The sequence below is a fragment of the Haemaphysalis longicornis genome, unplaced genomic scaffold, assembly GCF_048455015.1.
Source record: "Haemaphysalis longicornis isolate Haplotype H1 unplaced genomic scaffold, Haemaphysalis longicornis Haplotype H1 scaffold_9, whole genome shotgun sequence".
NCBI classification, from domain to species: domain Eukaryota; kingdom Metazoa; phylum Arthropoda; class Arachnida; order Ixodida; family Ixodidae; genus Haemaphysalis; species Haemaphysalis longicornis.
In genome coordinates this window covers 116,202,144-116,346,322 of record NW_027526460.1, presented here as the reverse complement: position 1 = coordinate 116,346,322, position 144,179 = coordinate 116,202,144, and the positions used below count along the sequence as shown (strand labels likewise).

At 47.7% G+C, this 144,179-nt stretch overlaps 4 protein-coding genes across 5 annotated transcripts in view; 3 read left to right on the top strand and 1 right to left on the bottom strand.

Annotated features, from left to right (window-relative positions):
* Positions 1-25,645: 25,645 nt before the first annotated feature.
* On the top strand, positions 25,646-84,470 carry LOC144153930 (thromboxane-A synthase-like). Of its 2 annotated transcripts, none has more exons than XM_077685703.1 (15): positions 25,646-25,768; positions 53,042-53,121; positions 53,471-53,567; positions 61,057-61,109; positions 61,831-61,927; positions 65,663-65,788; positions 66,786-67,020; positions 69,111-69,250; positions 71,805-71,937; positions 73,022-73,112; positions 74,557-74,665; positions 75,518-75,606; positions 77,931-78,071; positions 81,439-81,604; positions 84,336-84,470. In XM_077685703.1, exons 2-15 carry the CDS (start codon positions 53,069-53,071, stop codon positions 84,411-84,413), a joined length of 1,608 nt encoding a protein of 535 aa, XP_077541829.1. In that variant the 5' UTR covers positions 25,646-25,768; positions 53,042-53,068; the 3' UTR covers positions 84,414-84,470. The 2 variants fall into 2 exon arrangements, with proteins under 2 accessions (XP_077541829.1, XP_077541830.1); XM_077685704.1 differs by lacking the exon at positions 25,646-25,768 and adding an exon at positions 52,743-52,819.
* Positions 84,471-87,480: 3,010 nt separating this feature from the next.
* On the bottom strand, positions 87,481-92,503 carry LOC144153376 (uncharacterized). The gene is made up of 3 exons (XM_077685029.1): positions 92,141-92,503; positions 90,850-91,867; positions 87,481-87,596 (listed from the first exon to the last, which is right to left on the bottom strand). Exons 1-3 carry the CDS (start codon positions 92,501-92,503, stop codon positions 87,481-87,483), a joined length of 1,497 nt encoding a protein of 498 aa, XP_077541155.1.
* Positions 92,504-105,223: 12,720 nt separating this feature from the next.
* Positions 105,224-106,027, top strand: LOC144153375 (arylamine N-acetyltransferase-like). The gene is made up of 2 exons (XM_077685028.1): positions 105,224-105,509; positions 105,558-106,027. Exons 1-2 carry the CDS (start codon positions 105,224-105,226, stop codon positions 106,025-106,027), a joined length of 756 nt encoding a protein of 251 aa, XP_077541154.1.
* An 18,951-nt stretch (positions 106,028-124,978) lies between these two features.
* LOC144153374 (DNA polymerase theta-like) overlaps positions 124,979-144,179 on the top strand; it is a gene marked incomplete at its 3' end in the record, with an annotated part of 93,379 nt that continues 74,178 nt past the window's right edge. The window contains 5 exon segments of the mRNA XM_077685027.1: positions 124,979-125,360; positions 131,883-131,974; positions 133,882-134,082; positions 135,009-135,124; positions 141,333-141,492. Of these exon segments, the coding sequence (XP_077541153.1) occupies positions 125,263-125,360; positions 131,883-131,974; positions 133,882-134,082; positions 135,009-135,124; positions 141,333-141,492 (667 nt within the window).

Sequence of the window (144,179 nt, the reverse complement as noted above, 5' to 3'; positions counted from 1 at the left end):
CAACTGACTATTAATCTAAAAAACCGTTTCAATGACCATAACCCGTAAAAAACATCCACTGAATTTTCGATATCATGTCTTCTTCTTTTGTCTTCTTTCTTTTGTAGACGTAGTGTCCAGTTACAAATATTTAGGTGTTTTTACTTCCGATTTACGGTGGGATGAGCATGCGACGTACATTACAAATAAGGAAATGAAAAAAGCTCGGCTATTTGAGACGAACATTAGGAAATTCAACGAAGGAAGTGAAATCACCAGCCTACAAAACTTACATTAGACCCGTACTAGAATATGCTGCGCCTGTATGGGACTCGTATGCGCAAAAAAACATTGACAAACTAGAAAGAGTGCAGGGAAAAGCCGTTAGATTTACATTTAATTCTTATAGCTGGCGCATATCCCCATCTAGTCTGCTTCAGGCCGCAAACTTACAAAAATTAGAAACGCGACGTCACCGAGACAGGCTAAAGTTATTCTATTGATAATACCATGATAAACTTGGCATAGACAAAGCAAACTACCTCACAATGACCCATCGCCGCCCGACGCTTCTATATCACGCCAAAAAAGTTGCAGATTTTAAAGCAAAGCTTTTTACCTCTACCCCCCAAGGGTTCTTTCGCGACCGTTGGTGTCACCAGAAAACTTCAGCGAACAAATAAAAGAATTTACTGGCGCCGCTGTGAATCGAACCAGGAACTAATGGACTAACAAAGCGAGAGCCCGTTGTCTCACCGATTTAGCTACGAGCCCACACGAAGACTGGGAAGAAATGTGGTGTACTCACCAAGCACATCTACGAGTTTAACCCCTGCGTTCTCGTTGAATGACACGTTAAAGCGTCACGCGACCACTCACGCCCGTCTAGCGGCCCTTTGCGCACTTTGCTCATGTGCTAAGAGTTACAAAAATTAAACGAAGCTCACACCAATGCTTGGCATCTCACTTCTAGTACGCCAATGTGCTAAAGCCTGTGGCCTCCAGTGTTCACGTAAACAATCACAGCTCCTTGTCGTCCGCCATCACGCCAAGCCAAGGAATACATTCAAATACTCCTTGATGGCCAGGCCATCACTCCAAGCCCCAGCATCAAGATCCTGGGCCTACAACTGGAGGCTAACACCAAGAGTGACGTCTCGTTGCAGCGCCTCAAAAACAGCATTAATCAAATCATACACATGATCAGGCGAGTTGCCACCAAGAAGCGAGGCCTAAAGGAATCCGGTACCTTTCGATTAATTGAAGCTTTTGTCCTCTCGAGAGTTACTTACGTCAACGCCCTGTCTTCTCGACAAGGAAGACTTAGAGATGCTTTATATAATGATTAGAAAGGTGGTCGAGCAGGCCATTGGTCTTCTCATTAGTGCGTCCACACAGAGGCTGCTTAGCACGGGGCTCCACAACACGGTGGAAGAGCTGATAGAAGGCCATCTTTCTAACCAGAAGGTCCGACTCAGAACTGTGATGGGTAACCGCATGCTTCACCAGATTGCCTGTGCAGCCCAAAATGTCACTCCGCTTGACATACTCCCAGACACTTGGCGACTAAAACTAAAGATGCTCCCTTTGCTTAGAAATATGAACCCCTCACATGACGAGGGTCACCGAAAAGCAAGGGCTCAAGCGCTAAACACCACCCTCGGTGGGGATCATGCAGTTATCTACACAGACGCCTCCAAACATCGAGGGCAGCAATACGCCATCATCGTGGCTACCTCCAGAACCAACCTCATTGCGTGTACCTCGGTTAGGACACAAGAAATGACGGCAGCAGAAGACGCAGCCATCACCTTGGCTCTCACTCAACCAGGGTTTCGTAGGGTAGTCATCGATTCCCAGCAAGCCTACTGGAATTACCAGTAGGGTTGGGTGTCCTGACCTGCACTGCGCGTGCTAAAAAAACATTCCCCAAATGGTTCCATTCAGTTCATCTGGACACCCCCTCACGTTTCAATGGAGGGCAACAAATACGCCCCCCAACAAGCCTGCGCTTTTACCTCCGGTGCATGGAGCTGCACGAACACAGTCACCTGCTTGTCACGTTCAGGGAGATAACCCAGCATTATCACCTTCTGAGAGAGACCGTACCTTCGCCTTGCCCTAACCTTTCCAGAGAAGAACAAACTACCCTACGGCTCATACAATCCGGGTTTCTTCCTACAGCCTACGCGTCTTCACTTAATGTATCCGAATCGCTACGACGCTGAATGTAAATTTTGCTGAGAAGTAGGAACACTCCGCCCCGTAATCGGGTTGTGCGACTTTAGCCCTGAGCACCCTCCTCTCTTTCCGTCAACTACCCAAGAAGACCAATGGACGATGCTACTGTCCAGGCCCGCTCTACTTACCCAGCTTCAGCGGGTGGACAGAACACAGGCCGCGCGGACTGCATATGGGCCCCACAGAAGAAGGAATCACTCCCCTGGGTTGCACTATGGGCCGCTCAGAAATATAAACAGAATTATTTCTTCCTCCTGCTCCTTCTCTGGCGCATATCTCGTTGCCTCCGTCCTTGGCGCAGAGACGGAGAAGACAGATCGTCTAACACTGGGTTGGAGCTTACTTTAATTTCATAAAAAAAGTTTCCACTCTTGTGCTACACCAATACAACTCAACCAAACACCGTTCATGCTTCATGCAATGATTTAACCTTAACAGGAATATCTCTTCGATGTAATAAATGGTGTGGTTAAGTGCATTTCACTTCTCTCTGGTTTTGCTATTTGTAGAGCGATGTGAGTGAATTTAAGTGATGTCCCATGGGTAATCGTTATGGGTGCCGTTTATTGCTTTGCTTTCCAACCAAATTCACGGGGTGGATTGGCGCGATTTTTTGCTTGTAGCACAAACCTATTTAAATATTCTTTCTTTCCTCGAACAGTCACTAGTTGGAATTCCCTACCTCAGAGTACGGTCCAATGCCCTACTGTGGAAATGTTCATGAAAAACTTCTCAATTTAAGTTGCCATCTCATTGTTCTCGTTTAAGCTCTTCCCCTTAAGGGTATATTTAATGCTGCCGAGTGTAATCGCTGCATCTGACTTTCATGTTCTCTGTGCCGTAGTAATCGCTTATCTGTAGACGGTGCCTTTCAAAACAGTTGTGCGCGTATCGTGTTCTCTTTTATGTGAACGTTGTTGCCGTTTTTATGTCTTTTCTTCACCAATGTGTAAACGTTTGTCTCCGAGTGCTTCTTTTTACTTTATTCTTTGTGTGGCAATTTTGTCATCGTGCCGTGGTTTTCTAATTGCAAATAGTTGTTATCGCACAATTTTCTGATGGGCGTAAAATTTTGGGCAGGTATGCGCTTTCTCTGTTGTGTTTTTTATTGTCTTCTTTTTTTTCTTTGACAAATATTGTCAAGGTGTTTCGTGTTATTATTTTTTTTCTGTCTTGTAATAATATGTATCCAGTCAACTATTGCGTCCTTGTGGGTGTAAACTTGTATTCCCACTCCTGCCTGAGGCCTGGCACTCAGACTGGCAGTATTCGATAAAAAAAATAAAATAATAACTAAACCCCGCCTCGCGTAGGGAGTATATGTTACTTATCATAAAACTGTGACCGATGAGCATCGTTCACACCTGCTGAGATAGCACTTCCAATGGGTAAAAAGACTTCTCCTCACCCAGTCGGCCTCCGTCGTATGTTCCCACCGCAATTGCCTTCCAAATGCAAGTTCTATTTACAACCTGGCACTCTTCCTAATATCATATTAGAGTGCAAGCAAAACACCAGTCACCCCCCCCTCTTCTATCCACCCTTCCCACCCATCAGCTGTGGGAGAACCTTGTAGCTAACAGTGATCTGGATGTCTACACAATTCTTCCTCCAGAGCGAAGGCTGCCAGCTCATCACATGGCTTTCTCGAATTGGAAACCACTCCCACTTCACCGCCTCAATAAAACTTTTTCACTCCCTCACTCACTCACTAGCTTGAGCGCACCATCTTGGTGCAATTTCTTTAGACAGAGTCGGAGTAAAACACGAGTTCCAGACGTTTCGCATTACCACGACGCGCCTGCGGTTGCAGTCCATGTACTGACAGCAGGCAGGAGTTCCTGAGTGTGTACCACTTCACGATGAACTAGCCAAATATGACGACTAACAAATAAATGAACACGTATTATACCCAATAGTGTCATCAATATAATGGCCCACCCGGTCATCGCCGCGTACTACCAGTAGTTTTTAATAAAGGAACACTGCAATATCGCTCATGTATTGATTTTCTGCCTTATTTTTGCGTGATGTCTTGTTCTTGTCAAACAATGTTGGCAAGTATGAACATTTCCACCGGACTTAGGCGATTAGATTTGGCTGTGTGTATATAAACCTATTGCGCAGCTTCTGTTTCACTTTGGCCGGGTGGCTGAATCGAGTCACAGACAGACAGAAAGAGAGACAGACCAAAATTTTGGGTTTAAGTATCCCGAGAAAGCCTATTGTCTTTAGAATCAGTGTAGCAAATATTACTGTAGCACAAAGTAGCACAATTCACTGACAAGCAAGCACTATGCTCCCATAGAGGAGGTAATCAGAAGGAAAGATGTCACTGGGTGAAGATATTTGTGAAAGAAATCACGCACCACACGAAGGCACTCAGCCTCTCCGATCACATTCTAGCGGTCGAACCATACCTCTTTCACTTGTGCGAGAGTAGGTGCAGCCGGCCTTCATCGCACATGGAAGGTTCAAAGGCTCAAGAAGAGGCTCCGAACCCGAATTGCCTTACTCAACGAAGAGGCGGCTGAGCACGCGGTCGAGCTCTGCAGGCAAAACTGGCTTCATATGTTTGATGCTCTACAAGGAATACTAAGTACGTTCAAGACGTGGAACACCCTCCGCTACCTAATCTACCCTACTAAAAGTCGGAGTGAAACAAGTAAGCCGATGCAAGCCATCATCCACCAATTCCCTGACACGCAAGAAGACCTCATATGGGAGCTACAGGCAAGATATTTTCCGCCTGCACCCAGGAGGAGTATGGGGGATGTCTCAATGCAGATCCCGATAGCCCAATAACATCCGCCGAAGTGCGGGCGGCTTTGCTTAACATCCGCCGGGACACGTCCCCTAACATGAATCGCGTGTCGAACAAGGCCCTAACAAACCTGGACGACGGCTCCGTGGTGGCCTTGACCACCTATATAAACGAGTGTTTTGAGAAGGGAGCGGTGCCATCGGCCTGGCATGAAGCAGAGATTCGTCTCCTTGCAAAACCAGGCAAAACACTTTGCACGGATAACCTTCGCCCCTGCTCCCTCACTTCGTGCATCTGAAAGCTTATGGAACACGTCGTCCTTAACCGTCTACAAAGGTTTCTCGAAACGATGCACCAACTGCCTCACTCGATGTTCGGGTTCCGCCCGCACTTCTCAGCTCAGGGCGTACTACTGCAGCTGAAGAGAGACATATTTGAGGCAGCCAGTCGCACCACACCCAGATAGATCCTAAAGGGTGCATTCGATTGAAGACTTGAAGGGTGCATTCGATAATGTAACACACGAAGCAATCCTTAAAAAAATCTTGGCACCATGGGTTGCGGGGAAAGACGTGCTCCCATGTCAAGAAGTTTCTGTCAGCTAGAACTACCATCATTAAAATTGACGAGATCCATCCTTCTCCCATACAATGCGGCAGCCGTGGTACTTCACAAGGGGCAGGGCTATCGGCAACATTAAGCCCGCCCTGTACGCAGATAATATTACGATATGAATTGCCAACGCTTCTCCTGGCGCCATGCAGGACAACCTACAAATGGCAGCGGACGTAGTCCACAGCTCTGCCAGCCGATGTTGTTTAGCTTGTGCCCCGCAAAAGTCAGAACTAATCATACTACAGTAATGCCGCCGGGACACTTCAGATAACATCAAAGTATGGCTTGACGGTATACTCATCAAATCGGCATCCTCAATCAAGATATTAGGAATGACCTACCAGGACAACTGCAAAAACACCCTGCTCCTCAACAGGCTTCAAGAAACCACTGCTCAAATTGTTCGGATGCTGCATAGGATAGCGGACAGGACCATGGACTGAAAGAAAACGACGTGGTTCGTCTTGTGCAGGCCTTTGTCGCATCCCGAAGCGGTTACGTGGCTTCTTATGCGGTTCTTAGGGCATCATAGCGCTAAAGCCTCGACGAACTTCTTAGAAAGGCATACAGACAAGCCCTGGCACTTCCTACGAGCACCTCTTCGATTCGCCTCACGGCTTTGTGACTGCACAACAGCTTCGAAGAACTCATAAAGGCCCCCATAACGGTGCAGAAAGTAAGACTCGGAGCATGCCGAACTGGGATGGAGACGCTTGGTAAGCTTGGGTACAGGGTGGTGTCGAAGGGTACACGGCGATGTCGAATTTACAAACCTGGATAACAACTTATCTGACAGACGCCAGTGCATTCAGCTAAAGGAGAAATGACCACTCTATATAAGCTTTTGTCGGGCGTACCACAAGGTTTCGTTATTGGGCCGCCCTTATTCCTTATTCCCATTGAGTATATTAAAGTAAGTGTACTTTCCGCCTTGTTCGCCGCAACAAACTAGACCTTCCGCCTTGTCCGCCGCAACAAAATTGCACCTCCAGCTGCTGCCGCGAATCGCTTCCAGCCACATCACACTTCCTCCTCGCTACGTAAAAAAGCAACAATAGAAAAGTAAAACTTTTATGCCAGGAAAGTAAGGTGCGTTGCCCACGGGTCTGTTACTATTTATTTGTGTGCCTGTACTGCGTCGGTGCACTTATGTACTTGAGCTGGGAAGAGTTCAACGAAGAACACTTCCTGCACAACCGCTGTTTCCGTTTTCGTGTTTTGGCGCAGCTAATTTTAGCCCCCCGGTAAAAATGGACAGGCAAACCAAAAGTAAAATATAGCACGCGAGCGATGGCCCAACGGGTCAAAACTGCAGGCCAGCGCTATTTGTGAGTAGGCGCGCCACAGCTAACGAGAGTATATGGGCACATCCAGCTGGCTTATCTTGATGTCCTTGCACTCGAGTTGTCACCGGCTCGAACGAAGCAGTGCTGCTGTCTTCCCTGCTCGCCAAAAGTGCCTTCAATGCTCTAGGCAAGCATTTAACTACCTGCCATAAAGGAAACGATAATGAATGGCAGCCTATCACTTTCCCTTAAGAAGAAAGTGTATGACAGCTGCATCTTACCAGTACCCACCTAGGGGCAGAAAATTGGAGGATCACTAAGAGTGTTCAACTTAAATTGAGAACGACTCGGTGAGCAATGGAACGGAAGATTATAGGTGTAACGTTAAGGGACAAGAAGAGAGCGGAGTGGGTCATAGAACAAACGCGTGTTAAGGGCATAATCGTAGAAATTAAGAAGAAATGGACGTGGGCAGGGCATGTAGAGAAGACAAGATAATCGGTGGTCATTAAGAGTAACAGAGTGGATCCCCAGAGAAGGCAAGCATGGCAAGGGGCGGCAGAAAGCTAGATGTGCAGATGAGATCAACAAGTCTGCGGGGATAACTTGGTCGCAGTCAGTACAGGACCGGGATAATAGGATAAGCCTTTGCCCTGCAGTGGGCTTAGGTAGGCTGGTGATGATAAAGAAAACTAGATATTCAGAGGCGTGTGCTTTCCGCTTCGTCAGGAATGCCACCACTTTCCATCTGCGCCGTTAAAGTAACTTATATTTCCTTTCCGTATTGTTGTTATTTCCCTTTATGGACATTACTCAAACGCAGTTACTTTCGCTTCCCTCCGCTGCTTCCAGTAATTGGTGCTTTTAGTGGCTGAGCTGAAGCTGTTTTCGTGCCACGCCTTCAGGCATTCTCCTGGTGCACGGTGCTGCGCAGAGAGCTTTGCTTCTCTGTACACCGCGCTCCGCAAGGCTGCTTGTCCCTTCACAGAAACATCTGTACACATGAACGCCACGAGAAAATTAGCGGACATGCTTAACACTTTCTATGGATGTGAAGACGAAAGCTGAAATGGGACTTCCTGTTGTTTTCCTGTTGAACTCACTCTTGAACTTTTGTGCCGCACTCGTGGGGCCACTGCCGCACCTTCATTCATTGCCGCTTCCTCCCGAGGGTGCTTACAACGACCCACATTTCGAGCTGCTCAGCCTCTTCCGTTACGGCGTGCTTTCTCGGTCTTCCCATCCCGTGACTAGGATCCTGGTACATGGTCACCCATACCGATGTGAAATGACGCGCGCGCGCGCGCGCGCAACTTTCAGCTTGCGCTGTGATGTATACAAGCGGCATCCAGAACTTTCTATAGCCCGCCGCCGTTTCTCAGGACCCTTCTCCGGAGTTGATGTTCCCCGCTTCGGTCCACGCTACGATTTACTCTACCACCCATTTTCTGTACGCTTTTTCACAGCGGAGCTGTTGTTGCTAACCGTAATGTGTGCAGCATCATCATAACATTTCGTGACATAGTTACTCCCACCGTTCACCGCGCGCGTGAGCATGCGTTTTTCGAGGAGCGCCCGGCGTCGTCCAGGCGTGCGCGTGGCGGTCGCAAAAAATTACCAAGAAAACAGTTCACGTGCATCCGCGCCTCGAAGGGAGAGCACAAGACAGCGCGCGCTACAGACGCCCAGTTCGCAAAGCCGGTTGCCGCCGGTTCTGGCGTCTGCCGGCGCGTTCCACTTTGAGATAAATTTGAAAACCTGCGGACAGGGAAGACGACAAAATAGATGGATATGACGATGGCTGCTACTACCATAGTGAAAAGCGGTGACGAAACATGTACACAAACAATTTCAAACCTAATGCAATGCGTGGCGGTGTGTCCTTCAGCGCTTACATAAAAAGAAATCCTCCAGCTTCGCTGTGTTTCAAGCCTTGCGCAACTTAGTGCAAGCTTGGCCATGTTTTTTTTTTTTGTACTTCCCGCCTTCCCTGAAACAGGTATCTCAGGCTTCGGTCTGGACGTGCCGACTGATTAGAGAGCAACTAATGCTCCATAAAAACAGAATAAAGAGCATGTGTAAAAAGGCGTCAGTCAAGCAAGAGCGCCAAGCCATATTTCATGCCGTCCTGAACAGGTCGCTTTGAACGGGCTGTTGTTATAAAGGCTTATGGGTCACCGCCTGAGTAATGTACCTGTTCTGACCCGTTCACCGCACAACCACCTGTTCGTCTGCGCGTGTGCGAGCTGCTCGCCAGTAATTAAGGGCGCTAACTGTACTCCGTCTGAGCGAGATTCAAGAAAAAATGACAAAGCCACACGCCTTGGCATATAACAGCACGCCTCCTAGCATCACGGTGAAAGAACAGTACCACTCGAGGACCGCGGGCACGTCCAAAGATGCAATTACTCACTGTTCTAAAACTACATAAGCGCACAGATGCGTTTAAACAAGCGGTGCTGTTGTACAAGCCGCGAGTTCGCCGTTGCAGGAAAAATATATATAAGAGAACAAAAAACATGGAAGATGGGAGAATACACAAAAAAAGAAAGGCCGTGTCTATAGTGCCGTCTGACGGTTTTATAAGCACTCATCTATATCGACGTCCACCCACGTTTTATGAGAAAATTGCCGCGTCTGGCAGTACATCGCTATAGATAACGTAAAGCTAGGCAACCTAACCTAAACATGTCATAAGCAAACCTAACGCACAGAAAGAAGTAATTTTAAACACCAAAACTAACCTAAGGCACAAAAATTACACTTGAATTAAATAATGAAAAAAAAACCGAGGCAAGAGCTGGTCTCGAACCACTCACAGTGGGATCAATAAGCTAAGACGGATCCCCTACAACACAACGACAGGCTCTTTGGCCGGTGCTAGCCTAGTGTTAAATATTCAATTGTCGTCGGTCCGCACTCTAGCCACCCCTGCAACCATCCGCTAGAGTGCCGTCGGACGGCATTCTAGACACTGCGAAAAAGAAAACATGGAACAAGGTATACCGATCCCGATTGTGCCAACGTTTCAGCAAAGGGACTTGCGTTCGTCAAAATGTCACGGGAAAAATGAAACAGGAGAGTTTAATGGCGTAGAAACACCGGGAGAAAACACACTAGGCCGCGATGCAGTAGCACTGGCAAAACAGGCAGAACGCGTCTTGATCCTCTTCCTCGTCTTCCTTGTAGTTCTTTCATACAGGCGCTACGAGGCGCACCGAGATGGGGGGATTGCACTGCGGCATTTCCCCCTGTGCGGCAGTAAAACTTGGAAGATCGTAGAGAACACAAGAAAAGAAAACTTCGAACAAGGTAGAAACCCCGAGTGTTGCCAACGTTTCAGCAAAGAAACTTGCCTTCGTCAGGGCAATCTCTCGCCTGGCTGGCACGCTTCATATAGGGGTAGGTTTCCAGGTGAGAGGAGAGAAGAAAAGAAGGAAGAGGAATTGAAAAAGCGGATTGGTTTGGGAGTATGTCGGGGGTGATATTCAGGGGGGAAGAAGGTTGTATAGTTTGCTCCGCGAAGTAGGTCAGAGGAAGATCAGCCGGGGGTTGATATTCCGGGAAATTCTTGGGGAGAAAGGATGAGAGGGTGTTTGTTGACCAGCCACGTGGCATACCGAAAGGTTCTCAGAACCGCCGGAAACAGAACAGGCGGTGAGAGGGGTCCTTATCAGAAACTATCTGTAAGCCTCACGTCAAAAGAAAAGCTAGAGAAGGGGAATAACTAGGTCGAGGAAAAAAACAAAGACAAGGAGGGAAACCACACAAACACATACACAAAATAAAAAGCAATAAACCCACAACTGAATGACGGTAGTACCCAGGAAGTTCACTTCTTTCTCAGAATGCTGGCCGTAGAATTTAATAGTCGGATGCGAAGAATCGAGATGAGATGTAAACGTTTCTAGAGTCGCGCGACCGTGTTCCCAAATCATGAAGATGTCGTCTATGTAGCGGAGGTAAAACTGAGGTTTGTGCGGCAAAGAGTTTAGTAGGGTGGCTTCAAGTTGCCCCATGAAAATATTGGCATAGGTTGGCGCGAATGGAGTACCCATACTGGCTCCAAAAACTTGCAAAAAGTAAGCCGAGTCAAATTCAAAATAATAGAGAGTTACAACTAGTTTTAACAAAGTTAAAACTGCGGGTTTTCTGAAAATGCTTTTGAAATAGCTTCGATTCCTTCGACGAAAGTGATGTTTGTATTCAATGCGGCAATCTCAAGAGTAACAAAGATGGTTCCACTGGGTAGGCGCCCACCCTTATTTAAATCTTGTAATATGAGGAGAAAGTCGGGGGGGGGTGTCCTGAAAGAATGAAAGAAGAAGCCACAGAGAAAGAATTTCTTGCCATCGTTTGGGCTCTTACGAAGTTCAGACCTTACCTATATGGACGCCCATTCTACATTGTAACGGATCACCATTTGCTTTGCTCGTTGTCCTCGCTAAAAGATTCAGCAGGTCCTTTAGCGTGGTGGGCTCTTCGTCTGCAGGACTACGATATTCGTGTTGTATATCTGTCCAGTACCACCCCAACATCAGCGTCTCGCGCACTTGGGCGCCCTGCATCTCACTTTGCCATTCATGCCAACGTGTTGCATCGACGCAACTATCACTCGGACGGGCAAAATGGCCTCTCGTCAGCCCCCGCCATATGCGCTCAGAAAGATGTGGTTCTATTCACAGTGAGCCTCATTGCATCCACGCCAGTGTCCTGAAGAGCTACCGACGTCTTCGGCTCTGCTACTAGGGGCGGGGCATGTGCAGCTTTGTGCGCCAGTACGTTCACTCTTGCGCACACTGTCAGCGCCGTAAATCATCGCATCAGCTTTCGTCGAGCCCCATTCCACCATTACCTTGTCCAATGAGTCCATTCGACCGCATCGGAATTGATCTGTATGGGCCTCTCCCTCGCAGCACGGCTGGCAACCACTGGGCCGTCTCTGCGGTTAACCACCTGACCCTGTACGCCGAGACTAATGCGGTACCCGCTGCTACGGCCCGCGCCGTTGCGTACTTCCTTCTTCGCCACTTTATTCTGCGTCATGGAGCACCCCACGAGCTCCTCGGTGACCGGAGTAAGGTTTTTCTATTGGAAGTTATCGAGGCGCTTCTGACAGCATGCCGTACCGTCCACCGTACCACTACGGCCTGCATGCTGTCCTGGAAGGAAATGAAATTGGCCACACTATGGCTCAAGAGCTCTCCATCCGAGCCGGGCCCAGCACCTTCCCCTACCATGGCGCCAGATCCGCTAGAGACTGGATGATCACGTACAACGAAATTACCACCCATTACCGCCTCTCTTGCCGTGTGTAACCCCCGGCACACACACAACTCATCATCCAGCAAGACCACACATGGCGTCTTTTACAGACGAACACATTTCCCAATCCCCGAAAATTACACCTAATTCAGCCAGCCCTATACCTTTTACCTGCCTGTACTGCCTGCCAGTCCCTCGGCACCCTTCAGCACCTTATGTGGGGATTCCCGGGAGATCCATATCCAAAAATAACCACATGTGAGCAGTGGGAGGAGGCGCTCCGCTGCCCAGACCAGGAGGCCCGGGTCACTGGTCGCCCGGGCGGCCGCGGTCGCCGCCAAAATGGCGGCCACCATCGTCAACTAACTCGGCTCCCAAATAAATGTGTTTCTTCTTCTTCTTACCATCCGCAGTGCAACGGCCTAACCGAGTGCTTCAACCGTACACTGGTTGACATGCTGGCTATGTATGTGGCATCAGATCATTCTGACTAGGATGTCCTGCTTCCATTCGTCACATACGCTTGTACTACCGCCCCACCGCCCACAGCCTGCTTTTCTCTCTTTTTCCTTTTGTACGGGCGTGAGCCCTCCTGCCCCATCGACACGATTCTTCCTTACCACGCCGATACTTCCGAAACTAGGCCGATTTCTGACGCTGTCAAAAACGCCGAAGAGTGCCGCCAGCTAGCACGATCCTTCACGACTGAAGAACAAGATCGCCAGAAGACTCGCCATGATGAGTCCACACCTGCCTGCAGCTTTTCGCCCGCCTCTCTCGTTTGGCTGTTGGTCCCGAATAAGTCACCTGGACTATCCACTAAACTACTTTCGAGATACCACGGTCCCTACCGCGTTGTTGACGCACGTCTCCAATAAATTACATTGTCGAGCCGGTCACCCCTTCTGCTGACCAGCGCTGTCGCGGCCTCGTGATATCGTTCGCATTCAGCGCCTCAAAGCTGACGTCGAACCACTCGTTGTATCGTCCCCGTGAGACGCCAGGATGGCTCGTCTTTGACGGGGGGTGATTGTCGCGAAGAGTATGAGCGGACGCCTCAGAGCAAGTAGACAACGCAGCGCTATCTGCCCATGCGGGTATGCGGTGCATCGGTGTAGAAAGAAGAAGCAGAAGAACGCTTGGCGTCTGGACCCGCGGAACCTTTCTCGTGTTTTCTCTCTCTCTCTCTCATTAACCTAGACCAAATTCTTTCTTCTGCTCCATTATTTTGCCTTGATTGATTGTAATGAAAACATAACTCTTCTTGGCCAATCCCCCTAAGTGGGTATGCGCCATTTTTCGGGCCACCACCACCACCACCTTCTCTCGGTCCTTGCGTGTGCACGTCTCGACCGGGAATAAACCTCTCTCTCTAACCGGCTACCCAGGCGTCAACTATCCCCTTCATCATCGTCGTCATTATCATCATCAGCCCGGTTGTGTCCACTGCCGGATGAAAGCCTCTCCGACCACGCCTATCGAGTGCAAGTTGAGTCCATGTTTTCCCCCAAATCGTCGCAAGTCGTCTCGCTATCTTGTCCTCGGCCGACTTCGATTGCGTTTCCGCTTTATTGGGAGCCAATCTCTTAAACGGATGGTGCGCCTATTGTTCGTCATACGCATTATATGACCCACCCAGGCCCATTTCCTTCGTTTAACTTGAACTAGAATGTCCTCCACCCTAGTCTGTTTCCTAATCCACACGGCTGGTTTCTTTTCCCTCAGCGTGACTCCTGGCATTTTCTTTTCCATGGCGAGTTGTGCGGATCTAAGTTTCCTTTCAAGTCGTGTAGTGAGACCAAAAATTTTTGCCCCGTACGTCATTACTGGAAGAACGGACTGATTAAATACCAGCTTTTTGAGGGACAGCGGAAGCTTGCTAGTAAGGATATCTGAATTCTTACCGAAAGCCGCCCGTCCCATGCTAATTCTGCGGATAATTTCAGTTCCATGGTTTGTATCAGCAGATATTATTTGTCCAAGATACGCGTAATGGCGTACTGTTTCCATGACATTGTTACCTACCTTAAAGTCCCGTGGTGTTGTATGCTGATTCAACATTACCTTCGATTTGTTTGTGTGGATTTTTAAGCCTGCTGTCATACCGTAGAAGCACAATTGGCAGAGCATGCACTGCAAATCCGTGCTGCTTTGACTGAACAGAACAATGTCGTCTGCAAACCTTCAATGGCTGAGATATTCCACGCTGAGGTGGAATATCTCAGTTCACAGGGGCAATTAGCTGCGCCAGAACACGAAAATGAAAACAGCGGTTGTGCAGGAAATGTTTTTCGTCGTACTTTTTCCAGCTCATGTACATAACCTTAAATGGCTTTAATATATATATATATATATATATATATATATATATATATATATATATATATATATATATATATATATATATACGTGTGTGTGTGTGTGTGTGCGTGTGTGTGCGTGTGTGTGTGTGTGTGTGTGTGTGTGTGTGTGTGTGTGTGTGTGTGTGTGTGTGTGTGTGTGTGTGTGTGTGTGTGTGTGTGTGTGTGTGTGTGTGTGTGTGTGTGTGTGTGTAGCGAATCAGACTAGAAAATCAGGGGCTGGTTGAAAACAAGGCAGAAATAAGGGTTGGCGTTGGCAGTAAAGAAAACCTCGGAAAGCAAAGCGGACAATGTGGTAGGTCATACAAACGGATGAAGAATTTGGAAAGAAACATAAAGTGATGCAAAATTTCCGCCGGGTGGGATCCGAACCCACGACCTACGGAATACCGGTCTGGTGCGATGACCGGTATTTTGATATATACACAATCCGCAAAAGTGATCCCAAAAAGTGAAGGGGTGCTTAGATTTAAAAAATTCCCCGCATTTCCCCGAGGGGAAGAATGTGAAAGTGCGAATGCACGAGTTGAATTTGCGCGGTTCGGTAATGTTCGCGAAAGAGAGATCACACACACACACAACTGCAAAGAAAGAAAGATGCATTTATTCACAGACACCTATTTGTGTTGTCGTTGTACTTGATTGCTAGAGCGGATCTCAGCTTTGAAATTTCGTGTCAGTACTCCTTTAAGCGGGTGCATTAGCCCTTCTCACGCCCGATTCCTGGCCAATCCCCCACGTGGGTATGTGCCATGTCAGCAGGAACAACAACAAGAATGAGCCATGGGGACGCGGCCAGGCAGCGCGCGCCCATCTCCCCCCGTTGCTAAGGAAGACGAGGAGCGCGCGCACCCGCAGCTGTTGCTATGCGGACTACGGCGACGGACGATTCAGGCTCGCTTAAGAAGTGCATTCGCACTTAAAACACCTTATTACCCCTTCCCCAAGCCACTTTTTTTCGCGACCGTATCTAGACTAGACTGGCGCAGGAAAAAATGTTTTATTCAGCAAGACAGACAGGTACAGTTGAACGTGCCACCGCCTACGTCTGAAACTCAGTCATCCTCACTGCAATTCGTGTCCGTTGTGCCGCTTGGGCCACCGCTCCCAGTATCCCTGGCAGGTCGTCTTCTGTTCCGTTGAAGTGGTTTTTCACTGAGCATTTCATAAATGTCTTTTCCACAGCGTCAACTTGGGCCCGCTTTCACGGTTCTTGAATCCATCTTGTTATGGTTGCGTAAAAAAGAAGGGGATTCGATTCACATGCACACTTTTTGTTTCATTTTCTTCCAAAAATAGGGGAGAGTCTTTAGAATCTCAAAAATACGGTATATATATCTTGTATGCGTATAACTGTTCGCCTCCGCTCATCTGCTCGCGTGTGTGTGCGTGCGTGCATGCATACAAGGTAAAGAGTATGAGCTGATACCAAAGGAGGGAAGAATGTAAAATATCCTCGATGCTTTCTTCTACACTATTATACTTGTAGCTCCTAGCATGTAGCTGGTGCAAGGAATTAACCTATATTATTCAGCTTTATTCTCTTTATACAAAAGAGAACGTTCATACGTTCATCACGGGAATTCAATGAAAGAATAAGAGACAGCCCTGGTATCCTGCAGGCGTAGTTCTTCACCGGGTCCCGATGGAGTAATGTACTCAACCTTATGCCACCTTGGCCCTGGAGCTCGACAAACGCTTCTGGATCTATTAAATCAGACATGGACAGATGGTGCCGTATTCCATAGTAGAAAACAAGCCTCCTAGTTCCATTGCTAAAGCGTGGCAAATCTCCCCTTGACCTGGCGTCGTACCGTCCTATTGCCCTGGCAAGCTACCTTGGTAAGGTCATCGAAAGGATGATCCTGACGCGGCTACAGTGGTACTTGGAATACCACAATGCATATCTGTAGACTATAGCCGGTTTTCGACGATGACGTTCGTCTATTGACTGTGTGGTAGATTTAGTCACGTTTGTACAGCACGAAAAAAGCCGCAAACGCCTCTCAGCAGCCCTCCTTCTTGACACCAAGGGGGCCTATGATGTTTCACGAGGCTGTGCTAGACGCCCTTCACCACTTTGGACTAGGTGGCCGAACTTAGAAATGGATATGCAGCTTCTTGTCTGGAATATCATTTTTGAAATGACAGGACACGGCCCAACAACGCAGCACATCATCCAACGTGGTGTTCCTAGGGGCGGAGTACTAAGCGCAACCCTTTTCAACCTCGCTATAATCGGTCTCGTACACGCTTTACCGAAGACTGTCCGTGTATCCATTTACGCCAATGGCGCCTGTCAGTGGGATTCGGGTGTCAATCGACCTCAGTTGCGAGCAGGGCTTCAAAAAGTGGCCAATGTGACGAGAGAAGTATTCCCAAAGCAAGGACTGAGCATTTATAGTGACAAGTGCGCGGTGGTTGCGTTTACCCGGAAACACGTCCCAATATTCCATCACCATCAATGGAAAGTCGATACCTTACTGTAGAAATCACAGATTCCTTGGCGTGGTCATCGACAGGGACATGTTATGGAGCGCACATGTTTCTTTCTTAAAGAAGAAACTCACTGCCATCGCCCACATTTTCAGATTTCTCGCAGAAAAGACGTAGGGCACTTCGGTCATAGGAATGCTGCAGCCATACCAGGCACGTTTCCTGGGAGTTTTGCGTTACAGCTAGCCAGTAATATCCAGTACATGCTCCACATACCTTCGGGCGATCCGGAGCGTTCAAGCGCCGGCTCTCCGCACATGTCTTGGTTTGCCGCGACGTGCGTCAACAGTCGGAACAATGTACATTGCCCAAGACCATCCTATGAAACTTTTCTGACCACTGAGACGCTACGCGTACACATCAGGCTCCTCACGAGGCTACGATGTCACCAACTTGCGCAGCTTCCTCGAAGGCGCCCACGCTCATCATTTGCAGCCATTGTCGCAGCGCACAGGGCTGAAGTACCGTCGCGTTACACGACTGCGGTCACACCGTTCTCCCCGTTGTGGTGCCTGGCAACCACCGAGATTCGTCTGCATGTTCCTGCCATTGGAAAGAAGGCCGACTTACCACCACTGGCTCTCAGACAGTTATCTATGCAGTTACTGCACGAACAACACAATGACCGAAAGCATATACACACAGATTGTTCAGTAACGTCCTCGAGCTCGGCAGGTGCGGTGGTTATACCATCAGAATAAACCAAAATCCAATTCCGTATCGCCCATGTCACGAGCTTGATGGATACTGAACTTGCAGCCATCCGTGAAGCTCTTCAATACATTATGGAAGCTTCTCCCCAAAAATGGTCTATTTTTACCGACTCCAAAGGCACTCTGCAAAGCTTCCGAGCAGCCGTTCTCTATGGTCTTTTGCACCAACAGGTGGCAGAAATTCGAGAATCATTTCACCAGGCTGTCATAAAGGGCCACAATATTTTGTTTCAGTGGCTGCCAAGTCACTGTGGAAAAACTGGCAATGTTTTGGCTGATGCAGCTGCCCGGAGAGGCCATGACAGTGAAAGGACCATCTTGCTTCCGCTTTCAAGGACTGATGCCGCTAGGCTGCTTCATCACTTCCCGCGCAGGACCTCCATTACTCAATGGAATACACCGGGCTTTGTGCATCCGACCTCCATAACCAGGACCCTCTACTCCAGCGCCGTCTTCCATGTGGGCTGTCTCGATCACAGTCTACTTTACTTTGTAGACTGTGGTTGGGAGTGGCTCTCATAAAAGCCTACTCCTTCATCATCAGGATGGCCAGTAGTACTCACCGCGACGACTGCGAGGTTGAAGAGGCAATCAATCATGTGCTTTGCCGTTGCCCGCAGTATTCATCAAAAAGACGTGTTTTGGCCACCGAGCTCAACCGATTGGACAATCAACCGTTCACAGTAGAGAGACGCGGAGTGGCCAAAGCCGTTTTAAAGAACGGCCTATTCAAATCGTGCCATCACCAATTAGAGGCGATGTTCCTGGACAAGGTTAAGCGCCTACAAACATCAGGATACCCTGAGGACTTTATCCGCTGCCTGTCAAGCAAGTTGCTGACGGAAGAGCGGGTAGGAACACATCCCAAGGCGCGCAAGGAATACAGGACCACGACGGTCATCCCATATGTTCACGCCGTCTGGCACAAACTAAAAAAGATTATAGAACGTTCAGGGGTGCGAGTCGTGTTTTCTGCTCTCAAGAAGTTGGCCGGCCTTTGCAAGGTGCTGAACTCGGCAGAACCAAGGCGCAACGTCTGCAACAAGGGACACACAGGGTGTTTTATTGAGTATGCGACCAGAGCAGTGTACGAGATCCCCCTGTACTACGGTGGCTCGTATGTAGGACAAACGGGATTATGTGTGAATGAGGAGGACGAGGAGGAAAAACTTTATTGTGAGCCTGTGATGTGGGAGTGGCTCCTCAGTCCAGGAGACCATGGGACGACCTTGCTGTCTCAGCCCTGGACACCAGGAGTTGCTGTGCATTCAAGCCGGCGCTGGTCGTCAGGTTCTCCCACAGCTCAGGAAGGGGAAGGGAAGTGTTAAAAGGAGGGAGGGCTGGGTTGTGTGCGCACCCCAAGATCATGTCTATGAGGCTACATGGTTTAGGGCAGAATTTACAGGTCGCAGAGTATTGGGAGGGGTACATCCGATGTAGCCAAGTTGGGTGAGGCAAAGTGTTTGTTTGAAGCCTCCGGAGTATTACTTGTTCTGTTCTAGTAAGATGCGGGTGGGGAGGGGGAAAATGTTGTCTTGATGTGGGGTAATGTTCGGTGATGTCTTGAAATGTGAGCAGGGGAACGAGACTTGGTGGTTCCTCAGAGGCCTGGGGGAAGAGTTCGCAGGCTTGTCTATGGGCAAAATTATTGCCCGTTAGTGAGGAGTGTCCCGGGGTCCACACAATGTCGATCTTCCTGTTGGGGGCGTGTTGAGCCAGGAGGCTCCACGTAGTTGAGGCCACGTAACCTCATAAAAAGCTGCGACAGACGGCTTGACAGTCCGTAATTAGAATTGTGGCGGGTGTTTGAGTGATGGCGAGGGCCACAGCAAATTCTTCCGCGGCCCAGGTAGATGTGGTCTTGATTGCAGGTGATGACCTTGTCTTTAGTGGTTGCTACGGCTAAGTAATGGGACGGATTGGAGTAAGGGCTGGCATCTGTGTACAAAACGTTAGGATTTTTTCCGTAGATTTGTTCTTGGGCTTGGCTACGGGCGTGTCGACGACCGGAGTGCAAAGTGGGATGCATATTTTTGGGAAGAGGGCGGACACGAATGGATTGACGCCAATTATGGGGAAGAGGTTTTCTGTCCGTGGTTTGAGGAATTGACATTTTGAGCTCTTGTAAAAGTGCCAGTCCTGTTGGTGTTTGAGTTAGACGGAGACGTTGACTGGAAAGATGACCTTCGATGAGTTCCGTGACTGAGTTGTGAATGCCTAATTGGAGCAGTTTAGTTGTCGCGGTGGACATAGGAAGGTTAAGAGCTTTCTTTATAGCTTTGCGGATGAGGCAATCAATGGCTTCCGTGTCACTTTTGCTGAGAGTGAGGTAGGGGGCGATGTAGATGACCCGGGATATGAGGAAGGCGCGGATAATGCGGAGAAGGTCTTCCTCCTTCATGCCGCGATGACGATTGGAGATACGACGAAGCATGTGGGTAACTTCAGTGAATACTGTGGTGAGCTTGAATAATGTCTGATCGTTCCGTGTATTGGCCTGGATTGTAACACCAAGTATCTTGAGTGAAGGTCTGGGACGTATAAGCTGGCCATCGAGGGTAATTTGAACTGATTCTTTGTTGGATGCAGGGGGACTTTTCTGTACAATGATGAGGTCGGATTTTTGAGGGGAACACCGAAGGCCAATTGATGAGGCGTATTGTTTTACAGTGTCAGTGGCTTTTTGAAGGGTATCTTGAATTTCACCTAAAGAACCCGTGTCAGTCCAAATGGTAATATCATCCGCATACAGTGCGTGATGAACACGGGGGATGGCTTTAAGCTGACGAGGGAGGTCTAGGAGAGCGATATAAAAACAAAGGTGAAAGAACAGAACCTTGAGGAGTGCCTCGATCTCCTAGAGTGATAAGATCAGATTTCACATCGCCTGCTTTGAGGATTGCCTGTCGGTGGGTGAGAAAATCGGCAATGTAGGAGTAGGTACGCAAGCCGCAGCCTGTTTCGTTGAGACGGAAGAGGATGGCAGAATGAGAGACGTTATCGAAGGCTCCCTCTAAGTCCAATGCAAGAATTGCACGAGGGGAATTTCGGGAGGCTGGTATAAGAATTTCTTCCTTTATGCGAAGAAGGATGATTTGAGTACACAGATGTTTTCGGAAACCATACATTGTATTTGGGATGAGATCCTTGGCTTCTAGGTAGGGATGTAGATGTCGGAGTAACATGCGCTCCACTAATTTACCCACACAAGATGTTAAGGAAATAGGACGAAGGTTGTCCAGATGGGGGGACTTGTTAGGCTTCGGGATAAAGCGGATCTCTGCTGTTTTCCATTGTGGGGGAAGTTTTCCGGATTTCCAATGGGCGTTAAAATGCTGCAGAAGTTGTTGCATTGAGGCGTCATCCAAGTTGGCTAAGAGACGATAGGTCACATGATCCGGGCCCGGGGTGCTGTTTTTGTTGCATTCGGAAAGAGATGTGCGGAGTTCGTAAAATTGAAAATCTCGATCAAGGTCCGGATTTGGCTGGCCTGTGTAGGGAGGGGGAGTGAAATGTCTGGCTGTGTGGAGGTATTTATTTCTTAAGTAGCGCATGAGTGCTTCAGAAGAGCCATTGAACGAATGAAGAAGTTGGGTCAATACTCGATGAGAAGCGCTCCTAATGTTTTGAGGTTCTATGAGATGCCGGAGCAGGTGCCACGTTCTTTTAGTTGTCAGAGCACCTTGGAGGCTGTCACACAGCTGTAGCCAATTTTCTTTGGAAAGGTGGTTGGCGTACTCTGTTGCTTGTTGATTTAGAAGAGCGATTCGGAGACGGAGTTTGCGGTTGCGCCGCTGTCGCTTCCAGCGCTTGGTGAGACTCCGTCGTGCCTCCCAAAGCCTTAAGGGTTTCGGGTCGACATCAGGGGTGTGGTAGGTGATAGCCACGGTTTTGGTTGTTGAGTGAACAGTTTGAAGTAAGTCATCAATCCATGCTGATAGGGGCTGACTGGGGTCAATAGGTTTGGAAGAATTTGCTTTTCTGAAGGCGTCCCAGTTGGTAAGGCGTGCCACCCCCAGCTGAGCATTGTACATGTGGTTTTTAATTGTTATTAGTATAAGCTCGTGATCAGATCCAAGGTTTTCCTGCGGGAGAAACCAGGAGACGTCTAGGGCGCCCAAAAGAAATGAAAGATCCGGGGTAATATCTCTGGTGACGCTTGTACCAGTGCGGGTTGGTGAATCGGGTTGGTTGAGCACCAGTAGATTGAGGTCGTCGATAACAATGGCCAGAATGGAGCCCCGCTGGTTTTTGTAGTGGTAGCCCGAGTTAGGATGAGCGGCATTGAAATCTCCTAAAATAAAAAGAGGTCTATTTCTGGCGATTTTGATGGCATCATTGATCATGGCTTTAATGTCGGGTGACTTTTGGGTAGGACGACAATATATGTTGAGTATGAATACGCTGGACTTGGTTCTGGTGGACGGGGACAGAAGCTTCAGGAGGGTGTGGTTACATCCGTGCTGTGGTGTGATGTGATGAACAGCTGATGCGGCCTTATTGACAAAGGTTAAAGTTGGGTAGGTGTCGATCGATCTATACGATATGTACCCAGGTAATGTTATGCACGTGTTGGCCTCTTGAACGGCTATAAAAACTGGTTTTTGGTCGAGGGTGCAGATGAATTGATGGAGAGCTGCTCTTTTTCGTTTGATGCCTCTACAATTCCACTGAAGTATGGTGGTTAAGCTAGCTTGACGCCGTGTCCCTGGCATCCGGGAGGGGGGAGGAGAGGGCTGCATCGGAGTTACGGGCGTAAGGAAGAGCTCGTCCGTGAGCGCGAGTCACGTTTTTACTGGGGCGTTCGGTGCGAGGAGTGCTGATTTCATAGGTGTGGTCTGGGGAAGATGTGGTCGGGTTGTGAATGCTGATTTCATTTCGGAGGGAACATTGATCAGCCCGTAGAGATTGGAGCTCTTGTTGAAGGCTCTGATTTTCTAGGCGGATGAGTTGAATTTCTTGAGTTATTCCACTTATCTGGTTTGTGAGCTGGGAGAGCATATCATGAATTTGGGGAAGGGCCATTGATTTTGATTCTTTGGGAGGACCAGCGGAGTTAGGGGAGGTTGAGGTGGCGGGAGGGGGATTGGGTTTCTTGCGTTTCTCATTGAGATTACCTTAAAAGCTTTCGAGGACCTCGAGACGGGCCTGAAGAGACGTAATTAAGGCAGTTTGTTCCTCCAGGACACGGGTTAACTTTTTGCACTCCATGCAGGGTGTTGGATTTTGTGTAGCTTTGGTAGGAAGGGGTGGGAAAGATTGGGGTTGAGCTGTGGGGGAAACCATCTGATCCCAGCTTACTTGTGCCTGCCGATCCAGTTGATCCCCAGGTGACGTGGTGCATAAGGCCCCCCTGGACTTGCTTCTGGAACGGTAGCGTTTCGGAGCAGCAGGCGTAGATGAGCGGTCTCGTGAGCGACTTTCATGTGGTGATAGGTCCTGCGGTGTCCTGGATGATTGAGGTCGGGCCTGTCGGAGTCGTCGTTGTTTGAGAACGAAGGGTTCAGCGTAGCTTTTAGTGCACCCAGGGGACCCAGAGAGATGGGAGCCGCCGCAGAGGCTGCACGTAGGGTTGCAGGCGTGTTCTGGTTGTGGATTTTGGAGGCCACAGACGTGACACACCGCAGTCGCTGGATTAGGGCAGGCTGTCGCTCGATGTCCAACCGTGTGGCAGGTGCCACAGACGGCAATTGTTTTCTTGTAAATGGAGCAAGGGTATTCTGCTCCGTATAGCCGTACTGTATAAGGTACTTTAGGGCCATTAAAGGTGATGACGGTGGAGGAGGTTCCAATGCGTCTGACAGTATATACTTCGTCCACCGTCTGGTCAATGTTGTTCAGGATTTCGATTTCTGTAAATCTTGTGGGCACGCCACGAATGACTCCTTTGATAGAGTCGTCAGGTGCAAGTCCATACAGTTGAACAGGGTATTGCTTCTTGTCGAAGATGAGTTGTTTAACTTGGCTGAGCAACCTCGCTGCCTCCGATGACGGGGTGCTGAGTGTAGCTATGTTCTGCGTGACGTCCGCCCGTAATCGAAGATTTGCCTGACGCCACGTGGCGTTTATTGTGTAACGCCAAGGAGAGTTCAACATAGGGAATGTAGCCGAGAGCTAGTCTGCCTTGGGGTCTTAGCACCAGCTTGAAGTCGTCTTTAGGTAAAGGCTTGGGTTTCACAGCAGGCTTACCTGCTTGCAAACGAGTCGGCATGGTGGAAGACGAGACTGGTACGCAGGTCAGGTCAGAAGAGGTGTCTTTACGCTGACGTCGTCTTTAAGCTTTGGAGACAATCTCGATGAAATCTTGCAGCTCTTCTTGATTTATAGGCTCACGGCTTTCGTCGATCTGAGCTGAATCCATTTCATCGTCGGTCGAGGTGGAGTTGGTTGCGACTGCATTCGCAATGGTTGATTAGTCGCCGCTGCTGGTTGTGTCTTGCATAACTCCAGTGCTAGGCCTACGCCAAGCGTAAGCCAGGGGCTGGCGTAGTATAGATGTAGCTTGCAATATATTTCACCCACTTGTCCAAACGAGGTGTCAGGATGACGGCAAATACCTCCTGAATACGGTGGTATGATTGGGATACGCGTACCCCAAAGAATTACCACATTGTCGGCTAAAAATACTCGAAGCCGGTGTAGAGCGCTTCGGGCCTTTTACTTCTTCTTCTTCTATCTGTGCGAATGATCGTCATTGTGAGCACGCCAACACAATCAAATCCGCTACCTGTAGTAACCTTGCCACACATGTTGCGTCATACCCGAACGAGCCCTCGTGCGAGCCCTTCTTTGAGCATTGTCATGTCCTTAAGCGCTATGGTGACCAGAGAACACGCGATCGATATCTGTGAAGCTTTTTCGATGCACGAGCGAGAGGGCGCATGCGTCAGCAAACTGTCTGTCGACTTGTTGCCCATGCCGATAGCATTTCTAAAATCTTAACTGTATCTTGTTTTTAGTGTTCTCCCTGAATGTTCTTATATTGCGTGCGCGCAATAAAATTTATTCAGTTGTTAGTAAGCGCCCGTTTTTGTCTCTTCCTCGTCTTCCGCGCAGTTTTATTGCGCTGTCTTTTGCCTTTATTGTGAACCATCTAGCCCGTCTTCACACTATTCTAGGACACCGACCCCTACAATCGGCATCGCAGAAGGCAACAAAAGCACTTCTGCATTTTATGAAGGACACAGGCTTAGCCGAAAGACTATAGTGCCCGCAAAGGGACTAAAGTGTGTGCGCGGCCCTGCTCCTATCCCCTCTTTTTCGCCTGCCCTCTCTTTCATCCCCTCATCACCCCTTCCCCAGTGTCGAGTAGCAATCCGGGCTCTAAGCCTGGACAACCTCTCTAACTTTCCATTTGCTTTCCCCCTCTCTCTCTTTATACAAAAAAACGCTTCGGGTTAATTTCCGGAAACTGAACTATTAAGCAGCGAGCATTTTGTTTTAGCTATAAATTAAAAAGTACAGCGAATAACGAAAATTCTCAAAAGCCAGTCGCGGTATGCACAGTTGAGTACTGAAGGAAGGAAGGTTAATACAGTGCATAAAAGGCAGGGAGGTTAACCAGGTTACAGTCCGGTTGTCTACCCTACGCATGGGAAGTGGGGAAGGAGGGATTTAAAGAGAAATAAAGGGTATTGAAATGACAGGGAGTAGAGCTTGAGGAGCAAGAAGAGAAAAATTAAAGATAAGTACAAAAAACAAAACAATAGGCGGTAATGTTCACAAAAGAGCAAGGGGGGAGAGGAGAGAGTAGTGAACGCACACGTTCACATTCCCGTAGTGCGTTGCCCGTCCGCTGGCTACGCGAAAAAATTGAGCCGTACTAAATTGTTCGATTATCGCAGCCAGGTGTGCCATCGGAAATCTGTTCAGTGATTTAAACTGAGGAAACGCGTCCGCTCAGGAAGAGGTGAATTTCGTTTGGCCATGGAGCTGCCTGCTGTCGGAAGTGTTGTCGCTAAGAGTCGTCCGGTATGGGTGGACTATTTAGTGTGCGTTAAAGGCTATAGAACTCTCGGTGCTCACTCCGCCAAGGGGACCACATTCAGGGTACGTGAATACCTAATCCATCCCGCCCCATTCTAGTATTTGTACCACGCATATTTTTTTCGCGCTGCTCATTAATGTTCCCACACGTGTGTTGGTGTATTACTCTTCACATTTTATTAGTTAGAAGTCAGGTTTATTATTGAAATTCCCAAGTATCACTACTCTCCGTGGACTTCTGCCAAGTATTGTACATGTACAGTAGAATCTCGATAAACGGAAATCGCCTAAGCGGAATTGCCGCTTAAACGGAGCAGTAGCCTGTAATTTGGTTGGTTTTGTATTCGAATAAAGTAAATTCAGATACCTCAGTTCTTCGTATTCAGACAACTAAAATTTCCACGTCACCGTATAAACGGAACCAGAAATGGAACTTCTTGTGAAACCCGTTGGCATATGATTCAGCTTTTTGCGGTCCCCGCTGTTTCGTTCTTGTTTTTTTTTCGTGTTTTTTTTAGCCTCGTTGGCCTCGTACGCCTCGTCTCGTTGGTGGTCAGCCGCGCTAAAGCAACGAATGTAACATCACAGTTCTTGTTCCAGTCGTTCGGCCTCGATTCAAGACGCCTAGGTTACAGGGCTGAGCTCCTGCCGCCTCATTCTCCCCATCGTGGTGCTGTTCACGCTTCATTACAGCGTTGCCGTCTTCTAAATTCAGTGGCTCGTATGCACACGCGAAGTTGAGGCCTCTAGGCTCCGTAAAGATGCAGTGGCAAGGACTGAAACAATAATTGATGCATTTTGTAGTGCACAGCGACTCATTGTTTCCAAATCAACTTTGTGAATGCTATGCCTAAACCTCTTGTGGTTTTCTGGCTTTCTGAAAACCTATCAGCTAAATTCACCTTGTAGGGCTTAGAGTTTCATGAAATGGTATTAATTAAGAGTGTGTCCGCACATAAATTTGTACTTTCACATATCTATGTCAGTAAACGGGACTTCTCTTAAACGGAACTAATTTTTTCGGTCCCTCGAAGTTCCGTTTATCGCGACTCTACAGTGCAGAATTATTTGTAGCCATGCAGCCACGCTGCCAGTTGTACACTCCCGGGGTGCTCGCCTCGTAAGGAGACAAACAATCCGCATATCGTAGACAGTCCCAGTCACTGTACTCCTGTCCGAAATAAAAAATTAAATCGAAGCTTTCTGTGCCCCAATGATCGCTTCCGGTGCACGGCCGAATGCACTGCAGGAACGCAAACTCCCCACAAGCGCCTAAACACGAAATCGGAAGCAGCGGTATTGCAGGAAATGTTTTTCGTCGCACTTTTTTCAGCTCATGTACATAACATTCGGTGGCCTATATATATATATATATATATATATATATATAAATACCTCCTAAATATATCTCCTAGGGACACACTGTCCCTAGGAGACCTGAAGTTTGACTGAAGTATATACAACTTAAGGTCATCAAAATTGTGGCCTGGTTGGTTGAAATGCTGCGCTACAGCTATATATATATATATATATATATATATATATAAGAAAAGAAAACTCTGACCAAGTTAAAAGCACGATTGTTGCAAACGTTTCAGCAAAGAGACTTGCTTTCGTCAGGGCAATCTCTCGCCTGGCTGGCACGCTTTATATAGGGGTAGGTCCCCAGGTGAGAGGGGAGAAGGAAAGAAGGAAGTGAAACTGAGCAAGCGGATTGGTTTGGGAGTATGTCGGGGGAGATATTGAGGGGCAAAGAAGGTTGTATAGTTTGAGCCACGAAGTAGGTCACAGGGAAGTCGGCCGGTGGTTGATATTCGGGGAATTTTTGGAGAGAAAGGATGAGAGGGTGTTTGTTGACCCGCCGCGGGGCATACGGAAAGGTTCTCAGAACCGCCGGAAGCAGACCAGGCGGTGAGAGTGGGGTCCTCATCAGAAACTATCTGCAAGCCTCAGGTCAAAAGAAAGGATAGAGAAGGGGGGAAATAACTAGGTCAAGGAAAAAATAAGAAAAAAGAGAGCGAAAAAAAAACAGGGAGGGAAACCACACAAACCCACACACAAAAGAAAAAGCAATGACCCGGAAATTGAAATGGCACGTGTCACCCGTGGCAACATTCCTGGAACAGGCCTGTCCAGAAACTCAAAAACGAAAAGATAAAGTTAGAGTGACGTACGGGGCACAAGACTACGCGGAGTAAAAAAAAGAGATAAAAAATAAATAAAATGGAATTCCAAAAGCAAAGGTTGGAGGGATGCGGGCGAGTATTAAGCTAGACACTAAGGAACGAAAAAAAGGAATTAGGTGACCAGGTAAGGACCAAAGGGACCGGTAATAGTCTTTGGATAAGGTATATGCAAGCCATTGCTAATTTCTCTATTCCCGGTGAATATCGCAAGGATTCCAAGTTGCCCCTAGACGCATTAATTCCAGTCGGTTCCATGGAGTGGAATTTGTGAATTAAATAGGATTCTTGGTATTTCCTGTCCCTAGGAGACCTGAAGTTTGACTGAAGTATATACAACTTAAGGTCATCAAAATTGTGGCCTGGTTGGTTGAAATGCTGCGCTACAGCTATGGAGCATTTGCTAAGAGTATCTGCCCGGTGACCATTAAGACGTAGGCTCATAGGTTGACTCGTTTCGCCTATATACTGTTTGTGGCACATTGAGCATTCCAACATATACACAATGTTCGATAAAGTGCACGTAAAACTTGAATTAATCTTGTGGACATAATTACGGGCTGTGCTTTTTACAATGCAGTCGGTCTGCAGGTGCCTGCAAGTCTTGCACCTGGGGCGGGATCAGCTGGCTATGACTAGTTGCTTTGAAGGCCCTGTTCATAGCATGCACTAAAATATCTTTTAGATTCCTGTTTCTCCGGTAGGTAACCTTTGGGGCTTCCGGGAAGGTCTTTCTAAGTCGGTCGTTACTGGCTATAATGGGGTAGTACTTGCGCAGTATATTGTTTACGTTTGGGAGGGCATTTGAAAATTTAGTTATTAGGGCAGGCGGCCTGGCGCTTTCGTTTTGTCGCTGTTTGGTGAGCACGTCATCCCTTATGAGATTAGATGCACGTTGGTACGCCTGATCGAGCGAGCTTTTGGGGTGGTTCCTGTTAATAAGGGTGGACTTCAGTTCATCTAGGTGCTCTACTTAGTTACTGTCATCACTGCATACTCTTCTAAGCCTGGTGGCTTGTCCTACAAAGATCCCTTGCTTTCAGTGTCTCGGATGATGGCTTTTATAGTCTAGGTACTGCTGCCTGTCAGTTGGTTTTCTAAAAAGCGTGGTTTTAAGTATACCGTTGTCTAAAATGACGGTAGTACCTAGGATGTTCACTTCTTTTTCAGAATACTGGCAGGAGAATTTAATAATCGGATGCGAAGAATTGAGATGAGATATACACGTTTCTAGAGTGGCGCGCGACCGTGTTCCCAAATCATGAAGATGTCGTCTATGTAGCGGAGGTAAACCTGAGGTTCATGCGGAAAAGAGCTTAATAGAGTGGCTTCAAGTTGCCCCATGAAAATGTTGGCATAGGTCGGCGCGAATGGAGTACCCATGCTGGTTCCAAAAACTTGCAAAAAGTAAGAAGAGTCGAATTCAAAATAGTTGAGAGTTAAAACTAGTTTTAACAAACTTATGTACACTTCTGGTGCATTCTGGCGAGCCCGATTATAGCGAGGATGAAAAGGGTTGGGCTTAGCACCCCGCTTCGAGGAACACCACGTTGAATAATGTGCTGCGTTGTTTGGCCGTCTGCTGTCATTTCAAAGAATGATCTTCCGGAAAAGAAGCTGCATATCCATTTCTAAGTTGCTGAAGGGTGGCTAGGACAGCCTCGTGAAACACATGATCATAGTCCCCTTGGTGTCAAGAAAGAGGGCTGCTGAAAGGCGTTCGCGGCTTTTTTCGTGCTGTATAAACGTTACTGAATCTACCACAAAGTCAATAGAAGAACGCCCTCGTCGAAACCCGGCCATAGCCTCTAGATATGCGTTGTGGTATTCGAGGTACCACTGTAGCCGCGTGGGGATTATTCTTTCCATGGCCTTACCAAGGTAGCTTGCCAGGGCAATAGGATGGTACGATGCCAGGTCAAGGGGACATTTGCCAGGCTTTAGCAATGGAACGAGAAGGCTTGCTTTCCACTATGGGGTACGGTACCATTTGTCCATGTCTGATTCAATAGATCCAGAAGCGTTTTGTCAAGTTTCAGAGTCAAGGTGGCATAAGGTTGAGTACGTTACTCCGTCATGACCCGGTGGCAGAGTGAGCACCGAGAGTTCTATAGCCTTTAACGCACCTTTAATCCACCCATACCGGACGACTTTTAGCGACAACGTTTCCGACAGCAGGCAGCTGCATGGCCAAAAAAAATCGTCCCTTCCTGAGCGCGCGTGTTTCCTCAATTTATCGCACTAAAGAGACTTCCGATGGCACAAGTGCCTAGGATAATCGAACAATTTAGTACGGCTCAATTTTTTTCGCGTAGCCAGGGCAACGCACTACGGGAATGTGAACGTGTGCGTTCACTACTCCCTCCTTTCCCCCCTTGCTCTTTTGTGAACATTACCGCCTATTGTTTTGTTTTTTTTACTTATCTTTAATTTTTCTCTTCTTGCTCCTCAAGCTCTACTCCCTGTCATTTCAGTACCCTTTATTTCTCTTTAAATCCCTCCTTCCCCACTTCCCATGCGTAGGGTAGACAACCGGACTGTAACCTGGTTAACCTCCCTGCCTTTCATGCACTGTATCAACCTTCCTTCCTTCCTTCAGTACTCAACTGTGCATACCGCGACTGGCTTTTGAGAATTTTCGTTATTCGCTGTACTTTTTAATTTGTAGCTAAAACAAAATGCTCGCTGCTTAATAGTTCAGTTTCCGGAAACTAACCCGAAGCCTTTATTTTGTATAAAGAGAGAGAGAGAGGAAAGCAAATGGAAAGTTAGAGAGGTTATCCAGGCTTAGAGCCCGGATTGCTACTCGACACCGGGGAAGGGGTGATGAGGGGATGAAAGAGAGGGCAGGCGAAAAAGAGGGGATAGGAGCAGGGCCGCGCACACACTTTAGTCCCTTTGCGGGCACTATAGTCTTTCGGCTAAGCCTGTGTCCTTCATAAAATGCAGAAGTGCTTTTGTTGCCTTCTGCGATGCCGATTGTAGGGGTCGGTGTCCTAGAATAGTACTAGAGTGCGAAGACAAGGCTAGTTGGTTGATACTGAAGGCAAAAAACAGCGCAAAGAAACGGCACGGAAGACAAGAAAGAGACAAACACGGGTGCTGACTAACAACTGAATAAATATTATTGCGTGCAGGCAATATAAGAAGATTCAGAAAGAACACTAAAACAAGATACAGTTAAGATTTTAGAAATGCTACCTCAATGGGCAACAGGTCGATAGACGGTTTGCTGACGCATTCGCCCGCTCGCTCGTGCATCGAAAAACCTTCAATGATCTCGCGTGTTCTCTGGTCCCCGTAGCGCTTAAGGACATGACAATGCTCAAACAAGGGCTCGCATGGGGGCTCGTTCACGAATGAAGCAGCATGTGTGGCAAGGTTACTGCCGGCAGCGGATTTGATGGTGTTAGCGTGCTCACGATGACGAACATTCGCACATCGTCCCGTTTGTCCTATATGCGAGCCACCGCAGGACAGGGGGATCTCGTACACTGCTCTGGTCGTACACTCAATAAAACGCCTTGTGTGTCCCTTGTTGCAGACGTTGCGCCTTGGTTCTGCCGAGTTCAGCACCTTGCAAAGGCCGCCATCTTCTTGGGAGTAGAAAACACGACGCGCACCCCTGAACGTTCCACAATCCTTTTGAGTTTGTGCGAAACGCCGCAAACGTAAAGGATGGCTGTCGTGGTCCTGTATTCCTTGCGCTCCTTGGCAGGTGTTCCTACCCGCTCTTCCGTCAGCAACTTGTTTGAGTCTGCGGATGAGGTCCTCAGGGTATCCTGATGCTTGTAGGCGCTTCACCTGGTCCAGGATCATCGCCTCTATTTGGTGATGGCACGACTGAAAAGGGCGTTCTTCAAAACGGCTGTGGCCACTCCGAGCCTCTCTACTGTGAATGGTTGATTGTCCAATTGGTTGAGCTCGGTGGCCAAAACACGTCTTTCTGATGAATACTGCGGGCAACGGCCAAGCACATGATTGATTGCCTCTTCAACCTCGCAGTCGTCGCTGTGAGCACTACTGGCCATCCCGATGAGGAAAGAGTAGGCTTTTATGAGAGCCACTTCCAGCCAGTCTACAAAGTAAAGTACACTGTGATCGAGACAGCTAACATGGAAGGCGGCGCTGGAGTAGAGTGTTGGTTATGGAGGCCACACAAGCGCCACACAAGCGCCTCAAGAAATAAACGCTTTTCATGGTCAACCTGCGCCTCACGCGTTATGTAGCCGACGTCTATGCGATTCCGCCATTCGCACACATTTTTTTACTTTACTACCGCCATTCCGGCATGGTCGACACGAAGAACTTTAGGCAAGATGTAGATGCTACCGGAACCAACGACGCAGGACCGGTTTTGCACACATCTGAAGTTTGATTGATTGATTGATTGATTGATTGATTGATTGATTGATTGATTGATTGATTGACTGATTGATTGATTGATTGATTGATTGATTGATTGATTGATTGATTGATTGATTGATTGATTGATTGATTGATTGATTGATTGATTGATTGATTGATTGTGGGGTTTAACGCACCGACGCAACGCAGGCGATGAGGCGTGCCGTAGTGGAGGGCTCCGGATTAATTTTGCCCACCTGGGGATCTGTGACATGCGCCGAAATCCCGTACACACGGGCGTTTTGGTTTTTGCATCCGTCAGAAAAGCTGCCGCCGTGGCCAGGAATCGAACCCGCGACCTCGTGCTCAGCAGCGCAACGCCATAGCCACTGAGCCTCCGCGGCGCGTACGTCTGACGTTTACAAAGAAGGATAAGATAGCACCGTAAATGAAAGGCGGGGAGGTTAACCAGGTTACAATCCGGTTAGCTACCCTACTCATGGGAAGTAGGAAGGAGGGATTTAAAGAGAAGGAAAGGGTGTTTAAAAGACGGGGAATAGAACGCGAGGAGCAAGAAAAGAAAAATTTTAGGTAACTTCGAAGACAAAACCATGGCCTAAATTGAACGTGCAAACAGAGTACCTGCAACACACACGTCTAGACCAGTGTGTGTGAATAAATCAACGTCTCTGTGCGCATCAAGTTCTTCAACATTATCGCCATCATTTTCATCACGTCATAAACTGGCGTAGCAAGTTATGCATTTTAGCCCGGCTAACATCGCCAGACTTCTTTAAAGGTCGTTCTCTCTATCTCTCTCTCTCTCTCTCTCTCTCTCTCTCTCTCTCTCTCTCTCTCTCTCTCTCTGACCACATGACGAATGAAAATTAAAAATGGTACACGTTGTCTCTACAATCGTTCAGAGAAGCATGTGTCCTTTCAAAAACGAAGTAATATTTTTGTGGCCTTTGGGACTGTGATTGGCAACGCCTGTGACCTAAAACAGTCTGCTCAGTTAATAGATGCTTGTGGCGTTTCCGCAGTGCGGCTGACAGGTGCAGTCTCTGCGTTGCAAACATAGCACAGTGATACAAGAGGTGTTCTAATGTTTCGTCCGTGGCACACACGTCAGAAGTAGGGCTGTCAGCCATGCCGAAAGTGAAGGAGTAAGCTTTAGTGAGAGCAACTCCTATCTAGAGGCGGCATAGTAGGATGGCATCCGAGCGTGACATGTTAATCTCTGTAGCTTCACAATGGCAGAACATCTAACCGCCTGCCGCAGTGGTCACAAAGTCTTAGTGTGCAAGTTTAAAGTAGTCAATGCAAGTGGGAACGTGTAAATGATGAAAACTTCTGGATTCAATAAATGCAGTCTATTCAATACGTGTCTTCATTTAACTTAACGATTAAGTGCTACCCTCAGCAATCACTGCACTGCGTTCTTTCATACTTTGTCTTCGGCACTTCGCCATGTGAATCGCACGCAAGATAGATTTGCGCTTCAACCATCATCGCAGTTAGACGGAGGGATGATCAGTATTTATTTATTTATTTATTTATTTATTTATTTATTTATTTATTTATTTATACATCCATTCATTCATTCATTCATTTATTTATTTATTTATTTATTTATTTATTTATTTATTTATTTATTTATTTATTTATTTATTTATTTATTTATTTATTTATTTATTTGAATTCTGTCTGTATTTCTGTCTTCTCATAAACACCGTTGCCTTAGTTAAACCTGCGCCTTTTTAGTGCTGGTAACATGACCCGCTGATATTCTAATCATTGTTTATCGATTGCTGTTCTTAGCTGAGGCAGTAGGGGGTAGCATATATATAATCTGGTTTGTGCGGTTTTGTTAGACAAAACCATAACGTTATCTGAAGGGAACTTCAGTAGGAGACCGACCACGGCTCGATTCACCTACAGCATCATTAAAAGCTACATAAAGGTATCAAATGTTCATTCACATTAGGCACTTGCTACGGTGTGCCATGTTCTTGTGAGACCGTATAATGCGTTGGCCCAGGGAAAGTTGGTTTTGGTGTTGACAGCTTTCAGCAAGGTGGCTTATCTGCACGTAGCGTTTAGCCTCCTCCATTAATCTCGAACAAACATTACGCCGGCTATAGTTCGGTGCTTCTTGGCGTTGCAAATCTGGTAACACAATCAGCAATTGTGATAAATTGTGTACCTTATATTGTATTGTACCAGTTCATATTGGTACCAGTTCATATGTGAGTAGTACGTCTTACTAAAAATCGCGAAACTTGCTCCTGAAATCCTGCCTCGAAGAAAGTGAAACAAATTTTTTAGCAGGCATCGTCAATAGATGCAACTTACGTGTTGCATGCCCCATCATGTCCCTCCATGCTGTCCCCGCACCCACACTGTGTTACGCTTTCGAACATTAGGCGAAGCCGCAGCAAGTAAAATTCTGAAGGTCTCGTTGCTTTAGCACGTCAATCGTTTTATATTCAGAAAGTACAGAACTTGCAGCAATCTAAAATTATCGGTTACAACTCACCGTAAATGGAGACAAAATAGACAAAATACAAGCGTGCGTCTTTAGAAACACTGCTTCGTCCCGATAGAAATTATACAATTCTATCTCAAGCTTCGAGTAAAACTGGAGATATTAAGGAAAACCGATGAGGCCGTGGATATTCCCCAGCCAATTTCTGGCGAAATCCTTATGACGTCACAAAACATTTTTTGTGCGATTGAGGGCTGCCGATCCAAGCGACCACCAAAAAACATCCCTGGGCAGTTGTAGTGGGGCCTCTCTCTCCGCTTCATCGAATCACTTGAATGCTAACGTACAATTAACACATTGATAACTACGTTTTCTGTTGCGGCCTCTACTGAGTCGCTCGTGCCCCTCCTGCGTAACTGCAGCGCGAAATTTAAGTTTTTCAATATTTCTTGCGTGTTTTGCGTAGAAAATCGTCGTTTAAGGCGGCAACGCAGCTGCGTGCTTTGCTGAAAGCAAGTTCTTTCAAATTGAACATAGTTACTTTGTTTTCATTACGATAGTAGTAAGCATTTCTCAGTTACCTTACCGTATTAAACCCTTCAATAAACGGGCCATACCATGAGTACTGTCGGCAGATTTGCGCACACTCAACCAGAAAAGTTCATTGAGTGCGCCGTTTCCCTCGCACCGTACTGTCCGCTGATTTGCTGACGTCGGCAGGGACGACACTCTCGCAAGTCCGCGGGGGTCAATTCAATGTATTGTTAGCATTCTTAACGTGTACAAACTAGACGTGACCAACGCAACCGGAAGGTAATACTGAGCGCCAAATGGCCTAAAAAGAATGTTTTTATGAGTGAGATGCATTTAAAAAAAAAACATTTATAACCAGTGTGACGTCCTTGCGCGACCCTCTCACGTACGGCCCCCCTTTTTTTTTATACAATTTACCCAAAAATAACACTTCATAATTCCGCTAATTAATCGTATGTATATGTTAATTAATCGTGTGTATGTTAAACGGCCAAATGCAGCTAAACAATTTATGAAAGCATGCACTCACGCGCAAGACTTGAATGGCGAAGCTGTCGGAGGGGATCATTGAACGACACAAAGTTGAGTTTTGGTATCGTTGTGGTATCGTGGTTGACGTCGACGGCATGGCATTTCAATGACCTTATGTTGAGCAAGGCGGAGTGAGCTCGTCGTTTTGGTCGACATTTTCGTACGCCACTCTGCAAGCGGGACTTATCGTCTATAGCGGGTCCCTCTCACAAAAATGGACTTTTAGTTTTAATAAAGCTTGTATTGGGGTTCTATAGAGTGAATAAAAACTCAATTAAAACTCATACTTTGTGGACTGAAGTCGTGTAGAAGTCAATAAACCTTTTGTTGCACACTCAACCAACATTTTATTGACTTCAATATTTTGAGTTTTAATACACTTCATATTGCGTTTCTTTAGAGTGAACCAAAACTGCCGTCGATGGAAATTCCATAAACTTTTTATTGCAGAATGCAACAAGTATTTTATTGCATTCAATTTACTGAGTTTTAACTGACTGAGTTCTGACAGAGTGAATGTGCTGAGTTTTAACGAGGTCATTCGAAACCCTAATTTGTAGACTGGTCATTTCACATGCAATAAACTTTTTATAACAAACATGCCATTTTAATAGACCCTGTATTGCATTTCTATAGCTGACCCACGGAGGTCTGGCAGTTTATCGGCGCATATATGTGGGATGCTATTGCGCCACGTGCATCGGCGCAGGAACCGAGATGGCGCGATGGACGGCCGTCACAACGTCTTCGGAGCACTCGGGAGCGGTGGCTTCTGGGGTGACGGACATCCCCGCCGGACATTGCCAGCCCCTAAAAATCTCCACTGTTAAAACTCAGCACAAAACATGACTCACAGGCAACAGGAAGTTACGACTACAGAGACCCGAACCTGGAGTTTGCCTTGCGACACTAGAACCTTTTTTTTTTTTTTTTGCCGTAGCGGCGGAAAGCGGAAGTTGTGGGCAGGTGGTTGATAACCTCAGCCATTGATGGCGGCGCTGTTTTTTTTTTTTTTTTTTCGTGTGCACGGAAATCCGCCGTGCAGTGGTTGTCGTGCGGCGTGTGTTCACACAAGCAGTCCCGCTGAATCAGCGCTACTTGGTTCGCGCGGCGACGAACACTTTGAAATTTTGATTTTCCCTCCTTCCGTCCCCGTGGCAAACCGGGCTTTGGCTGAGGGGGAGAAAATTCACAATAGAAAGAAGCAGACGGCAGAGACTCCGCCACTCGCTCTCATCGTGGCTTCGCTGTATCTCGCTCTCTACTAATGCGACCTAACCGACCTACCCTTGAATCTGTGAAATGAGCCTCTGTTTTTGCCTGCTTATGGAGCCGGAGGGCAAGTCCATCTTTGTGGAGAGGGGACGCGATATTCGGCCTGCCAGCACTACCAGTGTTGCAGACCGAGATGTGTAGGCCCGGCCGTTGGAGCCGTGAGGCTGTCGGAAAGAGGGGAGTTGATTTTGTCGTGCAGCCTGCTTCGGATCTGCGATTGTAAAAGACAAGCGCAGTCCGGAATTTCTAAGCGAAAGCAATGCTAGCTTCTCGTTACAACAAGGCATTTGCAAACCCACGAATCACGCAGAAAAAACACCATCCACACGAACGTTCTTGCCAGCACCATGCCGCAAACCACGTTTCGCGTCGGGAAACGCGCCGCCCGGTGATGAGGCACAGCGGCAACTTCCGTTGCCGTTCTTAAGTTGTACCCCGGTATAGCCGAACGATTCTACACCAGGGTGTATACCTGCGACGTTACGCCAAAGGAAACTGTTGAGAGTACAAGCTCAACTTGCGATGTCCCACCAGTAACTAAAGAGGAATTATGGAAGGTTCTCAACGGCATGAAAATGGGAAAAGCTGCAGGTTACCATGATACGATCAGGGTTTTTTTTTTTTTTTGAGGAGGGAGGAGGTATTGTACTGGAAAAGCTTGCTGTACTATATTCGGAATTCTTGAAGCCTCAAAAAGTTCCCACAGATAGCCTGGAAAAGAGCTAACATTATTCTGACTCATAAAAAGGTAGATCCGAAGGACCTCGAGAATTACAGACCCATCAGCCTACTATAACTTGTTTAGAAGCTCTTTACCAAAGTTATAGTTAGCCGCATAGGTGACAGCCTGGATTCCCAACAACCCAGAGAGCAGGCTGGGTTTAGGAAAGGGTAGCCAACCATGTAACACATCCATGTCGTCAAGCAAGTGATAGAAAAATCCGCAGAGTACACTAAACCCCTTTACATGGCAATTATAGATTATGAGAAAGCGTTTGATTCCGTACTCATCATAGCCGTGCTAGGTGCACTAAAAGACCAGGGAATAGAGTAATCTACATAAGACTTCTAGAAGACATTTATAAGGAATGCACAGGTAGGATAACCCTGCACAAGCAAAGCGAAAAATATGCGATTCGTAAGGGTAATTTTCGATCCGAAAGGAAGTAAGACCGGGAGATGCGATTTCGCCAAAACTATTCACAACATGTCGGGAGGGGATATTTAGAAACCTTGACTTGGGAAACGTTGGATTAGACTAAACGGGGAATACCCTCAGCCATTCGACGTTTGCGGACGACATATTCTTGCTGAGTGAGACTGCAGAACACGGGGAAACAATGTTTGAGGAACTATTATACACTACAGAATGCCGTATAGACCAGTCTCAGCCATAAAGTCCAACAGCTGCTTGTAAAGAGGACCATTCGTCCACCGATGAGTATCGGGCGGTCGGCCTGGGCGATGTCCTGGGGATATCATGTGCCGCATTCGGGCTGGTTGGAGTCCTGGACATGTCACCAGGAGGTGGTCCAATGTCGCTTCCGCAGCGGAAGCGGGGCAGTAGGGGAAGGTTGCATGAGTCACTGCAAGGCTAGAAGTCCATGTTGCACGAACAGAAGGCGTCAGTGCAACGCCCAGGCGAATTCTCAGGAGCATGACCTCCTCACGGTGGGTTAAGCCGCCAGGAAGGTCAGTCCAACGCGGAGGAAGAAGGGCACGCAGGGAGCGCCGAAGAGTTCCCGCAGGGACAGCTGCAGAAGCAGGAGCGGGTACATAACTTGCGGGTAGATAACTTGCATTGGCTGCGGAGGATGAGCAGCCGAGTCGGCCTCGACATGGGCGGGCGTGCTATCGCGGGTCCAGACGATGCGAACAGGGCACGGGAACGCTTTCAGTACCCGGTGAAGATCGCATGTAATGCCCAATGTCCTGTCTACCCGCCTATTTCTCGCGTAGCCTGCGTTGAGTCTGTGTACATGATCAGGCAAGACGGTGAGGCAACACAAAGACAAGGGCCTAGGGCACACAAGCAATCACGGATGGCGACGAGCTCTGCCAAAACCGAAGGGAGTGGTGCCTCCGTAACATAAGTTACCGACGGCATAGCAGGGCAAACTAGGCTCGTGTGGTTGATGCCATCGTCCACCTCTGCATCTACATAGACCTGGAGGCCATCTGGTGTGTCGATCGGGAGGAGTGGGTGGTTCTGCTACACTGGCCGAATACTTTTAGATGCAAAGCATCTCTTAGTCGACACTGGCCGAATACTTTTAGATGCAAAGCATCTCTTAGTCGACCCTGCGTCATCCGGCATCCGCACCTCTCCCCCTACACTATAAAAAAAGAAATAGCGGCGCCCGGTTTCGATCCCATGACTCTCTGGCCGCAACGGGAGGTACGTGGCGCTCTTCCCACTGCGCTACAAAACCGAGACAGGAGCAAATTCTACGAACGCGCCTTATGTCCTTGACTCATTCAAACTACGTCAAGAAGCTACTGATACAACGAAGGCATGCGAAGCTGAATGTCAACAGAAACGACGAACTGAAAACTTTAGAGGAGGATGTTGAATTTCCCGTGGGAAAGCTGTGGCGGGAAGCGCCACGCGCCTTGTAGCTTAACCAGAGAAGAGGACGAAGAGGGCGGGCAGCGGGGTAGGAGAGTGAGCACGCAATAAAGAAAGACGAGAACCAGGAGGTGTTCGATCAGGTAACGGCGGTGTCGGTCTCTTCGCTGTCTCTACATTCCTCTGTCCCTACATTGGGGTTCACACTACGTTCCCATTCGTGCTCCGATAAATGAAACAACACAACGGCAACACAATGGAACCTACATGGAACCCCTATGATGCTTCGCATCCTCCTCATGGTTTCCCACGGGAAGATGGTGTAATTTTTTAAGTGCGAATGCACTTTATAAGCGACCCTGAATTCCGTTGACCGCCGTCCGTCCACATAGCAACAGCTGCGGGTGCGCGCGCTCCTCGTCTTCCTTGGCAACGGGGGGAGATGGCACATACCCACGTGGGAGATTGGCCAGGAATCTCCTCGTCTTCCTTGGCAACGGGGGGAGATGGGCGCGCGCTGCCTGGCCGCTGACATGGCACATACCCACGTGGGGGATTGGCCAGGAATCGGGCGTGAGAAGGGCTAATGCACCCGCTTAAAGGAGTACTGACACGAAATTTCAAAGCTGAGATCCGCTCTAGCAATCAAGTACAACGACAACACAAATAGGTGTCTGTGAATAAATGCATCTTTCTTTCTTTGTAGTTGTGTGTGTGTGTGTGATCTCTCTTTCGCGAACATTACCGAACCGCGCAAATTCAACTCCTGCATTCGCACTTTCACATTCTTCCCCTCGGGGAAATGCGGGGAAATTTTTATACGTCCGAGGGGCCGGTTGTCGGTGGCCTCTGTTCGTTGCCATAGTGGCGACTCAGCTGGACGTGGCATCAGAGGTGATGCTCTTCACAGTAGTGCGCTAGTGCGGCGGCGGCAGGAATTTGTGCCTCCGCTTGAAGGGCCGGAATGCAGGCCATGAGAGGAAGGCTAGTGATCACTCGCATTGCTTCCCTGTTTGCGGTTATAGGCTCCGTGCGCTGGTATGGTGGCGACACCGGCGCCTGAACAGCTAGCGCCACCTATGGCCACTGGCGGCATTTATCGGATGTTGCTGTCATCGCTTGCGCGCTGCCCCGCACTGCCCGCGCTACGCGGCGATGAATGATTGCTCAAACCAGAGCGCTCGTTTTAACGGCTTTAGAGAGGTAGGAAATATTGGCACGTCTTTTTATAAGAAAACCGCAAAACGTGATTGCCAGCTACACGCCGCAAACGATGTTTATTGCGTCCGGGAGGAGCTAGCGAGCGCAACAGAGCTGTCCAATGGTTCCAGCAATGGCCTTGGGCGCATAACAGGCGTGCCCCCCCCCCCCCCCCCTCCTGAGCTACGACTTTTGGTTGAAGGCGGGTACAGTAAACGGTTGTGAGTTCTGTTGTAAATACGGGGCTCACGCATCACTGCACTTTATTATGAGTTCAGTGAATCCAAGCGAAGTAGTCGGGGCAACCTGCACGCGCAAGGCCGGGTGCCACGGCTCGTGTATACGTGTTGATGCAGTTGCTATGTTCGTCAACTCATAACTGTGAAAACCGGGCAGCTAATACCGGTATCAACGCCGGTGTTCCCTCTGTGCGAGTCAACGAAATGTTAGTCGAATGGAGTTGGCCGCGATATCTGCGTCAAAGCAGCTGCCGTGGCCACGCGGCAGAAGCTCCGCGCGTACACGTAAGAAAGGGTAAGCAGTGATGAGCACCGTAATACAGAAAAGGAATAAACCATGCAGATTTTGAAAGCATAAGCGAAACGTAATACTGAAATGCCAAGGTAGGCATAAGCTCAGCGACAAAAAAAAAGAAAAAAAAAACGACAGACACCGTCATTGCTTCAAGATGACTAACACGCATACTAATGACCCATTCGTTTAGCTGCGGCGGTTGCCCTTGAAATCCCTGCAGTTTCGTGTCAACCATTACTTTGCGTCATATTCCGTAGCACTCAGTTAAGATTGGAGGGGTGTATGCTGGCACGACGTTTTTGTTCATAGCCAGAAGTCGATCGGCGTTGTTTACATAGCCCGTCGCACTGCGCGGATTCATAGCTGTTGCTTTTCCGCTTCATTTCAAGCGAACCGAGATAAACTTTTTTTTTCGGCAGCCTGCTCGCGACCTTTGTAAAATGTTGTGGGAGCCGTACACCCAGCAATACACAGAAATACGCCCTACTAGCTCGACTTTTTCGAAACGACTGCGCATTTTCTGCCCCGTACAGCCGCTCCTTCGGGCTAACCAACATTCGATTTTTGACGGCGCCGCTGTTCGGCGGAGCTGCGGTCGCGCACGGAGCCTATACCAGTCGCGCAAAGTTCGATGCTGGAACTGGGCTTGATAGACAATACGAGGCTGAAAGACTGCCCGCACTAATGCACGCAGGACACTGGAGCAGGCACCCACTTTTCTTTCTTTTTTTATCTTTCCATTCCTTTGATGCCCTGCGGCAAAATAGCGCAATAAAAAACTGCTATCAGAAAGCACGACAGGATGCACACAGGATGCCAAGTGAGACTGCAAAACACATGCGAACTATACTTAAGGAACTAAATCAGAAAGCACGACCGTGGGACTAAACATAAATTTAAATAAATCTAAAGTAATAAGAAATAACCATGTCAAAAACGTCCTCTTCGGCATAGGAAACGAATCGGTAGAAGAAGTAAAAGAATATAACTACCGCGGAAAGATGGTTTTGCTGACCCAAACCATGAGGAAGAAATCCGGCGCTAAATAGGTATGGGTTGAAGAGCACTCGGCAAGCACTCCCAAATAATGAAAGGTAGTTTACCTCTGTCACTCAAAAGAAAAATCTACAACCAGCGTATATTGCCCGTGATTACATACGGAGCTGAAACTTGGGCCTTTACTAAACAACTAGAAAGCATACTTAGGTCGGCTCAACGGGCCATGGAACGAATAATGTTAGGAATAACACTCAGGGACAGGAAACGGGTTGTCTGCATCAGAGAAACTAGAGTAGAAGATACCATAGTTCAAAAAAAGAAAAAGAGATGAACTTCGGCTGGCCGTGTAGTGAGACGAACCGACAGCCGGTAGTCAGTTGGGGTAACAGATTGCATACCAAGATACCAAGGCGTTGGACTGGGCTAGTTGGTACATGTTTGAATGGAATAAAAGCCAGCGGTAAGACTGGGTCTAGCAGAAGTCGAAGCCCATAACCCCGATGGAGAGATAAAATAAAGAAATTCTAGGGTAAATTGTGGGCTCGAGCAGCGCAGGACCGGAGTGGTTGGAGGTCAGTGGGAGAGGCCTTCGTCCTGCAGTGGAATGAGCAGGTTGATGATGATGATGATGATGATGATGATGATGATGAACTTTCTCTAAAATTCTTATAGAGCATGGTTGTAACCACCTGTGGCGTGTGCGACAAGTTTGAATAGAGTTTCTGACGGGTTTTCATTAAATTCATCTCAATAAGATTTCTATACAATTCTTATTTGGCCAGGTGATAACATTGTTTCGCATATGAGCTTATGATCTTTGTTTGAATAGAATATCTGATGAGTTTTATTAAATTTACATCAATTACCTTTTTATAAAAAATAATATTGAATATAGTCGTAAGATTCTGTTGCACGTGAGTCAGGTTTGAATAGAGTTTGTGGCGAGTTTTAACAGAGCAGTATTTTAGGCGCTCGCGATCTCCGGCGGTGATGTCCATCACGCCAGGCGCCACCGCTCCCAAGTGCGCCCAAAACGAAGTGACGGCTGTCCATCGCGCGATCACGGTTCATGCGCCGTTGCACACGGCGCAGTAGAATCTCACATGTATGCACCAATAAACTCCCAGTCCTCCGTGGGTCAGCAATAGAAACGCAAAGCAGAGTATATTAAATCTCAGCATATTGAAGACACTGAGATGCGTGCTCGGTGTTTGTAATAAAAAGTTTAATGCCTGTCTAATGACCACAGTCTACAAATTAGAAGTTCGATTGACCCTATAGAAACGCAATACACATTCTGCAAAACTCAATCTGCATAAGGCCATAGCTTATTGAGTTTTTGTAATAAACAATAATTGGGGCGAAGCCCATTAGGGGCTCGGGCTGTCGACGTTTCATGTCGTCGTCGTCGTTCGTCGTCCTATTCTCATGTGATGACGGTACTAAAACACCGGGACATTCATTTTCCAACGCTTCGCGCTAGAACGTAACGCACACTAAAAGAACACATCGGGACACTCGTTTTCAACGCCTCGCACTAGAACGTTTCATCTTCATTGGCAAATAACGTGTACCAAAAGAACACATTGGCCGGGACACTCGTTTTTCGTTAGGGCTTGCTTTCTTGCTTCTATTTCGCTCCGCACTCACTTTAACTTTAAAATTCGCAGTTCTTCATTTCGAATTTCACTTCTCCGTCGTCTTCGCAAAAGGAATGTCGCGTATATCAGCACGCGCTGTGTTGCAAGAGAGCGACTTACAATTTTTGAATACACTTTTACACTGCATGCTTCGCCCGTACCAAGGTTTCACGTTAGTGGAGATGGCCCGGTTTTTCACCTTCTATTGCCGCAGTTTATGACATGGTAGTTTTGGTTCACTCTATAGAAACTCAATATGATTGGTTTTTTTTAACTGAATATCTCGAACGCAATAAAATGTTGTTTGGGTTTGCGCAATAAAACGTTTATTGACTTCCCTATGCTTCCAGTGCATAAAATACGAGTTCAATTGACTTTTTATTAATTCTATAGAACCTCAATACAAAGATTATTAAAACTCAAAGTCCATTTTCGTGAGAGAAGACTCCTGTTGACCTGCTGTTGGCCTTTCTGTTGAACTTTGCGGCCGCGCCTGTTACCCCTTGACCTGCCCCCTGGACAGCACCTCCGAAGCTCATTCCGCTCGCTATCCACAGCCAGGAACATTCTTGTCGCCCCGTCGTCACACCTTTGCCTCTCAAGAACGCTCGTATTGTGCGTGCCGAAGGGGCCTACCCTCCTTTGGCACAGGTGCTTCCCTTTCCGGGCGCGAGCTGCAGTGCCCTTTCGCAGAGCCCTGGCACACGATCCCGGGCTCACGCTCCCCGGTTAGTGCAACTTCCATTTTTGGGGCGATTCTGTGTACTTCGCAGCAATTTTTAAATGCGAATGCATTTATTAGCCGGGGGTTGTCTTGCTCCGTTGGCCGGCGTACGCTTGCATTCCTCCAGCGCTAGCACACGTGAGCGCGCGCACGTGCGCTCGCGCCTCGTAGTTCTGCCTTCGTCGTCGTCGTCGTCGTAAATGCGAATGCATTTCTGGACGCGGCTATGGAAAATGTGCGCGTGCGCTCCAAACCCTCTGACCCCATAGTCTTGGTTGGCGACTTCAACGCTGACGTGCGCAAGAAGAGTGGCGAGTGGCTGGTCGAGTACATGCAGACCAGGCACTCTATGCATTGTCTCTCTGCCGGCTTCGACACGTGCCCCACTACCATTCACGGGAGTTGCATTGATCTGGTCTTTACGCGAAACTGTGACGCGCGTATGCTTCTCAAAGACCCTTTGACCGTGCACTTTAGCGATCACAAGGCAGTGATTGTGGCCGTCAGGTACAACGATAACACAAACAGCTGATGAATAAATGATTACGTTCACACTCTCGTCATTAATTACGCCATTACTCGCAACACACTCATCGGTGCACCCAATGCATTCGCATTTCTGCACGATTCCCTTCGGGGAGGTGCGGCGGAATTTTTTGTCCCTCACGTGTTCCATACGAAGAGCCGATACGAAGAGAGCACAACAGAAACGGTCGCCCTTCCCTCTCTTTCCCACCCGACGTAGCCTGCGACTGTGCTGAGCGTGAGTTCTAGTGGGACATCATGCACAGAGCCCGGTCTAGAATATGCGGCGAGGTTGCATAAAGGACGCACTATCGTCGATTTGAAATTGTGCCCGCACAGTCAAAAGTAATCTCCTCCCAATATTACACAGCTTCTCAATCTATAATTCTTAAAAAGAAGATCGTGGCACTTACTAAAAGAACACTAAACAGATACTTGCACCAGTATAAACTAGGTCCTTTAGTGCTTTCACTAAATGGCCATGCATAGCCTAGCGAAAAACTACGCGTGGCAATGTGGATCGGCTGAGCGCGCAGCACGACAGTGACACATTCAACACGCACGTATCTCACTTAGACCACAAATAAATTGAGCAAGAAAATCAATGAGATGCACAGGGAAAGCGAGTATAACTAACTTACCGTAGAAGTGCATCTGCTCTTCTTGCTTTTATACCCAGCAGCGGCGGAAAGTCCTCTGATAGAGTAGGTGAGCTTGTTGCAGGAATCAAATATTTGAGCGATAGTTTTAGAATACCACATTTTAATGTGAGTATATACAAGCCAGGATGGGAATTTGCAAACACTTTTTAATCGTTTTTTGGTGTGGGAAAGGTGCTGTAGTTATTATATTCAATAATTCGTAGAATTTTGTTACTATCCGTGAATGTTAGTGTCAGACAAGCAGCAGTCACTAAGTGCACGGGCTAGACTAGTAATGCTAGCATTTAGGTTCCTTACTTAGTGGCAGAGCCCAGGTACCGTTCTGCGGGGAAGTAAAGTTCGTAAGGAGTTAGTAAATACAGCCGTTACTACCCTTTAAGAGCTTTTTTTTTTACATCACTTAGTGCATCCACTAGACCCGCTCGCGTCGATCGCGTGCTCCCTCTCCCACTTAATCGAGCAGGCTCTCAAGCTGATCTGCTAAAGCGCATTCCACAAATGAAATAAGTCCTACCAAAAGGTCAGTGTGCTTGTCTGCGGCAATACATTTGACAGCGTGTTTACCGAAACAACGAGACGGCTCCCGCAGGGAACACTGACTGCACCAGAAATTCTCGTCCCTATCCTGACAGGACTGTATGTACGCGTCATTTAAGCTGTCAGGAATATGCGACAAGGTTCCATTAAGGACGCAGTATTGTCGATTTGAAATTGTGCCCGCGCACAATGATCTCATCCCAATATCACACAGCTTCGCCATCTATTCATATCACTTAGTGCGGTGGTCAAGAAATTTTTCTATTCACAATTATTCACAGTAAACCTCAGTTATTCGTTCTCGGGACCGCAACATCGTTCGAATGTTTTTGTGTGCATTGCTGACGACCAAATGAACGCCATAAAAAGTGTGCGTACGTGCCACCGCATAGCGTAAGGAGTGTTTTTGAAATTGTCACAAGCTCTTACCTGAACCCATATAGGTTTCTTTTTCAAGTAACTATAAAGAAAGCACTCAGCTGGTTTTCCCGTTTTTTATTGGCATGTGGGTGGTGGGGCCGTTATACCGTACTGTAGCGATGCAGACGACACATTCCTTTGAATTGAGCGGTTCGCTGAAAACTGCAGCAGAGAGGATGGCTTCTTCGCCCATTGCAACGGGACATTGTAAATGATACCTGTTTTGGTATATTGGATTGTCGTTTACACGTCAAAAACATAATAAAAACGTTCTGGTGCGGGCAGCGCTTGTGGCGTCGAGAGTGCTGTATCACTTGCCTGAGCGCACCGGCCTGGAAGTGTACTTTGTTCGTGGTATTCTCAGCCCGGTGAGGCATTCATACATATCGCCGTTCGAAAATCGAGGTCATTGACATATTTACGGAGCATGCCGTGCGAGTTTAGTCGTCGCTACTAAACCCTAAGCACGGCTTCTGAATATGAGCAACGCTAATATAGGCGTGGTCACGTGTCACACTTAGTCAGTGACGTAGGATAGTCGCGGTAGCTAGTTAGGTGTTAGACGACTTGAAAACGGGCCAAGATGTGCGTATACTACGACTGAAGTCATAGACGGTTGTGAGTGCTTGGACATTCAAACAACACGGAAACACGCGTGTTGCACATGAACACGCCACGGCACGTACCGCCCATTTTTACGCATTTCGTCCGCGGGTGGCGCTGTTGACCGGCGCTGTTGACCGGATAAATGGAGAGAAAAAATGGAAGCTACAATGCCGTTTGAGATGTACAGGGCTGAGAAAGTGGTCATCACAAAGAAAAAGTTCTACGATAATTTCTATAGCAGTGCTTTGTTTTTTTAGGCTAGAGCAGGTTGCTTGCGAACTAAGAGCTATGTGGGGAAGTATTCACAAAATTATGGGGCATGCGTGGTCTGCGGAAAAAAAACAGAAACTATGCGGCACAAAGCGCTAGAATGCGAGGGTATCCATCCAAATCTACATGAGGGAAATATTCTGCTTCCAGAAGCCCTAGAATTTAAGGGTAGCACAGGGGAAGTTAACTTGAAGGCTGTCGAGGCGACGAAAAATTAGAATGGTGGTGGACGAAAAGCAGAGAGGGGAATATTGCCTAGGACAGTTACCACCTGTAATAGGAAAAAAAGTTTTTTTTGCCTAATACGTTTTTGGTGCCTTCCCTACGCAGCGCTAGTATTAAACCAAGAGTATAAAACAACACCCGCCGCGGTGGCTCAGTGGCTAAGGCGTTGCGCTGCTGAGCACGAGGTCGCGAGTTCGATTTCCGGCCGCGGCGGCCGCTTTTCTGATGGAAGCGAGAAGCAAAAACGCCCGTGTGTACGAGATTTCGGCGCACGTTAAAGATCCCCAGGTGGTCAAAATTAATCCGGAGCCCTCCACTACGGCGCGCCTCATCGCCTGCGTTGCGTCGGCGCGTTACCCCCTAGAATCAATCAAGAGTATAAAACATAGGTATTTTATTTATGACTTGTCATCACCCCGCTACAAATGGCAAGCCAGTAGCAATCATCATCATCAGCAGCAGCAGCGCCACCTATCCGAGGTTCGGGCCCCTATAGGCCTCGTGCGTTGGTATGGTGGCGCCACTGATGAGCAGCGTCCAGCGCCATCTTGCTGACAACGAGGGCATAACTTCTGAATTCCGCTAGCAGACGACGTCCCGTAGCACGGCACAGCGCAGTATGATTATAAGCCTTGTCCGCCGCCATAATCCCCCCGCTCATTCAGGGCTCACCAACTATCAGGAACGCCTCTGGCGACTTTTGCAACAGAATACCCTCTCTTGTCGGGCAGTACTCCATCGCATCTACCCCGCTCAGTGTCCGTCACGGAATTGCCGCCTGTGTGGCGCCCCCGCCACACTTGTCCACTCCATGTGGGCATGGCCCCAAGATCCCTTCCAGTATGCAAACACTCCTGGTCACAAGAGCTGCCACCGTCGCCACCAAACTTCAACCGGCGGCCAACACGCGTCGCTAAACCACAGGACTCAATAAAAGTGTTTCTCTATCTCTGAGAAACATGAACGAAGGGCCGCTATTCTGTTGCACGGCTATACGAACAGCCAAACGGTACTTCGATAAACGGGAAATGTTGCGCGAGGGGATACAGAAGAGAGAGAGAGAGAGATAACTTTTATTTACATATAGGGTTAGGGCGCGGTGGGCACGACCCGGAGGGCCGCGACGACTTCAGCCGCTCGAGTCACAAGCTCCTTCTGGAGCTGGGGGTCCGAGCGGCCCAACGCCTCCATCCACTGGTCAGGAGAATTAATTGGAGGGAATAAGTCCTCTGCACAAGCCCACATTTGGTGCTGGACCGCGGCCTTCTCACCGCAGTGGGGGCAGAGTGAGGATTGGCAGAGGGAGGGGCGGGCATGATGAAGGATGGCTCTGCAGGGTAGATATTCTATTTGGAGTTGATGCCAGAGGCGTGGGGGGAAGCTTGCGGCGGGAGAGGCGGTAATGCTGTGTGACCTCTCTGAATGTGAGGAGACTGTCCCTGGTCGATCTAGTTCCATGGAGGGAAGAGTCCACAGGATACAGGAAAGGGATTCATCACAACAAAGCCAGTTGTATACAAGCGCGGGAATGTATCCGCGCTGCCTGGACACTGTCATTTCGCAACGGCTTCAACTCAACACCAGCGGCGCCGCCCACATGAAAGATAAAACTAAAGAGGCAAAAACCCGCGCTCCCACTTTCGAGGAAAACGAGAGGCCTGTAGGAGTGTGCGTGTGTGTGTGTGCATCACCTTTTGGCAGCTATAATGTGTGTGAGATAACAGGCGCCACCGCTCCACTAATGAGAAAAACTGTTCTGTGCGACCTCGCGCTTCCGAAGAACATGAATGACGGCACAACGCCCCAACAGCGCCGGCAACCCTTTGGAAGCTTTGGCTGGATTTGGTGGATTTGATTTTTTCAGCTTTAATCCCGGTCAGTGCATAACTGGCATAACCCAGTAGTTGGTGGACAGCTTAGTGAGGAGATGACCGACGACGCGATTTCACAGTGCTTGTAGAAGCGAATGTCTCCGTGTAAACTCCACTGGGCCTTGTCGGTGCCACGAAATTATCTGATGTCCGTTGTGTTGGCAGAATTGCGGCGAAATGTTCGTGCGTATCTTGCCACACCCAGGATATACTACCTCAAGAGCCGAAGATCCAGGCTTGTAGAGGCAGGTTTTTGAAAATACAGCTGCGCAGTAAAACTCTACCCGTAACTACTGAGAATACGATGTCGTTGGATGCGCTCAAAAATATCGCTTGATGCTTTGTTTTCAAAAGCGTTCATATGTTGATGAACGCGTACTTAACATGCGAATATTTTGGACGTAGGTGCGCGTGAGGAAGTTTTCATGAAATCCTCTATACGCTTGTTTACTTTTTGATCACCCTTCTATGACTCGACATAGCCACGAACATGTACATCGTACAAGGCACAACGAGTGCTATGGTATTTCACAAATGGTTCCTCTCGCATCCGTAATGCCGATGAAAAAATTCATTTGGAATAATGGAGATCGTTCCATAGCTGATAGAGTTGCACGTGATTGTTCGTGTGACTAAATGCCGGCGTACGTAGTTGCATGAGCTCGTGCATGTTATCGGTGTCAGAAAAAATATTTTACGCAACGAACTGCACTTCAACTCGTTTCCTTGAACCTACTGTGGCAGAAGCGCACAATACGAATTCTACACGAATAAATGTTTGAGATATTTGAGAGCCACTTCAATAAAGCTGTAAATGCGAGTGTCCAAATTTTGGCAGGTGCGTGTCCATCTGTTTATTGCTGTGCCGCTTGGTAGTGTAAACATTTACGTTTCTTGTGTTTTCGTTTTAAGGTTATCTTTATATTTGCCGGCATGACTATATGTACAATGGAAACATGCATGTACGTCGAATGCTCCATGCATTTTCTGATGCGTGCACGCTTACACTGACACCAAAAGTCTATATGGAGAGCCACAAAAAAACACGCGTTCCGTATTGTTGGATATACGGCATTTTTTAACAGCGGACGCACGCGAAGTAGCGTGCAGATACGCAAATACATCTCTGATTCTGTTTTTCTTGTATTTCTTCATGGGTACTATGTGCATTGTGCACGTCGGAGTCGCAAGCAGCTGATCCGTGTACTGTCGTCTGCTTGTATTAGAAAAGTGGCGCTTTCTAAAATGTTTAGCATGCATTCCCGCACAACTCGTAAGGGGAATATGTATATTGAAATAACAACTGTGAACGTAACAAAACGCGGTGATGTCTTGTATACTCATTTCCCGGTTGGTGTTCAAAGTGAGCCCCTTAGCGAACGGCGGTATGTGTTTATTTTCTTCTTTGGAAAAACCGTTGCCGCAGCTACCAGGTGGTGCCACGTGTTAGATGAAACTGCAGTGCACGAGGCCCACACTCAATAGGAGTTTTATAGGCAGCTAATAAGATAAATGTAACAAAAAGTGATCAGAAATTTCATTCAAACTTCGCTAATATGCAACAGCATGTTATCACTGTGCACAAGAAGAATTTTATAGAAATCTAATTGAAATAAATTTAATAAAAACCCGTCAGAAGCCTACCCAAACCTGACTCACACGCAGTACGATGTTAGGACCATACTGAATAAAAAATTTTGAAATTTATAGAAAGGTAATAGAGATAAAGTTTTTGAAAACTCATCACAAATTCTATTCAAACTTGACTCCCACGCAACAAGTTTTTACGACCATACTAAATAAGAATTTCATAGAAATCGAACTGAGATATATTAAATAAAAACCCGTCAGAAACCTTTTTTCAAATCTGACTCATATTGAACAGGATGCTACGACTCAGTAAGAATTGGTCCAAGCGCATTCAGCAAATGAAATAAGTCCTACCAAAAGGTCAGTGTTCTTGTCTGCGGCAAACAATTTGACAGCACGTTTGCCGAAACAACGAGACGGCTCCCGCGGGGAACACTGACTGCACCAGAAATGCTCGTCCTTATCATGACAGGACTGTATGTACGCGTCATTTAATCTGTCGGGAATAAGCGATAAGGTTGCATTAAGGGCGCAGTATCGTCGATTTGAAATTGTACCCGCGCACAGTGATCTCATCCCAATATCACACAGCTTCGCCATCTATTCATATCACTTAGTGCGGTGGTCAGGAAATTTTTGTTTCACAACTGCGAGAAGAATGGAATGACGAGATGCCACAACATGGCATCGCGGTCAGTACGAGGTACTTGGCCTAAATCGGGCCCTTGGCGAGAATACACCTGCCTTGTCTGGGCTTCTGACTCGGTTCGAAAACGAAGATATTGCTGGGTCGCCGCATCGCCCGCAATTAAACGAGGTTACGACATCGTGGATTTGGAAATTCCATCCGCGCGCGTTTGACCCAAACGTACACACTATGGCGGAGTATTCTTGATATATAGATTGTCGAACAAGAACAAGAACCTGCGTTCAAAATGAAAAATCTGGTCACAACGTGGGCAGCATAACAGGCTTAAACTGTTATTTAAACTGTTAATGGCTTCCGCAATATAATAATTCAAAGACAACACACTACAATTACATTTACAGAGAAGGTCATTCCGTACACGTGCAAACAAAGGGGCCAAGGGGCCATGTATGAACCTTTTCTGTCTTTCTTTTTTTTTTCTCTTTCTATTAATCACCGTTCTTACTGGGTAATCCAGTATAGAGACACAAAAGCGGCGGTCGCAATTTTCTACATGTCCAATAACTGTCAGAAATCCGCAAATGCCATGAGAGCAGGACCGGATTGGCGAGCAGGTTGACGCGCGTTGTGCGATGTGTGTCAAGGCAAGGCACTGCTGCGCTGGGCCCCACGCTGCACACGTTGCGGCGAAGATCCTGCACCGGCTGTCTTTGTTAACGAAGCACCCATTCGAAGGTCTCTATTTTGCAATGTGTTCTCGTTATCCGATGCTTTTACTACTAACGTTGACCCTCTCGTCGCTAACGTCTTACAGGATATACTAATATCTTTGCAAAGCAATACCAGAAGTCACATCGCTTTTAGGTCTGTTTAAGTGCATGAGGCAATTGGATAGTGCGCAACTGTTCTTCATCTTCTCGTGCATCTTTTTTTTTTCCTGCTGACCCTTTTACGCAGGCAACAAATTGACTGATTCTGCACACCATGTGGGACCTCGTCATTGCAACCGTTACTCTCATCGTCCTACGCTGGCTCATGTAAGTTTTCCTAACCCGCAAGAGTGGCTGCTTGGGCTATTTGGCATTACATCGTGGTTCTGGAAAGCGCGAAATATCGACAGGGACAGGATAAAAAGAATGCAACGACACTGCTGCTAACAAACAACTTTTTATTTAGAGAAAACACAACGTATATGCACTAGCATGGCCACTGTAAACAAGAACAATGTCAGAAAGCCCTAAAAGATACTGCCATATGGAACGCCGAGCTAGTGTATATCAGGCTGAGATAATCTTGACGCTGTGACTTAATGCGAGAAATATAATTTGCTTTTCGCAGCTAGTTCTTGTTTGAGCGGAAGTCGTTTTGCTTTTGTAAACCTCCCAGGAAACGGAGAGAACACTTCCAGTTCTTCAAAAAGTTGGATATACCCGGACCACCACCAAACATTTTGTTTGGTAACATGTTGGAAATGTTTCGAAAGGTGAGCTTTTTTATAGCTTTTATTGCTTCTACAGCCGCCGCGACAAACCGGTGTTTTAGACGTTACAGGTGTCCGTTCTTCCGGTTCGGGAACTTGCTTAGAAAGCTGCTTTTGATTGAGTACCGTGTAAAGTTGATATTTGAAACTCCACTCTAAATACAGGTCTAAGAATGGCTGGTTTAGGTGTTTGCCTCTCTAGTAACTCTTTTTTTGTGCAGTTTCAAACATTAACCGATTTCAACAAGCCCGGCTTTCGGCAGTATTTTGTGTACAGTTGATCCAACTACGCCATCGTTTAAGCGGAAAGCCTTGAATCTCTACGCTTCAAGCGCGTGCGTTAGAGGCACAAAAAATAGGTGATACAAACAAAGCTCGAGAAAAGCTGGGGTGCGCGAGCCGGGAAGAAATTTTTTGATGTATGAGCATCAAAAAAAGAGTATCATTCGGCTCTTAAGATGCTTCAGTCAGATGGCTAAAAGCTCCCATTCCCGAATCGACATAAACCCTAAAAGAAGCCAAGAACCTGTCGTAAAAATTACCATTGGCGGCGAACACGCTTGTGCATCGGGCTAACGTCCTTGCTGGCTGCGGCAGGTGGTGAGGCTGCGAAAGCAGCTGTGCGCCGGCGTCATGGCCAAATTAATTGCGAACACGGGTACACACCAGCCTGACGTACTATTAGAGAGTTATAGAAGCATTCCCGGCACGGTATACCAGGTAGGCGACAGGCGCTACTGCGCATGCGCAACAGAATAAAAACTGGTTGCGCGTATGCGCAGCTGTCCCGGGTGCCTTACAGGGACCGGTTATCCGCTCTGCTATAACTCTCTATTCTCTCGCGATGCATCGTGTGATTCTGTGATTCTGAAGAAAGGGTGATTCTGGAAATGCAAAACGAAAAATGTGTTTGATTCCTCTGTCATAGGTATCGGTAAAGCACGAAAGTGAAATGTGCAGCGAAATCTGCAGTGAAAGGAGCATGATTTGCGGGATCGCTGCTGTCTTGTGGGTGTGCTTGGCGAGTGACGTCCTGCTAGCGGGTCCCTTCAGGAGAAGTGCGACCACTTTGGTCCTGCTCCGTGGCGTGTACGGCAGACGGTTGCGTTGCGACGAGCTCAGCTTGTGGAACGCGAGAGGTAGAATTTGTAGCTTGAACCGTGAACGCTCGAACGCGTTCCGCTTCCCTCTGGCATTTCTCTTCCCATCAAATCAGTCGGCGTTCGTGCCATTCGCCCGTCGGCGTCGCTACGACGCAGCTTACGTCAACAGTCGGCGCTGGTTAGTGTCATGATGCACTACTTCGCTTCACCTCTCTTAGACAGCATCACCATCCGCGTTTCTCCTGTGTTCGTTGTCCTCGCGTCATTTCCGCGACGGATGTGACGTCACCAAAGCCTTGGTGTATCCAGGAATAAAACACTTTCGTGTTAATATTGTCACGGGACACCTCGTCGTCCCGTGACTGGCTACCGTGACTGGATTCAACTAAACTGCTGGCTCAGTGGCGAGCGGGGAACATGTGTGTGCGGCGGTCCAACGCTAGGCCTACCATCACGTCCTGAAATTCAACCTCATAAACCTGTACTCGCGTCCTCGCATCCACGGACACACCTCGGAGCGGCGGCAGGCTTCTCCCGTGTCGGGAAATTCTCAAGTACAACAGGGAGGGCAGACGATCATATCCCGGCCACCATGAGCCCCTCGATAAAAAACAGGCTGCAGCTTTGCGACTCTTCCCAAACCCAGTCCTGTATCACCAAATGTATCCCGATCTATACCAACCAAAATGTAGATTTTGTTGGTGCTGCGCTACACTCTTACATATCATGTGGGAGTGCCCGCACATCACTACAAACCCAGCAGAACACAGCACACATTTACTAAACATACACTACGACATGCAAACTGCTGCACAGCTCAACCACGGCAGATCAACAGGCCCTACTCCGAATAGCAAGGGAGGCCACTGATTCCCATGGGGTCGGCCGAGCCCTTGCAAAAAGGAAGACATAAGACATTTAGATCCAATAAAGTCTTTTCTCTCTCTCTGTCTTCACGCCAAGCCTGGGCGGACGCATCACAATGGCGATGAGGCAGAGATCACTTTGCCATACTAACAGAGAGCAGACGACAAAACCGCGAAAGGAACAGGTGGAAGGACAAAGGATGGGCATGAAAAAGTGCAAATATGGCCCGTCTGTCATCTTGTGTCTTTCGCGACGTTATACACTGAGGAAGACTAAACTCAGCAGTACAAAACTAAGCGGCACTAAGCTATGCGATTTAACTCGGCGACGCCGCCCAGCAAAAACTGATGAGCAGCGCCGTAGTTTTCTCAGATACGGAAGGTTGTTCCTACATTGTTTATTCGAGCTACCTAGCGATAGATACTGTAACGGCTGTGTCTGTTTTAACAACCAACAGGGAGGATGAAATTTATCTGCATACACCTTGCTCGCACAATGAATATTGCGCTTCACTCATTGATGCTTTTTCTTGTTCGTGCTTCTGTCACTTCACCACAGTGGCACGCTCAAACGATTGGCGGCATTCGCAAAATGGGAGCTCTGAAAGTGTTTGTAACCAATAATCCGGCCTTTTGACGTGGTGCAGACTTGGCCAATACCAGAGAAAGTTTAGGCGTAAAGTGTAGGGCGCGCCGAAACGCAAATATATCAGGCAGTGGCACTCTGGCTCGCATGAGTTAATCGTGTACTATATTCTATTCAAAGCACAAGAAAATGCATTACGTCGTTACGCTAGCCAGCCAACAAAGGGCGAAGCTTGCACTGAGTCGCACAGGGCTTCAACCCTGGCGAAGCTGGAAAATGTTTTTAGGATGTAAGCACTGAAGGAGACATTTGCATTAGGTTTGAAATCGTTTATTTACCAGTTCCTGCGTCGCTTTTTACTGTGGTAGTAGTAGTCATCGTCATATCCATCTGTATCGTCGTCTTCCTCATGCATGACTGGCGGGCCCGGATCATTCTGTACGCAGGCTTTAGCATTTTTTCCACAGTGGAACGTTTCAGCACGCGCTCGGCGGCAACCGCCTTCGCGAACTGGGCGTCTATAGCGTGATCGAGCTGTCTTGTGCGCCTTTATTGAGGCGCGCGGACACACGTAAACTGTTTTCTTAGTATGTTTGCGAGCTCTGCGCAAGCCTGGCCGACTCCGGGCGCTCCTCGTAAAGCACGTGCTCACTTGCGCGGTAACCAACAAGAGTAACTATGCCCCAGTTTTTTGGTGATGCCGCACACCGCACGCATTACGGCCAACAACAACAACAGCTTTGCAGTCAATAGAAATTCACTGATAAACAATAATTTATGCAATAAAGAAAGCGGTCTAAAATTACGTTTTCTAGCAATCATTTCTGCGCGGTACAACCTATTTACAATCTACAGAGGGTTGCCGCCATGCAATTGTTCCTCTAATTGGGATGACGCGGGTCAATAACTTGGTGTTAGTACATTTGACACGAATGAAGAGAGAGAGAGAGAGAGAGAGAAAGAGCTCTTTGATGTAAGCTCGAGATGTCAGCGCAGCTAACGGCAGGGATTGCTACAGCAAAATGGAGAGACGAGCTAGTTGGTGAACATCCATTAGCGATTGTTAAGCGCAAACTGACTCAGGGGCGTTTCAATGTCGTTTCTCTTTCTCTTTCCTGTGCCAGCTTGCGCTTAAGTTTCACTCATAAATTGCTGCGGCATCTGGCGGATGATTTCATTGAATTGGGAAATTTTGCAGACAACAGTGAAAGAGAAAAAAATTATGAAAGCGGTACTACAATGCATGACGTGAGGGGCAAGCTCCGACCAAGGGGCTTGATAGGTTTCCGCAAGCGCACGCACGCTGTGACAACGACACATTGATGGACAACGTAATATACAGCCAGCATAGAAAGGTCTCTTGGCTTTTATATACTTTGCCGCATCCCTCCGCTTTAACAGCTGCACACTAAACTTTCTTACACCCTTTTTGGCCGAAAAGGGTGTAATAACCTTGTCCCATGGCGAACACCTGTAAAAGGTGTTTTGGCGAAAAAAGTGTGTACGGATGAAAAAATTGATGTTCGTGTGAACACCCCAAAAAAGGGTGTAAGGTTTCTCAACACCCTAAAATAAGGGTGTGGCCAGGGCAGCACCTACGCGTGGCAATGTGAATCGGCGGAGCGCGCAGCGTTCAACACAAACAGTCAATACGCACTAGTTACACTTGGAACACAAATGAATTGAGCAAGAAAACCAACGAGATGCAAGCGGTACAGGGAGTGCATACTTACTCAGCAAGACATGTGCTCTTCTATCTTTATATCCAGCAGAGAAAAGCCCCCAGATCGAGTCGGTGGGCTTGTCGCAAAAAACAGATATCTTAGCGCTAAATTTTAGAACTATGAATTTTACTATAAAAATATACAAATCAACACGCGGATTTGCAAATACTTTTTATTCACGAGGTATTTTTTATGTTTCATAACTTATAGAATTTTATTAAAAATCAAACAAATATTTTCCGCCACCTCAACACCCTTTAAAAAGGGTGTTCATTATTTCAACACCCTTTATCCCAGAAGGGTGTAAAGCTACAAATTGGGGTGTTCGAAACTAAGAAAAAGGGCGAAAAGAAAAATGGTGTAAGAAAAAGGGTGTAAGAAAAGACCGCCAAGTAAGAAAAAAGGTGAAGAGATCTCCAACTTTGGAGGCATTTGGTACCTGTTTACACGGGTGGACTGAACATTTTCTACAAGTGGGGGGTGTTTTGTACCTCACGATGTTTAAAGCAATATGAATTGGCATAATTTATTCCCAGTGAAGCTGTTTAAGCATGAGCTAGTTTCGGTGGCGTTAGCAAAAAAAATACAAAGAAGAACTGCGGCACCTGCAAAGCGTGCACCACCGTAGATAGGGTATTATAACAGTGAAGTCGGCTTTTGAGCTTGTTAGAGCGAATGCGAATGCTGTACTCTAATGCTGTACGTTTGCGAATGCTGTACTCTGCTTAAAATCAGACGTTCTATCAGGCCTGGAAGTAAACCAGAGAACGGTAGGACGTTTGGCCTTAGGCGCGCATGAAAAAACAACTAACGAAGCAGTTGAGGGAGATATGGGCTGGGCGTTGTTTGAAGTTAGAGAAGCACAGAGTAAAATATGCTTTGAGATGAGGTTGAGGGCAATGGATCAACGAAGGTGGGCAGCTAAGGTATTTAGGTACCTATGCTTGAAAAGCGTGGACACGCAGTGGTTAAGAAACACCAGAAGGCTAACGATGAAATACGGAAAGAACAGTGGAGAATCCAAAACAACCAAGGTAACCAAAAAAGAGGCAAGGCAGATTGAAACGAATAAATGGAGAGAAAAAATGGAAGCTAAAACGTCGTTAGAGGTGTACAGGGCTGAGAAATTGAACATCAGAAAGGAAAATGTCTACGATAATTCCCAGGGCAATGCTTTGCTTTTTGAGGCTAGAGCAGGTTGCCTGCGAACTAAGAGTTTTGTGGGGAAGTATTCACAAAATGATGGGGTATGCGTGGTCGGCGGAAAAGAAACAGAAACTATGCGGCACATAGTGTTAGAATGTGAGGGTATCCATCCAAATCTACATGAAGGGAATATTGGGCTTCCAGAAGCCCTAGGATTTAAGGGTATCAGAGAGGAAGTTAACTTCAACGAAAAGAAGATTAGAATGCTGGTGGACGAAAAGCAGACAGGGGAATATTGCCTGGGACAGGTACCACCTGTAACAGGAAAAAAAAAGGTATTTCGGGCCTAATAAGCTTTAGTGCCTGCCCTAAGCAGCGCTAGTATTAAACCAAGAGTGTAAAACATGGTTGTATTAGTCCTTTTTGGTAAGATGACATGTCATCACCCCGCTTCAAAGGGGAAACCAATAGCAATCATCATCATCATCATCATCATTAGAGTATGAGCACAAGAGGCGTATGCGTACCTCTTACTATACCATTTCAAATATACTAGTCTTTTTTGTATTCCAAAAGGCAAAAAATTGGCGCAGCTTGCAATAGTGGTGGAAGGCTGGAGAAACAGCATAGCTGGGGATCGACCTAGCTTGTTTCCACCTTGGATCCCCTGTCGGGGGGGGGGGGGGGAGGGTTACTGGAACAGCCTTGTAAAATCCGGTTAAACTTGGCCTCACACCTCAGCGGTCATCCTAGCTTGGCAAGAACATTGCAAAGCCTTTCAAACATTACAAAACTTAGCAACACCGGTTAGCAAGTGAACGGTTTTTTACGTATTCTTGTTTCCATGTATAGTTCTTTTTCTTTAACTAGCGGTTGCTTGATTTGTGTAGTGAATTGTTTTGTTTTTGTTGTTGTTGTTTCTATGTTTGATACTTTGTTTGCCATAATGTGCGGCTACATTTTTGTGCTGTGTATTTGCGTGTATTGTATGTGCTGTATTGCCCCTTCTGCTTGGGCCCAAACTGGGCCTGCAGTATGTACTAAATAAATAAATAAAATAAATAAACTAGGTCGACCCCCAGTTCCGCTGTTCTTTTTTCGCAACTGCACACCTTTTCCACACCCTTTCAGCACCCTAAGAAAAACCAACGGTGTTGAAGTTTATCAACACCCTTTTTTTCCACAAAAAGGGTGTAGAGCTAGGAAAAGGATGTTCAGATTCAAGAAAAGGGTGTAAAGGCCCCCTAACACCCTTTTTCCACTTATGCTACACCCTTTTTGGCTAAAAGGGTGTAAAAAAGTTAAGTGTGTGTGCTAAGTCGTCCACCGCCAAGCATTTTGCGCTATGATTGCATGTCATGACAATGTTCTTAGCATTGTTTCACACCGTATGCCCTTTCAGAATAATGTATACTGCAGCAGTGAAACTACGTTTCATTTGGTGCTAAACCAGGTTCGGCTATTGGCAAAACGTATGTTCATTGTGCGCTGTATTGCAATACCTAATAAAAACCATCAGATTCAACTGCGTACAAACGTCTCCTAAAAGCCCGTATAGATATACCCGGCGTCAAACCTTAGTTTCTGTAACCACGTAAAAAGTTTGCACCGCAAGTCGTTTCCCTGAAAAGAGATTCACGCAAAAAAATGTTGGCCGTAAGAAGCTCCACCGCAAGACATCTAGACAACCGGTAGGGCAAGTGTTTTCGCATGTAAACTACAAAGAAAACAGAAATGGCAGGGTTGAATTTCCCCTCGGCCGGGCGTCACTGTCAGCATTCGCCATGCGGAGCACTTCATCGCCATAAGAGCAAGACAAAAACAGGAGCGCACTCATCATTTGCACTACCTGCATATCACACGACCCTAAAGCGGCGTACGACAGTCCAAATCATTATAATAAAAATATTTTCCCTACGCGGAAAGTTGCAGCGACGCAGTTGAGCTGTCATTTGGAAATATTTCATTCCTCAATGGGAACATGTTGCATTTTTCTCTTTCGCTTGCGGTTTTGTAACGTTTGATCCTCCTGTTTAATTGACATATATTTATTTTATCTTTCAACAGTCCCCAGTGAAGTGTTACCGTGAGTGGATTGACAAGTACGGCGACGTTGTTGGGTATGAAACTCTGCGGTCTTCTTCGTCGTTATTTCGTCTTGTGTCCTTCATTTCCAGAATTTTTATGTACGCCAGTACGTTTCTCTGTACGTAAGCCTGGCCTGTAAGAGTGCATATGTGACTGCCTTGGTTGCTTATGTAGTGCATGGTACATTAATGTCACCTAAAGGGGCAGACTGTATATGTAATCATATTCAGTCTGCAAAAGCGTCAGAAGTATGCAAAAAAAATTAAATTATGTTACCAATGCCAAGGCAAATTTGCCATTCACCTGAGATGCAGCCGTATGGCTAAAAAGAGAAGCTATGCAGCGTTCGCGGAGACTTCGCAGTTCACAAAATAATTTATCCTGCTCCAGGAAAAAACATTTTTGCTGAAAGATTTCTGAGAAAGCTGCCTAGCTTTCCTTCCTATCCGTACGGCTCCATTTCAGGCCAATGCCAATTTTTTTTCCTCCGCAAAAACTTACTTCCCCACCGGAGATTCCGCGAAACCGGTCGCCTGATATTCGTCAGTATATTAAAAAGGTTTCGCTAGCCATAAGCGCGATATCCTGCCCAGCTATGAACGATATGTTTTCGTAATACAAAGCCGAAGTCGGCAGCGTATCCTCTTTTAGAAACTACCACGCGCCGATGCGTCAAAATGTTGATGTACAGTCTGGGAGCAATCAAACGCTAACACGAGGTTGGGTACTGATGTCATGCTCTTTTTCTTGCAGATATTTCAACGGCTATCGCCCTGTCCTTTTGGTGGCGGATCTTGATCTGCTTAGGCAAATTCAGATTAAGGACTTCCAAGATTTCACTGACAGGGCGGTGAGTGTTTTATACAACTGCAGTCATATGTGTGTGAACTGTTTGTGTCTGAAAGGACGCACTCACACAGTAGTAACTTGGTCTTCTACGTAATGGTCATGGGAGATGAGAAGAGAACCGCCAGGTAAGCTTCGGGTGATTGAGTTGACAGATAATTTGCTTGTAAAGTTGACGCGGCGAAATTTCCCACATTCGCATCTAAAGTCGTTTTGTTTTGCCTTGTATTGAACTCATCGAACAGCGCAGACAACTTATCTAATGGTAAGGTGACGTTTAGGGAAGAGACTTTTGAGAAACTTAACGCATGTTGCAAGTTCCTAAGCTTGCTACCGCTTGGTGCATCATTTAAGCGAATCTAAACAAGTACATTCTGCACGGTTCTGTTTGGTCGAAAATGTGACTCGCAGCCTCAGCGCCTAAACAGACCGATCGACAAAAGCAAATACCTTTATCACTGCCCGCGTGAGCATTCAAACACTGAGCCTGGATATTAAACATTCGCTCTTGTACTCAACACAGAAGACGTGCAGGAGAGGACAGGAATAGAGAAAGTCTGAAATGTTACAGTGCTCTGAAGGTGCAGCAGCCATAGCGTTACGTCATCGCGAAATTTTTCATCGCTTTTTTCCGCGAAATAATTTCCCGGCGTTTGCGTCTTTATAAGTTGCCACCTGTGCACCAGTTCATGAATTTTATGGAGAACGTACAGGCCCTACCAACACCTTTAAGTGCGGCCTTTCCCGTAGTGACCCCCATTAGGAGGCGAGCTCTTCCTGAATTGATTTGGTTCTCTAACCATTCTTCGACGTAATAGATAATGGTTCTGGCTACAGTGTTTTGGATGGGGAAAAAATCAGCAAGGCGTAACAATTAAAACCCAGGGGTTGGTGATAGCACGGCGATGGCGGCGCCGAAATTTCTGTATTTCCTTGTGAATGCTAGTGATGTGGCGTCATCAGAGTCCGATTTAGTTTGATTTCTTTCCAGGCAGGGGGATTAAGGGGCATTCCTTGCAGCCTATTAATAAGGACTAAGGCAGGCACTCTACGTATGATACCTCCGGCTTCTAGTGCATTTAGGAAGGGAGGAGGGAGGTTTCCCCACCCATGCCTACCCACTACTTTCCCGTGGATTCATCTTTAGGAATAATATCGAGGCCACACAACGTAGCTTTGCGAAGTGGTATGCACTGAACAGTGTAATTGACGCTACACCTGAAATGCGTGAAATGATAAGAAATCTGCGGAGTTTTTCGTCACAAAAAGGTGTCAGTCGAAATAACTTTCCTGCACTCTCCAGGGGTTCCAACTTGCTTTTATGAAACTCAACCCTTTGAACCTTGTAAAGATAGAAAGGCTGGCGGTGATCAACGGCTTTCGTCGCAGTAAATTCTGAGTCACACGTGAGCTTAAATGTGATCAGGCGAAAGGAAGGAGATATGTAAATAATGTATATACTTTGAGCACCTAACATCCAAGACAACGGTACTTCTCGAATAACCATGGTTTCTGCGAGAAGTGAATTCTCGTTTGTATTCTCTACAATGCGTAGGTTATTTACGTGATCACTGCGTTTGTGGTGAGGCCAAAAGAAGAAATTGCTCACCAAAAAAAGCTGCCATTCCGACATCAATGCTTGTTCCGAATTTTACAACGGCAGCCCCGATCACAACAAAAGAAAGGCGGGAAAGGTTCGCCTTGGTTGCGAATCATGAAGTTTTGATATCACATTTGAGAACTCCGGTGCCGCTTCACTGACAGTCGACTGGAAACCTGCGCCTGTGACAGCAACCATTTTACCAGCGAAAAAACGGACAGGGACCTAAAAAAAGTAGACAGGACACTCGCTAGACTTCAACTGAACATCTTTTACTTGAGACATGTAATATATGAAACCGTTACCAGACAGGGCTAAAAAGCAAACACTTACAAATGATAAAAATGATAATAACAATGCACTATTGGCGTCAAATGAAACACGAACACGAAAATATGAATCAGAACACACAATTAGCGTGATTTCTTTCCGCACAAGTCAAAACGACGCGTGGCTGGGTTACAAAAAACGAAGTCCGGAAATGTGGCCTTCCGAATATACCATTAGCGCGCCCAATTATTAGACCTCAACGAACAGTATTTGTCAATTTTGCGTGTTTTGATTCATATTTTCATGTTCGCGCTTCATTTGACGCCAATAGTACAAAAACAATGTCTTAGGCAATGTACAATGTACAATGTCTTAGGCAGCGGGCGCGACCAAGTGAAACGAGAGATTTCTGAGACCTTCCACATTCACAGGGAGGCAGATAATTGTATCAGCGTCCCTTCCATCGCTCTTACGGCAAAAGAGCTAAGCTTCTTACAAGGGCGCATGCGCGGGACGTAGCTTGGCCGTGTGGGTGGTACGCATCTATGAGTGTAGATTGTTTTTATCAGTTTTATCATTCGTATTTGTTATCTTTTTAGCCCTGTCTGGTAACGGTTTCATATATTACATGTCTCAAGTAAAATATGTTCAGTTGAAGTCTAGCGAGTGTCCCGTCTACTTCTTTCTAGGTCCCTGTCCGCTTTCTCGCTGGTAAAATAGTTCCAAGTCAACACCAACTAGCCCAACTTTCAGCCTTCCCTGTGACAGCGACGGAGAAATATTCCACCTCATACCTTTGTCAGGGGTAGCTCCTCATACAGACGGGGGAGCACGCACTTAGTGGCTACGCCAGAAATGGGCCACCAGTTACGCCATGTGTTTTGGCACCCTCTTTAGCCGTACTTAGTACAACCATTTTCTGCTTTAATTTGATTGTGCCCAGAACCAACGTGGAAAAAAACGAAACGTTGGTAATTACCACTTGGGAGCCGGAATCTTGGCTTTCTTATCAATAACAACCGTGCCGATTCGCAATGAATAGTCCTCCGATCCTTTCTAGAAGTCTAGTAATGTGATGCTAGCTTTTCTGCGACCCTCCGGAGATCAAGATGTAGCCACGATGTGTAGTATCCTGCTGAAATCTTCCATACCAGAGGATATTTTCATCTAGAAGTAAGCATAGTTAGCCTCCAGAATCAATGCCTGAATATGATGCTTCAATAGGCGACGCTGTTTAACACCAGGGAATTAGGTCTAGTAGAGCGAGTTAGTGAATGAAACGTTTGATGCAGCCCAATAAAAATACATGAACAAAAACGGAAAAGTGAGCCGTCTTTTCTCAGTACAGAAAGCTGCGAGCTGTCGCCGCTGCTCGGGGCCGTGAGATCAAATTCGTTTGAAATTTAGGCTGCCAGCTGCTCTGTTCGCGCTCCCACTGCTCCGGGGACGGGGAAGGAATGGACATTGGGTGGTAGGGGCATTTCCACACAATGTGGTATGTATATACAAAAATATTATTCGCTCAGAGATATTTTACCTTAAAAAACTTCCACCTTTCCAGTTCCCTAATTTATTGGCTAACCCGTGTGTATCAATCTGTTGGCATCTAAAATATAAATCAATATGTTGGCATCTGTTGGATCCATCTGTTCGATCAATCTTTTGACACATAAAATAACGGATCGCATTTATTTGAGGACAATGTCCGCCACAACAGCTCTTTTTACAGACACGATGTTGCAGCTTCTTGCACGTTCAAGCAAATCAAACATACTCCATGTTTCAGTCCTCCAAAATCCTCGTCGTTTTTTAGAAGGTTGCGGTGTGGTGCCACGCAGTAATTGCGCTTTGATGTTCGGATACTTGCAGCTTCTGTTCCAAGCCGGTCGACCCGAGAGCCCGCACGACAAGAGCATCATTCAACTCACCTCGACGCGGTGGAAGGAAGTGAGGAGTGTCCTCACCCCATCATTCACCACAAACAAGCTTAAAATGGTGCGTGACAATCCACACCCTCGAAATCATTTTTGTGGGCAATAATGCGTCTGAATGCTGTTCAGAACTGAGTATTGGCAGTAATACCATGGGGAGCTAACGTGTGCCTGCGACTATGTGCATTATTTTTAAATGGAAAGCACTATATGTGTAATTGGAAGGTTGACCTCCAGTGACACCGGCGTCGACATGGATGATACATATGCCTAAGTAAGTCAAGAAGGGTCAGAAGCGAATCGAGGCCTTCCAGCCGTGAACTGAAAATTCATTTGAGATCAATAGTAATGATTCTGATGGTGGAATTAAGGTGAGCTAAGAATAATAAGAATATGCTAAGAATAATTAGGACGGAATAAGGTATATTAGCGTGGGTTATAGTATGTGTGGGTAGGAATGAAAGCGCATTAAAAAGCTGTTAGCCGGGTTAGCGTAGATTAAGGCATATTAAGACGAATTGAGGTCGATTAATGTGGACTACGGTCAGGCAAGACTGATGGAGAAGTATTATGATGGATCAAGATTGATAAAGATAAAATAAAATGGGGCAGGTCGAATTAGGACCGATTTAGGTAAAGCAGGATAAATTAAGGTATATAAAGGTGGGTTAAGGACTTGATATAGAGGAGCCGCTGTGTCGACGTGTAAATCGTGTATATAAGTGGCACTCGTAACAATGGTACGCCCGATCAAATGATGGAACAGAGATGCTGTGAGGTGGTATTGCCCTGATCTCGATTAAGTTAGAAGGCCTAGAGATACTAGAGATAAATAGGCTGATGACTAACCGCTTGTTGATTGCATTGGCTAGGCACGACAATGTTTTGCTTCCGTTTCCTGCACGGCGCATATGATAACCATTGAACTTTGTAAGTAATATGCATATAAGTATTACGTTAGTAGTCCCAATTCCGCTACTGCTGGTTTTGTGAATCTAATCTATCAAAAGCATCGACAACAGTGTTTATCTTTGATTTATGAGCAATTGCGCTGCCCATAGATGTCTCCGGGCGTCATTGGAGCTGTGGAAAAGTTGGTGTCGAAGATCGACCGAAAGGCGCAAAGTGGAGACGAGTGTGAAGCTTCGGAGATGTACGCTGCGCTAGCGCTGGACGTGATCTGCAAGACCGCGATGGGCATCGACTATAACCTCCAGGACCATCCCGAGCATCCATTCCTCATTTGCTGTCGGAAGATGTTCGGATGCGCCACCTCATTTATCATTGCCCTCCTAAGTGAGTGTGAAGTCGTGGTGTTGTTGTCAACAATTTACTTGTTCGAGGCTCTAAAAAGACACTTCCGTGGCGCGTACTACTGGCCAACAAGCAGTAGCTCTAGAAACTTCAGTTTTGAGAGAAACAATGAGGAGTTAAGAAAACTAAAGCCGCTTCGTCTAACGACAACGATGGTTGAAGCGCTCGGCTTGCTCATGAGGAATTCGTTTGCTGCCGTTGAGGTCGTAGGGGTTGTGGTGACTAAATGGCCGCCATCAGTGAAAGCAACAAAGCTTCGCTTTATATCCGAACTGCTGCGGCCGTGGTGCAGTCGGATAGACGTGGGCTGTATAACGGGAGGATACTTCAGTAAAATGTGCTGTTGGGCTAATTGGTGCATTATGAATTCCCAAAATTGCGCTAAATGGACAAACGGAGGAAGGAAGACAGACACTGCGCAGACAATGCGCACAGTGCGCACTGTCTGTCTTCCTTCCTCTGTTTGTCCATTTAGCGCAATTTTCGTAATTCATAACGGGAGGAACCCATGTGCGGTTCCGACAATAGGAAGCGTTTTTTTTTTGTTTTTTTTTTTTTGTCCTGGGGTGCTTGATGTGCCATCGCTTATCATCATCGTCTTTTTGTGAAAACAAATTGTGTAAAGTTGGCTTTCCTTCAGTGCGGAACGTTCGCCTTCCGTTAGGCCGAGAAAAGCTTCGTTTTAATAATTCCCAAATTCGCGACGATACATTCGCTGGTACACTACAGCGTCATACTTCGCGCGGTTTCGAAAGTACGTTTTACGTTGTAGCACGTGAGCATCAGGCCAATGCACATCTCTTGACGAGGTCCGAATGTCTGCGCAAATATTTCTGTATAGCAGCACCAAACATTACTCCCAGTGCCTTTTGGGGGCGAATCCTCTTAGTTGCTCAGGCTGTCGGCGTCTGTTGTCGTCGTCGTAACCATGGTCTCACGTAGTCACGGTACTAAAACACCGGGACACTCGTTTACGCCTCGCGCTAGAACGCTTCGTAAGCGCACTAAAAAACACCGGGACACTCGTTTACGCCTCGCGCTGGAACGCTTCCTAACGCACACTAAAAATACACCGTGGCACTCGTTTTCCAACGCCTCGCGCTAAAACGCTTCGTGCTTCAAAGATGCCAGACTTTTACCGCGAATCTGTATACCTCTACCCTCAACATCTCATCTCCATTTGCAAAAATGCCAAGGCGCCAAGAATACACTTATACACTGCATGCTTCGCTCTCTCCAGGTTTCATGTTAGTAGAGATGGCCCGGGATTTTTACTCAGTCTGGCAGGGTATTACGTGTATTTATCTTTTTTAACCACTAAGTGTATGTTCAGAAAAAAATTCCGTGGACGGTAGTTTGCTTTACTCAAAAAATTATTGCTTTGGGCTTGGGGCTTCATTTTGTTAACCTGTCAGGCAAAGGCTAGAACAGCACTCACCCAACTGTCTATACAGTGTGCTTTGCGGCGTAGGGACCTGCGTATAGAAGGCTAGGAAAACGAAACATTATTTTGGAACATGCTCAAAAGAATCTGTGCACTCTGCAAAGTAGCAGCCAACCTTGGAGTTTTTTTTTTCTTTGTTTTATCAATGCCCCAACAAAATGATGGTCGGCGAGATTGCTGTACGCAGCTTACGAGGAGTGACTATTTTTGTGCAATACGGCTGATACTGGCTGCACGAATAGGTGTGTTTTGGAAGGTGATTTATTAAATTGCAATCAGTGTCTTATCTAACTCCCCTACTTTTATAATCTGGCGCATGCACTGCTCTTTATTAGAAATGGGAGTGCTACTTCTGGCATGAGTGCTCCCTCAACCTCATTTTGAAATTTGTATTGCATAGTACTGTAAATGCACTTACTGTCTCAGGTAAACGAATAAATGATGCCTTAAGCTACACAAGCACGGACTAGCGCGCTTCGTAAATCTAAGCATCGACGTCTTCCAGACGAGATGCATCCTGGTGCTTGAAACAGGGGCGTACATTTATTTGGCATCAGGGCATCAAACCGGCCAATAAAAGTGGCCGTTTTAAAGAGTAGCTCGTGCTTGTCTTTGTTTCCTTTCTCAGCCACGTTTCCTGACGCCGTGTCTGTGCTCAAGTTCATCAACAGTCGGATTCTCCGGTACCAGAACAACGGCAAGCATCCCTTCATCGTAGTCCAGGAGAAGTGCAAACTAATAGTGCAACAACGACAGCAGGACGCTTCGGTAAGGAGATCCGCTGCCTGATGGCCTGTTGAAAGCAATAGTCAAATCTCCACCCCCCCCCCCCCTTCTGCATATGTGTAAGGCCATGTTACGGGAACCTTAAAATGCGAGCGTTGTGTAAAAATAAATGTAGTCGAGATCCGCTGAAACTCGTGATACAACCAAAAGCAAGAGAATTATTTGGACCAGGAAGGGTTCTCACTCTGCTTAAGCAAACTTTTTAAAACTTTAGGAGCCTATTTTTGCGTGGACTTGTTTTTATTGTTTTGAAAAGGAATTATGTTCGCTCACGGTCTATATACACCGTAATCGTGCTAAAACAGTCTGAACAAACGGACATAAACACAAACAATAAGGGGGGGTTTTCGGCTGGAAAATCGACCAGTAGCAAGAAATTGATCCTATCTGCTGACGCTGTATACGCAAAAGAAAAAAAAAACATTATTATACTTGCGATTTTATTACGTCTGTTTGCATGGACCCAAAATGCACGAAATTGTATATAAACTGATGCTAAAGTGCGAAAACAGGTTGGCTTCTATCGGTACCTTAGAACAATCTAGTAACGTTGCCTTCGACCGCTTTGAAATCGAATATACCACTCAGGACAACAATAGTTGCTCAGTAATTCAGAAAATTTAAAGAGCATCCTGAACCATGAAACGGCATTGGCGGGTATTCCCTGTGCACTCTTTGAGAGCAACATGAAACCAGGTGCATGCAACGTACGTAAAATAAACGTGCGCGGGACCCTCCACTGATCGCGTGTCGATAACAACAATAGGCACGAACTTAAGCTCTTAGGCATTATTAGGCACGCTCTCCTACTACAACTGGTGGTAACATTGGTGTCAGTTTCGATTTCGGGCCCATGTTTCGCGTAGCCGTACGAGTACAGTCAAAAGACTTACGTCAGGGAACACAAGAAATGTTTTGCCCCTTTTTGCTGCGCGTGTATATTGGTTTACGAGAAGCAGCGGCAAAACTCTGAAATTCCTCGCGAACCGCAGACGGACGTGTCCGGCCGGCACCCGCCGTGCTGGGACAACACGCGAGTAGTCTCTACTTCTCCTAGGCGGCAGCACCTGCATTACTAGAAATGCCTTTAACACCTTCTAAAGCGGTCCCTATTCGCTACCTGTGTCGTACTCTGTTGTAACCCATCACAATGGATGAAAAACACGACAGAGAAATACCAGCTTTAATTACTTATCCCAAAACAAACAAAGCAGCCCCGCCACTGAGCAAAAGCCAAAAGAGGCAAATTCTGATCCTACTTTCAAATTCTGATCTTTCAGTTGAAGCAAGATGGCCCTCAGCCTTTAGCGCCATTCTAAAACCTGATTTCCAGCATTTTGTGTGTCTAACCAGTTTCGAAATGAGCCTATTCTGATGGGATGGGTCGAACAGAATAGTGCCGATTGCGCTATGTTGGCGCGATGGTGCATCGTACACAAGCTCCCAGACAAAAGCTTTCTTTCGCCGAAGCGACAAATTGGGATCGTAATAATACCACTTTTACGTCAATTTTATGCCAAAGGAGCAATTTTTTGAGCATTATTTTGAAGCGAAGCTTATATGACTAGGTTTCCGTGTATTTCTCCTGGCCGAGAACAAAAACGCGCGAGAATCCACGTCTTTCTGAAGCGCGAGGCGTTGAAAAGCGAACGTCCCGGTGTGCGCGCTATTAGCACACGCTCACCGCCAAAGTTGCACGCCATTGAAAACACAATTTCGACTTGAAGCTAAATGTCTTATCACATGGATATGCATCTATAGTGGATTAGTAACAGTAGGCACCATTTGCAATATCAGAACATAACTTAGATGCCAACCTTATGCGTTTCACCGCTTCGATAGGCATTTTGAGTATATTAGTTATAAATAGGCGCCATTTTAACACCAGTAGTGTCAAAATAAAAGTGTGCGTGTGTATGCATGAGTGTCTCTGAGGGATTACCGCCGTCGACACTCAAGAGAAAGAGAATTTGCTCATATCTTTAGCCTAAACCCTTTGCCTCCGGCCTCTACGTCGTGTGCTAAAAAGCTTGTTCATCTAGTGGAATGGCTCATGATTTTCTTAGAAGATGACATTCGCAAGAGCTACAAGTTATTTGTAATTTGACAGGTGATGAAATGACATAAATCATGGCTTCGACAATTTCCCGTTGAATTAATATTTTAGCGTCTTTTATTGGGGACTCAACGTGTGCAGTACTCCAGAGCCAAATATCACACTTCTTGGCCTTGAAAGGCGTATGCATTACAGTTAAAGACAGATTTATTGTGCTTCTTAACACGAAAGTACACCGCGGTGCCTGAGAAACAAATACGGACAGCGCCGACTCGCTCTAGAAGCAACCAAGAGCGAGTACCAGTGCATTCGCTCTTACCTGCTTTATAATAGAATTCCAAAAGTGGCTGGAACGTTTTCAATGGCGAGTGTAACCTCACTCGGGCACCCAGAGAAGGCGATATTTTATTTTTCTGGCAGGATTGCTTTCAGGGATTTTGCGCGGTGACGCGTGCATCTGGCGTCCTATCCTCTTTTCAGCTCCGCCAAAAAGATTTGCTCCAGCTGATGATAGACACGAAGCGGACGCGTGTGGACCTCAACTCGGTCACGTCCGACCAGCTAACCGCCACCGAAGACAACGAGCGGGAACTGGCAACCGGACCAATTAATGGTGAGCAGATAATAGCCGGTATACTTAATTCTTAATGACTGGAACGAAAAGCTCTATTATTCTGCATACTTCGAAGTCATACATCGCGTCGCGGAGGGCTTTCAGCAGCCGTAGCAGCAAGCTCCACGTTTTTTATTATCGCTTCGCTCGCACGCTACCTTGATGCCAGGGTACCACGTGACTACGCAAGGTAAAATGGCTGTTTCGACTGCGATTGGTCGCTCAGCTTCCTTACCCGTCTGTGCATGTGCTACAGTGCCAGCGGACCACGTGACTAGGCAAGCGTTTAACACCTTCTGCGCCGCTACTTGGTCCCTCAATCTTGACAATGACGGCACGCTGGCTAGGTTGTCTGTGTGTGTCCTTCAGCGCAAGCGAAATGCCGAATCCAACCATCCAGTGGATATAGAGATACGGCAGTCTGCGATATCTTAAGCGAAGGCAACCATTTACGATACTGCTGTGTCGCGGACGGCGGTCGACGGGAAGGACCCGGCGACTGGAGCAAGACGCTACGGGCGCCGGCACAGTCCGCGGCACGAGCAGAAAGTACGACTCCTGTCCCGCTAGAGCTCAAACAACGACTGAGCCGACACGCGTCCGTTTATTCCCGAGGATTCACGGAGACACGCGTACACACGGAATTGGCTAGCTCCAATCACGTGTGTCGTTCAACAACAACGTTTATCAGACACTGTCCACGCAGAGGCGCACCCAGTGCGCGTGCGCTCCGCAGGATGGCGCCCCTGACACACCACAGATACACTTTGAGCGTAGCCTTTGTCTTTTCTAATGGTGAGGGTGTTTGTAAGTGTTAAACCTGAGCCATTTTTTATACAATTATGTTGAAAAAAATACCCCCTGGCAGGAATGTGCACAATTATTGCAGTGCCAATAAACTGTGTATGCAGTCTACATTTTTCGAAAGCCATTCTATTACGCGGCCAGCCTTATGCATATTCTAAGCAAAACTGTGCATTTCATCACCCAGAAACAAGTTAAATATTGCTTCAGAGTCAGTGTTCACATTTTATTTTATTTTTTTGGTATAGTGTTCTTGCCGTATGGCAAATGTCTAATGCAGAAAACTGTACCTGCAATCTTCCCGCTTCCAAGAAGGCTCCCATGGACGACGATGACATCACGCAGAATGCCTTCATAATCTTCGTGGCTGGGTGAGCGAAGATATCTATATTAATGAACAGAAAAGCCTGCATGACCGCCCCACCAACTGACTAATTCATCAAGGCCCAGCCGATACTGCTGGTCCCAGAGACTAACTTTCTGGGGTGCATCCTAATCATGGCGTATGATGTGTATACTTGCTGATAAGATGGGATATTTCATGCAGATAAGGTTGGACTGACTGAAGCTGAATATGAAGCTGAAAGGGAGTAAAAGAGAGAACTTGTTTTCGCCAATTTCTGATTGTCATGCAGGCCAGTTATTATACGAAACGCGTTTTTGCTAATATATATAGTAGCTGCAGGGCTATGTCCCAACCAGCCCCTGAGAAACCGGTGGGGCACATGTGGTTTTAGGGGCAAATTGCGTGTTTTTACCATTCATCAATGTATCTTGGAGTCGTTGGTACATCAAATGGGTTTTTGCTTAAAAGTGCTGATTTATTGTAGGGTTTAACGCGCCGACGCAACGCAGGCGATGAGGCGCGCCGTAGTGGAGGGCTCCGGATTAATTTTGACCACCTGGGGATCTTTAACGTGCGCCGAAATCTCGTACACACGGGTGTTTTTGCTTTTCGCCTCCATCAGAAAAGCGGCCACCGCGGCCAGGAATCGAACCCGCGACCTCGGGCTCAGCAGCGCAACCCCTTAGCCACTGAGCCACCGCGGCGGGCTGCTTAAAAGTGCTACCTGCACAATCGCACAAAAATAAACTTAAGTATTTCGCCGTAAGAATCTCATTAAAGGGAGCGCGGGAATTTTTGCAATAACGTCCCTAACGGAGTAAAAAGCCTAACATGTGAAATCGACGGAGTAGTAAACTCTGGACGTAACGACTCAAAATTTCTGCAGTCATTCCTATCACTACGCGTAGCTCACAATCACTGTTTTTCTTTAATGACGCACCTAACAGGTTAAAAAGGGTGAAAATGTTCTTTTTGGACGTTTTCCAGTATCTCGCAGCCCCAATCAGATATAGGCCACCAAATAGGCAACCAAAAATAATGCGGCTAAAATAGTTTGCATGTTTTATGGCTACGAAGTGCTGTATCAGTGCGAATTCGCACACGTGCGTCGTCATTGGTGCACTGTAGTTCTTTAGCGCGTGTCGCTCGTGCTGACAACTTATTTTATGCTGACGGATGCTATTACAACCGAACGTTCATACCGGGCGTTACGAGGTCGCACCGTTACATATAAAGGGGCAAGACAGAGCTCACTTTCAGCCTGAAATTGTTTACTCAGAATTGTAGATGACAACTCATTACCTTGATAAAGTCCCTGAATATTAACCTAATAAACAGTTAAAATATGGTTGCAACTTTCTTAAATGTACATTCAAAACCTCGGTTTCGGTATTTCAGCAATTGTTATTTTTGCTTGATGACTACTTTCATTAATTCCTTTTTTTTTTTTTGGAACATTGGGGGAGCAGGTTTGAGACAACGGGCAACACAATGGCTTTGATGACGCACTTTCTGAGCCACTACCCGGAAGTTCAGGAAAGGGTGAGAGAAGAGCTGTTCTCCGTCCTGGGACCTGACGTGAGTCGTTCAGTCATTACCTCCACCGCGTGCAATGACTGTGTGGCAGAGAGACGTACACGTGTTTGGCATTAGCAGATGTAAAATAAACGTCTAAAATAATCAGCGTTAGACAAAGCGACTTTTGGCAAAATCAAACTAATTTAATGTTTTGTTTTGTTTTTTTCAAAAGAACAGCAGAGGACTCGCCGCTGTAGCTGGCTTGCTAATACGTTGCGCTGCTGAGCCCAAGTACGCACGATTGACCCCCGCCGCGGCAGCCGTTTTTTTAATGGAGCCGAAAAGCGAAAAAACCTGGGTGTCCAGATTTCGGCGAGGTTTCCAGGTGGTGAAAATTATCCGGGGCACTTTAGTATCACGTGTCATAGACCAGGTTTTGCTAAGGCGCGCCAAAATGTTTATTTGCGATTACCATGGATTGTTTTTAGAATAATTCCGGGGAGTAAAAGAGACCCCACAATTTTCATAATATTCAACGGAAATGTTAATGTTATTAACTGGGCCCTACACGGGGGAAGAATTCTCCAGATCTAAAAAGACGAATCCTTCTTAGAGCAAAATCCTTCTGGAGCCACCCCTTGAAAAATTCTCTGCAACATTAACGAGCCGCCCAAATTTGTTCCCTACCCTATAGCAAGTTCAATTCAGGGATCAGTCAGCAGGATTGTGCAAATCCGGATCCTTTTTCGAAGCAATCAGTCAACCAATAACTTTTGGTAATTATGTAATTTGGTGAAAAAAAAATGTAGCAAGGGTTTTATGTTTTGATGTGATTATACTCTTATGCAATTAGTAATGTGATTCATCATTCTCGTCTTTTAAAACGAGGCGTTACTTGCATCTTGCTTTCAGGAGCCGATCACGTATAACACCGTTCAGAAGCTCACCTACATGCACTGTGTTGTCCAAGAAACAATGCGGATGTACCCCCCGGTCTACGCGTAAGTATTCGCAACTCCAAGATCCTGGCGGAGCCTGGCAACAATGCGCAAAAACAAAATGGCCGACGCGTGAAAGTTAACAGCGCCACTATGGTGGCTAGCGCCACTTCCACGCGTCGGCCATAGCCCCATAGCGCCACTAGCCACCATAGCGCCACTAAAGTTCGCTGTAGCACAACTTCTCCTCTCCCTGGTTGAATTTCCACGTTCAGCATTTAAAGGCGGTGTTCCGTATAAATACAGTGTATTATTGATAGTGATAATGCGCGCTTCATAGAAGAAATGCTGAATTATCTGAAGGCTTCAAGCACCGCACCAGTTACAGCGGCGAAATTGTCGTTTAATGGGAGTAGACGACCTCGCGGTTGCTGAGAGCTCATATACGTTCTACCAGTGAGTGAGTCTGAGATTGCGGAACTGCAAGCACCCGCGCAGGCGCGCTGTTTAAGAGGAACAATCACGTCTCCACGACGCTCATGCAGTGCTTCAAGTAAAAACTAGCGGAGCTTACGAAGTTAATCAATAAGCATAAGACAGCTGACATACGGAAGTATAATACGAAGAGGATCGAATATGCTGTAAAGAACGGGGGCACCCTGAAAGCAGTGAAGAGACGTCTAGGAGCGGATAAAAATCAGATGTTGCACTTAAAGAGAATCAGGGCAATGTCATCACAAATAGGGATAAAATAGTCATAGTAGCCGAGGAGTTCTATAGAGATCTGTACAATAACCGGGACATCCAGGATAATATCGAACGAGAAAGTAGCTCAGAGGCGATGGACATCCCAGCAGTAACGACTGAAGAAGTCAAGAAGACTTCGAAAGAAATGAAAGGGGGCAAAGCACCTGGTGAAAATCACATAACAGCAGACCTCTTGAATGATGGCGGGATTGTACTAGTAAAACTGGCAAACCTGTACACGCAATGCCTTATGACCGCGAGTGTACCGAAATCTTGGAAGAACGCAAACATCATCCTAATCCATAAGAAAGGTGACATGAAGGACTTGAAAAAATCACACGCCGATTAGCTTACTGTCAGTTGTCTACAAGGTACTTACCAAAGTAATCGCTAACAGAATTTCTGCTGCCTTAGATTTCAGTCAATATAAGAAACAAGCAGGGTTTCGTAAAGACTATTCAACAATGGATCATACTCACACGATCAATCACGTGATACTGAACCGAGTATACTGAACCCCTATGTATCGCCTTCATGATTATGAGAAAGCATTTGACTCAGTCGAAACCTTTACATTTGGGCATTACGGAACCAGGCTGTACACGAGCACTATTCAAGAATACTAGAGGATATTTACAATGGGTCCACAGCTACCATCATCCTGCATAAGGAGAGCAGTAAAATACCTGTAAGGAAGGGCGTCAGACAAGAAGACACAATCTTCCCAATGTTATTCACAGCATGTTTACAAGACGTGTTCAGGACATTGGATTGGGAACAGGTGGTAGTAAGGGTTAATGGAGAATACCTCAGTAACCTCAGATATGCTAATGACGTTGCCTTGCTAAGTAACTCGGGGGAAGAATTGTAAAGCATGCTTACCGCACTGGACAGAGTAGAACCGTGGGCCTGAAAATTAATATGCAGAAAACTAGGGTAATGATCAATAACCTCGGGAGGGCACAGCGGTTTGATATAGGTGGCGAGGCAGTGCAAGTGGTATGCGAATATACATACTTATACCAAGTTATGACCCCGGATCCCAACCATGAGGCTAAGATAATTACAAGGGTAAGAATGTGGGGGAGTGCATTCGGCAGGCATTCTCAGATAATGAAAGGCAGCCTACCATTGTCCCTGAAGAAGAAAGTGTATGACAGCTGCATCTTACCGGTACTCACCTACAGGGCAGAAACTTCGAGGCTCACTGAGAGGGTTCAACCTAAATTGAGGACGACTCAGCGAGCAATGGAACGGAAGTTGATAGGTGTAACATTAAATTAAGGGACAAGAAGAAAGCGGAATGGGTCAGGGAACAAACGCGTGTTACGGACTTATTAGTAGATATTAAGAAGAAATGGACGTGGGCAGGGCATGTAATGCGAAGGCAATATAACCGTTGGTCATTAAAGGTAACAGAGTGAATCCCTAGAGAAGGCAAGCGTGGCAGGGGGTGGCCGAAAGTTAGATGGGCAGATGAGATCAAGAAATTTGCGGGGATAAATTGGTCGCAGTTAGCACAGGACCGGGATAATTGGAGATTAATGGGAGAGGCCTTTGCCCTGCAATGGGCTGGTGATGATGACGATGAAGTAAAACTGCTCAAGCCACCTACTTCACTGTTTCATACCCCGACATAGGTTCGTGACTCGGGAGGCAACGACGGACAAGCAATACGGCAACATCCGCATCCCTGCCGGAACTGCGGTGATGGCTGCGGCAGAGTACATCCAACGGGACCCTCGGCACTGGGAAAAGCCAGACTCATTCGACCCAGACAGGTGCACTCCTAAGCTCTTTCACCCTTTCCCTCTCAACTTCACCTAAACAATGTGAGACGATACTTTCATCCACCCGATGTGCACATCAGAAATGTTAATACACTCGACAAAGAACTGCAGTTAGTTGCGTCCTGGGAAATATACAGAGAATTGGGCATCGCAAAAGATACTTGGAAAGTTTTCCCTGAGTAAAAGAAAGCCAACCAAAGTGGGAAAAGAACACATGAACACGACGAAACCACCGCGACACGAAGACACAATTACGTTTACAGCATGGACATATTAAATTGTTGATAAATTTCTGAGTTCCGGTTGACGTGTAGTCGGGTCGGCGGTGTTCCATTTGTGCACCGTAATTGAGATACAAAGACACGACGGGTTTTTTTTTTATGATCTCATCCTGTGCACAAAAAATATTCATCGACTCGTATTAGAACAAGCGCCTACACATGGAGATCATATGCGCGAGGAACGAGGCTGCAACATTGCCTTCGCCAGCCGTTAGTGGGCGCTGTTGGGAAATAGCTTTAAAAGAGTGTCGCCGAAGCGCTACCTCTTTCAGTTCATTCGCATATGCTAAGTGGCTGTACTCGCTTTTCTTTGCGTGCGTCATTTCCACCTTGCACAAAATAGCGATGGTATAAGCATACGCTAAACCATTCAGTTGTTTGCAATATCGTCATGAAATGAAAAGCACTTCATATATGACTACATATTCTATACATATATATGACTTACCTATATATACCTGTATGTGATTTATACCTATACATGAGTAATGCGTATGACTTATACCTATATGAACTTATGACGTATATGACCTATATGACGTAAGGTGTCTCGTTGCCTAAGAGCTCTTCTGCACAACGCTTAAAAATTGGTACAAAGACGATGAATTGTTTCATATATTACTCTATTGCGACCAACTAAAAAATAATTTAAACTAAAAAGGCGTACGACCTCTTATTACTTGTCTTTTTTACACTTTCCGAAAAAAATAAGTGTTAACGCTGTTTCTTTTCCTTCAAAAGTTGTTACACGTTGAAGGGCAAGGATGTCGGACAAACAACGCAGAAAAGGTGACAGTGAAATGTTTCTTACGACAACACAAGACAACACGAGCTCTTGCATATTGCATCTGGTCGGAATCAGTTATTGGCAAAGACACAATCTATGAGTAGTGTACCTTGGACACTGATAAAATGGTGTTCCAGCAAAGCATACCAACATTTCAAGGACCGCTGTAATCGTCCTTGACCAATCCTCCTTCGTAGGTGTACACACTAATAGTGGGTGTCTGTGCTATTCTCCCTATCCTCACATTTGACAAAATTTGTGGGCGTAACCCGCAAATTGTTACGGCTGTGGCGGCACATTCACTGGCAGAACCATGAAGAACGGTACTAGCCAAAACGACACGCTTCAAGCACATAACCTGCCTATGACTCACAACTGGACAAATCTTCCGGGATTAGCGGTTGCATTCTTTATTCATCAAGCAGTTAGTCACACGTGCATTGAAGGGGCGTGCTTGCACGCACTACTGAATAAGGCGTGAATGTCCAGTAACATCAACCTCAAGAACTGTTACCGGGGGCACCTTCCGGGAAGTATCAGCATTGCCCCTTTTAAAGTCTTGAACGTCATTGATGTTTTCGTTAACTTTTCCAACTTTTGACGGCATCTGTCACTGCCTTCTGTCAATCCCCCTCAGTGGGTGTTGTACGGACGTGTCCAAAAGACACTTCACCTTCTCACTATAATGTACGGAGAAGGTGAGTCGTCTGACCCCATTCGAGGCCAAAATTTCGCGTGACCTCATCACCGTCGACGCAAATAGTTGTCTCCGCTTCGCTTCCCATTAACCGTTTATGATGGGCGAGGGAAAGGGCCAAGAACATCTTCCGAGAAAGCGTTAACTTTTCCCACTTCTGGCGCCAGCCGCCACAGTCATCGATCAATCCCCTTCGGTCTGCGAATTCTGGAGGAAGCTTCTGACGACGATCTCCACACACCGCTGGCATGAAAGCGTTTTGTGACAGCCGGCATGATGCTGTCGAATGCCACATTAAGACCTTTCCTCGAAGAGAGTGTGTTGCCATTTTACAGCTACGTCCCTGGCAACTTTCACATGACCAGTTCACACCCGTTCAAGAGGTGTCCCGTACTACCCTGCTTGTAGGCCAGGCGTGCTTGACAAGGCTTAAACGTTCAATTTTTCCTTCCGACTCACATCGAGGTAAACATAAAATGAGCGTAAGGCTTTCCAATCTAAATAATGGTGGACCAAGTTTACCCAGAAAAAAGGTTCTTTACATCCTCGAACTACTAAAGGCTTCGGTTTCAGCACAACTCAGGTTTCAGCACAACTCACAAGCTGCTTCCATTATTCCCACGCGGATTGGTTTCCGAGGACGAATATTGTTGTCGGGAATGGCTGGCCTCTACAGGCTTGTGTACCTGAACGGAAGAGTCACTCTCTATACAGCAGCTATGAACGTGCCGCTTTTCGATGGAGGAGAAAAGCAAAAACGCCCGTGTGTGCGAGATTTCGGCGCACGTTAAAGATCCCCAGGTGGTCAAAATTAATCCGGAGCCCTCCACTACGGCGCGCCTCATCGCCTGCGTTGCGTCGGCGCGTTAAACCCTACAATCATTCATTCAGCTATGAACGTGCAGTGGTCTAATCATGGGTGCGGCAATCTTTCTGTTCGTAGTGCTGTTTCTAGTCCGTCTTTCTGAAGCCCGAGACGGGTGGCTCGCTGTGCAACATACGCGCTGTGAAGGCCGATGCAGTCAATGTTGAGCCTGAGGACGCGAATTCGATTCCCGGCCGGGGCGGCCGCTTTTCTGATAGAGGCGAAAAGCGAAAACGCCCGCGTGTTCGAGATTTCGGCGCACGTTATAGATAACCAGGTGGTATAAATGATTCCGGCGCCCTACCCTACACTACGGCGCGCTTCCTCGCCTGTGTAGCGTCGGTGCGTTAAACCTCATAATCAATCAAATCAATCGATGCAGTCAGTGTGCCAGCCACACATTGTGCTTATGCTCTACTATTGTGAAAGGGGTAGTACTTGCATGGCGTTACAATTTCTGCGGCATTTTTTTATCCCATCAGTTCTTCTGACACAGCAATGCATTTTATTGTTCAAAATAAATTATAATCGGCATTTAGACGGCCAAAACATTCTTCTCTGGCAACAAGTGTTTGCGTTTGTCGGTTGCAACTTCTTCGGTTTTAAAATGAAATTTCTCTATGACTGTTATTTTACGTATTGTGTTTTCTAGAGCAGTGGGCCCTGCCGCTCATCGAAAGTGCAGTGTAAACTTATATCTTGGGTTCCACTATCCCTTTGTGCCGTAGGTTTCTGCCGGAGAACAAGTCACGGATAAACAGCATGGCCATGCAAGCCTTCGGACAGGGCCCGCGCAACTGCATCGGCATGCGGTTCGCGTTTATGGAGATAAAGTACACGTTCGCGCACATCCTCCGCAAGTACAGATTTGTGAAGACTCCGAATACTGACAAGGTAAGTGCGAAAACTGCACGTAAAAGCTATTTCCGGCAAGCGTTTTCACGTTAGTTCGAATAACTGAAATGTGCTGCGTTTAAACGAATCTCGGTAAGACAACACCGATTAACTAAAATAGTCAGACGCATGTTTAAATTCACTGCTATTTAAGGTATCCTCATAACACAACAACCTTTTACAAGGCGGACAGTCTGAGCTTTGTCACGCGAAAACCTTCGCAAAAAATTATTCTTGTTATTCCAGTTCAGGGAGGATCGTGTAAAGCTGTCCGTCACAAAAGAAAGGTTGGTAAGAGAAAAAAAATGGTCATAATGCGACTTGCGAGATTCAGAAATTTCTTTTTTGGTGCATGGCGTAACTTTGCGCAGAATAAGACACTTTGAAAATTGAGACTACGATACGAACAAATATTGAAGAAATCGTGAGATTATACTTTGTTGAGGTTGGTGATCAGTGAAGCTGTTTGAAATCAAGAATTAGGCGGAAGCCCGTTTGGTAGAGAAAACATGTGGCGAAAATTTAGAAATTAAGCTTGCAAGGGTTAAGGCTTGGTCGAGTTGGTGCATGATTACAAATAGGGAAACAGCGCAACACAGGACCAAACACAAGAAGAAGAAAGTGCCAACCACGAGCGCTGACTTACAACTGACTTTATTCCTCGGCATATATATGGGAAAAGCCGAGGAATAAAGTCAGTTGTAAGTCAGCGCTCGTGGTTGGCACTTTCTTCTTGTTGTGTTTGGTCCTGTGTTGCGCTGTTCCCCTATTTGTAAAAATTAAGAATGGACCCCGACCATTAAAGTGTACGGCTCCCCCGTACAAGGCTCCCATATGGGAGCAGACGTCTTTTTTATATAAACTTTCATGGTCGGAGTTGATTTTGAGGGTTGTCTAGGCGAAGCTGCTGATAAACGATACAGAAGTGGCAGAGAATCCGAGCTGCTTACCGCGTATTCAGACTTTTGATGCACATGAACAAAAGTCGCGCCGCGTTCAGCCGCTCCTCGACATCATTCAGCTTCGGCTGGTGGTCTCGGGTTTGGAAGGAGGTCTCGGCAGTTGATGGTTTTGTTGTTGTGCTCCAACGTTGATCCGACCACCGCCGCCTAGGAGTGCTGGAGTATACTGACCATACAAGTGATTAGAGCACGGAAAAGGAGAAGGCGTACTGTGCTTTTGTTGTTGACGGAGGACACAAATACACGAAACCACAGTCATATACACCTTCGCTGCAAAAAAAAAAACTATCAACATGCTTTTTTGCGTCAACCGAAGGAAATCATAAGAGTGATAAGGTTCAAGAAGAGGACTTATTGCACCCGCGATCGATTTTTAGCTGGGGTTAGGCATGCATCACATTTTGCAACAAAATAGCGAGAGACAAATGACATGGGTGCCTCTAAAGCTTTGCAAAAATTTTAAACTTGGGGCATCGCAGATGAGCGATATCTTGCCGGAGGTTGCAAAACCCGCCCCAGATTGTCTGTTTTGCTTTACGAAAACTATAAAACACGAGTGGAAGCTTGGGCGAGTTGGTAATACATTGCATTGACAGGAAGCGCGAATCAACGCGAGGACAAGAGAAGCAAACAACATAGACGAGACGAAGCGCTCATAAAACAACACGTCTTAAACAACACCCGTTGAATTCGTTGACAAAACGGTTTTTGAAGCGCCAGGGGAACATGTTTGCAACATTTTTTTTCTTCCTTTGGAAAATCTGAATGTCAACATTTCTTGGCAGTCCCGAGTGTATATTCAAAGATACCACTTCGGCCACCGATTCTTGTGTGATTGCAAGAACAGCCCATCGCTTATGCGATTCTTGCAACGTATTTGGAGAATCGAAGCCACCAAAACCGAAATTAATAGGGCGAGGGGCAGACCCATGAAAATTGCCGCTGGTGGCATCATGGTATTCCCACATACGTGCTCTGTTGTATTAATGTTAAAGGAAACTTCGATGAAAGTGCTTTTTTGGCCTTTCGAGCCCGGGTCTGCGTGTTTAGCACGAAGCTTCTGGAGGAAAAGGAGACATAAAAAATTTATTAGGGCGAAATCCTTCAGCGGCCCATGGTGCGAAAAAACGCATTGTCCGGACAATAATATGACCACCGCTATACAGAGCAGATAAAAACACATTAGGGTTCGCATAGGATTCAAACATGTTTCTCCAAAGTAAAGTTCCAGTCCGCTATCACTGCGCCATGTCCGCACGCTTTCACCTGCGAAAAAAGTTGCTCCTTCCTTCGTGGTACATATATCCACTTAGCAGATTGGCCAGCAATGAGAACCTTTGAGGGGCTAATGTACACACTTAACAACATTATGACTTGAAAACGTAAACGTTGTAAAATAGTGTGGGCCGCATAACCCGGGAACTCGAAGGCACGTGAGTGGAACACGCGCCCACCGGCCGCGCAGGACTGATGCAAGGGAAGCTGTGGCATGTGTCATTCTACTTGCTGTAGTAATTCCCGCAAGAAGGCGCAGAAACGAAGGGCGAAGAACCGGAAAATTAAACGAAAGCGAAAAAGAGACGAAAATTTGGCGCAGAAACAAAAAATTAACTGATAAGTATCACCAGGCTTTCATCTTCCAAGCACGTAAGCAGACCTAAGTGTCCGAAATATTTTATGCCTGGACCAACGTACGACGAAATGGTGTTTGCGCGTGTGGGGCGAGTACGCAGAAAATCTGATTTAGTTTTTAACTGTTTGTTTTTCAGAACCCCCCGAACATTGAGAAGAGTCCCGTCATACTGAAGATCAAGAAAGGAGTGTTTGTAAAGGCTGTACCACTGTAATATCTAGAGCTCTATGTATCAATAAACACGGTGGAATTTTGTACTGTGTTGCTCGAACATACTCGAGTGGGGATGAGGCAGTGCTGGGTACAAAAACACTGCTTACTTTTCTTGCGGAAACAGGGCTAGAAGAGGTTCTGTGAGCCCTCTGAGCATATACATTTTGTATATGTGTGCATTTCCCCTCTCCCTCTCCCTCTCCCTCCCCCTTTTTTTCTTTCCTTTTCTTTTTCTCCCTATTTTTCGCTGTCGCCTCACTGTATTCACCCCATCTAGAGTAGCAAGCCCTACCGTTAGTGGGGCTGACCTCTTCAGCTTCCATTAAAAGCGTCTCTCTCTCTCTCTCTCTCTCTCTCTCTCTCTCTCTCTCTCTCTCTCTCTCTCTCTCTCTCTCTCTCTCTCTCTCTCTCTCTCTCTCTCTCTCTCTCTCTCTCTCTCTCTCTCTCGAGTGCATGTTTTTTACGCGCTGTCGGCTTTAACCGAACAATACCGTCCTGTTTTCCGATAAGCAGGCAACCAGCGTGAGTTGCCAGCGCATTCTTTATAGAAACTGCTCGTCATGGTAAACATATATCCGCGTTTCAATGGTACCTCGGACTCCTGTTAAGCAAGTACTCTCGTAGCACTCGCAGGTAGTGCGAAATTTTTCAACTATTCGTCCGCGTACCGTATTTATGTTTTCTACATCTTACGAACTTTCTAACATGCGCTACGTGGCCGGCACAATATGGCCATATAATGGACTTCGTAAATGAATGTACAATATACACTTTTCATAGCGCCGCGAAATGGTTGAACACATGTGGATCGTATAGCCACTCTTTCTGGATTTTATAGAAAAAATGCCGCGCCATGTTTTGGCAAGCTTGCTCAACAACAATTCGCAATTCCTTCTCAGTACTGCTCAATTGGGCAAAAAATACACAATTCTGGCTGATTAGCAGGAAGAAGTTCGCACACGCCGGAACGAACCACAGCGATAGAATCATGGAGAACTCAGACCATTGATAAAGTGCCACACCCCGTGCAGTCCTTGCCAATATTTTCTAGGCCACGCCAAAAATTTATGGGCCTCAAAGAATTTGAAACAAAAGCTGAACGCTTAACTGACACAAAATTATTTAATGACAGTAAGAAAGAAAGGTGTGCTCTCCAGCGTCCTGGCATAAAACGTTCCAGACTCGCTCGAGAGATAAGCTTGTGCTTTAAAATTTCTGTGGCCTATGCAGTTTTGGCATGGCCTAAAAAATTTTGACAAAGACTGCACGTTTCACAGGTTTCTGTTAAATATAGTTGGCAAATGTATTATAGAGCGCGTCCCGGCAGCGTTACATTTCCGCCAAAAAGGGTTTTGGTTACGGCCACAAAGAGCGCCAAGTATATTCCTCAATAGCGAACCGGCGCATTAAAGAGCTGCGCTTGGAACTTTTCACAGGAACGGACACAAAAAAAAACGTACGCATTGTGGTGGCAACAAATTGTACATTTTTATTTTAGCGTGCAGTACTTAAGCGCTCGCTCCTGTGGTGTCGTGACGTACGCCGTCGTTCCTCGTCGCAACCGAGCGAACGAAGGGTACACCGAAGACAAACGAGATAGAACGAGCAGGAAAGCGGACGAGGAAAGTACTATATCGAAAGTGAGAGGGGAGGGCGGTATGCCGGGACGGCGCGAGACATCCTCTCCCGCAGCGACGCGCTGCGGAATAATCGAGAAAACGAAGAGGCCACCGAAGATAGAGCTAGAAGGAAGAGAGAGAGAGAGAGAAAACACTTTACCGCAGCCGGCCCAACTCTTGCATGGGCATGCTGCTTAGTACCAACGAGAGCCATATCGAGCTGCCGCATCGGCCCCGCCTGTAGCCGCCACCACCAGGCACGGGGCAGGTTCTACGCATCGCCACCATATTGCCGGGGGTCTGTGGCAAGAGGTTCACTCCACCCTAGGCCACCTACCAAGAGGTGGCCGCCCTGCTACAGGAAGACGCTGCCGGACTTCTGCAGGTGTACACGGATGGCTCCGTGCAACAGTCGACGGGCAGAGCCAGAGCTGCCTGCACGGCCCTGGAACTTGGCACCAGCCGGGTGTGCAGCCTCCCCTTCCCGGCCTCATCCACCTACTCAGAGCTGGCTGGACTCCACTTGGCCGCGGATCTTCTTCTAGAGCAGGGGGCCCATGACCGCGGGGCCATCATCCTGACTGACTCTCGGTCTGCCCTCCTCCGTCTAAGAGCTGCCGACCAGCCAGCCAGCTCCAGCGGCTATGTGGAGCGGTCGCTGGCGGCCAAGCTCCATGCAGTGGAGTCCCAGGGGTGTCCACTGCGACTTCACTGGCTACCATCGCACGTGGGCATCACGAGCAAAGAGGTTGCAGACGCCCTGGCCAAGGGCGCTGCTCGCCAGGCAGGAGTACCAGCCTCTCGGTATGTGGTGTCATTTTACGCTTCAAGGACTATCCCGGCCCGAGTGGTGGAGGGTAAACATCCAGATGCTCAAGTGGTCAGTGGTCAGGCCCCACGGCTCCTGCCCGGCCGCATCAGTAGAGACGCCCGGTCGCTCCTGCTTCGCCTGCGGCTTAATTGCTGCAACGTGGGAGCCCGCCTGCACCACCAGGGCCGCCGGGCGTCCCCCACCAGCGCCGACTGCCCAGAGCCCGAGACGCTCGAGCACTTACTGTGCTCTTGCCGTCAGCACGACACCGCGAGAGAGGAACTCCGGACCGCGTTCCAGCGACTCGGTGTACCAAGCCACAAGCTGGAAGACTTCCTGTTCCCCACGGGATCGGACACTTTACGACTGGAGGTCTTCCAGCACCTACTCAACTTCCTAGTTGTGACACGACTAGTGCAACGTTTGTAGCCGTTGCGCCTTGGGCGAAACGAACGCTACATAGACTGTGCCCCACTCTCTTCCTTCCTTCCTCTTTCGCTCTTCCTATCCTTTGAAACCCCCCTTCCCTTCCCTGGACTGGGTTGTATGAGGGTGAACTCCCCGACTGAGTTCAACAATATCCCCAGCTCTTTTCTCTTCCCTTCTTAATAAATCACCACAACCACCCACCACCCGGTTTAGTGCGTTCGGTGACCGACAGCCGCAGCCTTCCGGTGACCACGGCAGCTCTTTCCGCGAGACTCTTTTGAGGGCTGCAGGTCCGAGCTGCCCAGCGCCTTCTCCCAGAGCTCTTCTGAGGGGATCAGGGGAAAGGGGTCTTCAGAGCATGCCCATATTGTCACGGACAACCGAATGCAATAAACCAAACAACGTTTATTAGGGGCGAACTTGTGCCCAAAGCAAGACAAAAAGAACCAGCGTGGCGTTCACGTTGCGGAGCACTGCCCAACTGCACCCGCGTGATCCTCCTCTTCTTTTTCTTTTTCTCGACATCTCAGCGCGTGCTCACGCGACCTCCTTCGTCTCCGAGCGCTCGCGACCGCTGCGAGACTAGGAGCGCACGTGCTGGTGCGACTCGCATTGCGCCAGTGCATGTGGCAATACTCCCCTTCCCAAAAAGAGGCATCGGCTCGATGCCTCGGATACACAAAAGGCCATAACGGACAGCACATTACTAAACACCGGCGGGGGAACAAGGTGAGTGAAAACTGAAGGGAAGAGGGTTTGGAGTCATTATCCTATACAACGCAAAAGTGGCAGTCCTATGTCAGGAAAAAAAAAACTGGAATTCACTTGTTCAGCAGAAAAAGTTTCACACTGTAGTAAGGTACACGTCACCGGCTGCCGGGTGGACTAGCGCGAAAAGTACGGTTTCATTCGCACCACGTGAACTATTTCACTTCGCGGTTTGCGCCTAGTTCGCACAGTCCCGTCTGGAATAACCTCGTAGTTTATATCGCTGAGACGTCGCAGCACCTTGTAAGGTCCAAAATAACGGTGCAGTAGCTTTTCTGAAAGGCCTGGGCGGCGGATTGGAGTCCAGATCAAGACGTGATCACCTGGGCTGTAGTTTACCTCCCGGCGATGCGAGTTATAGCGCGTCGTATCGGTCACTTGCTGGCGGTGGATGTGAAGTCGGGCCAGCTGGCGGGCTTCTTCTGCACGCTGGGTGAACAGTTCAGCTTCTGTATCGATTTCCTCGTCACTGTCGCATGGTAGCATCGCGTCCAGCATCGTTCGAGCCTCACGGCCGTAAACTAAGCGAAACGGAGTAAAGCGGGTGGTTTCCTGGGTTGCAGTATTATAGGCGAACGTCACGTAGGGTAAAACTTCGTCCCATGTTTTATGCTGGACGTCGACATACATGGAAATCATGTCGGCAATAGTCTTGTTTAGCCTTTCCGTCAACCCGTTTGTTTGGGGGTGGTAGGCTGTCGTTTTACGGTGGGTCGTGTGACTTAGTCGGAGGGCATCTTGCATCAGTTTCGCCGTGAAGGCTGCTCCCCTGTCCGTGATTACCTTTGATGGGGCACCGTGTTGTAGCACAACGTTATGTAGAAAAAAACTCGCTACTTCGCTGGCAGTACCTTTAGGTAGCGCTTTTGTCACGGCGTAACGTGTCAAATAGTCTGTTGCCACAACAATCCATTTTTTTCCTGATGAAGACAGTGGGAAAGGTCCTAGTAGGTCCAAGCCTATGTGGTCGAAAGGTGCTGCAGGTGGGGAAATGGGGTGCAAGTAACCCGCAGGTTTTAATAGAGGAGTTTTCCTGCGTTGGCATTGACGGCATGTCTTCACGTAACGCTTGACGCTGGCCGCACGTTTTGGCCAATGATATTTCTGGCGGACTCTCGAGAGAGTTCTCGTAAACCCCAGATGACCCGACGTGGGTTCATCGTGGCAGGCATACAGGACCTCGTCGCGCAGGTCTTTTGGCACGACCAGGAGATAGGGTATGTCACTGTCTTCCGTGTTCTTCTTGTAAAGAACGCCGTTCCGTAAGCAGAACAAATGCACTCCTCGCGCAAGGTGTCGCGGTAAGGTGTCATTTCTGCTTTCCAGGTGGTCGATAATGGCTCGAAGCTCAGTGTCGTCTCGCTGTCTCGTTGCCATATCAGAGGAGCTTATGGCACCCAGGAAAGTACTGTCTTCATCAGCGTCCTCACAGGCCTGTTCGAGAGGCGCCCGGGATAGGCAGTCAGCGTCTTGGTGTTTGCGACCAGATTTATAAACGATGGTCAAATCAAACTCCTGCAGTCGTAAACTCCAGCGAGCAAGGCGGCCTGATGGATCCCTGAGATTTGCTAACCAGCAAAGGGAATGATGGTCCGTGATCACTTTAAATGGTCTGCCGTAAAGATAGGGGCGAAATTTCGTAATTGCCCACACGACTGCGAGGCACTCCTTTTCGGTTGTGGAGTAGTTTGACTCGGCACGCGAAAGGGTACGGCTCGCGTAAGCTATTACTCTTTCATGGCCTTCTTGCCGTTGCACGACCACAGCACCCAGTCCGATGTTGCTGGCGTCCGTGTGAAGCTCAGTCTCTGCGTCTTCGTCAAAATGCGCCAGCACAGGAGCTGACTGCATACGTCGGCGCAACTCGTTGAAGGCTTCCTGCTGCTCATCTCGCCAACAAAACGGAACGTCGTCTCTTGTTAGCCTGGTAAGTGGCTCAGCAATTTTGGAGAATCCCTCAATAAACCGGCGGTAGTAGGCGCAGAGGCCAAGAAAACGCCGGACAGCCTTTTTATCTCGAGGTGCGGTAAAAGAGGCAACGGCAGCTGTTTTTTCTGGGTCTGGTCGTATCCCTTCGGCGCTGACGATATGTCCCAGGAACTTAAGCTCTGTGAATCCAAAGTGGCATTTTTCGGGTTTTAGCGAAAGGCCGGCCTTGCACACTGCCTCGAGCACTTGTCTCAGCCGGGAGAGGTGATCCTCAAACGTTGTGGAAAAAACTACGACGTCGTCTAAATACACAAGGCATGTCTGCCACTTGAGACCCGTGAGTACAGTGTCCATCATTCTTTGAAATGTGGCTGGGGCAGAACAGAGGCCGAAAGGGAGCACCTTAAACTCGTAGAGTCCATCCGGCGTGATGAAAGCGGTTTTCTCCCGGTCCCTTTCGTCGACTTCGATCTGCCAGTAGCCACTTCTCAAGTCGATTGACGAGAAGTACTTGGCCCGCCGAAGTCTGTCCAAAGAGTCATCTATACGTGGTAGGGGATAGACGTCCTTTTTGGTCACACGGTTCAGCTTGCGGTAATCGACGCAAAAGCGTAGAGTCCCATCCTTTTTTCTTACCAGGACAACTGGCGATGACCATGGGCTGTTCGATAACTGAATAACGTCGTCGTCAAGCATTGTTTCCACTTGCTTTTGAATAGCTTCCCTCTCTGTGTTAGATACGCGATACGGCTGCTGCCGTATGGGTTGCGTATTTTCATGCGTAATTATGCGGTGTTTTGTCATTTTGGTTCGGCGAACTTTCGATGAGCGAGAGAAGCAGTCTTGAAACTCCCCTAACAGTTTCCTTAGCAGTTTCTTGCGATCTTCCGAAAGGTCAGGATTGATGTCGATATTTTCGGTTGAATGCGCGTCTTGGTTTTCTGCATCAGTCGCCATCGCGATTTCTCCAAATGTGAAACAGTCGGCAACCCGTGTAATTTTCTCAATGTGGGCTACCGCAGTATCCCGAAAAAGATGCCGGTGCTCGTTGCTAAAATTCGTCACAAGCACAGGCGTTCTTCCTTGCTGCACTTGCACGACGCCTCTTGCGATGCATACTCCTTGCGTGAAGAGAAGCGACAGATTGCCCTCAGCTACTGCTTCCCCTTCGGGCATTTCATCACAGGAAACCTCAACAAAGACGCTTGACCGTGGTGGTATGGTAACGGCATCATCAGTTATGCGGAGGACTAGCCGGCGGTCACCGTCGTTCTCCCCTGTCGCTAGTTCCGTAGTGAAAGAGACCCGCCGCTTTCGGAAGTCAATGACGGCACCGTATTCCCGGAGAAAGTCCATACCCAGAATAAGGTCTCGAGAGCATTCCCGCAGAACAAGGAAACTTGCAACGAACGTTGATCCATGAATCTTAATTCGGGCCGTGCACATGCCGATTGGTGTAACGATATGCCCTCCTGCTGTGCGAATTTGCGCTCCTGTCCATGGAGTCGTCACCTTGCTCAAAATCGTCGCCAACCTACCACTTAGAATGGAGTAGTCGGCGCCAGTGTCTACTAAGGCGTTTACGCACCGACCGTCGATATCAACATAAATATCTAAGGACGTGTTTTTCCCGTCGGCACCTGTCGTCGTCTTCGAACTATGCGTCGACACTGATAACGATGGAAGCTCTTGATCGTCTCCGCCGTCAGCGACCCCGCCTCCAAAGGCCGCTGTGTCTAGTTTTCCCGACGGGGACTGGGTGATCGCGCACTGTTGGTACCAGCATGGTTCGTTGCATTTCGACGTGGAGATGGCGATCGGGAAGGACGGCGGGACATCTGTAGTTGTCCGCGCTGGTTTGTCAGGTAGTCCTCGATATCGCGGGGTCGTTGGCCAGGTCTAGGTCGAGGGGCGTCGATTGCAAAACCCCGTAAACCGAGCTCTCTGTACGGGCACTGACGATAGACATGGCCGGCCTCGCCGCAGTGGTAACACAACGGGCGTAGGTCCGGGGTGCGCCACAGTTCCGTTTTGCGTCGTCGTTCAGGGAAGTAGGGGGACCCTCGAAGCGGCTCCGTAGCTCGCGGGGCAGGATGCGTCGGCAATGCTCGCGATGGTCCCTGCGGTAGGCTGTGGTGCCGTTCCAAGAATTTTATGTAGTTCCTCGCGGACCACGGAGCGGATCAAGTCTCGAAGACCACCCATGCTGTCCCCAAAGGCAGCGTTAGGACCATTCACTGGCGCTGCAGTTAAAACTTGACTCTCGAAGAAGTTGGAACGCTGTCGCAGGGTATTCTCCATCACGGATGCCTCGGAGATGAACTCGGCGACAGTCTTGGGAGGGTTCCGTACGAGGCAGCCAAACAATTGCTCTTTCACGCCACGCATAAGGTGGCGCAGTTTCGTTTCCTCTGCCATGTTGGGGTCCGCTCGCCTGAAGAGGCGCGTCATTTCCTCCACGTACATGCTGACGCTTTCGTTCGGTAGCTGCACGCGAGTTCGCAGCGCGTGCTCGGCCTTTTCCCGACGATCCATGCTAGCGTACGCTCGCAGGAACTCATGGCAGAATTCCTGCCACGTGCCCAGCTTACCGTCCCTGTTGTCGATCCATGTTCGAGCGCCATTCTCCAAGCTAAAATAAACATTTCTGAGCTTCGCGGCGTCGTCCCACTGATTGAAGCGTGCTACGCGTTCAAAGTGGCTCAACCAGTCTTCGGCGTCTTCAAAAAGATCGCCGTGGAAAGCTTGTGGCGTTCGTGGCTGATGAAGGACGAACTGACCTTGCGCGCTGCTACCGGTGGTCATGGTGGCCGAGCTGAGTGTATGTGCCTTCGCTCCCCTTGTTGCGGCGGGTAGAAGCCCGAACTCGGGTGTGGCACCTTGAAGCCGGCGACTGCTCCGCTGATGGACGGGCGTCAACTCGTTGGCTGTAGTCGGGCGTCCGGTAGGGCTGTCGTCTCGGGGCATGCAGGGGCTTTACAGGAGTCTACCCCGCACCTCCACCAGAATTGTCACGGACAACCGAATGCAATAAACCAAACAACGTTTATTAGGGGCGAACTTGTGCCCAAAGCAAGACAAAAAGAACCAGCGTGGCGTTCACGTTGCGGAGCACTGCCCAACTGCACCCGCGTGATCCTCCTCTTCTTTTTCTTTTTCTCGACATCTCAGCGCGTGCTCACGTGACCTCCTTCGTCTCCGAGCGCTCGCGACCGCTGCGAGACTAGGAGCGCACGTGCTGGTGCGACTCGCATTGCGCCAGTGCATGTGGCAATATGAGATGGGCGACTGTGTCCTTCGCACCACACGCAGGGCAATTAGGTGACATATATAAATTCGGGTGAATATGGTGCAGTATGGAGCGATATGGCAGCGTTTTCGTCTGTAGTAAGTAGGCGCCACAGATTTTCTTCGGCATTAGTAAGATCCCGATGTGCGGGCGGATACATTCGGCGGGAGAGGCGGTAGTGTGCGGTGATTTCTTGATAGCTCAATGAGCTGTCTCGGGCTGATCGGGCTCCATGTAAGGGGACGAGGCTTGGTCCTGCTCGGATCAAAGCGGAGGATGAAAGTATGGCGAAGGGCGCGAGACGTGGTCCCCCGAAAAGGAGGAATGAATGAACGAACGACATTATTTAGAAATAGGCCTGAGGCCGTGGGGGGTTATTCGAAGATAAGGGAAGGGGAGTCGAAAGCCTCAATGAAAGTCTCCTGTACCCTATCAAACACAACTTTTGTCCGTTTGCAGGCCCTACTAGGGCGTTGAGACCACTCTACACTGATTTGTAAAGAGCACTAGCAGGTGAATAAATTTCTACGCCTTCGAGAAGAGTAGCATCGGAGCGCAGGCGCTCCAGGTGGTCCGTATTCGTAAGTGGTGGTGGGCAATAGGCTACCAGCTGTTCTCGGCCGCTCTCGAATGTCGGACATGACCACATTAGGTGAAACAAGTTAAGTTCGGGAGGGCATTAACGGTACTGCAGAAATTTCACGTAGGTGCGGATGAAAGAGACGTGCTGCCGGGGTACCATTAGGGAACAATGTCCGGAGTGTAGGCGGCGTCCGCGCATGCCTTGTTAACAAAGATTTCGCCCTGCCGAGAGAGGGATATCGAAGCAGGGAGAAATCCTGGGGGGTAGCTTCTTGGAGCCGCCGTTGACTTTGTTGCCGCAGTTGTCGTCTTTTTTGATACCAGGCTAAAGATGTAGGTGAGGTTTCGTCAGCGGGCGTGGTAGCCAGGGGAGGAGTCGAAAGAAGGCACTCCCCAGCAGCGTTGTGTGCTTGCTGGTTTCCAGCCGCTCCAGCTGTGTGACCAGGTGTCGAAGCCAGACGAATATGAATGCCTTGTCCGCGCAAGGATTGAATTGTGCTTATAATGTGGTTGGCAGTGAGATTATGGGTATAAGCCTTGTTGAGTTCCTGGAGGGCAACATGTGAATCGGTAATGATGCGGTAATGGTGATATTCGAGTTGCCTGGAGGTCTGAATTTGTTGGAGTGCTCCAAGAAAAACTCATTCCAGAAGCATGTCATCAGTACGAGCCGAGGACTACGAGACAACGCCAGAGTACATCGCGCGCGTTCGTGCGTTCGCTGATGCGGCGATCCCTTCGTGAGACGCAGCAGGTATGCGCCGTCACCCACAAGACTGAAGATCGCCTTGCGCACAAATTTCGCATCACGGAATATCGTAATCGTCAGCCGATTTCTTTTCTCTGTTTCTGTAAAAATTCCTCGTGCAAGCCTTTCAAACGGGGCTCTAACAACTATAGCTGCAAAATGCGCCCCGCCATCTCACGTCGACTCCGGTAACTAGGTCCGCCATTTTGGTACGGTCGTTTGAAACCGAAACCAAGTAGCAAAGCGGCGTCAAACATAAAAGGGCGGCATTGACCGCTCTTGGTGGTGGACAACAATGCCGGAGCATTGCTGCGTGCCGAAGTGCACGCAACGCGGAAATACCGGTCGAAATGGAGAAAAGGTACGTGAAGTTCCACGCTCTTGAACGAACTTTCTGACGCGAACTATGCCGGCGCGAGCAACCTTTGTGACACGCTGGGCGCGGTGCGCTGGGAGCGAATATTTGTCGTTGGTTTGCTAAGCGCGGGATTTCGTAGTCGCTGTCCGGGTAAACATTCCGCTGCGTTCGAGTTCTGTGGTCCTGCCTTTGCATTCTAAATTAAGCCTAAGCTTGCGCCACCTATTTATGTGACTGACAGCGGCGCTCGAGCAGGGAAACAGTACCACACGTTGTCAAAATTAGGCTTTGTTTCACCCGTCCCTGTGGCTCTGCGCCCGCTTCATTTCATTGTTAAATTGTACCGCTTATCCCCTACATGAGCCTTTATCTTCCCTAGGGCTGTAAAAAAACTTTTCTTGCCGCACTACGCCGTCACGGCGAGGTTGAAAATTTCCTCTGTGGCGGGCACTCACGGTATGGGAGTATGTTGTTCGTTTCTTTTACGTTGCATTTAGCCGCGTGTCGTTGAGGAATTGGCGTACACTGTTCTATGATGATCTAACGTTGGAAACTTCGACCTTTTGCACTTGGTTCCCGATTTGCCGGGCTGAAAGGTTTTTTGTTACGTCAAGTTAACTTGTTGCTCATTGTCATTTCAGCCACGATGTATTTACTGTCGAATATTTTGCGACTAAAATACACACTCACTCCTCTAGTTTCTCACATGCTGCATGCATGCCTCCGACATAATGAAAGTGGCCATTGCTATAGATAGCTGAGGCAATTTTCAAGTTTTCTTGAAAAAAAACGGCTAGAGTTGCATCAGTCCGCCGCGCATCAGCTTGAGTGGTTTTGCTTTTTTTTTTTTTTGTATCCACAGTGAAAAGCCCAGTAAATTAAACTACTTCGCTGATTTATAGCGCGTGCAGTATAGCGAACTGTGGATATAAACGGAACAAAGTGAAGCATTCGCGCACCCCCTGCATGCCGCGGTCTAGTAAACACGACGTTGCCCAGCCTCTGCGTGCTCGCGAGATGACCACGGCGTAATGTGGCTTGAATGCTTGCTGGTAGCTCATAGGTGACCCTTCAGGTGCCATGCCAGTCCTTGTTTCTGTCACTGGGGGGGGGGGGGGGGGGGGGGGGGGGGGCAGCAAAACTGAGGCAAAAAACCCATTCCCAAGGCTACCAAGTTCTCTCCCAAGCGCCTCCACGGCACTTTGTTGCTGCTCGCATTGCTCCTGCACTCGACGTGCGTCGAACAGACGCATTGGCAAGTGAAGGAAGGGGCCATTTTCTCGAGGGCTTCTCCAGTCAATGTCTTGCACACTCGCTGGCTTGATGCCCTGCTGTCTCGGACGTCCCCACTCTTGTGGCAGCTCAGTGCCAGCAAGCTCCGGTGGCGCCTCTTTAAAACCTTGGGCTTGCAAGAAGGCGAGTAGGTGCACAGCCGTCAGGATGTGACTGCATGCTCCATTGCTACCCGCCGGGCACTCGCACGCTGCCTCCACAATCGCCCCACTGTCCGTCTCAAACGTGAGGCACACAACATAGGGCCGGCCACTTTTCTTCTGCGCAATAGATAATGAAAACACGCATAAAAAAATCAAGGCGTATGTGCACTTTTGTAGTTGACTTCGCCGCAAAGCGCAATTGCTTTGCGGCAAACGCGCGGGCGGACGACCGTCACGGAAAACGGCCGCAACCTTTCCGTAAACATCTTCGCCAAAAATCGCCCAGTGAATTCCAGTGTATTTGAAAATAACTAACCCACCCACTAGCGGCACAGTCTGGCGATTGTTGCTTTCCTCTTTCAGGGTTACTGCAACAGGGTCCCCGCTACGCATTTGCATAGTAAACAAGGGTGAACATAGTGCTATACAAATGCTCATGCCGGTTAACTCGCGTCAAGGTGGTGGTGGTGAAAAACGTTCTTTACTGAGCTCAAGGGGTAGGGAAAGGGGTGTGGTCAGCCTCCTTCGTCCAGGAGGCCGCGGGCCTGCGCTGCATCCGTGGCTCGTTGCACCAGCGCGAGTTGACGATCCGGCGCCGAGCTGGTCAGCGCAGACTCCCACTGCTCAGGGGATGGGGATGGGAGAAAAAAATCCCCCCACCTCCCCGAAGTGGATCGTGCGGAAATGCGAATGCATTGGGTGCACCGATGAGTGCGCCGCGAGTAATTATTATTAATGACGTACTTAATGAAGAGAGACGAGAGTGTGAACGTAACCATTTATTCATTCATCAGCACCTGTTTGTGTTATCGTTGTACCTGACGGCCACAATCACCGCCTTGTGGTCGCTGAAGTGCACGGTCAAAGGGTCTTTGAGAAGCATACGCGCGGCACAGTTTCGCGTGCCGCGCGTATGCTTATCAAAGACCATTTGACCGTGCACTTCAGCGACCACAAGGCGGTGATTGTGGCCGTCAGGTACAACGAGAGGAGAGAGAGACCCGCGCAACACGCCCGCCCCGCGCGCGAGCTCTCTCCGCCGAGCTCCGCGATGCGAGCGCCCTCACACGCCCGAGCGCGCTCCTCCTCTCCACTCACTCTCCGCTACTCCGCCCGAGCTCCGCGATGCGAGCGCCCTCACACGCCGACCGCGCTCCTCCTCTCCCCTTGCCCTCCGCTACTCCCGCCCGAGCTACCTTGTGCTCCGGTTGCTAGGCGCGCCACAGCTGTTGCTAGGCGCACGCCGGCCAACGCACGACAACCCCCGACTAAGAAATGCATTCGCATTTAAAACAAACAAGGATTTACTTACTGCGAGTCGCAGGTGTTTGTCCGCACCGATGAAGGCGAGCAATAGGCTTCGGTGGCTAGGCGGTATGCCCTGCTCCGCTGCCGCTCGGATGGGTCTTTGGCGAGGCACCACGAGTGGTACGAGTCCTCAGACACAGTCGGAAGCGCAGACAAGTCCTTCGTCCACAATCCGTGGTCGGGACCCGGAGAACGCCGTCTAGTTTGGCCCATACCGCGTTACCGTCACCTACTATTCCACAGTAAACAATAATAGACTTCCAGATCGTCTCCCGTACCGATATGGCGGACGGTCTTGTTTACATCAGTGTTGCTAGATCACCAAGCAATTGGAACCGAAAAAAAAATCGCCCCATTCATCCGACATTCTAAGCGCACTAACATGAAAGACGTAACTCGCAACTTGATAAATACGTCCACAATTTAAGCAGTGTTTTGCGAGTGTATTCCTGGACATCACTGAGCGTATAGTTGCATTGCTTATAGCTTGTAATTTTAGCGCAAACCCTTCGATCATGTATTATCGGATTCCGCGAGAATCCCAAGCCGCATAACACTAAAAGTTTCCCCTAAAATTGGCGAGAATTTTTTTTTCATTTCATTTCAACCTTTGGAGTGTAAATGTACGCGACAAAGCACAGAACCCATAATCTATTCCGTGGCGACATAGTGGCCCAACTTTCAATGACTAGCCAACACGATCGGTAACATTATCACACTTCGATTATCTCTGCTGTCCTCGTTTGTATGTGTCCGCAAAGAAAAAGCAGCACAAAAGAGGTGCCGGTGTTTTTACCCTGGAGCTGTATATGGCTAGGATCCAGCAGATGGTCTCCGCGGACGTTGAACAACCATTTTCTTCCTCGCCACCACCGAGGCCTCTTTAACAACTTATGAGAATTTTGAAATGAAAAGTTTATACAGGCTAAACCTTCCCAAACCATTAAACCGGTTCCATACTTGTCGACATTGTTCAGCTAAAAGAAAGCATTAGCCATATTTCCAGCAGATCGTCCATACGTAAGATGTCGGCTTGAATTTGCGATAGGGAACACGAAAAAACGAGCTGAAAACATTATTCTGACGCGAAATACAGAAAGGGCTCGCTCCTGAGCCTGGAGCTCGTGGACCTTCTCGTTACAAGTGCAACATTAATGAAAGCTTCGAATGGATGGTGCGCGGGCAGTGGAACGCGAAAAAATTACACCATCTTCCCGTAGGGAAACCCTGAGTAGTATGCGAAGCAGCCATGGGGTCGACTGAAGTTCCCATTAGTTTTCAGTTCGTCGTTTCCGTTGACGTTCAGCTTCACGTGCCTTCGTTGTATCAGTAGCTTCTTGACGTAGTCTGAATGAGTGAAGGACATAAGGCGCGTTCGTAGCACATGCTCCCGTCTCGGTTTGTAGCGCAGTGGGAAGAGCGCCACGTACCTCCCGCTGCGGCCAGAGAGTCGTGGGATCGAAACCGGGCGCCGCCTAACTATTTCTTTTTATAGTGGACTGCGCTGACGTCAGCCCAAACGCTGACGGGGCTGAAGAGACGCGAATGCGCAGTAGAGTGTGGACGGCGGACAACGACAACGAGGGAGGGACACAGCCCCGAGCATGAGATGCTTCCCATCTAAAAATTAAATTTAGGAAACCTCCACCGTGTTCATCGCGGGGGGAGCTAAACTGGAGGAGAAGAGCGTGATAGGTGGGCGGAGGGGAGGAGAGAGGCATTTACGTGGAAGGGACGGTAGAATACTGTCGTCTTTAGACGGCATTTGCAGCGAAGTCAGTAGACGCCTGTCACTGGTTCGGAGGAAGGCGAGCGGGAATCGAAGGAGCGTGGGTGTTCTCTTTGATTAAGTATTGGCGGAGATGCACTCTGCACTGCAAAGCCCACCAAAGCTAAGCTAAAGCTTCGCTAACGCCCACCTTCAGAGAGTGGAAGCTTAAGCTCTGAGTTTTACAGCGAAGCTGTGTATGGCCAGGACCCAGCAGACCGTCTCCGTGGACCTAGACCAACAACTTTGCTCAAAATGTTTGCAACGTGTTATGCAGTTTTGCGCTAACGTGTACTACTTGATTGTATTCTAAGAGCGTCCTAAGTAATAAAAAGAACTTAAAACAGAAACGAATCCGGCAGCGTCACGCGGCTGCATCAAGTTTCTGATTATTTACAAAAAGCTCTGAGAGGCCCACTCGTTTTCACGTTTTTATTTGTGTGTTTTTTTTCTGTTTTGGTGCGCGGTTAACTTCTTCGCTAAAGCATACTGCGCATGCATGTGTTGGTGCTTTCATTACTTTTGTTGGTTCCCGTGCCTTTGCAAGAGAGCAGAAAATGGACGCTATGCGCAGGTAGTGTAGGGTATCAGTCCGACGCTCGGTGGCATTGGCTCGCCGCTGAAAAGTCTTTGTCCGATCTGTGGCGTCACTGCGAAATCTATTAAAACTCGTCAAAAGCACAGGCTGTCGGCAACGGCAACGTTCGCGCGGACCAATAGCATGATACTAACAAATTTAATAGACGATCTACTGGTGTATCTTTAAAAATGCGCACCTCATCCTTCTCCTTCACGATTTTGAGGCTCGGCCCGAAGCGCACCCCTTGCTCCGGTGGTGTGAGTCTCGGGACCCGTCGAGACGGCGCAAAGGCAGGTAGCGCGCCATGATTTGACTTCACGTCACTCTGGCAATGCCGGCAGCGCTGCGAAGGCAGCTCTCTCGACGTGTCGTCTCCACGCTCTCCCTCTCTCCACACATCTTTCTGTGTACGCCTCTCACTCACTGTGTTGACTGATCAACGTGGAGCAAAGTGAAAAAAATTTCCCTCCGTGCCCCACCTATTCCTCGCGCAAAGAAAAAGCAATCTGCACCAAGGGCCCCATTCTCGTCTGCACAAAGTCCCGGGAAATTCGCCGTGTTTTTTTGCGTAAGCACAACGTACGCAATCAGTGACGTGATGCACGTATAGCTCTGACGACATGCAGTGTAATTACACGCTTCACTCATAAAGATCATAACCAAGGTATCAAATATTGCCCATAAAAGATATAAAAACCATTTGCAAGTATTATAAAAATTTATACGGTAGCTGAGGTTGGCAAGGGAAACACATTTCTGCAGGTCAACATTGGCCCGAAAGCGAGCGGAATGGGGATGTTGAGCTAAAGAACACCACACAATCTTTTTTGCCGTATCTGTTTATTTCTTTCAATTGCTTTTAGTAACATAGTTGAGCTCTCTTCTTCAATGCAAGCTTTGTTGCGTTATCACCCTCCCGGCCGCCACCGCCGCCATGCTATCGTCTGCTGCCATGTTACAAGTTTATGGCGTGGTCACAGAAAAAGACGGTGGCGACCACCAATTGTATGACGCATAAGGGCAGCGAAGCGCTACGCCTATTAACCGCGGAGCGTACCGATGTCGCCGATTCCCTCATTCGTCAAGCTTGACTTCAATCGGCGCAGTATAAGGCATAAAACAGTCACTTTTATTTGTTATTTTTTCTTGAGTTCGATCATGTGACCCAACAGCCTACTAGAAGAAGTGTGGACAAATGCCATGCATTGGGTTCTCTTTGTCATGGAGAGGCTTGTACTGCCCTCTTATGTTGCGGTTATGCCAAGCAAATAATTTTTATTCTGTTGTCAAACATAAAAGCAAACTACGGCACGTTATTTGTATGCTCCGTGATCACTGACTTAGAAACAGTCAAAACTATTATTTCTATCAGTAGAAAACACGCTTTAAACAGCGTTTCATGCGATACTGCGCCTGCTGCAAATTCACCGACATTTCGCGGCGCCGAAGGTTTTGGAAATTTTTTGCCTTATTTCGCGGCAGAAGCAGCCATCATTTGCAAGCTGTTACCGCATTACTACGTCATCTTTACGCAGCCTAAAGCTGCCAATGTGTGACGTATACAGCCTATTCAACTGTTTACGTTACGTCCTATCTTTTCAGCCCCTCACAGAGAGGGCGTGGCCTGAAAGCCATAATGTTGTTGAATGGCAAAGACAGGCCTACGTTGTCATGTCCGCTGCATTTCGTCTAGTCTTTCCTTGCCGGCCAAGAATTGTGCACATCACTTAGAGAAAAATAAGGCAAACTTTAGAACTGTTGACATTAAACATCATGAACGTCAAAATGACGAAAGTACACACAACCGCTTCGTAAACCGAAAGCACGTGACCAAAATTGAAAGCCAATCAGAAAAAAACTTCCGTCAAATTCCCCAGTTCCCTGGGAATTTGTGCAGGCCGCTAAAGCGCCAGGGCTGGACTGTCACCAATATAGGGAAGACGAAACAAGTCAAGACAACTTTAGAAGCCAGCAACTTTACTTTTAACAGTGACCGCTACGGGCACTTTTTGAGGTATTGGAAAGGCGACTTGGCTTTTTCAACACCTTTTACCCGCGCATGCGTCTTCAGGCGCTTTCATTGCCTTCGGTAGCTCCCTCTTCTCACAGCCTCTGCTGCTGACGGATGCGGTGGGCACGCCGGACACAACTTGAAACACATTCTGGGCCTCTCTGGCTGGCATTCGGTGACCGCTGCCAAAGCGCTATAGGTCACCAAACGTCCATTGACTGCCATTGAGAAACGCATTTCAACTCCTCAACAACGTACCCAAACAGCGACCTTCGCGCCCGAAGAAAAGAAAGTGAAAGGCTCGCACTCCAAGGAGGTCTATTATCAGCTTTGGGCGCGCCTTGTGATTAGCAATAGAGGACAATGGCGTTACCGGCAACCGTGTTCCAAAGAGACACCAATTGTGCTTTTCACAATCGCGGCCATAGCGCGTCTCTTGGTGCGGCGAAGGTCCATTCGCGGTGTGTGTGGACTATAAGCAAAATGAGGCAGTCCTTGCTCATCTTGGCGATTACCGCCAATGCGTTGGAATTGTACCACAATTTTGCTCATGAACACTGAGTGACATCTATTACAGACTGCATCACACAGAACGAAAACGGTTGCGCCCTAGGTGCATTAATGGAGGTAAGATATTTTGTGGTTTCGCATCTGTACTGAGGTGAGAACATTTTTCTCCGAGGTTATTTTTTTTTTACCTTGAGTCGATTGCTCTGTCCTCCCTCTCAACCGATAGAAAAGAAGTACTAGAGCCTGCGTTTTGTTATCAGCTAGTCAAGGTGGTAACGGATGCGAAACACCGCGTATGCGCGACAACGTCCACAACGCTTGATTTGGTTTTTCGATTGCCGTGCCTATGCCTTCTCTTGTTTGTTATCAAGTTATAATTCTCTCGGTTGGCTATAGCATGTCTCTGGTATCTTTAAACTTAACGGCAGACATATCTCATTCTGCTTCATAGAGTTCGTTGCAGATTTCAAACCCCTAATGGCGCTACAGCACTTGACTTCGTAAAACGGACCTTCGACCACATTTTCATACTTTATCAATCTGGAGCCAATACGGACCTATTGCGTTCTAGCACTGCACAACCGTTATCGCAATGTGTCCCTCAACACCACAAAACTATCATGAAGGAAGCAAACTCTTGGGATAGTGAGGGAAATCATACACACTGAAAGCCTGTTCACAGAACCACACAATATAACAAAATTCATTCAACACTTACATAAACAATTAAAATTAGAAGCTGGAGGGAGTAAAGACAAGTTTTATAGGACTACACTAATAAATTTCCTACAGAAGAAACCGGAAATTGTTTGTGCGAAGTTCATTTATTGCAAGGTACAACTTGTCAATGTGGACCAGAATATCGATAAGAAGGTAGACAGCTTCAAACGACGTTTTATCGGCCGTCTTTAAAACGGTAATAGTAAAGTTTCGTACCTGTAGATACCTGTGATATTCCTTTAATGAAATAAAGTGAAATTAGTGAGGACCAAATTCTAAAATTGCTCCTCAACAATAATATAGAGAAGTCACCTGGGATAGATGAAATCCCCAATGACCATATACAGGTGTGTGGAGCTTGTCATTAGATATCTTGCCATAGTATTTCAGTAACCTATAACGGTCTGTTTTCCCACTACATAAAAGCTCGCCGACATTGCACCTATAAACAAACGCGGCACTACAGCAGACGTTACTAATCATCGACCAGATTTCCTACACCATACCAAATAGCTCTTCTTTGAAGTGATGTATCCCTTACCAACAGTGATAATAGCACGTCAGCAAGATTATGAGCAGGCGATGGTGTGCGTGTGTTGTGTATGACACGTGTATTACGCATATGGGCGCGCAGAAGGATTTGGTCAGATTCTGGGCATATGAATTTTTCGCACCCCTTTTCAATGCATCCAAGTCTGCAGACAGCCAAAGCGCATCTTCATCCCGACAGTCCCGTGCGCACTACAGTGTGGCCCGCATGCGAAGGAAGTGCAAGCCATCAGCAGCAGCAGAAGCACCCTCCCAAATTTTGTAGCGAAATTAAGCTACACTACGATACGTCGGGCAGTATTCCCGGGGTGACCAGTTTTGCCCTTGAGCGCTAGAGGTCAAACAACACCCCCTTCCGCAAGCTCCCGGCACAAAGCAGCGGCCCGATAACGGGGAGAGATAGACTGCAGGAGAGAGATAGGCTAGGAGGGGAAGGAGACGTGCGTGGGACCCTTGCGCGGGACGTGGTGGAGGAAGTCGAAAAGGCCGCCGCCGCAGCGATAAGCGCGCGCCACGAAAGAAGGCAGCGAGGCCACGTGCGTCGTAGAACCGTGTGCGATAGAGGAAGCTGAACGTCCAGGTCTGGTCCCTCGTACATCGACGAGGCCTAAACAACGCCGTGAGGCGAGAAAGAGGAAAAACGCTACTGTTGCGTACAGCTTCGCTACTTTCAAGTATCACGCATTAGTGTGAGCTTCCTTCCTATTTTTTTAATAATATCACGGCAGCGACAAACGATCGGCATGCCAGCGCCTTATCACGGTGCCCAGCAGCGTGATAAGAGGCGAGCGTACGCGCAGGCGCAAAAGCCTCTCTCCTGTGCAAGCATCACCTCGTACGCTGTTTCCTTGAGAGCGATATACCCCTAACCTCGTATCTGCGCGACTTTGTTTATGAGGAACCATGGTTATTAAAACCGCATGCGCATCTCCAGTGCGCGTTCGATTCGTCTTCCGTATCATTTGCCCGGCGCAGGCGTCAGGAGTGTTTTCGCTTCTTCGCTATCTTTGGTGGCTAGCGAAGCGGCTTTCGCGGATAAGGAAAGCAGGGGGTGTGCTGCCCTAGGGAGAACAGCCTATCAGAACACTCATGCAGCAGCCCGTTCTTTACGCGTGCCCGCGTGCTCTCACCTACTTCGCCGCTGGACACCGTGATAAGGCGCTGGAATGCCGATCGGTCATCGCTCCCGTGATATTATTAAAAATTTGGGAGGTTGTACCACTTCCTGACGACTGCTTTTAGCAAAAGTAACATGCTTGCGGCTCCGCAAAAACTACCGCGGTTTCGTTGCCCAATTTTTTGACACCGGGCGTTGGGCTTTTTCTCGACAAATGCATCCCCACTTTGTTCCCGTGTATCCGTCATCAGTTCAACAAGGTCTCTAGCAAGTCGCACTATGAAGCACGCCGGACGTCCCGAAAGTGCGTACAGTGACTTCCCCTACCAGGACAAGTCACCGGCCTCGCCACCGTTTGAGCCGCTGACTCCTCGCCAAGCTCAAGCCTATATCAACCACTTGCGGATGCCCTACGATCCATACGGACCAGACCTGTTCACGCTGAACGCGCTTATCACCGCGCACGTCGAAAGAGTCCCATTCGAGAACCTCGACCAACTACTGGTTCGCGACATCGACCTGGACGCTGACGTCGTGTTTTCCAAGGTAGTGGAGCACGGCCGAGGTGGGTTCTGTTTCGAGCTCAACTCTCTCTTTGGTCGTCTTCTATTAGCTCTAGGCTACCGTCTGCAACTGCGACTAGCACGTGTGCGAACTGGCGGTCCGGTCACGACACCGCCGCTGGCAACCATGGACCAGCACCTCGTCCTGTTCGTGCTTCTTCAAGAAGGCACTTTCCTCATAGACGTTGCATTCCTGGTACAAGTCCCACACGCCGTCTCGACAGCCAGCAGCACCGTCGATGCCGACTTCGCGCAACTGCGACCCCTAGGCGAAAGCGGCGTCCTCGAGCTATCCGTCCCCCATTCCCGCGGAGGACGGTTCGTGCTCTACCACGTGGAACCGCGTCCGATAGCGTGGACTGACTGCGCACCGATCTGCTGGTATCTCACCACGCACCCGGGGAGCGAGCTTTGCAGCAAGCTGACGGTCGCACGCTCGGAAGGGGACGCCTGGATGACACTAAACAACGGCCGTTTCACGATTAGGAGGAACGGCAAGGTGGTGCGTTCGTTTAACTAACTTTCAGGACGCGGACCTTCTTCTGGACATGCTTCAAGATGAGTTTGCCATTCGCCTGTGCCCCAGGGCTGATATGTTACAAGTTTGGCGACGTCTGCAAGCGCTGGTGGGCTGAATTCGACAGTTAGAAGATAAGCGCATGGACACAAGACAAACAAACTTCGGCGCTTTCAAGATTGAGGCATGCCATGTGCTAAGCTTGATTCAAAGGACTTTTTTTTTAATTAACAACGCACTTTGTTAGTTCTATACTTTTTATAAGGATCTCTATAGTTCATAGGTAGTGTCTATTATCACGGCAACCGTGAGAATTACCGCCAGAAATTTCTCACGGCAGTCGCCTCTGATTGGCTAAGCACGCCACCCGGATATTCTAAGGGGGAAACATTCTCTAAAAACGCACTCTACCCGCTGCTTCTGTGGCGCTATGGCTAAGCGCTTGCTTTTAAACCAGAAGGCTTAGGTTCGAATCAGGCATTGAAGAAGTTTTGTTTTTTTAACCTTCCGAATTTTGGAAGTTTTCGCTCATCGTGATTTTGTTAATGCTTTTTTTATATTCCAGTTATTACTACATCAAGAGATCGTGGCACAGGACTTCTAGAATTGGTTGGATTAAGTGTAATATAGGTTGTGTTCGGAGTCGTTGGGCTGCGTTAGGTTAAGTTTGTTGAATTTGGTCCGGATTTGGGTAGGTTAATCAGTATATGTTCGGTTAGGTTATGTTACGTCGGAAGGTAATATTATTCAACGAATTTTAGGCCAGCCAGCTCTTCTGGAAACTGCCGTGAGAATTTCCCGGTGGTAATTCTCACGGCTGCCGTGAGATTAGACGCAGCCTAGTTCATATTGTTCTACGCATATTTCAAAGTACCCTAGCCAGGATTTGGGTTCATACAGCTGTTTTGGACCTGCAGCTATACGTGCCGCTGATATTTTTGGAGAATGGTCTTGGTGCCTGTACTCTCACTTATTGTGGCCTTTTAATTTTACCAATTTTCTCTCGTTATAACCAAAGGGTCTAGCTCCGACACGCGGTGCAAGACGAAACAGCCACAGGTCACGCTAGGCGCTAATACACGGAAATTTCATTCAGCCTTCGAGGAGCACCCTTCTTGTGCGCGCGTATTTTTATGGCGGTGCAATAAACGGCATGGTTTTTTCAGGACGCGGACCAGATGTGAAAAATGTGTCCAACCGGTTAGGACGGCTAACTATATCGAGAGCTGCATGCAAATCATTACGGTAGTGTCAGTGTTAGTGTTCCCCTCAGTGTTAAAGGCTGGAGAACTCCCATCGGTGGTGGCGCTGCTGCCGCTTTTGTGGTGTATACACCTCCGCTATTTTTAGCGCCGGATGAATGAAGACCACGACCGGCTTCATAGTTAGCGACCTGCAATGGAAACTAGCACGCCAAAAAATTGCTGCGTAGAAGCGGCGTATTTACTCATGTGGTGCCTGATTTGATCCTCAATCCTCAACGCAACAAGCGTCAGCGCATGCACCCTCCATCACCCTCGCGGGGAAGGAAACGGTATTTATCGATGGCTAGACAACATTTTTTGGATGGTACAGCTGGTACAGCCTCTAATGTGTGGGAGAATGCGCCTTCGTATTTGCGCGGCAGTGCCGATTACTGCGTTTTTGTTATTGTAGTTTCCAATTTATTCATATTTATTGTGTTTTCGAAAAAACGTTTTGTAAATCTTTGTAGAGGCTGAAATCGCATGTCACCTGTTCTTTCCTATTTGTTGCTTGTCATACGATCGTAAATTTGTTTTTTTTTTATGAGCGTTTATTTTTATTTCTTCGTCGGTGTTGTGACCGTGTGCGATCCTGGCGGCCTGTATCTTTCGGGCTGTAGAAGTGACAACTGGGCTAGTTGGTATATTTGGAACATCTTGATGGTAACGCACTTAAACACGGAAGACTTTAAGTAGTTTTCTGCAGATTTTGTCCGTTTACCTGAACTCTACGTTTGTGGACTGGACAGGAAGATTGTTCCTTCAACGCTCTGGTGCGTGTATTGGGTCGAGAGTTGCACCTGTACTGAGCAACATTTTCCTAGGAAGAGCAGACAAATGCATCCAAAGTAACGTCAGCAATCTAGTCACAAACGTGTTCAGATATGTAGACGAGTTTCTTGTTTTCTTACAACCACGTGATATGGATAAAACCAATAAAACTGTTGAGGACACTACTATATTTACTTAACTCCTTAATTTTTATTCAGGACACCCGAAAGTGGTCAAGAACGGCAATGCTTTTCTTGTTTGCGGTCGGCACTCTTTAAGTCCTGTTTTAAAACGCTTCGCACTAGTTTTTCTTATCAGCTACAAGGGTTAAAAGACGCCAGTTTTCCAAGTGACGTCATTCGTCTGACGATACAGAAGCTGATAAAGCGGGCAAAGATGGGCACATGCGCAATGCGTGACGATAGAGCACCGGCGGAGAGGAAACTTCCCGCGGTACTTGGTTATGTTCAGAGATATTTCCACGGTTTAATAATGTTAAAAACGTTGAAAATAGCGCGAATTAACGGCACGCAGAGTAGAAGACACACACATGGCACTGACTAACAACCAAACTTTTATTGCTTGCAGGCGGCTTAATCTACAAAGCAATGGAAAGGGAAAGGAAAAAGAGAAAAAAGAACACAATATTAACAAAGGTTCTTGTCAAATAAAGCGTTCACGTTGATCGATAAATAAAGCCCAGTTATTGATGCGAAAGATACATGGTTTCATTTTCATACAGTAACACAGACGGTTTGCTTACACACGTGTAGCCTATCTTGCCGGCATATCTTTGTATGATTTCACACTGGTCAAATCATTCGAAGATATGCCGACAAAGGCACACGTGAAATCTATGAAGCTTTCTGCATCAGTCAGAGGGGCGAGAAGTGTGTAAGCAAACCGTCTTTGTTATTGCATGAAAAGTAAACCATGTATCTTTCGCATCAGTAACTGGGCTTTATTTATCGATCGATGTGAACGCTTCATTTGACAAGCACCTTTGTTCATATTGTGTTCTTTCGCCTCTTTTTCCTTTTCCCTTTCCATTGCTTTGTAGATATTTACTTAAGCCGCCTGCAAGCAATTAAAGTTTGGTTGTTAGACAGTGCCGTGCGTGTGTGTCTCTTCTACTCTGCGTCCCCTTAATTCGCGCTGTTTTCACCAACCAGCCCACTTACTTCCCGTCCTAAGATACATTTAAGAATGTTGCGGGTCGCTTTGGTGTGGAGGTAGTCTTTTCAGCATTCAACAGACTGAGCAAAATTTGTGGATCTGCAGATAGAAAGCTCAAAGGCTTGTCGCGTGGCGCCGGAAGGGGTTGCGGGGTGAAGCATGTGTCTCCTTTTGTACCGTGCAAATAGTGTGTTGTCTACCTTACTCCATGTAGTCATGTGTATATAGGACAGAAAAGTAGCTGTATTAATGTTAGGTTGTTAGACCTTCAACGGTATTTAGGAGGAAACACATGCTCGCACGTGGCTCAGCGCATTTCAGAGTGAAAATGCGAGCCTGCGTTCCAGAAAACAGTGATACTATCTGTGCACAAGGACAAGTTGACACGCGAAATTATCGAGGCATATAATACAAGAAAAAATGGAGTGGAGTGCTTTAGCGTGCGTTCGATTCATTTACATAAAAGGGAGGTTGAATTTTTAAATCGCTCTCTACCGTAAAGATAAAACGCGCTTTCATCCACACAGTTTGCTCGTTTCTGTCACGTTATTGAAAAACACGATAGATTGTGACGTATGTATGATGTGTAGTCACATGGGTCTTAGGTTGTAGTATTTAAATGTGTGTCTTAACAAAAATTCAATTGCGAGTCAGCGCCGTGGTTTGTTTCTCCTTTTTTAGTGTCCGTGGTTAAGTGCGCTACTATCAAGATGTTCCAATCTTTCGCGCTGCTTCTCGCTTAGATACCAACGGACCCGCACTAAATCCGTGTGACGGACTCAAAGTCCAGACAAAGGTGCGCATTCACAACAGGCTCGGAAGGTTACTCCATGGCGTAAGCAAAGGAAGGGGGCGGGAAGCTGCCCCCCTCGCAGAATATTTTCAGCTAAAATGAGGGCCAGGGTACGGGAGAGGCCATTAACTCTTATGAAGTAATGAGAATTAGTTTTAAACAATTTAACAAACAGATTACTTCTAATTCTGTATCTATATATTGTCACGAAGACAAGGACGATGCAGTTGTCTTGAATGAGAAACACGTTTATTGGAGCAAACTTGTGCTCCCCTAACAACTCAGAAGAATACAGAGGCGGCGAAGCAGCGGTCAACAAAGTGACTTGCACAGGCGAGTGTCGTCGAATCGAATGCCCCGGCGTCCGCACTGCAGGCTTTTTATCTTTTGGCGCGCGTGGTTCTCGAAACGTCGATTCGCATCGAGAACATAGTAGATCCAAGAAGATTATTCTGGGCTGTTCACGTTAGATGGGAATGCTCTCCCTATCACAACCGATAACACATGCGGCACAGAAAGAAAGAATGGAACACGCGCTTCCCTTGGCGTAGAGATAACACAGATCGGCGCAGCCGGGCGGTAAAAGCAAAACACAAATAAACAAACCCAATGTATGGTTCGCGGCATTACCCCCCCTCTAAGAGTGCATCGAACCGATGCTAACATAAGCGACAGTCCGAACAAATGAAAATAAAAGTTCGTCATCGTCCGTAGAAAGGTTTTAAGCGAACCACGTGGACGACTTCAGGCCGCGTGCGTTGTCGTGATGTGCCGGAGTCACCATCGGGGATCACTTCGTAGGTAAGTTGGCCAACACGTCGTAGAATCTGGTAGGGTCCGAAATACCGTCGCAGGAGCTTCTCACTGAGTCCGCGTCGTCGGATGGGAGTCCAAACACACACACGATCCCCTGGTTGGTACTCGGCGTCTCGGCGTCGGAGGTTGTAGCGGCCCGCATCCACCAGCTGCTGGTCCGTTATACGAACTCGAGCGAGCTGGCGGGCCTCCTCCGCACGTTGAAGATATCCGTGGACGTCGGCGTTGAGGTCGTCGTCTTCTACGTGCGGAAGCATGGCGTCGAGCATCGTAGTCGGCCTTCTACCGTAGACAAGCTCGAACGGCGTCAGCTGCGTCGTCTCCTGGATAGCCGTGTTGTACGCAAACGTGACATACGGGAGCACTTCGTCCCAAGTCTTATGTTCAACGTCAACGTACATTGACAGCATATCTGCGATTGTCTTGTTCAGACGTTCTGTTAGTCCGTTCGTTTGGGGTTGGTACGCCGTCGTTCTTCGGTGATCCGTGTTGCTGTAGCGTAATACTCCTTGCATCAGCTCAGCAGTAAATGCCGTTCCGCGGTCTGTGATTAGTACTTCCGGGGCTCCATGTCGCAGCACAACTTGGCTTATAAAGAACTTCGCCACTTCATGTGCAGTCCCCCTCGGAAGAGCGGCGGTCTCTGCGTAGCGCGTCATGTAGTCTGTCGCTACGACAATCCATTTGTTCTGTGATCGTGACGTAGGGAACGGTCCTAAAAGGTCCATTCCAATCTGTTGAAATGGTCTCGATGGGACGGCGATCGGTTGCAGAAGTCCGGCGGGTCTTGTCGGCGGCGTTTTTCGTCGTTGGCAGTCACGGCAGCTCCGGACGTAGTGGGTGACGTCAGAGGTAAGGCCGGGCCAGTAGTACCTCGCCTTGATTTTTCCAATAGTGCGGGCTGTGCCCAGATGTCCGGAAGACGGGTCGTCGTGGCACGCTTCCAAAATTTCGTCACGAAGGTCCGCGGGGATGACGAGAAGGTAATTCGCTCTTGTTCCGGGGCTGAAATTCTTCTTCACAAGGACGGAGTTTCTCAGGCTGAATGCTGGTAAGCTGCGTTTGAAGGTCCTAGGAACGGCAACGTTGCATCCCTCGAGGTACTCGATTATGACGCGTAAGTCGGGGTCGGCACGCTGCTGGGCGGCTAGGTCGCTCTCCGTCACGATCCCGAAGAACGCGCTGTCTTCATCAGAGTCTTGTGGTGGTGGGTCGACGGGGGCGCGGGACAGGCAGTCGGCGTCGGAGTGTTTCCTGCCGGATTTATAAACGACTGTAACGTCGAACTCCTGCAGGCGCAAGCTCCACCGCCCAAGAAGGCCAGAGGAGTCCTTCAAATTGGCGAGCCAACACAGCGCATGGTGGTCTGTTACAACCTTGAATGGCCTTCCATACACGTATGGGCGAAATTTTGAAATCGCCCATATAATAGCCAGGCACTCTTTCTCAGAGGCAGAATAGTTTTTCTCCTCCTTCGACAGACCACGGCTGGCATAGGCGATTACCCTTTCGCAGCCGCTTTGCTTTTGGACAAGGACGGCACCCAAGCCTATATCACTGGCGTCCGTATGCATTTCCGTTTCGGCATTTTCGTCGAAATGAGCGAGCACGGGCGGGCTTTGCAGGCGTTTTTGCAGCTCGCAGAATGCTTTTTCTTGGTCGTTTTCCCAGCTGAAAGGGGTGCTATCTTTCGTCAAGCGCGTGAGTGGCTCTGCAATGCGTGCGAAGTTTGCGACGAAGCGCCGGTAGTATGCGCACAGCCCGAGAAATCTTCGCACGCCCTTCTTGTCTTTCGGCCTTGGGAAGTTCGCAATGGCTGAAGTTTTTGCCGGGTCAGGTAGGACTCCCGCGGCGTTGACGACGTGGCCCAAAAACTTGAGTTCCCCGTATGCGAAACGGTACTTTTCAGGCTTCAGCGTCAACCCCGACGTACGAATGGCCTCGAGTACAGACTCCAACCTTTCAAGGTGTTCGTCGGAAGTCCCGGCGAATACCACTACGTCGTCGAGGTATACGAGGCAGGTGTGCCACTTAAGGCCAGCTAGCACAGTGTCCATGACTCTTTTAAATGTCGCTGGTGCTGTGCACAGCCTAAACGGCATCACCTTGAACTCGTATAGGCCGTCTGGGGTTATAAATGCAGTCTTCTCTCGGTCTCTCTCGTCCACTTCAATTTGCCAGTAGCCGGTCTTCAGGTCCATCGATGAGAAGTACTTCGCGTGGCAGAGGTGGTCGAGGGCGTCGTCGATTCGGGGGAGGGGGTACACGTCCTTTTTCGTGATTTTGTTCAGTCGCCGGTAGTCAACGCAAAACCTTAATGTGCCGTCTTTTTTCTTTACGAGTACGACGGGCGCAGCCCAGGGGCTTTTCGATGGCTGTATAATGTCGTCGCTGAGCATGTCGTCGACTTGAGTCCGGATGGCTTCCCGTTCGTGTGAAGAGACGCGGTACGGTGACTGTCGGGTAGGTCGGGCTCCATCTTCGGTTATTATTCGGTGCTTCGCTAGAGGGGTTTGACGTAGTTTTGCGCTCGACGAAAAACATTCGCTATAGCGATGCAGCAAAGCCAATAATTTTTTCCGTTGTTCTTGCGGTAGCGCCGGATTCACGTCGAATGCCTGCGGGAGCTTGAAGGTTTCTACGGGTGTGCGTTCAAAGTCGGCAACCGCGATCACGTCACTTGCTTCTTGCGTTTCTTCGAGGAATGCAATTGCCGCGCCCTTGTTTAAATGCTGGTACTCCTCGGTGAAATTAGTAACCAAAATGTGGGATTGGTGTTCCTTGAAGCGCGCAATGCCTCTTGCGACAGACACACCACGGTCGAGAAGCACCCTTTGATCAGTGTCTACGATAGCGTCGACGTCAGGAGCAGCATCTTCACAGTAGAGTGCGACCATCAAGCTTGCGAGGGGTGGCAGGGTGACATGATCATCGGCAATCCTTACAGCAGCACGTCGTTCGGGGTTCGGTTCCGGCGTCATGGAGTGATGGGGGGAAAAAGTTATTGACTTAGTCTGCAGATCGATTATTGCACCGTTGTCCATCAAAAAGTCCATTCCAAGAATTACGTCGCGGGAGCAGTTAGGCAGAACGACGAACGCCGCAGGGTACGTTGCGCCGTCTATGGTGACGCGCGATGTGCACGTTCCACTTGGCGTCACGAGGTGGCCTCCTGCTGTGCGTATGTGCGGACCGTCCCATATGGTCATAACTTTCTTCAGTTTAGACGCGAATGGTCCGCTCATTACTGAATAATCAGCTCCCGTGTCTACGAGGGCGACTACGTCAAAGCCGTCGATGGACACCTTGACGTCAGATGCAGTCTTCCTCGAGTTCCGGGTTCGTCGGGGCGTCGTATCTCTGCTTGTACGTGTTGATCGTCGGGCACTGTGCATCGTCGTTGTCGTCGTATTCTTAACGGACGTCTCGGTCAGGTCGGGTACGCGTCGCGCCGTGTAGCTGTCGTCGTGTTCGGGAGTCTCGTCAGGGTTAAGTCGGGCCGTCGGGATGAGGGCATGTCGTGAATCACTGTCTTCAGCGCGTCCTCGCGTCGTTGGAGGGTTTCCAGTTTTTCGCCGTAGAGCAACTCCACCTCCAGAAGTTGCCGCCTTTAGTTTCCCCCCCCCCCCCCCCCCGTGGGCTGGGAGACCTTCCACGTGCGAAGTCAGCACTGCTACGGCGGGCCGGCGACTGGTACGGGTAGGGCGACGGCGAACGGTTGAAACGGGCTGGTCCACGGCTGGTGTTCGACAGGTATTCTTCAATCTCAGATGGGTGCTGGCCGGGTCGGGGGCGTGGTGCGTCGACGGAGAAACCACGTAGTCCGAGTCTCTTGTATGGGCAGCGACGGTAGATGTGGTCGGCCTCTCCGCAGTGGTAGCACAGAGGACGATTATCCGGTGTTCGCCATACGTCAGTCTTCCTCGGCGTCTGGTTTCGGGCTACCGGGGGTCGGGCGGGTGACAGTGGGCGGCGGTACGGCGGGGCCTCTTGACGGCGTGTTGGAGCAGGGTGGGGTCGACGAACAGCAGCGGAGTATGTCATAGCTTGTGGCTCTCGGGGTACCTCGGATGGCGTAGAAGTTCCCAACGCTTGTTGCACTTCTTCTCTAATCACGTCGGTGAGGGAAGTGACCTGGGGCTGCGGCGGCGTTGGGAGAAGTTTCCGCAGCTCCTCTCTCACTATTTCGCGGATAGTCTCACGTAGGCTGTCGGCCGGGATCCGCGTGCTGCCAAAGTCGTTCGCATTGGCCGCGCCAACAAAGTTGCGGTCATACTGCTTGGCACGCATTTCAAGGGCTTTCTCAATGGTGCTGGCTTCGGTCACGAATTCCGGATTTCGGACAAGTCCAGCAAACAGTTCCTCCTTCACTCCGCGCATTAAGAAGCGCAACTTCTTTTCTTCCGTCATTTCGGGGTCCGCGCGGCGAAATAGCTGCTTCATCTCCTCAACGAAGATCACGACGCCTTCGTTGGGGTGTTGCGTGCGCGTTTCCAACAAAAGGGCGGCTCTTTCTTTCCGCACGACGGTAGTGAAGGTCTTAGTGAACTCGCTTTTGAACTGAGCCCAGTTTGTCAAGGAGCTCTCGTGGTTCTCGAACCAAGTGCGAGCCGAATCTTCCAAGTAAAAGAAAACATGCCGGAACATTTCTGCGTCGTCCCACCTGTTGAATTTCCGGACGCGCTCCAGTTTCTCCAACCATTCTTCTGGGTCTTCTGCGGGGGCCCCTCGGAATGATGGCGGTTCCCGTGGCTGCTGCAGAACGACAGGAGGATTGGCTTGGTTGAGCATGGTGCTGGTTGCGACGTCTTTCTTCTTCGTCTTCTCCGGCAGTAGACCGACTCGGGTGGCAAATCTTCCACGCGGAGGCTGGCTCTTGTTGGACTGGCTTGGCGGCTTCCAGAGGTTGTGGTGGGCATGAAGGGTGCGTACCCAGCACCTTCACCAGATGTCACGAAGACAAGGACGATGCAGTTGTCTTGAATGAGAAACACGTTTATTGGAGCGAACTTGTGCTCCCCTAACAACTCAGAAGAATACAGAGGCGGCGAAGCAGCGGTCAACAAAGTGACTTGCACAGGCGAGTGTCGTCGAATCGAATGCCCCGGCGTCCGCACTGCAGGCTTTTTATCTTTTGGCGCGCGTGGTTCTCGAAACGTCGATTCGCATCGAGAACATAGTAGATCCAAGAAGATTATTCTGGGCTGTTCACGTTAGATGGGAATGCTCTCCCTATCACAACAGATAACACATGCGGCACAGAAAGAAAGAATGGAAGACGCGCTTCCCTTGGCGTAGAGATAACACAGATCGGCGCAGCCGGGCGGTAAAAGCAAAACACAAATAAACAAACCAAATGTATGGTTCGCGGCAATATATATATATATATATATATATAGTCTGGAATCAAAAACTCACACAGAGCGCGAAAAAATAAGGTTAGTAGAGACAGAGACCCACGAGAAGGACATTGAAAATAAAAATAAAAGTTTACTGACGTTTCAGGGAGAGGACTGGAGAGGACTCACTTTCTTCAGAGAAAGTGAGTCCTCTCCCTGAAACGTCAGTAAACTTTTATTTTTATTTTCAATGTCCTTCTCGTGTGTCTCTGTCTCTACTAACCTTATATATATATATATACAGAACGAAATGCAAAAAAAAATTATATATATATATATATATATATATATATATATATTCAGTCGAACACGGGTATATCGAATTATTGTCTATATCATACTCATAAATTATCCCCTTGAAAATTCTGTGTAAAAGTATAGGAATTTGTACGGTTATATCGAACCGTATTTTCCCCAACATTGGGTATATCGAACGCCGCGCGAGCTGGAAGGTGCTCTTCGGCGGTCGCTGCGCCCCCGATTGAGGTTGAGGAGGATGTGGAGGAATGCGTGGGCATGGAGAAGACTGGCTCGCGGAACTAATTCCCCCTACCGGAACGAATTTGCGCTTGCCCAGTCGGGCCCCGCTACCGGCCGCCGTAGCGTTAGCGGACGGAGCCCGGTATACTAAATCTCTCTAGGCACACAAGCCCGAACGCTCGGAAAATGTGACAGTGCGAGGTAGGGATGCCCCGACTGCGCACGTCCTTTTTTTTTTTTTTTTTGCCGCTGCGTACGTTCCTCGGCTTGCCGAAAAAGAGTTTTTTTTTTTTTTCTCTCTATCTGGGTCTGTCTTCCCCCGATGTCGTCTCGGGAAAAGGAAGAGGGTACGAAGGCGCTGGTGGCCTCCTCCTTCTTCTGCATTTTGCTGCTGTTGCTGCTGTTTGGCGAGTTGTCCCGCACCTTTCGGAGATCACTGTTTCTATCGGAGATGACCAACGCGAGCGATTTGTTGGAGTCCGTTCAGAGAGCCTTGGAATTGTTACCTTCAAAGTTATTGTGGTACGTGCGCGCTGGTCTTGTTTTGCGTGCGTGTTGTGCATGGTGTGCGAAGGCGCAGCGTACTGCTGGAATTTCCTAGTTGTGCAGCCTCGAGAAGATAGAGACCAGCGTCTTTAATTTCATTTCCTGGACGAAGAAGCAGGCTAAGATCAGCGATTTTTTTTTCACGGAAATAAAGCGTCCTGTTGCGTCGTGAGTGCGGAATTAGTTGTCATTCTTGAATGCGACGATCGGAAAGTGATCGTCCTCCATAGGCGAGGTCTCAGAGCCGATATTTTTATATCGAATTTTTTATATGTCGAACTAATTCGCGATCCCCTTGGAGTTCGATATATCCGTGTTCGACTGTATATATATATATATATATATATATATCAGGGTGTCGAACCGGAACCGAACCGAACCGAAAACCGGAACTGAACCGGTATTTTGCCGGAACTGAACCCGAACCCGAACCGTTATTTTTTGAGCACGCTGAACCCGAACCGGAACTGAACCGAAAAAAGAAATAACGGTTACTGGTTCATGCTGAAACGGTTCGACCCTCTGTTGTTGACATTGCACAGTCAATGCAATTCAGGCCTTTTTTTCATTCACGTACCATCAACTTCGTACCTGCTCGCGCACTTTCCCCTACAGACAATAGAACACTATCACGCTCTATGTAACAACAAGGGAAATGAATGAGCACCAATTATAGCAATGGTCTGTTGCTGCTGGAAGCGCGAGCGTAGTGGAAGCTGACCAAACGAAATGTCATTCTCTGCAGCTTGCAGGGGATATAAAACGACTTTGCCCTTCCCTAGCTGCAACTTTAGTGGAGCAATCAGGCTGCTGGAGTGCTCCAGTGCGCAGCAGCGAAAGCCCGATGTGTGCAAACTTTTTCCGTTTCATAATTTGTTTAAAAGGTCCGACACCTGCAAATTGTAATATTTGACAAGTGTGACCGCAGGAGCTGCTCAGTGGCTAAACCGCTTGCTGCTGACCACAAGTGGCCTCGATGTCCCTTACCCACGACCGTTTTTGAGGACAGTACAGTGGACAAGCTCCGTTTTTTACAAGTACAAATAATGACAGATATGTCAGGGAAAACTGTTAAGGTGCGCACTTAATCTCTTGGCAAGAAACTGCAGTCCTCGACCTTGTCTTGGAAGCAGAAACAGTAATAAAGCAGATGACACGTGCAGAAAGGAAGGCCGGTACCTCACACTGTCCCATTCACCGAGCGATCATCTTTTCTGCTTGTTCTGCAGTTTTGTCTCTTTCAGATCTGCTTTTTTTTCGAAGGTGCACTTGTACTGACTGCCCAACTCGCTGCATTACTTCTACTGCTACTCGTTCCGGAGGGGAGTACTGATTTGATTTGATTGTGGGGTTTAACGCGCCGACCCAGCACAGGCGATGAGGCGCGCCGTAGTGGAGGGCTTCGGATTAATTTTGACCAACTGGGGATGTTTAATGTGCGCCGAAATTTCGTACACACGGGCGTTTTTGCTTTTCGCCTCCATCAAAAAACGGCCGCCTCGGCCGGGAATCGAACCCGCGACGGCGCGCTCAGCAGCGCCTTAGCCACTGAGCCACCGCGGCGGGTCAGAGGGGAGTACTGCTGTGGACGAATTAAAGAGCGCCTAACCAAAAAAGTTCCATCTCATACTCCGCGCGTCATATTTCCCTTTCATTTTGTAACAGCAGAATCTCTTATAAGATTCCGAAATGTAGCACACGGAACTATGGCCGGGGGTCAGGCGGTACGATGACATACTGATTGTAATGCACACATCCAGTATAGCTTTCTCAAAAGGAAGTGCAGTGGTCAGAGCAATAATGCAGTGACTGAGCATTAACTAAAGCTTACTTTTAACAAAAGTGTGGCTAACACATTCGATAGGGTGACAGCTAACAAATTATTCAGGGTGACTAAATGATCTAATTCATTGGTAGTATTTATGTGCCTGTAGTAGGATTTTTCTGTTTTGTTACAAATATAAAAAAATGTGCACCATTGGTATTAAGCGCTGATATTTGAACACGCCAGTACGCAGACCTAAATTTAAGGCTTCAAGGTTAGCGTGATGGGCGATCCCATAGCGACGATTGCGATTTCAACAAAAAATGAAAGGGCAGAAAATATATCCCACCATCATATCTCTTGGCGGTGGCTTTATGAATAGTCGCTAGGACAACATAAAGTCTGGACGAGAAAATAGGTGGTAAATCGTAACCACTTCATCTGTTTTTCTAATATCTCGTGATTATGTAAAGTTTGCTTTGCAATTGCGCCACTTCCCTTGGGGAACAGCAGCATTTTGAATTTTTGTTTGTGTTTTGATTTTACTCTCGCTTTAAACTACTAAATGTTTTTTTTTCTAATTTCAGTGACAATTCAACTCATCGAACCGGTTCGCGAACCGGTTCAAGCTCCCGAACCGGTTCGCGAACCGGTTCGGCACGTGATTTAGTCGAACCGGAACTGAACCGGAACGAAATTATTTCTCCCGAACCCGAACCGTAACCGAACCGGTATTTTTTTCGGTTCGACACCCTGATATATATATATATATAATTTTTTTTTCCAGGGTGTCGAACCGGAACCGAACAGGTATTTTTGCCGGAACTGAACCCGAACCAGAACTATTATTTTTTTGAGCCAGCTGAACCCGAACCTGAACTGAACCGAAAAAAAGAAATAACGGTTTCCGGTTGTCGACAAAACGGTTCGACCATCCCGTTATTGATAAAGGGTGGTAAGCGTCATTAGGGGCTTCTTTCTTTCACGCGGAATCAACTTCGCAATTTCTCGCTCACTTTTACCCTTTCAATGAATCAAAACGCTCCGAACACGCTCACCACGGCCACAACATGGTGACAATTTGATTATTTGATTGATTGTGAGGTTTGTTAATGCGCCGACGCAACGCAGGCGATGAGGCGCACCGCAGTGGAGGGCTCAGGATTAATTTTGACCACCTGGGGATCTTTAGCGCACGCCGAAATCTCGTACACACGGGCGTTTTCGCTTTTCGCCTCCATCAGAAAAGCGGCCGCCGTGGCTGGAAATCGAACCCGCGTCCTTCGGCTTAGCAGCACAACGCCATATAGCCACAACATGGTGAAACGACTGCACACCAATATAGCAATTAAGGCCCCTAGTTGCAATGGTATGTTGCTCATGGTCAAGCAAGCAGGGTGCAAGGCTGGGAAGAAGAAATGTCAAACTCTTGGCAGCCTGAGCGATGTTCGAAGCACCGAATTCGCCCTTCCCGCGGTCGCCGGTGCGCCTGTCACCACGCCGCCACAAGGCAAAACTTTTGTCGCTCTCTCCCTCATTGGGGCGGTGCAAGTGCAATCAGTCCACGAGACTATTACACTGTGTACCAGCCAAGGTTCGAGCCCTACATTTGCCTATGCCTATTTGCAGCAGTTAAAGAGTGTTGAAATTTTGGCTTTTAGGTACATGCATAATCAGAAGAATTAAAACAGCGCCACAAACGGGACGCAGGAAGAAAGGGACGCACATATGTTGGTTATTGGTTGGAGACATCGGCTTTATACAAGCGAGGTGAACCTCACGAAACGAGAAATAGGAGAAAATAGGGCGGAGGCCCGGAGAAATAAGATTCTTAAACATGGGGATAAGAGAAGATCTTGATTGATTATGAGAGCTGAATAATTCAAATCCACGTACCAAAGCGACTAAAGCAACCAACTCGTTGCCGCGGTGGCGTTGGGACGTTATATAACTGGTTTTTGTGTGATGAATCGCTTTCCTGTCGCCTTTTCGAACCATATTTATTAAAGAACCGTTTGCCTGTTCGTATCGCATTGCAACAGAATAGCGGTCATTTGTTCGTTCTCTTGCTAATAATCGTAGTGCGCTGAATATTATGCTCCGTGACGTCGTCTGCTCATGAACTTCAGAAGTTATGTCTTCGTTGTCCGCAAGACGGCGCTGAACCTAGGCCGTACATTTTAACCCACAGAAATCTGGAGTCATAATGTTTAACGAGGAAGCTCATATAGCACCAATAAGGATTCAACAGGAGGCCATACCATTAGTAAATAGGTGCAAATACTTGGGGATCTGGCTTAATGAAGGAAAAGGCTACCTGAATGCCCATGAAGAACACCTCAAATTGAAAGGGAGACGAAAAACATAGAGCACTTTGGGGATACAATAAGTACGAGGTAGTGCGAGGCATCTGGAAAGGGGTAATGGTGCCGGCGCTCACGTTCTCTAATGCCGTATTATGCTTAAAGTCAGATATCCTGTCGGGACGGGAGGTTAACCAAAAGTCAGTCGGCAGATTAGCACTGGGAGCTCACAGTAAGACTACAAATTAGGTGGTACCAGGCGATATGGGTTGGGCTAGCGACGGAAGCGCAAAGTAAAATACGTTTTGAGGAGCGGCTTAGACATTTAGATTAGAAGAACTGGGTAGCCCGAGTGCACACTGCACAGGTACCTGTACCTTAAAAGTGTGGACACCCAATGGCGGAAGAGGACGCGAAAGCTGGCAACTAAATATAACTTGACCACGGCAAATAAACAATGGGGGGGGGGCAGTTAAAAAGCAAGTGAAGGAAACAGAGACGCTCATGTGGAAAGAGAGGATGGAAAATAAGGGATCACTGGGAATCTACAAAGCAAGCAAACAAGAGATCCGTAAAGAGAACTTTTATGACAACAATAAAGGTAGTGTGTTGCTCTTTGAGGCGCGGGCTGGCTGCTTGAGAACTCGAACTTACATGAGCAAATATTCGTCAACGGATGAGACATGTGTGGGATGTGGCAGGGATAAAGAAACAATCGATCACAGAGTAATAGAATGCGAAAAGATTCAGCCGGATAGAACTGGGGGGAAAGTCCTATTTCCTGAGGCACTGGGCTTCGCAGTTGATGGAAGCATTAACTGGTCAGCAGTAGGTATTACCGTATTACTAAGCAGCGGCTTAGTAATTCAAACTACTAAGATAGGCTAGATGGCGCACGCCGTCACCCCATTCAAAGAGGCCTTTAATCATCATCATCATCACTGGCGCCATTATACCAGCGCACGAGGCCCATACGCCTTGTGCACCTTGCTTCCTGCGGCCTGCACCCCGGACGTTCGGCACATTTCATGGAGTAGATACAAGTCCCCATAATGACCCCCTTAGATTCTTTCTGGAATCCGGAGTGTATCTGAATAGCAACCTTCCGCAATAAAAAATGGACCCAGTGACGAAATACACGACGCAACAAAAGAAGCTGCAGGCAGCCAATGCCGCTGCTGAAGCGAGGACACGTCACCTTAGGGGAGGTTATAGCGCTAAGTATGATTGGTTCGCTGCACATAGGACGTGCGAGAAGCGTCGTATTTCCCTCGGGCCGCTTGGAGCAGACGACAGGCAAACGAGAAGCTTCGCTTTCAAATTCAATTGTCCACAACCTACGACCCACCAAAATCAAGGTTTACAGTTCCCGATAGTTTGAGAAAAGTCTGTGCGAAAAGTTTGCGCAGTGACAAGTATGCGCGCACCGAAATTACTGTGAAAAGGAACGTTTCTAGTTCAATACCAAATTTACGCCCATGCCCCAAAATGTCCGCACCATACTAATAAAAAATTTGTGAAAAATTAAGAACATTTCTTTTATTAAATTGTATTCCAGTGCATTTCTATTTCCTACCCATGAAAGAAAAAATTTTCTCGCAGTTTCTTGTTGAACTTTAGGTATTTTTGCGCCCACCCAAAACGACACCAGGAATCGACACACCCATTCCACCCTCACGCACGTGCTATACGCCTCGAGCGCGGCCTGTAGGGGCGCCACTGAAATCCCCCTAGCGGCCCGTTTCGAAAGCAGGCGCGGGAGTCCCCGGCCCGCTCCGCCCTGTCGCCGTTGCTTTTGGGGCTCGTTCAAGACAGCGATTTACCGTTTGTCCGCGTTCGAAATACCAAATAACGTGGAGCAGGCACTCTGTTTGCAAGCGTGGTGTGTTCACGAGAGTATAAACGTTTATGACGCGATCTTAGTGAGATCTATATGAGCGCCGGGCGTGTGTCACAGGCCGCCGTCCCGAAGCCAGCATTTGCTTGCAGCTGATTGCAATTCCGCTGCCCTGAAATTTAGTGGCAGTGTCTCGGTATGCGGCCATACACACTATGATGTAAATCGACTTTGTGCTCTTACAAAAGCCAGCGGAGCACTCATACCTGACAGCACGTAAGTTACGCCTGCCAATATCAGATATTGGCAGGCATCACATATCAGATATTGATCAGTACCATGAACAAGCCAATGCGGCATAAATTTCACAAGCATTGTACCAAAGAAGTACGATGGATAATGCAAAATTACACCCCGGAGTCAGCACACGACGCAAAATTTAATGCTGGGTCGTCTTGTCCCGAGGTGAGCGCTCGCAAATATTCATCTGTTACATTTATCCTCCACGAGAAGCGCGGAGATGGGCTTATAGAGTAATCCGCGTCCGTGACCAAACTGTTCTTCGAAACATCGTCATATGACACAGGGAGACTGCAGAATATAGCATAAACCGAAATCAGAGACCCTTATCAGATACGACACTCTTCCAACGAGCCCGTGTGTACGAGATTTTGGCGCACGTTAAGCATCTCCAGGTGGTCAAAATTAATCCGGAGCCCTCCATTACGGCGTGCCTCATCGTCTCTGTTGCGTCGGCGCATTAAACTCTGCAATCAATCAATCAACTCTTCCAACGACACCTCGTATCGCTTGTGAACTTCCTACCCTGCATTCTTCAAAAAATGCGTCCGCCGAGCGACCAGCCGTTCGTTGAAGGCGAAAAACAAACGAAAAGTGAACACACAGCTTGTGTGTGTGATTACTAAAACGTTCAGTCATTGATTTCGCTCCGCATTCGTAAACAAGTATAGTTAAGCGTCCTCCTCCCCTCAACCCCCCCCCATGTCTAGCGAAATATCAGTGCATTTCGCATCTAGTTGGTCTGGTGAATACTACCTTGCTCAAACAAACGTTGTTAGCATTTCAGAAGCTGCACTCGGTTTTTTTTTCATTCCCGTACGAGTATTCTTTTATTCCTGACTAGCAGACAATTCATTTTCCCGTGGTTTCATTAACATATACCTTGGTTCTTACTATAAGGCATGAGTGGGCACATATCTGACAATGCGCAGCCTTTGAGTGTACTTAACATTTTCGCGTGGCTTATATTCCTATAAAAGGCACAAGTTTTTGTCAGCTATCGGGTTATCACATCCCAGGGACATACATTCTACGACATACATATTCGAAGCAAAGCCGCATTTGTTGTCTGCGCTGCAAACCGAACAACCTCTTACAGTGCCAATATCAGGTCTAAACGAGGCGACAATAAATAGAATTCACTTGTGCTGACGTGTTCGAAGGTGACAGCGGTGATATGCTGCTGCCGTCGCCGACGCCCGCAAGAGCGGCCGAGAAGCGCGCAGAACCGCCTCCCCGGGTAGCTGTTGTTGGCATTAGAGCGCTCTACCAAGACGCAGCTGTTTTTTTTAAGTGCCCTAAACATGCAGTTTGTTTACAGACGTCACCATAACAAGTTGTTCATTGCGCGGAAAGGCAAAGAGAAGCTAAAGAGAACCAAAACACTGCATGACCACCTATCAGCCACGCAGCGCTAATCCCGCTAACGCCGCGGAGAAGCGGCGGCAGGCGGCGCAGCTATCGCGAATCTCGAGGCGTATACGTCTAGCTTAGCGTATAAAATCAGCGGACCAATCAGAGAAGCCCCATCCAAGCTCGTGTTTTGCCGCCATGGTTGATTTCGCCGTTCAGTCGGAGCATCACTTCTCGGCAAGGGGTTCACTGTTCTATTGCGACGTTTTTCTTTGCCTTTAATCCAATGTCAGGTGTTCATAGTTTCGGAAATCATTATAGTGGCACATGCGATTGAGCTCGTTGTGTCACTGTCATCTGTGTCAACCGCGGCGCTCACTAAAAATGGAGGCAGCAACGTTCGACTTTTTTCCGGTGCTTGATGTATTCTGAACTGAAGCCCCGATCACCTTGTGATGAAGCCCCTGCACAAATCATGGAAACAACGGAAAGCGACAGGCGGCTCCGCGGCGACTACAACGCCCCGGAAACCTCCTGCATCAGAAATCAAAACGTACGTGTTTGATCGCGCTTCTGCGACTTTGTGCCGTGTTTCTGCTCGACGGCCAACGTGTAGTTCGGTCGTGTGGTTGTGGTACCATAGCGATGAAGTCTTCGTTATATTCAGTTGACGGCGTGTGCTTTCGTGTACTCGTTATTGCGCCTGATGCACCTGCACCGCCGGTAAAGGCGTCGCCACTGCTTTGCTGTGTTCGGAGAAGTAGAATGCTGCGGAAATGATTCCCTGCGTCAGTTTTCTCTTTCGCGAATGCCATTTAGTGCGAGCGATAGAACTATTTCTGGTAAACTTGTCACGAAAGCGAGTTAAAATGAAGCTTCCGCGCGGAGTTTGAAGCATAAAATTCTCGAAACGGTTCTCGACAGTTCCGTGACTGTAGGTGAGAGAAATTCTAGCTTGTCTAGAGTAACTGCGAGCCACTTCACGACAGTCATTAGCACATTTAGTGTGTTTAGCTTCATCTACAAACTTTCCTGTTATAAGCATGGATTGCGTTCACACGGGCCGTCGCGAAGCTAATGAAGATTTAGAAGCTCACGCTCTACCGCCGTATTAGGGGCACAATTTTTACATAAACCGGTTCGCTCGCAGTACTTTAAAGGCATTCTATACGATCGTTTGCTTACCAAAGTTGATCAGTGAGCCTTTTGCTTAAGCTGTACCAAAACCAAGTTGTAGTTGTCAAGCCCTTGAGTTGTTGAAACTCACTAAAAGGGTTCAACTTAAATTGAGGACGACTCAGCGAGCAATGGAATGGAAGATGATAGGTGTAACATTAACGGACAAGAAGAGAGCGGAGTGGGTCAGGAACAAACGCGTGTTAAGGACATACTAGTAGAAATTAAGAAGAAATGGACGTGGGCAGGGCATGTAATGCGGAGGCAAGATAACCATTGGTCAGTAAGGGCAACAGAGTGGATCCCTAGAGAAGGCAGGCATGGCAGGGGGCGGCAGAAAGTTAGATGGGCAGATGAGATCAAGAAATTTGCAGGAATAAGTTGGTCACATTAGCTCAGGACCGAGATAATTGGAGCTCTATAGAGAGGCCTTTGCCCTGCAGTGGGCATAGATAGGCTGGTGATGATGATGAGTTGTTGGTTAATACTTACAGCTTACGGCGGGCATTTACAGTTTGCTAACTTGACAGTTTGCTAACTTTGCTACAGTTTGCTAACTTCTGCCTCGCGTGCAGAAGGCCCGTGGTTCGAATCCCGGTGCCGGACAATTCCCACCGGATTAAAAAAAAAAAAAAAACAAATCCGCGTATTGATGGAATTGCACAAAGGGGCTTGGGGTGCGGCCTGACCCCGGCGACCATTGCCGGTAATGCACTCCCTCACCAGAGCAGGATTGGCCACCCTGGTGTAGTAACGGCCACAACCTCCCATGAATACGCCAACTAACCCTCGGCCCTCAGTCCCCAGCGGCTGCGAAGCAACTGACCACGGCGGCGGTCAGACCTGTGACGCAGCAGAGGGTGCTAAGAATCACTGGATCCGGACAGGCCGCCAATGGAATCTGAACCTGGCAACGTTTAACGTGCGAACCTTATCTAGCGAAGCAAGTCTCGAGGTGTTGTTCGAGGAATTAGAGGGCATTAAATGGGATGTAATAGGGCTTAGCGAGGTTAGGAGGGCAGGCGAAGCCTTTACGGTGCTGAAAAATGGACACGTCTTATGTTACCGTGGTCTAGAGGACAGAAGAGAACTGGGAGTGGGATTTCTAGTCAATAAAAGCATAGCTGGCAACATAGACGAATATTACAGCATTAACGAAAGGGTAGCAGCTCTTGTAATTAGGCTCAATAAGAGGTACAAGCTCAAGGTGGTGCAGGGCTACGCGCCCACATCCAGCCACGACGACCAAGTAGTGGAACGCTTCTATGAAGATGTGGAATCGGCAATGGCTAAAGTAAAAACGCAGTATACTGTAGTTATGGGGGACTTCAATGCTAAAGTAGGCAAGAATCAGGCTGGAGACAAGGCAGTTGGGAACTATGGTCTGGGCTGTAGAAATAGCAGGGGGGACCTACTAGTTGAGTTTGCAGAACGGAATAACCTACGCATAATGAATACCTTCTTCTGTAAACGGGAGAGTCGGAAGTGGACCTGGAGGAGCCCGAATGGGGAGCACAAAAATGAAATAGACTTCATATTATGCGATACCCCTGGCGTCGTGCAGGATGTGGAAGTGCTCGGAAGGGTAAGGTGTAGTGACCACCGTATGGTAAGATCTCGAATTAGGCTAGAGTTGAGGAGGGACCGCAACAAGCTAGTACGAAAGAAGCCGATAAATGAGCAAACAGTAAGACGTAAAGTAGAAGAATTCAGGATCGCGCTGCAGAACCGATATTCCGCCCTTAACGAGGAAGCCGAGCTTACGACACAAGAAGCCAGTGACAACCTTACACGCATTCTCACGGAGTGTGCAGTAGAAGTCGGGGGCACTATGGCTAGACAGGATACTGGTAAACTTTCACAGGAGACGAAAGATCTAATCAGGAAACGGCAAACCATGAGAATCTCTACCGCAGCTGACAGAATAGAACTAGCGGAGCTCTCGAAGTTAATCAATAAGCGCAAGACAGCTGACATACGGAAGTATAATATGGAGAGGATCGAATACGCTGTAAAGAACGGAGGTAGCCTGAAAGCAGTAAAGAGACGTCTTGGCGTGGGGAAAAATCAGATGTATGCACTGAAGGATAAGCAAGGCAATCTCATCACAAATAGGGATAAAATAGTCACAGTGGCCGAGGAGTTCTATAGGGATCTGTACAGTAGCCGGGACATACAGGATAATGCCGAACGAGACAGTAGTTCAGAGGAGATAGACATCCCACCAGTAACGACCGAAGAAGTAAGGAAGGCTTTGAAAGAAATGAAAGGGGGCAAAGCACCTGGTGAGGATCAGATAACAGCAGACCTCTTGAAGGATGGCGGAGAAATTGTACTTGAAAAACTGGCAAACCTGTATACGCAATGCCTAATGACCGCAATGGTACCGGAATCTTGGAAGAACGCAAACATCATCCTAATCCATAAGAAAGGCGACATGAAGGACTTGAAAAACTACAGGCCGATCAGCTTACTGTCAGTCGTCTACAAGGTATTTACCAAGGTAATCGCTAACCGAATCTCTGCAACCTTAGATTTCAGTCAACCTGAAGAACAAGCAGGGTTCCGTAAAGGTTATTCAACAATGGACCATATTCACACGATCAATCAGGTGATAGAGAAGTGCGCTGAGTATACTCAACCCCTATATATAGCCTTCATAGATTATGAGAAAGCATTTGACTCGGTCGAAACCCTAGCAGTCATTCAGGCATTACGGAACCAGGGGGTAGATGACCATTATGTAAGAATACTAGAGGATATCTACAGTGGGTCTACAGCTACCATCATGCTCCATAAGGAGAGCAGTAAAATACCTATAAGGAAGGGTGTCAGACAAGGAGACACAATCTCTCCAATGTTATTCACAGCATGCTTACAAGAAGTATTCAGAACGTTGGATTGGGAACAGGTGGGAGTAACGGTTAATGGAGAATACCTCAGTAACCTCAGATTTGCTGATGACGTTGCCTTGCTAAGTAACTCGGGGGACGAATTGCAAAGCATGCTTTCCGCACTGGGCGAACAGAGTAGAACCGTGGGCCTGAAAATTAATATACAGAAAACTAAAGTAATGATCAATAACCTCGGGACAGCACAGCAGTTTGAGATAGATGGCGAGGCAGTGGAAGTGGTAAGCGAATACGTATATATACTTAGGCCAAGTTGTGACCCCAGATCCCAACCATGAGGCAGAGATAATTAGAAGGATCAGAATGGGGTGGGGTGCATATGGCAGACATTATCAGATAATAAATAGCAGCCTACCATTGTCGTTGAAGAAGAAAGTGTATGACAGCTGCATCTTACCGGTACCAGAGTCCTTCAATGCTTTACTGGTCACGAAACTTCGGCGCTCGCTTCATATAGGGACCGCGCGTGCCACTACAGGCGCCACCGCCGCACGAAGGTCATCCAGCCGCCGCGCGTGCGGCGTACTGGCCAGCTCTTGGCGTGCAAACGCTCGCTGCTTTTGGTGTATACGCACTGACTTAGTGCGTTTTTTTTCCTAGTAGTTAGCGATGAATAGTCCAGTTATTGTGTTTATCACCTGCCTTCAATGGGGTTTTATTTTTCGAAGTAAGTTACCGTAAACTTCGGCCGCGAACGGCAACGGCTTCTGTGTGCTCTGGCACAAGCGCTGCGCCGTCGTGCTTACGGATTTTAAATCTATATTGCTTCTTTTCTTAAAGCAAAGTTGTAAATACCACACATACGGTAGCTGTGTAGTCACGAACTGCTGCGGGCCTATCGCTAATACAGAAAAAAATGAAAGAAACCAAGTACGCGTGGTTCACACTACGCTTAATGAATCCGTTGATTGCTCGGGAATGCACAGAACGCTAAAAGAGATAGCCCAATAGTATTGTCGTTTCGATAAGTGGGTACATGCTTGAGAACATCTAAAAACGCTGCAGAAACGCGAAGGATCAAAACACGAAGAGACATATGTTGCACCATGTGTCTGTCTGCTTCCACGCTTTGCAATCCTTGCAAAAACAGGCAGAGAAAAAACAATAATGAAACTGAGTTTATCACACGCAACAAAAGATTACAATGTTAAGAAGGGAGACAAAAGAGCGTGGTCCAGCGTACAAAATTTTTTTTCTTCATACTGCGATGTGCAGCACACGGAATAAACAGAATATTGCCACGTAGCCAAGAACGACGCAAAGCTTTTCTGAACGCAGCGAGCTAGCGATCTCCTGCACTACAAAAGACTAGAATGAAACACAAACGTCGAAGAAGCAGTCCGCAGTGTGACATGAGCAGATGAACGTCGATAAAGTGAGTTGCGCGGCGTTTGCTATGCATGTAGTTTTTCTTGGAACGTTATTATTTCTGTTTGAACGTTATTAATTTCAGATTCATGGAAATAGGATCGAGAACATAGTCGAAGAAACAAAAAATCAAGTTAGCGACAAGGTGGCACCCTTTCCATATCAAACAAAATTGCCCGACGGGACGTTCGACAAAAAGAGCAAACGGGAGCTCCGGTTGAAACGCCAGATAAGAAAACGTAAACGGCCACGCGCGGTTACAAGACAAACAAAACAGGTCGCGGGTTCGATTCCCGGCCGCGGCGGCCGCTTTTCTGATGGAGGCGAAAAGCAAAAACGCCCGTGTGTACGAGATTTCGGCGCACGATAAAGATCCCCAGGTGGTCAAAATTAATCCGGACCCCTCCACTACGGCGCGCCTCATCGCCTGCGTTGCGTCGGCGCGTTAAAACCCCACAATCAATCAAGACAAACAAAACGAACCGTAAGGGATAATTCGCGGAAATATGAACAGTAAAAGCACATGGACGTCCCAAAGCTTTTTTTGCACGCGAGCCTGAGCGCAAGGTAATACAAGTTTGCAAACAGGTAATCAAGCACCGCTACAACCTGACTGATATGACACAAATCCCGCTTTAAATTAGCCTTGTACAATTCTAGGTCCACGATGCTCTCAAAAGAGTACATTGATTTTTCCATTCTCACACACAGTGCATTTCCACACACTATCGCACGCTTATAATCGAAGCTGTAATCTCCCGTTGCTTGCCTTGGAATGGCGCCCCTCCATTTCTCACACAGCTGCCTGTCGCTCGGTCAATAGAACAAGGAAACATTTTCTGGGGTATCGTTGTACAAGGAACGACATCCCGGGATGCAACTCATGTTCGGCATCGTCGTTGCACTACTTAAGTCGCATCACAAGAGCGCGATATGCACGTTACATTTTTTTCCCCGCACAAAACAAACACAACTCGCCGCGTCTCCGCCGTTCGAGCCAGCGCAACGCCTCCCGAGGAGTGACCTCAGTGAGAGGGTGGCGCCACCGCGCGGCGGCCAAACGCAGCATATGAAGCTCTCCCATTGAGTTACGGAGCAGTTTCGTGACCAGTAAAGCATTGAAGGACTCTGCCGGTACTCACCTACGGGGCAGAAACTTGGAGGCTCACTAAGAGGGTTCGACTTAAATTGAGAACGACTCAGCGGGCAATGGAGCGGAAAATGATAGGTGTAACATTAAGGGACAAGAAGAGAGCGGAGTGGGTCAGGGAGCAAACTGGTGTGAAAGACATATTAGTAGAAATTAAGAAGAAGAAATGGACGTGGGCAGGGCATGTAATGCGAAGGCAAGATAACCGCTGGTCATTAAGGGTAACAGAGTGGATCCCTAGAGAAGGCAAGCGCTGCAGGGGGCGGCAGAAAGTTAGATGGGCAGATGAGATCAAGAAGTTTGCGGGGATAAATTGGTCACAGTTGGCACAGGACCGAGGTAATTGGAGAATAATGGGAGAGGCCTTTGCCCTGCACTGGGCGTAGACAGGCTGGTGATGATGATGATGATGAACTTGACAGTGACGTAAACCAGCTTCCCGCAACCACTTGTTTGCTTGCACGTGCAGGCGTCTGCGCAAGCACATGACGTCAACTCCAAGCCAGGTTGCACCCCTCAACTCTGGCCTGTCGCCAATCGCTACAACACCATCGCCAGAAGGTCAGTTTTTGCCTCTATTTCTGGTTTCACGGAGGGAAAATTTTCGCTTATGTGGGCACAAAGTTGGGTCCGGTGAAATATTGCCCTGTACTAGGCTTTGGGGTGGGGCCTTTCCAAGAGTGTGCCATGGTGAAATGCAGTTATCTCCATCTCTGAAGCCCATTTTTTATGCTTGCTTGTAGTAACAAACAAAAACAAACTGTTTCCTCTAAGCTGAGCTAAGCAGGCGCAACAGCGTTGCCCGGAAGCCTGTGTTCTGCCTTGTGATGCAGTGAGAATTAGGAATGGACTGTAGACATACTGTTTTTATACTGTAAGCAGACTAATCTGGAATTAAGACACAAAACAATGATAAAAAAATGAAGGCAGCTCACACTAATGTGTAAGACTTGAAGGCGGCAAAGCTGTAGTAACCATCATGACGGTTTACGGGCTCGATTGCAGCCGATTTGCTTCTTCATCGGTGCCGCAACGACTTTTCCTCCGTCATTGTTGCTATAAGTGTGGGCTTCTATCATTTTTTTGGAATTTGGACATCACCTTGTAGGGGCGTACGCTATGACATGTCTTTCTCGTTCCGAGCAGGTGTTGCCGTGATTGCAAAACTGGAGTTATTGGAGAGGGGGGGGGGGGACAATCTTGGCCAATCTCCTTAAATGGCTATGGGCTATGCTTGGCTTGACAAAAGTGTGCCAGGGACGCTGGATGGTTACTGCGAGGCGAGCACACACGAGCGCTTGACATTTTCTTGGTATTTTTAACTGCTGTGTGGCCACCGTGAGGCCCGGTGTGCGCGGTCGGCAATTTCTTGGTATTTTGTAGCGTAAGCTACACTGGCCGAGGTTGAGCGGTTTCGCGTGTGCCGTGAAGGGCCATTCTGCGCAAGCGCAAGAAGCATTGGATTGGATTGGTTTGGATTGCATTTGATTTGGATTGGATTAAATTGGATAGTGTTGGGTTCAAATCCAATCCAATTGGAGTACGGGTGCTGAACCTTAGCTCACGCTACGTATATCTTGGTATAGCCGAGCCAAGCCACTGCTAATTTTTTAACTGTGAACACGAAAAATTACGATTTTCTCAACAGCGTTGCTGTTAAAATGTCTTTACTGAAAGCCTGTATTACATCACTGTAGTACGAAATTTGAAAGTGCTCAATACTTCTTACATTCTTTTTTTAATTTAAACAAGTGTCTTTATTGGCTGGAATGGAGCTGCGTGAGTTAGGAAAGGCTAGTTTTTTCAAACTGAACACAGTTGTATTTTTGCCTTCGTGACCCCTTTATTAAGGAGGTAAACTTTGCCGAAGGTGACAATGCTTCCACAGGCCACAGCACTCAGTGTGACGCTGGTTGTTGTCGCGATGTAAAGTGCGCAACACACGTCTATAACAGTGAGTTTCAACTCCAACTAGTCACACCGGAAAACTGTCGTCACAAACTCTTTACAAGAAGGTTGAGGGCAAAAGGGGCGGGCACAGACTTCAAAACGCCGCAACAGTTTTCTTCAAATCCCTCTCAGGAGAGGCAGGATAAAGCTGGAAACACAAAAGCCGTGTTATGGACAAGTACGCTGCCAAAGGATAGTTTTTTGAAACTGGACACTCTTGCCCTCCATTATTTCCTCCGTAATAATACGGAGGAAATAATCAGGGCAACAAAGTGCATGCCGAGAGATTGGTGTGGAAGAAGGGGGAGGCCAATAACTCGATGGAGGGACGGCCGAAATAAAAAAGTTCGGAGGTGAAGAATGGACTCGAACAGCGCAGGACAGGAGGGGTTGGAGGTTGTAGAGCCATCATCTTGCAGTGGACCTAGTGGGCTGTTGATGTGATGTGATGGTGTTGTCCTCTGCATGTATCTATTCCTCCTGCTGTTCGTTGGTGTTTACCCCCCTCCACCACGCAGGTGGCCTGTCTCCTTGTCCCACCCAGGGTGCCAGTGGGGATCCCCTGGACCTGGCCGAGTGGGGTCTTCCGGCCGAAGTGGTGGCCGGCTATGCCCGCCGCGGCATGCGCCGCATGTTCCCCTGGCAGCTCGAGTGCTTGCGTACAGGAAACGTTCTCGCGGGTGCCGGAAACCTCGTCTACTCGGCGCCGACCAGTGCAGGCAGGCGCCCCTTACGTTCTCCCTCCCGTGTCTCAATGCTTGTTTCATGGCTGACCAGACTAGAAGCACTGCTGTGCTGTGCTTGGCAACGCCTTACCTCAGACAACGAGGAACGGGTGGCAGATTGTGAGGTTGGCTTTATTGGCAGCGAAGAGTTTGCATCGCGAGGATTGCAGGCTGAACTCCGTGCAGTGATAGGGAAAGCTACTTTTTGTATTTTCGGTTATGACAACATTTTTTGTGGCTGGAATGAATCCGCGGGAGTTAGCAAAGGCTATCTTTCGAAGGGAAGTTGCATTGGGTATTGCTCAAAAAGATGGACACGGAAAAACATACACTTGTGCACGAAGACGCAGTCTTCATGTGAAAGTACACGTTTTTTCTGTGTCTGTCTTTGTAAGCAATACCCAGCTCAACTTCCCTTCGAAAAGTGTCGCACCATCTAGCCCGACAGCAAGCACTAGCAAAGGCTAGTTCTTTCAAAGTGAACAAAATTTGATTTTATCCTCGCGGCCCCTTTAACATCACCATCTAAAACCGTTGGCATGCGTGCACACGAAAATGTGGATGTGCTGGTTTTCCGTCGAGGCAGTTTGAAGCCTAGGAGGTTTTTTAACAGGTCAATGCGCGCACACGAGCAAAGTTTACTGGTGTTCCACCGCCTCACTTCTCAGGAACCAGAAACTCTGTGCATACCAGGATTCTTACTGGGATCAGTGTGTGTCCAAAACCAGCTGCAGTAAATGGAACCGCCTTTGCGGCTGCAAAAGTAACTGCCGTGCCAGACGTGACCATTCAGGGGAGCACAATATGGAGAGCTCGTGTGGTGTCGCGCTTTGTGTCGAGTGCTTGGTGGAGGCCGTATCGTGGATAACGGGTCACACTGGAAGAGACTCCTAGCTTTCTCTAAACCCTTTCCTGAACAGGCAAGACCCTGGTGGCCGAGGTGCTGATGTTGAAACGCATCCTGGAGACCAAGACCAAGGCCTTCCTGGTTCTGCCCTTTGTGTCACTGGCTCGCGAGAAGGAGCTCGCACTGGCCGTGAGTCACGGCACCTTCCACATTCATTGCGCTTTCGTTTTATTCAGGTTGGAACAATGCAGGAGGAGGGAGCAGAGCATTCGCTCATGCTTATCGAAAATATTGTCAGGATGAGTAGAAGACGTATTTACAAGGTGTGTAGCCAGTGCGGAGAACACCGTTAGCAGAGGTGAGACAGCTCGGCATACTATTACGTAATTTTGACAGAAATCTGATTTCCTGCGCCAAGCCGCTCCAAAAGCATGAAAATTGCGGAAATCGCACCGGACTGCTCCAAAACAGCCCGAAAAGCAAGGATTTTGACGCTCATGTCAGTTTCAGTGGGGAAGAATGTCGACTTGACAACATGATTTTCCAAGCCGCCGCAAGGTGACGCTATTTTTCGCAGTTTGATCGATCAATCAGTCATAAAATACGACGGGATCATATCGCCAAAAATGTTCCAAAGATCATTTTTGCAAGAGTCCCATTTTTGTGTTGCACGTTTTATATTCTGCGCACCTCCGAAGTTTTCTCGTGAAAAACCGTTACAAAGTGGCCGAAAAAAATACCTATGTCAGCTGACGTGACAAACTGTTTGCGAAAGTTGAAAAAAAAAAAAAAAAAAAAGAACGGCAATTTTTCTACCGTTGTATCCTTGGAACAACACTACCAGACGCCGCAGTCTTGGCGTGAGTAGATTGCCAAGCCCTTGTCTTCCGTAATCTGGTCACCTTTTTTGTTGTCTCTTGCAAACACACGAATGGAAGAAAAAGAAAGACAGCAAAACGAGGAAAGCGAAAGCTCTACAGCGCGACTAGCTCTCTGGTTGGGTTTGCTGAAATGGCCTTCCCGTACAGCCTAAGCAGTTGCTGCGTAGTTCAGGCGCTTAGTGCGCTATGCCAATCTTTTCTCTGGCTTTGGTAACGCAGAATGAGGGGTCCCCGTTTAGTTATTATATCGGTTGCGGAACAGAACAGTGATGTTACTGCGGTGATAATGCTTGAGGACGTGTGCCAGAGTGCTCGCGACTTTCGCCGTCATTCGTCCTTGAGTGCGAAATACGGTGCGTGCATCTATAATAGGGGTTTATGTAGCAAAATTTTGGACTCATATTATCTTCTAAAAGTTTGGTTACTGCTGTTTTTGACAGCTAGCTTTTGCGCGCCTCTGGAAAGGCACGATGGCCACGCCATGCAGAAGTTGAAGTGCTGGCTGCATCGCCGCAAGGTGTTCGGGCAGCGTCCAATAGTGGGGCTGGTTTATATTGCGTGTGAGTAATAGTAATTAAGGTATCAGAAGTGAAATTTAATGCCATAGACGAGGTGGCTAAACATAGTAATTTATGGTTGTAGTGAACATTTGCATTGGGGATTGAAATTGAAACGCTGGCAGTGGGAAACGACCGTCACCCACTTTGCACTACTTTTGCTGTGGCTCTACATTTGCTCGTAGAATGCAGTCTGGGATTACAAAAATAATAATTTCAGCGTTCAAACAATCATGAAGGCATCTTACGATTGCAACGTTTTTAATTTGCTACTTCTAACGACCCTCTACATTGTGTCTGCATACAGCCTCAATAAAAGTTACAAAGTTAGTAAGAAGGCAGTGCAGTTCGTACCTTGTGATACTGTGCTCATAGAAACCTTCTCCAAAGGGTGTTTAAGTGCTTTTACTTCAAGCTGATTAAAAAGTGTACTTTCCCCCTTGAATTGCTGCAAATTTTGTTTTTTACACTCCTGAGACGACGTACGAGATATTGTTACTGCTCCAAATTCAGGTTCTTCTGCTCCACAATCGAGATCTTGCTGCTTTGAAAAGGGGTCCAAAATCACTTTCGGCTGTCTCACCCCTGCGTTAGTAATAGTGAGCACACCATCCTCAAGCCCCAAACCAATCCAACCTAACTGAACCAACCTATCCTAACCTACCCTACCCTAACCTAACCTAACCTAACCTAACCTAACCTAATGTAACCCAATCCAACCCAACCCACCCCAACCCGACCAAAGAATGCCCTCTTTCTCTTCTTCGATCTCAGCACCGTTCAGCATCTCCAGTTATTGCAGCTTTCTCGCCATTTGCCTATCTGTCTTCCAGCAGAGCGTAACAGTATTTCAAGTGCAGAGCACTTTAGGGGCCCGCCTTGTTGTTGCAGCTTGCTTGCTGGACCCAAGTAGAGCTTCACTGCGTTCTGTCGTCACGGCGTCCCACAGAGGCTTCGAAAGCCAAGCGGTTAAAATAGGCGTAAGCATTCGAAACTCGTGAACCGCTGGCGCTTGTCATACATCTCCCCGTTGTTTAGTGCAAAGAAAACTGCTGGTACATTTGAGGCAAAGTATACGTAATTAACCGGCAGCGCCCGCGTTCACTTAGTTAGGAACGCCCGTTGGGTTGGTTTGTACGATATTAAGCGAAAAAGCGGCCGTGCAACGCCGGCACATGCGGGAGGACAAGCAAGCAAAAAGAAGAACAGAACTCCCGCTGGCAGGAAATTTGAAATGCGTTGGACAAACCCCCATTGAATTGATCAGGAGAGGAATGAGACAGGGTGGCGAAGAGCGTGATGGGGGGTAAGAGTGAGCGAATAACGGTGCCACAGCCCATTATGGCGAATCACTGCTCTGCACTTCTGACAGCTTTCACATTGAGTGGAACGGCCTTAATTTTGTGTTTCCTGGGGTCTGGGATTGCAGTCTGTACTGCAGAGCAGCTGAAGTGAGAGAGCAGAAGAAGTGCTGCTAATCTGTAGAGGAACAGGTTTCTGTTCTTTGATAGAACTTGACCGGCCTGCATTGGCATATTAGTGCGGTTGTAAGCATAATACACGGGGCTGTTTTGGGGCACCAGTGAGAGCAGTGGTATAGGTGAAAAGCAGTTTTTGGTAATGCAGCACAGAGCTCAACGCTACATGAACGCCTTCTTGAAATTGTTTTTAGTCATGCATCAATTGACTAAAAACAAACTACCGTATTTTTGCACGTATAACCCACCCCTGTATATAATCCGCACCCCCACTTTCAGCCCGCCGGAAAAGAAAAAAAAATCCTCGCGTATTGCCCGCACATTTGATACGGGAAAGTCTGCACCAAAGCTACTGCTCAAGCAACGCATCACGTACTATGTAGACAGGAAAAGCGTATGTTTAGCAAGTAGAATACACTGACTGCTAGGTGGAACTCACAATTCACTAATAAAATTCAGTTGTTAGCGTGCGGGTGTCCTTGTTTTATCTTCATTCAGGGTTCGCACAGGTCCTTGAAAACCTTGAAAACCCTTGAATTTAGACATGTCAATTTCAAGGCCTTGAAAGTCCTGGTATTTTGAAAGGGTCCTTGAAAACCCTTGATTTTTCTGGAGAGAAACCAATGGCCCTGTCTTTTCACAAGAATTTCAAGTGTTTGTCGTAAATTTTAGGTGTTCATAATGTAAAGAAACATTGTAACAATCAAGTTTCAGTGTATTGCGTGAAATTACGAGTTGTGGATTCTCATTATTAGGAGGCAACATTGGGAGCAGCACTCCTCAATAGAATTCATGTCACGATACAATCCCGTGAAAGCCGGCTTCTGTTCTCTATCTTGCATGTTCCATCTAGTCTGTGGACGGCCTTTCATTGCATGTTTGCTGTGCCTCATACGCTCCATCTGCGTTTGCTTTTACGTGCAAATGGTGGACGTGTACATAGTTCATCCTGCCTTGCAGCAACACTTGCTGAGTTAATTTCAGCTGATACTCTTGCTGACAAAGCAGGAGATGCAGGCAACATTAACGAAGTTTTGAAATCAAACAGCCTCAGCAAAACACCAAGAAAAAAGAAAAACCTCTATATGCAAACTATGAAATAAAAAATAAAGCTGGGACAGCGTTCATGAATCCATAGCGCCTTTCTGAATGTGCAGTAATGTTCTTAGGTATTGGGCAATAACAGAATTTTGCATTGTGTTGAAAAAGTTATAAATAATCCCACATAAAACATAAGATGGGGACCTTGAAAATGTGTTTTCTGGTCCTTGAAAGTCCTTGAAAGCCCTCTTTTAAAGCCCGTACGAACCCTGTTCATTGTCCTTGTACGTTTTGCGCAATCGCTGCCATGGAAGGCTTAGTCCCTGTTACTGCGTAGGGGCTTCATGGCACGACGCGCATTGCTGTGAAGCTGCACTAAAGGGAAAACCCCACGTATTATCCGCTTGCCTACTTTGCCACTGAAACTTTTTCATTTTTGGTGCAGGTTACACGTGCGAAAATATGGTAGAAGTGTAGCACGAGCCTGTTACTGAGCATTGCTTCCTGTTTATAATAGCCATGCAGTATTAACTTCATGAAGACTTGGGAGTAATTTTATGCAATTAGTTACGTGTTCATGTAATATGTAAGGATATTTTTGCTGCTTGGTGCAGGCCCTATATGATGGTGTTGTCTTTACATGGGTTGTGAAGGTGACATGGGGGGGGCATTCCACACATGCATGAAATATGGTGTAGCAGGCTAGAGAAATCACTAACAATTATAAGAAAACGTGAAGGTCAGTTTATAAAGTGTATTTACACTCAAATACCATAAATTATCAGTTGTCCGTGCAAGGGCTTTCCATGTGTCACAAGGAATGAACACTGAAAAAAAGGGCCCAGGAAGGATGATATTCCGTGAAACGGAAAAAGAAGAGAGGGGGGGAAATCTCGTGAGCTGTTGTTATTTGACCTCTTGGGGCGCTGTTTCATTTACACCATGCTTGAAAAAGATAAATTTCGGTTTTCTTGTTGGGAATCACTGAAGATTCACTTATGTTAGAAAAATATTCGCTTCTTGACTACTTCAACAAATCATTATTCACTGCATATTCACTTCAGCAGCAAAAACCATCGTAGTACTATTTGCACATCCCTAGTCGTGTTTACAACATAGGTGATGCTTAGGGTTGTTCTATATTTTTTTAAATTGGGGGTTAAAAATCGGGTGCCGTTTTTCAAGCCTATATTTGGGGAGAAATTGCTTTTTTTTACCATTGCGGGTTTAATCTACAGATGTACTAAGTAATACACTCAGTTTCACCAATTTTAACTCTGACGCATTTAAACTGGTGTTTCTTCCTAGTTGGTAACCGGTGGGATATCAGGATTTTCTAGCAAATACTCTCTGAAATTTGGCGCTTGTTTGAAAATGGATCAGTAATGATGACAGTAAAGAGCAGTGATAACTTCTAAGAAATGAAACGTTTTACTCACAAAAAGCTGGTGATCGGTTTTTTTACACATGCTTGTCCTGGTCATCACTTTTACCCATACTCGCCGTGGTGGTTCAGCGGCTAAAGCGTTGCGCTGCTGAGCACGAGGATGCGGGCTCGATTCCCGGCCGCGGAGGCCGCTTTTCTCATGGAGGCGAAAAGCAAAAACGCCCGCATGTACGAGATTTCGACGCACGTTAAAGAACCCCAGGTGGTCAAAATTAATCCGGAGCCCTCCATTACGGCGCGCCTCATTTCCTGCGTTGCGTCGTCGCGTTAAACCCCGCAATCAAACAATCAACAAATCGAAATCAACATCAAGTTTTACCCATCCTCGTTTACGTACATTATCATCTGCATTCGCAATATGTCGGTCTCCATTCGAGAACTGTCCGATCACTGAATGTTTCTCAACTGGGAGGAAGTTCCCTAGACAACGCAGCTTACATTAGCTGGGCACAACAATGTCAGCGCAACACATGCCAGCCTGAGGTAGCGAGCAGTATAGTCTCGCCACTACTCAACACGTTCGAAAGCTCTGTTTGTGGAGCTTGCTTCCAGCAAGTACTGGTTGAGAACGACGGACCGTCTGCTCACGATAGTGCAGATCGCTACTTGGAAAAGGTCCATTTGGGAAGAAATCGGGTTTAACCCAATTCTCCTGAAAGGGGGGTGTAAAAATAGGCTAAAATGGGGTTTTACCCGAAAACGAACAACCCTAATACTGCATTTACCGAGTCCGCTGACATTCTGTCGTTGATGGCAAAGACAGTTCATAAGAGCAGGGAGGCTATAATGAGTGCGTACTAGCTGCTGTGATCATGACAGGGTTAATTTACTGAATGTGATGACTAGTCTAACCCATCTTGGTCAGGTGTGAGTCACTGCAACAAAACAAAGGGAACTTAAGAGATTGTGCCATTTCACTGTCAGCTTCAAGCTTCGCGCTGTTGGCCATGTGTGTGTTGGAAGCGTAATTGGGGTCCGGGTGTTTTTCAACAGGAGCTGTTTGGCGGCTGTGGTGTGCGGGTGGGTGGCTTCCTGGGACAGCGGAGACCACCAGGCGGTCTCTCCGCGGTCGACCTGGCGGTGTGCACTATCGAGCGCGCCAACGGTCTGCTCAACGGAATGCTGCTTGACGGGGGAACCCTGGGGGACCTCGGTGAGTGCTGGGCATTCTTGGGTGCAAAGTGATGCTCGAGGACGCAATGAACACTGTGGGTCAGGAGGGCTAATTAACAGCAAAAGGAAATACGAGGGTAAAATAATTAAAGTGGAATGAATGAAAAAAATTAAAGCCCCTTTCTTAAAAGAAAGATGGTTATAATCCAAAGCTTTCTCTAGTGCAATCTGAGTCAAAGCCAAAGTCTAAAATCCAGACTGTCCACTTTGAGTAAGCCAAAGTCCAAAGCTGACATCAAACCTCAAGCCCCTGAAATCCGAAGCCAAAGTCCAACCCTGCTGAGAGAATGTATTTCATCATCATCACCATCATCGCTAACCGTGTGTACTGCCAAACTATATTTGGCTTATTATGAGAGGTCCGTTAAGTGTGCAAAGACATCCCATTGTTACGTTATGGGGTGTATGATTGCTGTACCCTTTTGCAACCCATTGTGTAAAGTTGGCTTTCCCGCAGTGTGTTTTGCTCGTACATCAATGCCATCAGTGAGACATCAAAAGCTTCGCTTTAAAATGAGTATACCTGCCTGCATGATCATTCTTCTGTACGAGTATGCACACAGAAAGTGGGTGTACAGCGCAATTATTTGTGGGTGCTCGATGATGAGTTGCCCTAATAATAAAAGTGTTTATAATTATTGCTCGGTCCTTTTGTACTTTTGGGTGCCCATGTCCGTGTTTATTGTTTCACTCTCAACTTTTTCAAGATGAGATAAAAAAAAAGGGTGAGCGCAAGTGTTTAACGCTGGCTGATTGGCCACGGGAGGGTGTTGAGTGAACGAGAAAGGAGTACTATTACTGAGCTGCGAGATATGGCTTCTACAATGCCGTATGCTCGAAAACTTGGCTGAAACATCATGTTTTGGGTTTCAAGGTGGTCATAGTTTCATTTTTATCAAGGCCATGAATGGCCGCAGGCGCTAGGCGCTTTCTCTGCCTTCACTCAGGATTTATTTGCTTCGCATTGGCACGGTTTTTTTTTGCCGGTGCCTGCCGTTGCACCGCAAGCACTGGAAAATGACCAAGAATGAGTGAAATGTATTTGTGTCCCAGCCATAACAGATAGAAAACAGGATACCTAGGTAATAGTCTCATGAAAGGTTGTAGTTTGTTGGACGTGAGTTTCAATTTAGTCTACCATTTTTGATGAGTGTAGCTGCATGTATTAAACCAACAGGGCAGTGGCGTCGGAACTATTTTTTCCCTGGGGGAGCCATAATTATGCTACCTTAAACATCACCATCATCATCAATTATATTAACATTATGGTTGTTGTTTTAAATACCTCGTAATTTATTTTCTTTGAGTATTTCTGCCGGGTCTGTACAGTGCTGCTACAATGACTAGTATGCATAAATAATCGCAATTGACCCGTCAACATAAAACAAAATCTAACCCAGTCAAATATTCACTGAGTCATGACGACTGTGCCCTCTACACCGAGGCAACAGTAGCAACCACAATTCCGTACTTTTTTATTTATCAATGCAAAAGAGCTGTGTGCATCTAAATAAATAAAAAAATTAAAATTTGCAAAAGAAACATGTACTTACAGCACATTCATATACATGCGTCCTAACCGCGAACATATACTGCGAGACCTGCACATTCATGCTACAAAATGAAGGCTTACATGAAGAATATTGACAAAGCAAGTGAGTTAAATATACAGGTCAGTTGAAGAAAGAAGTTATGCTATGCTTTAAAATTGATTCATTGATTGTAGGGTTTAACGCGCCGACGCAACGCAGGCGATGAGGCGCGCCGTAGTGGAGGGCTCCGGATTAATTTTGACCACCTGGGTATGCTTTAAAATGGACATGTAGATTGAACCATGTGCGTTTTATTATCAGAGTACATGCATGCACAACGGATAATTTGTTTTAATTTTGTTCTGAGTATTTCTGATTGTCTGGTGCATGATTATATTACGAAAATTTCAGTAGCATGATACACATGCATTCAGATTTCGTAATATATAGCCGCACTGCTGATATCTCTGCTGAGAACTTGTTAAACTGTGAGTTTTTATGCAATTGGGGCAAGCCGCTTAGGGAACCATGGTTTTCTAACAAATCTGAACTGGTTAGCATAAAAAATTATTGGTCATACTGTCCAGTGGAGCTGGCTAGTATCATGGTTGTAAGAGCCGAATACAAAAGGCAAAGCCAATATACCATCGATCCTTTGATTGATACCACAGGCATCGAATATTTGGGTGGGGAGAGTAGCTTTTTGAATGCTTCATGCGAAGGCCTTTCAACTACAAATCTTGCGAAAACGGGTGACGCCGAACTCACTATTTTTTCAAATTTGAGGCCACTCATAAGGGCCAGAAATCTCGTCTGATCCTTAGCCATTTTGCGTTCAACAAATAAATCTAACTTTGCTGGAGCCGTCTGAGGCTCAGCAGAAGCCTTCAGGTGCCCTCGACTGGGGGAGTCATCGCTCCCCCCGTTGCACCCCGTTCCGACGCCCCTGTCAAAGTCATGGACGCTTTGCCCTCGCATCTTAATACAATTCGCCTTTGTTGTGAGGCAATTACTCATTTTCGCCTGTGAACTTTGGGGCTAGCTTAGACAAGGCTATGTTCTGCTTCACACACCCTGAAACCGTTGTTCAATAGAAAAAATGCAAGCAAACTCCTTATTTTTACGGAATGCCGCC

Bases quoted from the DNA above. Each gene is read 5' to 3' on its own strand.
- LOC144153930 (XM_077685703.1), top strand. From the start codon at position 53,069: ATGTGGGACCTCGTCATTGCAACCGTTACTCTCATCGTCCTACGCTGG. The intron at 53,568-61,056 runs GTGAGCTTTTTT...ATCTTTCAACAG, and splicing joins TGTTGGAAATGTTTCGAAAG to TCCCCAGTGAAGTGTTACCG. The intron at 74,666-75,517 runs GTGAGTCGTTCA...TCTTGCTTTCAG, and splicing joins TCTCCGTCCTGGGACCTGAC to GAGCCGATCACGTATAACAC.
- LOC144153376 (XM_077685029.1), bottom strand. From the start codon at position 92,503: ATGGATCGTCGGGAAAAGGCCGAGCACGCGCTGCGAACTCGCGTGCAG. The intron at 91,868-92,140 runs GTCCGCGAGGAA...CCCTCGACCTAG, and splicing joins GAGACTTGATCCGCTCCGTG to ACCTGGCCAACGACCCCGCG. The intron at 87,597-90,849 runs GCAAGAAACTGC...TGATCCCCTCAG, and splicing joins TCCTGACCTTTCGGAAGATC to AAGAGCTCTGGGAGAAGGCG.
- LOC144153375 (XM_077685028.1), top strand. From the start codon at position 105,224: ATGAAGCACGCCGGACGTCCCGAAAGTGCGTACAGTGACTTCCCCTAC. The intron at 105,510-105,557 runs GTGGGTTCTGTT...GTCTTCTATTAG, and splicing joins GGTAGTGGAGCACGGCCGAG to CTCTAGGCTACCGTCTGCAA.